This window comes from Elephas maximus, chromosome 13 (assembly GCF_024166365.1).
Source record: "Elephas maximus indicus isolate mEleMax1 chromosome 13, mEleMax1 primary haplotype, whole genome shotgun sequence".
Lineage (NCBI taxonomy): Eukaryota > Metazoa > Chordata > Mammalia > Proboscidea > Elephantidae > Elephas > Elephas maximus.
Window position 1 is genome coordinate 64867517 of NC_064831.1, and position 137127 is coordinate 65004643.

General features: G+C 50.9%; 8 protein-coding genes across 13 annotated transcripts; 4 read left to right on the forward strand and 4 right to left on the reverse strand.

Moving 5' to 3' along the window:
* Positions 1-3209: 3209 nt before the first annotated feature.
* Positions 3210-24058, forward strand: CSK (C-terminal Src kinase). 2 transcript variants are annotated; one of them, XM_049905933.1, is made up of 13 exons: positions 3210-3386; positions 18774-18853; positions 19199-19312; positions 19422-19534; positions 20089-20308; positions 21229-21322; positions 21518-21583; positions 21669-21768; positions 21858-21948; positions 22425-22498; positions 22592-22787; positions 22899-22985; positions 23197-24058. In XM_049905933.1, exons 2-13 carry the CDS (start codon positions 18839-18841, stop codon positions 23377-23379), a joined length of 1353 nt encoding a protein of 450 aa, XP_049761890.1. In that variant the 5' UTR covers positions 3210-3386; positions 18774-18838; the 3' UTR covers positions 23380-24058. The 2 variants fall into 2 exon arrangements, with proteins under 2 accessions (XP_049761890.1, XP_049761891.1); XM_049905934.1 differs by lacking the exon at positions 3210-3386 and adding an exon at positions 5638-8198.
* Positions 24059-29956: 5898 nt separating this feature from the next.
* On the forward strand, positions 29957-42101 carry LMAN1L (lectin, mannose binding 1 like). The gene is made up of 14 exons (XM_049905691.1): positions 29957-30131; positions 32695-32849; positions 32977-33084; positions 33171-33229; positions 34740-34839; positions 35232-35352; positions 36185-36240; positions 36889-37021; positions 37305-37456; positions 38378-38436; positions 38811-38894; positions 39729-39852; positions 40691-40818; positions 41828-42101. The coding sequence occupies exons 1-14, from the start codon at positions 29957-29959 to the stop codon at positions 41955-41957; spliced, it is 1584 nt and encodes a 527-aa protein (XP_049761648.1). The 3' UTR covers positions 41958-42101.
* A 963-nt stretch (positions 42102-43064) lies between these two features.
* CPLX3 (complexin 3) lies at positions 43065-47188 on the forward strand. Its single transcript, XM_049852620.1, has 3 exons — positions 43065-43228; positions 44690-44777; positions 46970-47188. The coding sequence occupies exons 1-3, from the start codon at positions 43065-43067 to the stop codon at positions 47186-47188; spliced, it is 471 nt and encodes a 156-aa protein (XP_049708577.1).
* Positions 47189-52790: 5602 nt separating this feature from the next.
* ULK3 (unc-51 like kinase 3) lies at positions 52791-59896 on the reverse strand. Of its 2 annotated transcripts, XM_049852579.1 has the most exons (16): positions 59692-59895; positions 58871-59011; positions 58667-58787; positions 58015-58119; positions 57168-57311; positions 56868-56950; positions 56214-56369; positions 56006-56111; positions 55774-55814; positions 55383-55485; positions 55169-55233; positions 55005-55083; positions 54891-54931; positions 54461-54508; positions 54168-54234; positions 52791-54044 (listed from the first exon to the last, which is right to left on the reverse strand). In XM_049852579.1, the coding sequence occupies exons 1-16, from the start codon at positions 59791-59793 to the stop codon at positions 54028-54030; spliced, it is 1419 nt and encodes a 472-aa protein (XP_049708536.1). In that variant the 5' UTR covers positions 59794-59895; the 3' UTR covers positions 52791-54027. The 2 variants fall into 2 exon arrangements, with proteins under 2 accessions (XP_049708536.1, XP_049708537.1); XM_049852580.1 differs by lacking the exons at positions 52791-54044; positions 54891-54931 and having other exon boundaries at positions 59692-59896.
* A 1071-nt stretch (positions 59897-60967) lies between these two features.
* Positions 60968-83595, reverse strand: SCAMP2 (secretory carrier membrane protein 2). Of its 2 annotated transcripts, XM_049905995.1 has the most exons (10): positions 83428-83595; positions 71025-71093; positions 70498-70596; positions 69845-69973; positions 68457-68574; positions 67722-67850; positions 66918-67077; positions 65801-65902; positions 62692-62812; positions 60968-62499 (listed from the first exon to the last, which is right to left on the reverse strand). In XM_049905995.1, the coding sequence occupies exons 1-10, from the start codon at positions 83482-83484 to the stop codon at positions 62365-62367; spliced, it is 1119 nt and encodes a 372-aa protein (XP_049761952.1). In that variant the 5' UTR covers positions 83485-83595; the 3' UTR covers positions 60968-62364. The 2 variants fall into 2 exon arrangements, with proteins under 2 accessions (XP_049761952.1, XP_049761951.1); XM_049905994.1 differs by lacking the exon at positions 69845-69973.
* A 6807-nt stretch (positions 83596-90402) lies between these two features.
* On the forward strand, positions 90403-97756 carry MPI (mannose phosphate isomerase). 2 transcript variants are annotated; one of them, XM_049905996.1, is made up of 8 exons: positions 90403-90490; positions 91145-91272; positions 92049-92249; positions 93008-93149; positions 93467-93649; positions 95481-95654; positions 96568-96776; positions 97097-97756. In XM_049905996.1, exons 1-8 carry the CDS (start codon positions 90475-90477, stop codon positions 97313-97315), a joined length of 1272 nt encoding a protein of 423 aa, XP_049761953.1. In that variant the 5' UTR covers positions 90403-90474; the 3' UTR covers positions 97316-97756. The 2 variants fall into 2 exon arrangements, with proteins under 2 accessions (XP_049761953.1, XP_049761954.1); XM_049905997.1 differs by lacking the exon at positions 96568-96776 and having other exon boundaries at positions 97097-97212.
* Positions 97757-98809: 1053 nt separating this feature from the next.
* FAM219B (family with sequence similarity 219 member B) lies at positions 98810-105317 on the reverse strand. Of its 2 annotated transcripts, none has more exons than XM_049905999.1 (5): positions 104382-105317; positions 104086-104173; positions 103274-103351; positions 102787-102835; positions 98810-101303 (listed from the first exon to the last, which is right to left on the reverse strand). In XM_049905999.1, the coding sequence occupies exons 1-5, from the start codon at positions 104593-104595 to the stop codon at positions 101139-101141; spliced, it is 594 nt and encodes a 197-aa protein (XP_049761956.1). In that variant the 5' UTR covers positions 104596-105317; the 3' UTR covers positions 98810-101138. The 2 variants fall into 2 exon arrangements, with proteins under 2 accessions (XP_049761956.1, XP_049761955.1); XM_049905998.1 differs by having other exon boundaries at positions 98811-101306; positions 104382-105315.
* A 7888-nt stretch (positions 105318-113205) lies between these two features.
* LOC126088042 (cytochrome c oxidase subunit 5A, mitochondrial) lies at positions 113206-126733 on the reverse strand. Its single transcript, XM_049906089.1, has 5 exons — positions 126536-126733; positions 119392-119508; positions 117889-118010; positions 116245-116368; positions 113206-114145 (listed from the first exon to the last, which is right to left on the reverse strand). The coding sequence occupies exons 1-4, from the start codon at positions 126633-126635 to the stop codon at positions 116255-116257; spliced, it is 453 nt and encodes a 150-aa protein (XP_049762046.1). The 5' UTR covers positions 126636-126733; the 3' UTR covers positions 113206-114145; positions 116245-116254.
* Between the last annotated feature and the right edge of the window lie 10394 nt (positions 126734-137127).

The following is a 137127-nucleotide window of genomic DNA, read 5'->3' on the forward strand; positions in this document are numbered from 1 at the left end:
TAAGGATCACAGCCTAGGAAACCTTATGGGACAGTTCTACTCTACCCCATAGGGTCACTATGAGTTGGAATCAACTCGATGACAATGGGTTTGGGTTGCCTATGCCTGAAGCGCCCTCCTTCACTCACCCCCAAAAAAAAAGGCTGGCTCAATCCTTTCCTGGTCTGAAAGCAGAGCTCAAAGCCTCACCTCTCCATAGTCCCTCACATGCTCACTTCCTTCATACTACAGGGCCAAATGACCCTGTTTATTTATTTATTCCCTAGGGTAGGAACCATGGAAGTCTTGTTCACTCCATCTCCAGCATCTGGGACAGTGCCTAGCACTTGGTAAACCTGTTGCTCCAGAGTTGAATCTGACTCAGAGTGACCCTATAGGACACAGGAGAACTGCCCAATACGGTTTCTAAGGAGCAGTTGGTGGATTCGAACTGCCGACCTTTTGGTTAGCAGCTGAGCTCTTAACCACTGTACCACCAGGGTTCCAGCACTTAGTAGGTGCTCAGTAAATTTTTGTTGAATGAATAAATGATGAGAAACGAGGTTGGAGGCTAATTGTCTGACTCTCCCACTAAAAGAAAGGGAGCTCTGCGGGACGAGGCCATGACTGATTTGCTCCTGGTTTTATCCCCATGCCTGGAGTTCAGAGAGGTTAAAATTTTTAGTTCACACTGCTGTGGAGAGTTGGAGCCAGGATTCAAATGCAGGTCTATTTGACTCCAAAGTCCACACTCTTGGCCACAGCACATGCAAGGAAAAGAGTCAAGTGTGTTTGGGGCCAGGGGATGGAGATGGGTGAGTGACAAAGCCCGTGTGGAACAGGGCATTTTCCACAAATCCCAACAGTCCTTTCTTTCCCATCCTGGTAGCTAAACCAGAGGAGGGGAAGGAGATCTCAATTCTCCCTTCTAGAAACTTTTGCAGAGCTGCGGAAGAGCTTTCCTGTCCATGGCTGAGAGAAACTCCACCCACCCCAACCAGCCCCCCATTGTCATTCCGTCTAGACCTCAACCTCAAAGGAAAGAAAGGGAAACCAACCTGCTAAGCTCTCTCCCCACCCTCCCATCCCCAGGCCTTTATCTTGCTGAATCTGCACCATCTCTCCAAAGAGAGGTATGTGAGAGAGGTACACTTTAAGCCTGGTCTGACAGAAGAGGAAACTGAGCTCAGAGACCTTAGGTAACTAGTCCAAGGTCACACGGCTAGTAGGTGGCTGAGCCAAGATTTAATCCTGAGATTTGAACCCAAAACTCATACTTTTTTCCATTATACCACAACTATGCCAGACTAACTGGATGTCTCCTCAAAGCACAAAGGTGTTTCTACTGCTTTCCTCCCCATAGAGGCGGCCCCTTGCTGAGATGCTGGCCCCAGGATGCAGTGGGTCAGAGGGACAACCCGTAGTGTATCTGAGGGGCACACACCGTTCCTACTCCAGGCATTCAAGACTCTTTGCAATCTGCAGATACTGTTCTCCCCATTTCTCTGTCCCAAAGGACCTTTTACTGTCCCTCACACTCTTTCTGCCCCTTCATACTTATTTCAGATTCCAAGAATTTGCCAGCAAGCTTCACCGCTTCCCCCTACTCCCAGGAATGCCCCCTCTTCTCTGCCAACCCAAGCCTGACCCTTTCTTTATGGCCCAGTCCCTAGGGGTGCCCTGACTCCTCCTACCTACACTAGCATCTCTGGTGTCCCCATCGCTGCGCTCCCCCCACCACCTCTCACCCCAGCACAAGCTGTCTGGTCTGTGGCTCTGAGCAGATCACCTGCCTGCTTCTCATTAACAGTGATATATAATAACAGCCAACACTTAACTGAAGGCTCACCATGTTCCAGCAACTGCACACTAAGCACTTGAAACGCATTAACTCATTTCCTCCCCCAGAAAGCCCTAAGAAGTTGCTGCTATTATTTTCCCCATTTGATGAAACGGGGAAACTGAAATCACAGAGACTTTAAGCAGCTTGCCTAAGGTCACACAGCTACTAACAACTTCCTCATTGCTCCAGGCTGAAAATAAAGTCTCAGAAAGTCCCACAAGACTCTCTGTAATCTCTCTTGCCCCTGCTGCCCCAAGACCTAGTCTCCCACTACCGCCTTTAACCCACACTGCAAGCTGCAGCCATACGGAGCTATTTATATTTCCCAGAAGCCACCACTCTCCCACCTCTCCCTGCCTTTGTCCACACCGTTCTCTCTGCCTGGCGTCCTAGGCTCAGTGAAGTCCCCCATTAGCCCTCCCTTCTTGTCTGCTTCCTGTGGACCTTGTACATCACCTCCCCACTTTTATCAATTAGTTCTTTGCTATTGTCTTTTGGCCTGTCAGTCTCTCCATCCTTGACAGCAGTGAAGGGGTCTTACTAGACCCCTGAAAATGGCCTGGCAGGTTGTTGGCGCCAGGAAGCGTTCGTGAACGTGTGAACGAATGCTTGCTGCTGCGAATGAGGCCCACTCTGCGCGGGCTGACTCCAGAAGGATCCAGGCCCAGCCTCCACCGCTTCTACGCTGGTGGAGCTAGGCCCGGAGAAGGTTCAGAACTTGTTCCAAGGCCGGGTGGTCGGCCCTCTGGGAGGGGCCTTTAGGCGCCTCCAACGCAGACAGGCAGGTGGGGGCAGGGCGTGGGCGCAGACACACCCCCCGCAGTGCCCCCGGCGCCCGATAGGGGGCGCCGCCTCGCCAGCCCACGCCCCGCCGCGCACCGGGCAGGCCCCCTCGCGCAGGCGCGCTGCCGCGGGCGGAGGATCCGGGCCGCGCTTCCTCTCGCCAGGCCTGCGAGCTTCCTCCCAGCGGAGCCCTGGGCGAGCCGAGCTTGGGCGCCGCCACCGAGACCGTCGCCGCCCTCCCGCTCCCGCCCCACCCCGCGCCCTGCCCTGGGGTCCTGCTGGGGTGGAGCCCGAGCGGGCCGATCTCCCGGCCGCGCCACCGTCGGGGCCGTCCCCTGGTCAGCCGTCCCTCCCGCCTAGCCAGCCTGTGGCCGCCTGAGGCTCCGGGGCGTGGAGCGCGCGCGGGCAGCCCCCGCGGCCCCCGATCGAGTGTCCGGGACGGCCCCCGGCAGCGGGCGCGACGTTCCAAAACCGAGCCGTGGCGGCGGCGTTCGGAAGCGGAACTCTGCTGGGGCCGCGCCGGCTACATTGTTTCCTCCCCCCGACTCCCTCCCGCCCCCCTTCCCCCGCCTTTCTTCCCTCTCCGCCCCGGGCCGCGCGGCCATCCCCCTGCCTCGGTGTGGCCGTCCCTCCTCCCCCTCTTTCCGCACCTATACTTCTTTGCATCGCACCCCCCGGGGGTCCCTGCGCCCCTTCCCTCCCCTCTGGCCGCATGGACCGTCCCGCAGGCCGCTGATGCCGCCCGCGGCGAGGTGGCTCGGACTTCAGTGCCCCGAGAGAGGTGAGTGCCCTGCAGCCCAGGAGAAGGCCAGCGTCTGTGTCCCCCAGAGGAAGGAGGAGGAGGGAGGTCGCACGTCCTGCTTCTCTTTACACCGCCGTCGTGACCACTCCCATCCCCCACTGCCTTACTCCCTCCTTCCCGAGTTCGAACTCTCCCGGGAGTCACTGTCAGAACCGGATTAGGAGGGGAATACTCGAAGGAGGCACTGCTCAGCAAGCCCCGCAGACTTGCCCCAGGGCACCCTGAGGTCCCCTTGTGTGAAGCTCAAGAGTGAGGGGTGGCTGGAGCCTGGAGGGAGAGGGCCGACGTGGTCCAGGGCCTGGAGAATGGGCTGCATTTCTGGAAGTGCCCCTTCCCTGCCCAGACCTCCCTGCAAGTGTCTTGGCCTGTCTGGGTCTGACCTTTCCCTCACTGAGGCCCTGCTAGCTCCCCTGAGCCCTGCCAGAGGCCCAGGTCCTGGGACTGAACCTGTTTCTCTCAGCCTCCCAGATGACTGTGTCTAAGCCAAGGGACCTCTGACCCTTGGGTGGGGAAACTGGGCAGGCCTCACTCCTGGATGAAGGTGACACCATGCCCCTACCTCCTGACAGCCTGGTCAGCCCATTCTCTGCAGGGCCCAGGCCAGGTGTCAGGAAGGGGCGTGTCCAGCCACCAGATCTTTGGAGCTTAACTGGGGGTTCAGTTCCCCGCCCATTTTGTAGACCAGGGAACTGAGGCTCAAAGGGGGAGGTTGCTCCCCCAGGACTCTTGAAGAGTTAGGCCAGCTGTCGTCTCATCCACTGTTCTGTGGAGCTGGGCTGCTGGGGTTGGAGGGGAGTCAGGCAGATGCCTTCATGCATCAGGGATGCAGGTCCCCACCCTGGCCCAGGAGGGACCATGTGGGGTGAGCATGTGCTCCCTGGCAGAGGCCCAAGAGAAGGGAGAGGGCTTCCGGCCCCAGTTCTGCCTGGGTCTGGGCTCAGGCACCATCAGCACTGCCCATGGGATTTCCCCTTGGTGTCTGAGGCTGGGTCCCACTGGTGGGATGCAGGGGATGCAGGTGGGCACCTGTGTGGCAAGGCGAGAATGCCTGGATTCTAGCCCCTAGCCCTGAACTGCAGCAGCCTAGTGGTTAGTCCAGACCCAGCTCTCCCTCTCCCCCTTCCTCCTCAGCCCAGCTGGCACAGGAGCTTGTTCAAGTTCAGAATATGAATGGGACCAGGATGGAGAATGTGGGAGCCCTGTGACCACTGGCAGTGCCCTACACCCTTGGCATGGGAGCATTGTCAGGGTAGGGACACCTGCAGGGTCTGTTCCAAGCTCCCCCCACACCCTGGGGGTTCCAGTGTCTGCCGTGGTGTATCTGCAGCAGGCACAAGGCAGAGGCAACGAGAGTGAGGTTAGGAGTGTGGACTGATCCTCTTGCTCCGAGAGGGAGGTGGGTTGTCCCCTGGAAGATGCTGAGCTGTGTCTGGGCCTCCTTAGGACTGCTGACAGTTTTGTCCTGCTCAAGACCCCTGCCCTTGGTTTAGAGTTTTTTCCTGTTGCCCTGATGTGCTCAGTAGAGAGGCCCCAGCTGTCCTGGGCCTGTGAGGCTCCGCTTACCCGACTTCCTTTTCCAGCCTGAGGGGCTGGGGCTGGGGCTGGATGTGGTTGGGCGCTTTTTTACCTACTCTGGGCTGTGAGGATGAGGCCCAGGGACCCAAGGCCTTTGTGGAAAGGAATCTAGCTTTAGGCTAGCATGTGTGCAGGGAAGTGTTTTTTCTAGGTGAACTTGGTGCCTTCTGCCCGCTCTGAAGTGGCTGCTGTTGTCTCTGCATTGGGTTGAGGACAAGAAAGATGTCCTCCAGCACCACTGCAAAGGGCACTGGGCCCAGAGAGGCTGAGCCACCACAGTGTCCCACAGCAAGTGTTGGGGAAGGGGCAGAGTTCTAGCTTTCTCCAAACTAGCTCCGGCAGGGGCTGAGGCCTGAGATCCCACAGTGACGTGGTTGCCCCAAAAGTCGCCAGGTGGCCTGACCTGTCAGCGTGTCCTGATTGGAAGGACGGCCTGGATCCAGTTCTGGGTTCCATCTTTTGAGGGATTTTGAAGGCTTGACACCCAGTTCCCGAAGAACAGAGTATTTGGCCTGGGAAAGAGGAGGTAGGGAGCGAGCACTGGTCATCTCCTTTCTTGTCTGGGGGCTGTTCTGCGTCCCAGAGGCTGTCCCACTGCAGAAGAGGCAGGCGTCATTTGTCGAGGTCCAAAACACCAAGGCCAGAGCGGGAGGGCAGGCAGGTCCCAGGGAAGCAGGTTCACTACAAGAAAACTACTCATGGACTAATATCCTGAAGTGAGAAAGTGACAAAATAGCACTACAGAAAGTTTAGAAAACAAAAATCATTCCCTCTTTCTTCACCTGACGGGGTGACTGCTAGCATTTTGAAGTTTCCTGCCAGTCTCTTCCTGACTCTATTCCTTCCTCTGGTGTGTGCCCTAACACCAGTTTTCATTTAATGCTGTGCCCATAGACACATTCTCATGTTGTTCCCCCGTCTGACTTTCCCTCTAAAAACCTACAGAATATTCCAGATAGTTCTGCCTCAGCAACTTCAGCCAAACCCTGTTGCTGAGCTTGTGTGTTGTTTCCATCTGTCGCTGTTGAGGTAGTTGTTACTGCAGGTCCCAAAAGCAGCCAGGGGTATTGGAGAGAGTGGGCAAGTAGACATGGTGTCCAGGCCCAGCATTCCATTTAGTCCAGGGAGGAGAGACCTTGGGCAAGTCACTGGCCTCTGAGCTGGAATTCTTTTATATGTATGAGGGATGGTGATATTTGCTTCAGAGGGAGAGTGAGCTAATTAACCAGGTACTAGAAAGTACCTGGCACAGCCCCTGGCCTCTAGTATCCCTTTGTAAGAATAAGCCCCAGGTGGCATCATTGAAGGAATGACCACCACAAACTATACATGCCACACAGGGTGGAGGTTGGCTGACCGCTCACACAGCAGGGCAGAGCTGTGGGCCTCTGAAACCGTCTGGCTCTGAGGTTCTAGGCTACTGTGGCCAGTGCCCTGCCGGGCCACCCTGCCTCTCCCTCCCCATCACAGTGTGATTGGCCGGCCCAGGACATGGGGCTGGTTAGTTTCTGGGGCTGACCCCACCCTTCCCCCATCCGGTCTCACAGCTGAGTGGGCTAGGCCTCTTTTCCAAGAGCCCGCTGCCTCCTGCCTCCCAGCTTGGCTACTTCCTAGGCAACCCCAGTATTTCCCCCAGTGGACGTAGAACCCTACTTAACCCCCTGGTAAAACTGAAACCTAGGCTAGGAACCCAGGCATCCTGAGCTCCAATCCCAGGGCAGCCACGCCAGCTCTTACCTCCCTTTCCCAGTGGCCAGAGGAGGGAAGAAAGCTGGCGGATTCTAGAGCCTTCCAGTGGGGAGTTAGAAGGGAACATAGAGGGTCTGCAGAGTCTGTGGGGACCTTTTGTTTGTTAGTATCCTCTTCAGCAAGTGTCCCCTAGGTCTAACCTGAGGCTGTACTGCTGTGACTCACCTTGCTTCTTCTTGCTCTGCCTTCTGTGGTGACCAGAGTAACTGGAAGGGGCCTCCTGGAGTTGCCCCATAGGCAGTGGGAGAAAATCATTTCTCAGCTTGGCACCCTCCTAGTGACCCAGGACTAACCTAGGCAGAGGGTCCTCCTCCCCGAGGGGCCCATTCACTGCAGAAGCCCCTCAGGCCAGTGACTGCAGACTTTTGGCTGTGGGGTGCTCCCTCCCTTCTGCTCTTGGGGCAGGGGAAGTGGGCATTACAGCTGCCCTCCTCTCTCACAGCTTGGGCTGGGATGAGGTCACAGGGTGGAGTCCTCCCTAAGATACTGGTCTGGCTGGGGTGAGCCCTTTGGGTGTTTCTCAGCCTCCCCCTCTTGGCTGGGGGACAGGATGGGTGGAGGAGCAGGCTGCCCCCATGCCAGGCAGGGAGCACTACCTCCCTTCTTCCTCTCCTCTGGGTCCCTTCATCTGAGAGCTGGAAATAGAATCCGCTAAGTAATGATTAAAGTCAAATTCAAACCTAAAAATAAAGAGCTGGTGAAGAAAGAGCTAGTATGCTCCCTGCATGGCTGAGGGGAGAAGCGAGCAGGGAGAGGTTGGCCTTAGGCTGAGTCTCTGCTCCCTGGTAGGGGCTGAAGCCCACCAGGGGATCAGAAGAGCACCACCCATTGAATACTTGGTTATCAGGTACTGTGTAGCACCATTGGTTGGAGACTGCACCAATTGGAGGTAGACTGGCAGGACCAATAGAGAGTCCCATTTCTCCCATGGGGAAACTGAGGCCCAGAGGGAGAAGTGGTTTGTCCAGGACTGTCTACACCATACCTGAGGAGCACCCCTTGGCAGGTCCCCAGGGGCTGGAGTACCCCAGGCAGCCCAGCCCACCTTTTCCGCCTACTGGGTTTCTCTTCCTGGTTTTGAGGTGTTGTGAGGGGGACAGCTTCTCATCACACATGAGCTATGTACTCCTTGGCAGGGGCTAGGCCTCTGACCGCAGCTTCCCTCTGCTTCTCCCCTCCCCTTCCCTGGTCTGGGCCCGGAGGAGGAGTCAAGGAAAGAGCAGGAAAGGCTGTGGTGCCCCCCTGCCTGTGCTTCCAGCACGGTTGGAACCCTGTGGGCCAGGGAAAGCCTGGGTGTCACCTGACCCCTGGCCAGCTGAGCACCTGGTCCTCACCCAGCCCCATGCATCTGTGTCCTGTGCTGTCCACACTGCAGGGAGATCATAGGGGAGAATGAAGAACCAGTAGAGACCAGACTCAGAGGAGTCAATTAGGGAAGACCTGTGGCTCCGACTTCCGGCAGGGCTGGTAAGAGTTCAAAGCTGGTGATCTGCGTGGGCTGGAGCAACCAGGAGGGCTTCCTGGAGGGGGAGGGCCCATGAAAATCAAGAAGCATTTGAGGAAGCGAGGTCCTTACTTGGAGCTTCTGCCCTCTCCAGGGCTGCTGGCCTCTCTATTCTCTAGTTGCTGTGTGGCCTTGGACAAGCTCTTGGTCTGTCTGTGTTACGCAGGGTATAGCAGACCAGCAAGGAGTGGGCACAGATTTAATCCATGCTTCCTAGAGCTGGGGCCAAGTTCCAGGCGGACCTCACCTCAGGTGCCTACCCAGCACCCTTGCCTCTAGCACCCCCGTCCATCTCTGTCCACTTTCAGGCTGGGCCCAGGGAAAGGTTGGAGGGTTTTCTCCTGACCAAAGTTCAGACAGCTCTGAGCTCAAGTCCCCGCTTTACCCCTTGGAAGTTGAGTGACCCTGTCCTTGTCCTCGATCACACAAGGATGTCTGTACTTGCCTCACAGCGGGGCTGGGGCTGGCTCCGTGGGCGCTTACTCCCATACTTTCATTTTCACAGCTCCGCCTACTGAGGGAGCTTGCTGATAAGCCCCTCCCTCTTTGTCCCTCCAGTGGGGAGCAAGTGTGTATGTCCATTTTGATGAGTCCGTAGCTTTTACTTTCTGAACTGAGTGTTCTGCCCATCCCAGCCCGGAGATGGGGAGCAGGAGTCTGGGGCCCAAGTTCTAGACCACTCATGGGCCTCTGGGGCTCAGTCTCCTCATCCATAAAGTGATTAGGGGATGTTAGGGTGAGGGACAAGGACACCACTTGATTTTTAAGGGTTTGTTGGAGCTCAGGTGCAGTGAGGCTACACGTAAATGTATGCAAATGAATATGCAAAGGCGATAGCCTGCGCCTGGGGATGCTGAGGGAGCAGAGGCCTGGGTGAGGGCCCTGGGGAGGCCTGGAGTCCCCGCTGCCCAGCGCGTGGCAGTAATTAGGTTCCTGAGCGGTAATTAGAAACCTTTCTGGGCCAGGAGTAGCAGCCTCTAGCTGCAGCGTTCATGGGGGAGGAGGCTCCCCCATTAACCTCCTCTAACCCCAGCCCCCACCTCTCCCAAACCGCTTGACGGGATTTCCGGTCCCACTGAGCCATTGGGGCCAGGAGAAAAGCCAGTGAGTTGCCGTAATTTGGTTTTTAATATTTTTCAGCCAATGAATTTGCCTCTCCCCTTAGGTCGGGAGTGCTGGAGACTCAGGGAGCCCGGGGTGGGGTAGGTGGGTAGCGGCCGGGGGAGCACATAGGAGCCAAAGTAGGGTCTCCTTCCAGCCCTCCCCTGGCCCCTAGGGGTGTTTTGGCATCTCCGAGGGTCTCACAAATAATTCGGCTGCTCCCGGGCCCTGAGACATCTGGGCGGTGGAGGTGCTGGGGGTGCTGGGGTCAGTGGGAGCCCTCTAAGGGTGCTGCCTGCTGTGTGGCTGGGGATGTCCCAGTGCCAGCAGCCTGAGTGCCCTCTGCCAGGGAAGGTGCTGCAGAACCAGGGGTGGGGCTGAGTCTGTTGCTGCCAAACCAGCCCAACTGCTCTTGGGCACCCCGCCCTCAGGAACACTGCCCTTTCACGGGGGTGTTCCCAAACCTGAAATCTAATCCTGTGGGTAGCTATCCTGTGACCTGTAGGAAACTTCAGGGCCTGCGTTCAAAGCCTCCTGTGACTCCCACCCTGAGCCCTGTTCAGCTGTAGCAACCTCTGTACCACCCTCTGTTGTTGTGTGTCCTTAAGTTGATTCCAACTCGTAGCAACCCCACAGGACAGAGTAAAACTACCCCATAGGGTTTCCTAGGCTGTATCTTTATGGGAGCAGATCACCAGGTCTTTTCTCCCTCGGAGCGGCTTGTGGCTTAGAACCCCTGACCTTTCAGTTAGCAGCCAAGCACTTAACCATTGCACCTCCCACCCTCTGTGAACCTCCCCCCCGGCAAAAAAAACCAAACCCATTGCCCTCTAGTCGATTCTGACTCATAGCAACCCTATAGGACAGAGTACAAACTGCCCCATTGGATTTCTTAGGCTATAATCTCTACAGAAGCGGACTGCTACATCTTTCCCCCGCAGAGCAGCAGCTGGAAGACTCGAACCGCTGACCTCTTGATTAGCGGCCAGGCACTTAACCACTGTGCCACAGGGTCCTTCTACCCTCTGTAGCACCATTTAATTTAATCCTGGTGCCCCACCCCTGTGCTTCCACCTGAAATCCTTCCAGGGCCAGCTCCACCTCTGCTCCCCCTTCTTCCTGGGAGCCTCCCCCCGTAGCCCCTTCTCTCCTCTGTCTATTGAGGCATTGAGCGCACCAGGCAATGGTGGACTGTCCAGTAGCCAGGATGGAGAACAGGAACCAGCTCGGCTTTTTGTTGGGGTCCTCAATACCCAGCCTGGGCTGGGCACAGGAGAGCACGATGGGTGAAGTTCTTGGAACCCCAGAGGCAGTCTGCCCGGGCCCTTTCCTCCATCTCCTGCCCATTCCAAGCCGACCAAGCCTGAGGCTGGGCATGTAGAAAGGTTCAAAAAACAATGGATCCAAGAATGAGATGGAAAAGTGGACCTTTCTAGTGCCTGTTGCCTCCAGTGACTGCCCCACCCCCAGAGGGTCCAGCTGGGGCTTGTGGCAAGACTAGTGTCTCTGGGGGCCAAGGCCCCGAGTTCCCCCAGGTCTCTTGTGCACTTCCCTTTTCAGTGAGTATTTTTAGCTGGGTGTAAACAGTTACTGAAGGCTCCCACGCCCCATTGGACACTGGAGGCTTGGTGAGGGGGCAGGGCCGGAGCCCCTTGACCTACTCGGGCCCTCAGCACGTGCCTGGCTTTGGGGTCTGCAGCTGCCGCCGGGGTAGGAAGAGGGCAGCCTGGGAGTGTCGAGGCTCCCAATTCTCCCTCCCTTCCCCCACCCCCCATGCCATTCTGGGCTCCCAAGAAAGGCTTGCCTGAGGCTGTGGCCACTGACCTCAGTGCTTGGGCACAATGCCCAGCCTGTTCCCGGGACCCCAGCACAAGGGCTGCTGGGAGCAGAGTTGGGAGCAGGAAGTCAGCGCTGCCACATCCGAAGCCCCTTGTCCCTAGCCATGTGGGGGTGAGGTGACAGCTGCTGTCCCTTTGGGGGTTAAGTATAGTTCCATTGGTTATGAGACCATGGGGCTGGTACCTCAGTGTGCTACAGCCAGCCCCGCTTCTCCCATTCATTCATTCAGCCGGCCAGCCAGCCAGCCAGCACTCATTCACTGAGCAGCCACTCTGGGCCCAGCTTTCCCCTTGCAGAGCTCCCGGTCTGCCTAAACCACAGGCCAGGACCAATGAGGTTCTTATTGGCACACGGGGCGGGGGAGCGGGCTGTGAGAGACTGCAGAGGCCTATGGCAGCCAGCCCAGCTGGGGAACCAAGGAAGGCCCCTGACAGAACTAATTTTTTTTTTTTTTTTTTAAAGTTACTTATTTTTATTTGCTGGAGAAGGTAATAGAGGCACATAGTTAAAAGTCAAACAGGTCCAAAAAAGCAAATAGACAGTGAAAAGTAAACTTCACTCGTACTTCTGGTTCCTAGTGTCTTCTTAGGTCCCTGAGGCAACCGCTTCAGTTTCCTCTTCTCTTTCCACAGATAACCTGTGTATATCTGAGATTATGTGTGTATTGTACATACTCTTTTAAAAACACAACTGACAGTATAACATAAAGTTCTGCACCTTGCTTTTTTCCCATCCTTTTATTTTGAATATTTCAGACCTCTAGAAGAGTTGAAATAATAGTATGATACCCACACATCCTTCACCCAGATTCCCCAGTTCTTTACATTTTGCGACATTTGTACATATGCACGTGTAGATGTATTTTTTTGCTGTTTATTTGCGCGTCAGTTCAGTACTTTAGCATGTATCGCTTACAGGAGCACAATGCTCACACTTAAGAAAAGTAATGTTGTTTGTTGTTGTTAGGTGCCATCAAGTTGGTTCCGACTCACAGCAACCCTGTGTACAACAGAATGAAACTGCCCGGTCCTGTGCCTTCCTCACAATCATTGCTGTGTTTGAGCCCATTGTTGCAGCCACTGTGTCAGTCCATCTTGTTCAGGGCCTTTTTTTTTTGCTGACCCTCTACTTTACCAAGTATGATGTTCTTCTCCATTCTCACTTCGAAGGAGCATTCAGGCAGTACTTCTTCCAAGATAGATTTGTTTGTTCTTCTGGCAGTCCATGGTATATTCGTTATTCTTCACCAATACCGTAGTTCAAATGTGTCAATTCTTCTTTGGTCTTACTTATTAATTATTATATATCATATTATCTATTATTTACATTTCCCCAATTATCCCCAAATGATTTTTTTCTTTTTAATATGTTGTTGTGGTTTGAGTGACAGTTTACAGAACAAATTAGTTTCCCATTCAACAAGTTATATTCATTTTGTTTCATGACATTAGTTGCCATACTCTGAATGTGACAGCACTCTACCCACTTCCTCCCTGAGTTCCCGGTTTCCATTCGCCTGCCTTTCCTGCCCCCTTCCTGCCTTCTGAACTTTGTTTTTGGGCAAATAGTTCCCTTTTGGTCTTGTAGGGTTGAGTGTTCTGAGCAGCACATCCCTCATGGGTGTTAGTGTTCTCTTCATAGGCCTGTCTATTATTTGGCTGAAAGGTGATCCTCAGACGTGGGTTCAGTTCCAGGTTCGAAGGTTGTCTAAGGGCCATAGCCTTGAGGGTTCCATCATTCTCTGTCAGATCAGTGAGTCTGGTCTTTTTTGTTCATTGGAATTTTGTTCTACATTTTTCTCCCACTCTGTCCAGGACCGTCTACTGTGATCCTGATGAGAGCTGTCAGTATTGGTAGCTGGGCACCATCTAGTTCTTCTGGTCTCAGGCTAGTGGAGGCTGTGGTTGGACTGATTGCTTCCTTGAGACTTTGATTTTCTTCACTCTTCTTTGCTCTAGATGGCGGGAAAAAAAAGGGACCAATAATTTTCCAAATGATTTTTTTTTTTTTTAATTTTTATTCTGCTTTAATGAAAATTTACAAACCAAGTCAGTCTCTCATACAAAAACTTTTATACACCTTGGTATATACTCCTAGTTGCTCTCCTTCTAATGAGATAGCACACTCCTTCCCTCCAGTCTCTCTTTTCGTGTCCATTCCGCCAGCTTCTGCCCCCCTCTGCCTTCTCATCTCTTCTCCAGACAGGAGCTGCCCATATAGTCTCATGTGTCAACTTGATCCAAGAAGCTCACTCCTCACCAGCATCCCTCTCCAACCCCTTGTCCATGTCTGAGAGCTGGCTTCAGGAATGGCTCCTGTCCTGGGCCAACAGAAAGTCTGGGGACCATGACCCCCGGGGTCCTTCTAGTCTCAGTCAGACCATTAAGTCTGGTCTGTTTACGAGAATTTGGGGTCTGCATCCCACTGCTCTCCTGGTCCCTCAGGGGTTCTCTGTTGTGTTCCCTGTCAGGGCAGTCATCCGTTGTAGGCAGGCACCATCTCGCTCTTCTGGTCTCAGGCTGATGTAGTTGCTGGTTTATGTGGCCCTTTGTCTCTTGGGGATAAATTACTTTCTTAAGTGAAGCGTCTTTATGTCCTATTGAATCTAGTGCATTTTTGCTTTCTCCCAGCCTTTTTTGTCTTTTATTGGAGTGGGGAAAGAGAGTCTTTTATTTTGAGAGTCCAGGCTAACTCTTCTGGGTTTGTCTGATTGCTTCCTCCTGACTGGGTTCAGGCTGAACAGCTCAGCAGGAACACCACACAGGTGATGTGTGTCCTCCTCGGTGCACCCTATCCGGAGGCACATAGCATCTGCATGTCTCATTCTTTGCAATGCTTAATTTGATTACTTGGTTAAGGAGACGTCTGTCTGAGATCCTTATTGTGAAGGTGGCGTTTCCTCTTTATGATTAACTGGTGGGGGGGTATTTAGAAGCTGTATTACTGTCCTATTCCCCCAACAACTTTTCCCTCAACGACTTGAGCTGTTTTCTTTTGCTCGTTTTACTTAACATGTGATTGAGAATGTTCTGTATCGGCACCTACAGATCTCTGCTGTCCCCAGCACTGCTGGAGGATGCTGTGGCCTCTTAGGGATGGTTGGCAGTTTATTTACTTGGTGCCCTATTAATAGACAGAAAGCTTGTCCCCCATTCTCTTGCTACCACACAGAGTACTGCAGGACGGCCCTGCTGCATTTTCCTTAGGCAGGTGTGCAACAGAAGAGATTGGTCCGCTGCTCCTGGAAGGCTATGGGGAAGTTCCATGGGAAGGAAAAGGGATGGGTAGGACATGCCAAGGCAGAGAGGTGGGCAGGGCACAGGTGTCCTGGGAACCGCAGGTGGGAAATGAGGACTGGATGAGGTGCTGGGTGAGCCAGCAAGTCCCAGAGAGGTCAAGCAACTTTACCAAGGTCACACAGCAAGTTGGTGGCAGAGTTAGGTGCATGACCCAGAGCCTCTGACTCCCAGGACAGTGTTCCTGTACTGCCTCCTTAAAGTGGCCTGGCCCCAGGTTCACATAAGCCCAGGAAACCCTCCTCCCGCATGCCTGACCCAGGCAGGATTATGGAGGCCCTAAGTTTATAGTATGGAGTCCCAGAGTAGCACACGAGGTTAGGTGCTCAGCTGCTAACAAAAACATTGGTGGTTTGAAGCCATTCCGAGGTGCCTCAGAAGAAAGGCCTGGCAGCTACTCCTGAAAGGATCACAGCCATTGAAAACCCTATGAGGCAGAGTTCTACTCTGACACACCTGGGTTCGCCACGAGTCAGAATGGACTCCGTGGCAACTGGTTTAAGTTTGTAGTTTTCCTTCCGGTGACTCTGGCTTTTGCTCGGCCTCTGACCTGTTGGGAGAGGGGGTCACCCCCTCGGCATGGCTCAGAGGGACTCTCAAGGCCTTAGGGAGGGGGCCCTGCAAAGACACAGGCTGGAAGGCTCATGACCTCACCAGGGAGGAGCCATCAGAGGGTCAATGTATGCTGTTTCCAGGGTGTCTGCATCCAGGCAGCTTTACTCCCGGTGCTGAGAGACAACAGCTCCAGCTCTCAGAACAGCCCTGGGAGCTGCCGGTTGTCACCAACCCATTGTTCAGATGCGGAAATTGGGTCCCAGAGTCACAGCAAAGGGGGTGGATTTAATGCTTCCCTCTCCTCTCCAACTCATAGCGACCCTATAGGACAAAGAAGAACTGCCCCATAGAGTTTCCAAGGAGCACCTAGAAGATTCAAACTGCCAACCCTTTGGTTAGTAGCCATAGCACTTAACCCTAGGGTCGCTATGAGTCGGAATCAGCTCGACGGTTTGGTTGTTTTGTTTTTCTCTCCTTTCCAGATCCTCCATGTTCTTCAAAGGCCAGCTTCTCAGTGAAGCCCACCCTGACCACCCCTAGGCCTGTCCATCCCTCTGAGCACCCCACCTCTGCCGTCTGTGCCCTTCATGGGTACTTCTCTCTCCTCTCTCCTCCCATGCTAGGCCAGTGTCCCAACCTGACAGCAGCTCCTTGGGGACACCTTGTGGGGCACTCCTGCAGAGAGGCCCTGAGGGTAGGGTGGCTCAGGAGTCTGACACCCTGAGTGTGAAAAGGTGCTCACTCACAGTGTGACCTTGCATCTCTGGCCCTCGACCCGGGTCCTTGTCTGTGAAATGGGGATGATGATAGTCTCTCTCTGAGTTGTTGTGGGGCATTTGATGAGCCATATGTGCCAAGGACAGGGCCTGGCGCAGAATAAGTGTTCAGAAAACAGGGGCTGTGATTATTTTTATTATTATCATCAAGTCAGTAGGGAGGTGGCTGCAGCAGCTGCAGGCCGGGAAGGGAGTGTTTGCAAACTGACAGCTGGGAGGGTGACTAACGGTGCCACAGCCTCCACGCCCTCCTGCGGTGGCAGCAAGTTTTCGGAGCAGGGGGAGGCACAGAGACGTGGAGAGCAGGCAGGGTCCTACTCAAAAGGGCCTGAAGGTTGGGGGCCGAGCCAACCCCAGCAGGACCCCAAATCAATCAAACTCTGGGCTGTCTCTCCTGACTAGCTGTGTGACTTCAGACAAGTTGTTCAACCTCTCTGAGCCTCAGTTTCTGCATATAGAGGGGTTGGAAGAACTCACAGCTTCCCCACAGCGTGGAGTCCATGGTTCCTATACCCTTGTGACTCAGTAGTGTGCACATGTGTGTGTTGGTGTATGGGGGAGGTCCAGTTCATCCTCTTTGGCCCTCAGTTTCCCTGTCTGTAAACAGCAGGGGCTGTTGGGCTGGCCTCTGGGGACCAGAAGGCCATGGGTTCTGAGAGGAAAGGAAGCCCTTCTGTCTGGAGGCGGGGAGGGGGCTCATGCCAGGCCTTGCACCAACCACTTCCAAGTCCAGGGTCTCATCACACTGCCTCCACAGCCAGCTTGTAGATCACGTCCTCACCTTCCGGGGTGAGAGGTGTGCGGCGGGGAGGGGTACAGTCATTTGCCTGAGCTGTGCACTCACACTCGGCAGGGCCAGGTTTTGAGCCCAGATCAGCCTGGCTCTATAACCAGGTGTGAGGGCTGGAAGTGGGGGTGGTCTCCCAGGCTTGGGCAGTGGCCAGGCCTCCCCAGCTCCTGCTCTTCTGGGTCATATGCCCCCCTCTATAACACCCCAGATTTCAGGCCCCTCAAAATCAGCCCGGCTCCTCACATTGGCATCTGAAGCCCCCTGCCGCCCAGCAAGGCTTATGCAGGCCTACTGGAAACCATCCCCTACAGGGGGGCTGGCAAGGGGTGCTCAGGGCCCTGGAGCTCCCACCCTTCCTCACCATCAGTATCCAGCCAGGCCAGTTTCTCCCAGCTGTGCCTGTCTCCTACCCCTACACCTTCACGCAGGCTATGTGCCAACCTGGGGGCCTTCCAGCCCACCGTCCACCTGTCTAAGCCCCCCGGTCTTCAGTGCCCAGCTCCAGTGCACCCTCCTGCGGGAAACCCACCTTATTCCACAGGCCTCTCTCACTCCCCCAGGCACTCTCTTCTCCCACTGCCTGGCCTGGGACAGGGGCTAATGTTTATGGCCATCAGGCAGCCCCAGACCTTCTCCATCCTATAAAACGAGTCTGGGAACAAGGTGCCTGGAAGAATTTCTCTTCCAACATGCTGTGACCATAGACAAGTCCCTGACCCTGTCCATGCCTCAGTGTGCTCATCTGTAAAAAGGGAACAGTAGCCCCAGTCCCCCTTGTTTCCTGAGGTGGTGGTGGTAGGAGCCCCGGGCTGGCCCACAATGTGTGTGTGTGCACGTCCTTGCGTGCGTGCATGCGTGCGTGCATGCGTGTGTGTGTGTTGTGCAGGGAGGGGGCTGTGTGCTGCTTTGGGAACTGGGGTTGTCTGGGGTAGCTTTTTTGGGAGGTAAATTTTGCTTCAGTAAACATGGCTGTTGTGTACCCTCAAGTAGATTCCAACTTATAGTGTCCCTCCCTGACAGAGAGAACTGCCTGGTAGGGTTTTCTAGGCTGTCATCTTTATGGGAGCAGATCAGCAGGTCTTTCTCCCAGGGAACCGCTGGATGGGTTCAAACCACCAGTCTCTGAGCTAGTTGCCGAGTGCTTAACTGTCGCGCCACCAGGGCTCTTGAAGTAAACGTGTGCACTTAAATGAGCACAATTGTAAGGGCACAAACTCAGTGAGTCACCCCGAAGTGAGCCGCCCAGTCATCTGGTTTGGACAGTCCGAGTGATCTGCACCCAGACACCCCTCACACTCCCTCCAGCCATCACCCCCTTCCAAGAGTCATCACTGTCCTGACAGCACTTGTCCATTTGGCCAGATTTGGCACTTTAGGAGATAAAATCACACAGCCTGTGTGTCTGTCTGGCTGCTTGTTTTCCATTATGTTTAGTGTGTATCAGTGTTATTTCCTCACTGACTTCTTCACATTTGCTGCTGGTAGTAACCCACTGGTTGTGAATATACCACAGCGTGTCCATTTTTCTCCTGGTGGGTGTCTGGGTAGTTTCCAGTGTGAGGTTTATGGTGCGTCGTGCCGCGGCGGGTGTTCTCGTGCCTGTCTTGAGTGTGGGCCTAGCAGTGGGATGGCTGGTCCAGGGGTCGGCGTACACTAGGCTTTCGGGATAACTGCCTGGGCAAGCGTTCAGAGGGTAAGGCAGTGGGAGGCCCAGAGAGGCTCCGTGACTTGCCCAAGTCACACAGTAGAGCTGCTCTGGGCCTTCCCCACAGACCATTTGCCAGCCTCCAGAGCTGGGGCCGATGGGTCAGGTGGGACAGGGGCTGCTAACCGCCCTCCCCCAAGCCTCATTTGTCCCTGTCCGCCATTCTTTCACGTCTCTGAGGTTCCCTAAGGACTTGGGCCTGGTGGCTTCCTGTGTTCCTGGGTCCCTCAGTCGGCATGCTCCTCTTCCTCCTCTATGCAGTGCACTTGGGAGAGACCCTGAGCCTGGCCTGGAGGCTCAGGGTTGGGAGGGCCCTCAGGCTGCTGAGGCTGGAGAGGGAGGCCCTACCCCAAGTCCCAGCTCCAGGAAGCCCTTGGCGCCTGTCCATACTCCTCTGAGGAAGGAGTGGGATCTCAGTGACTGGGTGGGAGCTGTCTCCTCACACCCCTTCTTGGTCTCCCCCTACCCCCTTGCAGCTCTAATGGTACCAAAGTGACAGGTTAGCCACCCTGTGACACAGGCACGCAGATTTCCTGAGAAGATGTCGGCAATACAGGTACCTCAGGGCTGGGGGCCCGGAGCAGTCAAGCACCCCCACACCGTCAGGTGCTGAGCAGAGGAGGGAGAGTCAGGGCTTAGATTGGTCCGCTCCCACTCTTCCTAGCCCTCTGTCCCAGCCCTGGCTTTTAACAAAGTAGAATTGTGGGAGCACTATCAGACACAAGCCCCTAGAGGTGGACACAGGAGTGGGGCTGTGGGGGTCTCAGCTGGGAGGAACCCCAAGTCCTCTGGGGGAGGGGTGTCACCCAGGCTCACAGGGAGGCTGTGACCTCAAAGGTGTGGGCAGGCGAGTGGAAAGGGGCCCCTGGCTGCACCCACCCACCTGTCACCTGGCCTGCAGGCCGCTTGGCCATCCGGTACAGAATGTATTGCCAAGTACAACTTCCACGGCACTGCCGAGCAAGACCTTCCCTTCTGCAAAGGAGACGTGCTCACCATTGTGGCTGTCACCAAGGTAATCAGAGACCTTACGTGCCTAACTCCCCACCCTCCCACCTCTGGGGCTTGGTTTTGTGCAGGGGAGGGTAGGGGCTAAGAACATGTATGGGCTGCCCTGTCCCCAGGACCCCAACTGGTACAAAGCCAAGAACAAGGTGGGCCGTGAGGGCATCATCCCAGCCAACTATGTCCAGAAGCGGGAGGGCGTGAAAGCCGGCACCAAACTCAGTCTCATGCCGTGAGTACTTCTGAGACAGGGTCAAATCTCCCAGTCTGGGGTGAAAGGAGGAAGAGGAGTCCCTGGTTCTTTAGAAGAGAATCAGAGGAAGACAGGCAGGCTAGAGTAAGGGGCTGAAATGTACATGTCACCTGTGAGGGCTTCCGGAAACGAAGGAAAGGACATGGATGTTGGGCCTCAAATAGGAGGAGGATAGGAGTAGGAGGACCGAAGAAAGAAAGAGCATTCTGGGAGGAAGGCACAGCACATGCAGAGGCTGGGGGGCGTGTGTGTGTGTGTGTGTGTGTGTGTGTGTGTGTGTGTGTGTGTGTGTGTGTGTGTGTGTGTGTGTGTGTGTGTGTGTGTGTGTGTGTGTGTGTGTGTCCCCATGTGTGGCCTCCAGGGACAGGGAAGCAGAAGATGAGGGGAGGGCCTTGAATGCCTCACTGAGCAAGTGAAAACCATGGGGATCCTGAACAGAGGGAGGACCTTCCGAAAGTGGAGGCTGTGATGGGAGGCACCAGGGTCAATACCCTTGGGCCACCATGACCTGGCCTGGCCGCCTGCCCCACCAGCTGGTTCCATGGCAAGATCACACGGGAGCAGGCCGAGCGGCTTCTGTACCCGCCAGAGACAGGCCTATTCCTGGTGCGGGAGAGCACCAACTATCCCGGGGACTACACGCTGTGTGTGAGCTGTGACGGCAAGGTGGAGCACTACCGCATCATGTACCATGCCAGCAAGCTCAGCATCGACGAGGAGGTCTACTTCGAGAACCTCATGCAGCTGGTGGAGGTGAGCAGGGCCTCCCTGCCGTGCTGGCCTTGCCCACACATCTGAACCCCCTGGCAGGATTTGGCACATAGACCTGGGTTCTAGTTCCAGTCCACACTCTGGCTGGGTGACCTTGAGCACGCGCAACCTCTGTGAGCCCTGCCTTCCTCATATGTCGACGGAGCATCTGCTGTGTGCCAGGATTGATCTCTGACTCCACAGTACTGCCACCCACAAAGAGAGTGACCTTAGCCCTATTTTGCAGACAAGGCTCAGAGCAGTTAGGGACTTGCCTGAGGTCACACAGCTACAAAGTGGGTGCCAGGACTAGACTCCAAGTCTGTCTGATCCCGGAACTAGCTCCCCCCAGCTGCACACAGAACCACATGTCCACAGAAGTGTGTATATAAGCATGTCCTTGGGAGCTGTGCACCTGGATGCCCAGGGCCCCCTGTACTCCTGCCCCGCTGTGGATGTGCCCACAGGTGAGCACACCCCACCCAGCTTCTAAGGCCGGTTCTACTGGCCCAGGCCATGCTTGGCATCTAGCCGCTGCAGCAGGCAGGCCTCCAGTTGCCTCCCTTACTGTCCAGTCCTGCTGGCCTGACTTGGTCTGGGAGGGCCCTGGACGTGACTGGGTACAGGGCTACCTCAGGACACTGGTGAGGCCCAGAGTAGTAAGGACAACCGAGTGTCTGTCTAGCACCTGCGTGTGGGGTACCATGGGAAGTGGACTACGTGTCAGAGTCTTGGGCCTCCCTAACCCTTGCGCTGCCAGAAGTGGGCAGTCCTGTCCTCCCTCCCCTTCCCAGCAACTCCAGACTGGGCAGGACCAGCCTCTGCTGCCCTCTGGTGGTCAGACATGGGTGGTGCATGTGAGCCAACTGTGTGGTAGAAGCAGAGTGGGGGCTGCTTCTGAGTGCCTTCCCTCGCCTCGGCAGCACTACACCTCAGATGCAGATGGGCTCTGCACTCGACTCATCAAACCAAAGGTCATGGAGGGCACGGTGGCAGCCCAGGACGAGTTCTTCCGAAGTGAGTGCCACCCCCGCCCCAGCTCCCAATTGCCACTCACCTCCTCCCACCGAGGCTGCCTAATACTATACCCCAGCCTGCAGCTCTGGCGACCTCCAAGGAGCTCACATACATTATGAGGTTCAGTCTGCCCCTGTCACGCCAGCTGTGATCCCCACCCCAGCCTCATCACCCCTCCCTGATTCCTCCGTGTAGGTGGCTGGGCACTGAGCATGAAGGACCTGAAGCTGCTGCAGACCATTGGGAAAGGGGAGTTTGGAGGTGAGTAGGGAGGGTGTGGGAACCCAGGAGGGGCCGAGGTGCTGTAGGGAGTCCAGGGAACAGCCCCAGCCTTCTCTCCCCGCAGATGTGATGCTGGGCGATTACCGAGGGAACAAAGTAGCCGTCAAGTGCATCAAGAACGATGCCACTGCCCAGGCCTTCTTGGCTGAAGCCTCGGTCATGACGTGAGTTGGGGCAAGAGGTGGGTGGGATGTCACCCAAGCAGGGGATGATGGGAAGGCTAACAGGCTTTTCCCACCACCATCTACCCCAGGCAACTTCGGCATAGCAACTTGGTACAGCTTCTGGGTGTGATCGTGGAGGAGAAGGGCGGACTCTACATCGTCACTGAGTACATGGCCAAGGTGGGTGCCTGCCCCGCCATCCAGCCCCATCCTGGAGTTAAACCGTGAGGCACGGTCTTTCCAACTGCCCTGAGACTCCCCACTGTGCCCCGGGCCCCTGTCCCTCAGTCCCCTCCCTCTAACTAAGCTTTGAAGTCACCCAGGGCTGGGCTTTTGTGTTAAGTCATCATTTTTTGACTATGGCCCTGGGCAAATCACTTCACCTCTCCAAGCCTCAGTTTCTCATCAGTGAAATGGAGATGATAACAGTGACTACCTCCAAGATTTGTGAGAATTAAATGAGATAATACCTGAAGAATACTGAGCATAGTGTCCAGCATGTACAATTTAATACACATTTAGTGATGTCCTGACACACCTGGCTCCTTCCCTTTTCTCCTACCTCCCATGGGTGTCACCACATACCCAGCCCCACCATTCCTGAGGGCTGGAGGGCAAGTCTGACCTGTGGGGCTGTCGATCTGTCTGTCCTGCAGGGGAGCCTGGTGGACTACCTACGGTCGCGCGGACGGTCGGTGCTGGGCGGAGACTGTCTCCTCAAGTTCTCACTGTGAGTGAAGCAGCCCCTGGGGGAGGGATAGGGGAGCTCTCCGGGCTGCAGGAGCCCCAGTCTGAGGGAACATGTGACTGGCCTGCCCCACAGAGACGTCTGTGGGGCCATGGAATACCTAGAGGGCAACAACTTTGTGCACCGGGATTTGGCTGCCCGCAACGTGCTAGTATCCGAGGACAATGTGGCCAAGGTCAGCGACTTCGGCCTCACCAAGGAGGCCTCTAGCACCCAGGATACGGGCAAGCTACCAGTCAAGTGGACAGCCCCTGAGGCCCTGAGAGAGAAGGTGGGCAGGTCTCTCCCCAGAGCCTGAGCGGGGAGGGGGGGGGGGGGTCCTGGGTCACCCTGGCCCCAGAGTCCCAGCATTTAACACTGCTTCTCCCACTGCACATGGCAGAAATTCTCCACTAAGTCTGACGTGTGGAGCTTTGGAATCCTTCTCTGGGAAATCTACTCCTTTGGGCGAGTGCCTTATCCAAGAATTGTGAGTGTGGGCACTAGGGCCAGGGGCAGGGCTGGGACTGAGGCCTGGGAGCAGGTGCGGGTTTGGTCAGGTTGTGCCTTCAGGAGCTTCCAGGCCATTTCTTCGACCTGGGTCTGAGGCAGCAGAGAGGGGATCCCCAAAGAAGGGATGGTGGGCCGAGGTCTCCTCTAGGTTCAGGCCCTGCATAGGCTCACACCACCCCTGCTCACAGCCCCTGAAGGATGTCGTCCCTCGGGTGGAGAAGGGCTACAAGATGGATGCCCCCGACGGCTGTCCGCCGGCCGTCTACGAGGTCATGAAGAACTGCTGGCACCTGGATGCTGCCATGCGGCCCTCCTTCCTGCAGCTCCGTGAGCAGCTCGAGCACATCAAAACCCACGAGCTGCACCTGTGACCGTCTGCCTCTGCCCAGGCCATGGGCCTGTGGGGACTGGACCTGGAGAGACTGTGGGCCTGGTGCCCCTGCTCACTGGGCCCAAACCTGAACTGAGCCCCAGCGGGCCGGGGGCCTCTTTCCTCTGCTCCAGCCTGTGCCCCCTCTGGCCCCCCAGGGACCCCACCTAGGCCTGGCACCTTCTCATGGACCCACCTGTGGGTCATGGACTCACTCTAAAGAGGTCAAGAAGGAAGGAGGCTGAGGAGCGGGAGGCAGATGCCCCCACCACGGCCAGGTCTCCCCTGGCCTCCCATCTCTCGCCTTCTCAGAGTTTTATTCATTTCCTTTTTTGAGATTTTTTTCTGTGTGTTTATTTTTTATTATTTTTCAAGATAAGAAGAAAGAAAGTACCCAGCAAATGGGCATTTTACAAGAAGTACGAATCTTATTTTTCCTGTCCTGCCCGTGAGGGTGGGGGTCGCCAGGCCCCTCTCTAGGGACCCACGCCCCACCCTTGTTCCCCATCCCGTGTTGCGTGTCCCATGTCGCCTCGGTCGCCCGTGTTTGCGCTTGACCATGTTGCACTGTTTGCATGCGCCCGAGGCAGACGTCTGTCAGGGGCTTGGATTTCGTGTACCGCTGCCGCCGCCCACCTGCCTTGTGAGATGGAATCGTAATAAACCACTCCATGAGGACACCGCTGCCCAGCCTTGGCGCTTCCTCCGCCGAGCCTCTGTCCTGCCCGGTCCCTTCCCTGCCCGCCCCACTGTGCCATCTTGTTCATCCCCCTGTCTCTGTGAGTGGGGCTGTGCTTGCCCTGTTTGTGGGGCGGGTGGGGAGCACGGCCGGGAGATGTAGCCGCCGCTTTGTGTCAGCTGCACGAGCGAGTGTCCTGTGTCTGCCCGTGGGTAAACCTGCCCCCCCTCATCGTTCTCCTGCCGTCCAGGCCTGGCCCTTGGGTCAGCTCAGGCTCCAGGGCCCAGTCCACAGGATGCTGGCTGGGGGTTCTAGCTGCCTCTCTTGCTGTGCTGTTCAAGCCTTCAGTTCAAGGAGGGCTGGAACCAGGGTGCGGGGCGGAGGCCTAGGCCTGGCCGGGTGAGGATGGGCCCTAAGCAAGCCCCCGTTCAAGAGTGAGAAAGAATAGTGAGAGGCCTGGGGGCTGAGTGGGGCCTCATAGGAGACAAACACCTCATGTCCCAGAGGAGTTGCTAATTCTGGAGGGTGATGGGTAAGGGGAGACTGAGTTTCTGGTGGATCTTACGTGCCACCTAAGATGTAACAGCTTGCTGCCATCCGCACACCTATTCCTTACTGGACTTGCCAGGGTCTGAGGATACAAAAGGGTGGGGCAGGGGAGGTTGAGGCCCTACACCCAGGCACCTTCCCCCACCCCACCTTGGGGGACACAGATGGGGAATGAGGACTAGCCGTGGGATTTTTCCCCCATCCTGAGGCTCTCTCAGCACATTCTCAGAACCTCTGGCGGGGTAACTTGCGTATTAGACAGGCAGGTAGGGGTCCATGTCCAGCCAGGGCACTGCCCTTCCACTCCCAGCCAGTTGGGCCTGAACTCCAGAGTCCAGACTTGGAAGGGTGCCTGTGTCTGCTCTTCCTCACCCCAGTGCCCATCCAGCTGCCATTCTATCCCTCCCAGCCCCGTGCAGGCACTCCCTGAACTCCTCCAGTCCACCCTCTGCACACGGCAGGCTAATTCTAAAACCAGACCGTTCCGTCCCTATGTGAATACTGACTATATAAGCTAACACTGGGGTTTAGCAGTGAGCAAGACAGACCCTTGTGGCGTTCCCAGTTGAGAAGACAGACATTAATCGAATAACCACACAATTATAAACTGATAAGTGCTATGAAAGAAACAACATGGGAATCTGATCTCTACTGTAGATGAGGGAGGGCTTCCTGGAAGAAGCAGCATTTAACCTGACATCAGAAGGATGAATAAGAGGTAATGCAGTAACAGCATTCTTGAAAGAAGTAATGAGACTAGAGGGAGGGCAGCTTGCTCCAAGGTCTCAGAGGAGACCCGTGAGGATGTTCACAAAGCGTGGGCTAAGAGGCAAGGCTAGGGCAAGGATATGGCTTTTATGAAACCAGAACCATGGGGAGCCAGTGACAAGTTTTAAGCAGAAGGGTGATGGGGTTAGGTGTGTATTTTTAAAAATGATCTCCCTGTACTGGTGGAGACAGTTTGAAGGGAGCACAGTGGATGTGGAATGGCCAGAAAGGACTTGTCCAGGTGGGAGACAATGGTGGGAAGTAGATGGAATCCAGAGAGATTTAGAGGTAAAATTGACTGAACTTGGTAATGGATTTGGTACGAAGAAGAGAGAGGAACCATAGTGATATTCTGACTTAGCAGGAAGGATGGGGAGGCTGGTGGCAGGGGTTGCCTGCTGAGCAAGGGGACATCATGAGAGCTGTTCAGGACATGTCAGGTTTTAAGTCTGCCTTTGAAACTGCTAAGAGATGTTAAGTTGCCGGGACCCAGGGGCTAGAGAGCAATTTGAGAGCTATCCATGTCTGGATTGAACTGAAGCCATGGGCCAGGACAAGTCATGTTGGGAGGACATGGAGGAGAGAAAAGGACCCAGGACCAAGCATGGAGGAACTCTCGGCATTCAAAGGTCAAGAAGAGGAGGTCGGTCAGGCAAGGTTGACAGGGAGCAGCCGAGAATAGGAGGAAACCAAGAGTGGGTGTCACAGAGGCCAAGGAAAGAGTTTCTCGAGGGAGGACTCACCATCATCCAGTGCTTCAAGGCATGGGAGGTGGAGACAGAGTCTCCTGCTGCGTTTAGCAACAGGAGGTCAGGAGGATTTCAGTGAGACCTGAGTTGTTGGGGAAGAATTCAGAATACCATGGTGAGAGGGCGATGTGAGCAATGTGGGAGGGTCGACAATCTTTTAAGAAATTTAGCTATAAAGCCCAGGAGACAGGGTGTAAGTTAGAGGAGGGTGTGGAGAGCTTTCATAAGAAGGCAGACGCTTCAGCCAACGTGACTGCCGAGGGGAAGAAGGTATGCCTTCAGGTCCTGAGTACTGAGGTGGGGGTAGGAGGGGCAGAGGGGAGGGGTGAGAGCAGTAGATGGTGGAGCCCTCCTGAAGAGCTTTCTGGAATCCTGGCCCAACTGCAGAGAAGGAGAGGGTCCTGCAGTAGTGCGCTCTGACTTATATCATGCCTGGGGAGTCAGGGCACTTGCTGCTAAGTTTAGTGCTGTAAATACTCTCCTCTTGGCTGATTTCCAGCTACCAACCTGGCTTCACTGAATGCAGAGGCGGACAGGGGTTTTATCCAAGCTGGCCCACAGCACTTTGGAACCTTGTTACCCCTGGCTCAGAAACCTGCAATAGTGCCCATGGCCAATGGGCTCACAAAAGGGGCCAGACAGGTAACAACAAAGAATTGGACCAGGTATAAGACAAAGGGGAGTGAAGGGGCAGGGTCTAGCTGACAGGGCCCCGCGGGAGTGCAGGGCCAGGGAGCTGTTCCAATTCCTTCCACCTGGTGGCGCAAGAGCTCCCACTACTGCTCCCATCCCTTTCTCCCTCTCCCATCTCGTCTCTCCCTTTTCTCTCCTGTTGTGTGCTGGCCGATGGCACTGGCCACACACAGAAGAGCAAGACAGCTCTCACCCTCAAGGAGTTCACAGACTGATGGGGGAACCCACTCAAGACTCAACTTTGTGCTCAGAAATCTGGTGGGGTGTTACCTGCTGGCTGGCGCCGAGCCACTGAATCTGAGGCACAGGAGGGCCAGAGCGGCTTCTTAGGCACCAGGCGGAGGGTAGGGACAGTGCGAGGGCGTTCTTGGCAAAGGGAGGCCATGGCCTGGGCAAAGGCTGTGAGGCATGACAGCCACAGCCTGCTAGGGCAGGGAACTGTGGAGGCTTACTTGTGGCTGGGACTAAGGTGCCAAGGGGTGTGGTTTGGGAATAAGTAAAGCTGTAGAGGAAGCCAGGCCCAGACCCCACCTGGCTTTGTAAGCCCAGCTGACATTATGCAAGGTGTTAACTTTCTGGGAAGATGACCAGAAGCAATTGAAGGTAGGACAGGGGAGTGACATAGTCAGACCTGTGTTTTAGAAAGATGTTAGCTCCCTCTGGCCTGGACAGGGTTCAAGAGTGGAGGCAGGGAGGCAGGGAGACAGGGAGGAGGCTGTAGGCAAGAGGTGTTTGATGGTGGCCTGGACTGGGGAAGCAGCCGGGGTGGAGAGGAAGATGAGCAAGGCTGAAGTTTTACTGAGCACTCAGTGTCTGCCCAGCCCTGTTCTAAGCGTTTTACACATATTATCTCATGGAATCTTCAAACCACTGTTATCATCCCCATTTTACAGACAAGGAAACAGGTTAGGAGAGAATAAGGAACCAGATAACGGTAGGAGAGCATGAGAACCATCAAGAGCAAATTTGAGAGCTTGCTGGTGGTTGGATGTGGGGGATGAGGCCCAGGAAGGGGCCTGGGGAGAATTCCAACCTTTGGAATCATAAGGTAGGTGGCGCCATCCATGAGACCAGAGCCCTGAAGGAGAATGGATGAGGGCTGGAGAAGAAGAGATTGGTTTCATGTGTTGATTCTGGGGGCCTTTGTGACGGCCAAGCCGAGATGGCCCCTGGAGAGTTAGATGGGAATTACGGGCACATCAGTGGTGCCTGAAACCATGGGCATGGGCGAGCTTGGCCAGGGAACATGGGGAGAGTGAGGGGAGAAGCAGTAGAGGGAGAACAACTGGCAAAGGAGCAGCCAGAGGAGCAGCTGGGGTTGGAAGAGAAGCAGATGAGTGTTGGGGGATGGATCTCAGAGCCTAGAGAACAGGAGGTTTCAAGGACACAGCTGGGAGAGGGTGAGGGGGATGTGGAGAGCAGTTTACATTGCAGAAACTGGGTTGAGAAGTGTCCACTGGGTCCAGAGAACAGGGACCACCAATGGCCCTGTTAGAGCAGTTTTCGCTGGGGGCGGAGAGAGACAGGAGTGGGAGGTGAGGAAGCCAGTAGAGAGGGAGACCCGCTTTCCACAAGTTCAGCTGTGAAGGTGAGAGGGAGAGCAGGCGCAGGTTGTTGAGGGCTTACTGTTGAGACATGAATTTTTTCTTTGGCTATTTTTTGAAATTTTCACTTACAACTTCATTTTAACCCTGAATTCTGAGAATTTACGAAGTAAACTTCAGTTATCCAAAATTCTTGAATGGGTCACTCTGGAAAACCAACCTTCATTTGGATGAAAATATTTGAAATATAAGATGTCTTATGGTAAGTGCTACAGCTGCTGAGCAAAAGGTCGGCTGTTCTAATCCACCAGGCGCCTCTTGGAAACTCTACGGGGCAGTTCTACTCTGTCCTATAGGGTCGCTATGAGTCGGAATCGACTCGACGGCAACAGGTTTGGTTTTTATCTCTGAAAAACTTTTTATTATAAAAATTATCAAACATCTAAAAGTAGGTAGGACAGTACAATAAATGCCCACATACCCACCATCCAACTTCAAGAGCTGTCAACTCCAGGCCAGTACCCCACCCACTCCGCCAACCCCTGGAATATTCTGAGGCAAACTGCAGATAGTGTATCAGTTCACCCATAAACCCTTAGTATATTTCTCCAAAAGACTTTTAAAATACATCCATAGTAACGTCATCACTCTAAAAATCTCTAACCAAAACTATTGCTGTCAGGTCAACTTCAACTCAGGGTGACCCCACATGCATCAGAGTAGAACTGTGCTCCACGGGGTTTTCAGTAGCTGGTCTTCCAGAAGCAGATCACTAGGTCTTCCTTCCGAGGCATCTCTGGGTGGACTCAGAGAATCTCTAACCTTTCAGCTAAGCTTTTTAACAGTTTGTACTAGCAGGGACTACAAGTTTTTAACAATATTTTCTTAACATCAACTGCTCTAATTTCCTCTATTGTCTCCCAATTTTTTTTTGGGGGGGGGGACCAGTTGTTGGTTAAAATTAGACTCCAAACAAGGTCCATTTATTTGTTCCATGTTTTAAGACTCCTTTTCTTATTTCTTTCTTTTTTTTAATGTAATTTATTGTTAACGAAACCAGGTTACTTGGAGGGATGAATTGGAATATGGGAGAGAGGTGAGCACCAGAGCTGGAGAGAAGCGCCAGGGAGGACAGGCTGAGAGGAGAGGGAGGGCTGGGGGGTAAATGATGGCCACACAGTTGGAACATCCATCTTTGGAGAAGGAGGGAGGATGAGAGGCCGGTCCCCCAGCAGGGAAGTGAGGCCAGGTTTCTGAAGGATAGGGTCTGTCCCTGTGCATGCCAGGGACCCCCACAGCTGCTGGAGACAAAGTAGAAAAATGGCCTGAGCCCAGGAGCAGGGACCGCGCTCAGGTTGGCACAGGGAGGGCTAAGGCACAGCCTAAACCAGGCTGGAGGTGTGGGGGGCGGGGCCTGAGGTCAGGTCTGGAAGGAACTATAGGATATTGTGCTGGCCGGAGGTGAAGAGAGGGGACAGACAGTGCCAAAACGCTGCTCCTGGCCCAGCCCCTGCTCCTCCCACCCTGGTTAGGTCCCAGGAGTCCCTCCCTGGCCTCCCAGCTTCAGATCCACCCTGGAGATCAGATCCTTTCACGATGACGGGATCCGGGCGTCCAGATCGTTTGCTCTGCCTTCTCCTTCTGCTTCTGGTCCCCGACAGCTCTGAGGAAGGCAACACTCCTCAGCGTAGGTTTGAGTACAAGTTCAGCTTCAAAGGACCAAAGCTGGCTTTGCCTGGGGCTGGAATACCCTTCTGGAGCCATCACGGAGGTGAGGGGCAGGGGCGGGCATGGCCATGCCCAGGGTTGCTCAGAGTGCTGGAGGGGCTGACCAGCTCTGGATGGCTGTGACTTAGTGGGGAGTGGGCCTGCCAGTGCTGGCCTGTGCCCAGGGTGGGGCCTGGCCCTGGGACACGCAGTGCTGGGGCCCCAGCACCCAGATGGACCAGGACCCCTCCTAGGCTTGTCTCTTGCTCTACCACCATGTGTCCACCCTCACCTGCCAGCCTCAGTTTCTCCTCTCTGCCTCTCTCCTTCTCTATCCTGGGATTTCTGTCTCCTTTTGTTTTGCATTGGGCCCCCACCCCTTCCTCTGCCTCTTGGACCTGTGAACACACATGTGCGTGCACATACACACTCACGCTCACGCTCAGGCCCAAACACACAAAACAAGCCAATTTGGATCAGCACATACTCCCACTCTCCTGGCTGCAGCCTGTTAGGCCTGTGGCTGTACAAGAGAACTGGGGACCACCAAGAGGGGGGCATCCTCATATCCAGCCATTTAGCCAGAGAGGGCACCAGACCTTCCCTGTATGTGTGCAGGGCGTGGAAACAGGCACGAGAGCATCTTAGCCCACATGTCTGTGTTCCAGACCTTACAAACCCAGACCCACAAAGAGTCTGTCTTCTACCTGATTTTGTGACTTATCAAAAAAAAAAAAAAAAACCACTGCCATTGAGTTGATTCCAGCTCATAGCGACCCCATAGGGTTTCCAAAAACTGTAACGCTCTACAGAAGCAGGCTGCCACATCTTTCTCCCATGGAGCCACTGGTAGTTTTAAATCACTGACCTTTTGGTTAGCAGTTGAGTGCTTTAACCACTGCCCCACCAAGTCTCCTTTGTGACTCATGAGACCTAGAAAATAGAGAGGAGTGTAACATAGAAGTGAGAAGAATGAGGCTTAGGGTGCATGAAATGAGTCCAGGAATGTGGCTCATTGCCAAAACATATGCTGTGAGGTCTGCCTACCTGCCAGAGTTGGGCCATAAATTTGGGTTAGAGCCTCCAAGCAGGCAAAGCAAAGAGAGAAAGCAGATGAGTTATGCATTTCTGTGTCTACAAGACACGGAGGAATGGCATGATTCCTGACTGAAACCAGAATAAAATACCACGAGAGTCCCCTTGAAGATAATAGGCCCTTTCAGCAGGGTCTTTCTCCCAGTCTTCCTTCACAAGAGGCACAAGAGGTAAACAAACGACCAGACTGTTTCTCACAGCACCAAGCCAGGCCTTGCCACTTGTTGCTCTGGGCCTTGCCAAGTCCGGGTCATCATAGACCACATGCAGGAGCAGAGGCACGTTCTCCAAAACCACCCAGTGATATGCTCACTGTGTATTCATTCTTTCTTTTATCCAACTCCCACTGCCTGCTGCTGCTCTGTGCTCAGCCCTGTCTGGGCCCCAGGGACACAGGGCTGAGTTAGATTCCAGGAGCCCACAGTCTGAGGAGAATCCCACAAAAAATCTGCATCTAGGCTGAATCCAGAAGTGTGGTAGGCGTCAGGCACCCCCTGCCTCCTGCAAGTCACTTTAGAGTCAATGGTGGCTTCCAGAGGTCCCAGGACTTCTTTCTTACAGCCTCAACATAGCTGCCCCTACACTGGTCTTTGCAGAGCAAACAGGCTGGATTAGCAGCCTCCGGAAAGTCCTGGCAGAGCCCTGGGCCCTGGGCCCTGGGCCAAGTTCCAAGCTGGCAGGTTGGAGGGGTGGGGAACGAGTTGGGGTGGGGCCTCTGATTTCCCTTGCCCCATCCCTGGCAAGCCTGCCTCAGTTTATCTCTCTTTTGCTCTCTTCTACCACACAGAGCTCCTTCCTTCCTATCCCCACCCTATCAGTGATAGTTCTTACACAGTGTGCCCCATTCTTCTCCCCTCCCTCCCAGGCCTGGGGCCTGATCCCCCCCCTGCACCTTTGCTTTCATGTTTTCCTTGCCTTGGAATGTCCCCTAGGTCCCTTCCCCCAGGCAGCCCCCAGCCTCATCTGGCCACACTGAAGGATCTCTTTAAGCATCCACAGCCTGGAGTCCTGAGCTACCACCTGGCTATTCTCTGATCAAGTGTTCCCTTGTGTTCTGTGGTCTCAGGCAGGTCCTGCTCACTCAGAGGGCCTCCGTTTTCTCATCTGAGAAATGGAGAGAGTTAGACATAAATCTCTCATGTGGAAAAAGCTGGCCCTTTGGAGTCAGATGGAGCTGAGTGCCAATCCACTTTGTTCCTTAACTTTTCTGAACTCAGTTTCCTCATCTCTAAAATAGGGTCTCACAAAAGCGGACCTCACAGACATGTGGTGAGGATTAAGTGAGCACCCAAGTCAAGTGCTCAGCGTGGGGCTGGCAACTCCTTGCCCTCCCCTGGCAAAGGCCCCTCAGCTATGCTGGGCTCCCATTCCCATTTCTCCAATGGATCCCTGCGTCTGACCAGCCAGCCTGTGATTTAATGGCCGGCCTTGGTGTTACCTGCTTCTCCTACTGCAGCCCAGCCCAGGCCACTGAGAGCTAATGATGGGGGCCCGGGGTGGGGGGCCGGGCCCTGAGCTGCCACGGTCCACAGATGCCATCCCAGGCCTGGAGGAAGTGCGACTGGCCCCGTCCATGCGGAACAGGAGTGGTGCCGTGTGGAGCAGGGCCTCTGTCCCCTTCTCCGCCTGGGAAGTGGAGATGCAGATGAGGGTGTCTGGGCTCGGGCGCCGGGGAGCCCAGGGCATGGTGAGTGGCCCCCATCAAGGCCCAGCAGAGGGGCAAGTCAGGGGGGTGGATGATGACTCCCACTCAGGCAGGCCCTGGGGTCCAGGGTTCTGCAGGGACCCTGAGCTGCTGGGCTGGATACCCGCAGGCCATGTGGTACACCCAGGGCAGGGGCCAAGGAGGCTCTGTGCTGGAGGGGCTGGCCTCGTGGGATGGCATCGGGGTCTTATTCGACTCCTCGGCTGAGGGTACCCAGGTGAGTAGTGGTCTCCTACCCACCCACCCATGCCCTCTCCCCTCCTCCTGTGCCCATGGCTCAGGGTGCTGTCACCTCCCACACAGAACAGCCCTGCCATCCATGTGCTGGCCAGTGACGGGCACACCACCTATGAGCCGCTTGGGTAAGACCTGTCTGGACTGACCCCCACCCCTGCACCTGGGCTGGGAGGGGTTCAGCAATTACCTGACCACCCCACCTGTGCCCCTGCCCTAGAACCAGACAGGGAGCTGAGTCCTCTGGAGGCCGAGGTCCTTGCCACCTCACCTGCTCTGAGCTAATGCTCCTCCTCCCTCCAGGGCCCCCCCAGTTTGGTCTTAGCTGAGCTTCTGGGGCCCCAGGACCTGAGTTTACTTGCTTTTCTCTGGAATTGCCCCACTGAGTCCTCAATTCATTCAGGCCCAGAAGCCCCAGGTCAGAAAAAAAAAAAAAAAAAAAGAGGGAGTGAAATGACCGAGGCTGTCATTTCACTCCCACTAGCTCATCTCATCCCCAACACCCTTGATAAATGGGGATTATTAGTGCCTATTTGCAGATGAGGACATCGAGGCCCAGAGAGGTCAAGTGGCTTGCCCGAGGTCACACAGCTGTGTGCAGAGCTGAGACGGGCCCAGGCTTGCCTGTGGAGGGGCGGTGCCCTTGCCCTGCAGACTGCCTGCTGCTTCTTCCCTTTCTCTCGGATGACGTGGCTTCCCATCCTCAGTAGCTGGGCCAGTTTGTCAGTGTCTCTCAGCAAACATCCCTCAGCTCGTAACAATCAGAATAATTGCTAACATTTATGGAGCCGAGCTGAAGTGTGCCAGGCAGAGCGAGCACTTCACGCCCATTGTCTTAGTTAATTTAACCCTCAGAACAACATGATGAGGTAGCTGTGATTATTATTCTCATTTTAAAGATGGGGAAGCTGGGGTTTGGGCAGCTGAGGTATCCTGCCCAAGGTCACACAGCTAGGAGTGCAAACCCAGGTGGCTGCTCTGGAGCTGGCTTTTCCGCCAGCTCTGCGTGGCCTCCCTCTTGGCTGAGGGTGGCAGTGACAGGTGCTTTGGTGTGTCTTGTGGGCCCCGAAAACCTCAGGACCTCTCAGCCCAACACTCTTCTCCCAAATACCCAGAGCCTACTGCACTGGCGCCATGGTGAGGTGGACTGGCTGTGTTATCCTTGGCCATGCCTCACATTGTTTGGCCTTCGTGTGTCCTGCTGCAGTCTGAGCCCTTGGCAGAAGGGAGAGGGAAGAAAAGGCCCACCCCAGAGGCACAGGGGGACTTAGAGTTGGAGGGAAGAGTAAGACAGTGGGATGAGGTGGTAGGCCTGGGGGAATTGAGGGGGAAGCTGCCACTACCATTGATCCAGGCTTCTGTCCCCTGGGGAAGGGCCACAAGGAGGCCCTTGCGCCCTTCTTCATCTTTAAACTCCAAGTCCCCTGACTCTAACAGCCAGGGCTTGCTTTCCTGTTCTTTCTTCTGCTAAGGGAACACACTACAGCAGGGGAGACTCAAGCTAGATAACAGGAGGTATGTTCTGTACCAGGTCACCCAGTGGGGAAAAGAGTGGCATTGCAGGTCTGAGCCAAGTGGCCTCTGAGCCCACCCCTGCTGGCCAGGCCTTGGGCCCAATTGGATTCTGAGTGTCCACAGGGATGGAGCCAGCCGGGTGCTGGGCTCCTGCCACCGGGACTTCCGGAACCGGCCATACCCCTTCAGAGCACGGATCACCTACTGGGGGCAGAGGCTGCGTGTGAGTCACGGGGAGGGCAGATTACAGGGCCTCCAAGGGACAGAATTACGGTGTGTGTGTGCCTATGACCTTGGTAGACATGTGCCTGTGACGCCACACGGGGCCCCTGGCACACATGTGAGTCTCCACACCACATAGGGTCAATGCCCTCATGGGATCCTCTACCTGTACACGGAATCCTCACACTCACGCACAGCACATACCTGAGACGGCTGACATGGGGCCCTGTGTGCAGGCCCCTCCATGCCATTCTGATACCAGGTTCTGTGGTGCCTGCTCTCCTTTAGGGCTAGGGGAGCAGGCAGTCAGAAGTGGGGACCATCCCTCATGCTGGGGTCAGGGGAGAGGAGGGCACTCTGTCTCCGAGGGGCTCACTCTCTCTACACCCTCAGGTATCCTTGAACAGTGGTCTCACTCCCAGTGATCCAGATGTGGTCTGTGTCGATGTGGGGCCCTTGCTTTTGGCCCCTGGAGGTTTCTTTGGCATCTCAGCAGCCACCAGCACCCTGGCAGGTGAGGGCCCTGCAGGGCAGGTAAGAGCAGAGGGGTGGTGCCTCATGAATCACCCTAAGCACACCTTCTAAGGAGCACTGGGTGTGGACCTAGCCACTCCTCACTGTGACCAGGGCAAACCACAAACCCTCTCTGGGACTCTGTTACCATTGCTGGAGAGGTCACGTCTTCCTTGCAGGATTGTTGAAAGTATGAAATGAGATAAAATGCTAGAAGCTTTTACGCCAGTGTTGGCCCCATAAGTGCCCCTAGCTGGGAGCTGGGAGGGACAGAAGGGCAGATGGAAAAGAGATATTTGGGGAAAGGGATCTGAGGAATGTGATCCAATGGAGAGCCCATGGAGGCCCACTGTCCGAAAGCAGGCTGCAGCCAGAGGTGGTAGTCCTGGAATGTCAGGACTTCGGTCTTTCGATTTGGGCAATGGGGAGGCATGGAAGGCTTCTGCAGAAAAGAGTTACATGGTCAGAGTCATGCTGGGAAGGTGGCTGTTGTGTGGTTGCTTCTGCCAGGAGTAGCCATGCTCTGGGGGTGAGGGTGTCGCTGGGTCTGCTGCCACGGCTCTAGCCCAGGATGTTAAGTGATTGTCCAGTTTTCCCACTCACTAGGGGCCCACCTCTGGCTGTGTGTGGGGGTCAGCCCTCACAGCCCACCCATCTGCTTGTCTGGCTCCTTGCAACTTCCCTGAGAAATGAGCAAGACAAGGCTTACGAAGCTGCCTGAGGTTACCCTGATCTCTCATCTCCCTGAGATATGAAGGGGCCTGGGGTGAAGGCTGCGTGAGTGGGCTGCGGGAGGAGGAGTCTTATGTCCCCTTCTCTGCCCCCCACTCCAGATGACCATGATGTCCTGTCCTTCCTGACCTTCAGTCTGAGGCAGCCAGGACCAGAGGTGATGTCAGCCCCAGGCCCGCTCCTGAGGGAGGCCTGGGGGAGAGCCAGCCCCAGGACCCTTCCGTCCCTCTCAGCCCTGCCTGCTCAGGCCAGGGTGCTCTCAGACCTGCCGGTGCATCTATTATCCCCACCCATATTCTGAGTTCTGCTCAGGTCCAGCCTTGTGCTGGGCAGTGCTGCGGGACAGAGGTACCAGAGCCAGGCTCTGTCCACAAGGACCTCTCTGGCTGGCTGGGTACAGACTGTCACGTTACAGCCCACAGTGATCAGGGCTGGATGTGGAAAGGTGCAGGAGGCTGAGGGGCCACAGAAGAGGGTCCTAATCCAGCCAGGGGAGCAGGGAAGGCTGCTTGGAGTCGAGTTGGAGGTGCTGCAGGAGCTAGCTGAGCAAAGGAACAGCAGGGACAAAGCCTGAAGCCTGAGCGAGTGTATTGGGGTCTGGACTGCAGTGGGCAGGGAAGGGTGTGGGGATCAGAGAGCTGGAATCTGCAGGGCCTGTGGCTGGGCTGTGGGTGAAAATCAGGTGTTTTCCCTGGCTGGGGTCAATGTGTGGTCAGAGAAAAGGACTGGGCTTGTGGGGAGACCTGTGAGAAGGCTCCTCTTGCTCCCATAAGTTTTGGCCTGAGTTTTTGTCTTCATCCTCCAGGCTCCCCCCCGGCCCTTCCTAGAAATGGAGCAGCTCCGCCTGGCAAGGCAGCTGGAACGGCTGCAGGAAAGGCTGGCCCTGGGCACCAGGGAAGACATAATTTTGAAGCCAGACTCTGAAGCCCAGGAATGGGGTAGGGATCCAGGATGCCCATTTCAGCGTCCCAGGATCCTCCTCCCTTAAAATAGTATCCGTTAACCAGTGCAGGGCTGGAGGCCTGAGAGGGCCATATCTGAGCAGGACCTGGGGCCCAGGTGTCCATCCTATTCCCATCCCACCACCCAGACACATCTGTCCAGGTGAGGGGCTTGGTGGCAGGAGCCATGGCTCTCCGGTCCCCATCTCCAAGAAGCCCCCAAATATACACCCATTGCCCACCCCGAAGACTGCCTGTCCCAGCTCTGCCACACCCACAGGGGAAAAGCACTTTGACCTGGAGGAGACTCTGGGTAGACACATTCAGACCCTACGGGCTCTCCAGGACCTCTCTGAGCAGCTGGACCAGGCTGAGAGGCAATGGAAGAAGCAGGCGGAGTCCTTAGGTGGGACCAGACCTGGGGGAGGCTGGGTGAGTGACCCCTTGGTCATCGAAAGCCCCCACCATAGGCCTAGGGAGGCAGCACTGGATTTGAGGGCACCAGCAGTCTCCTTCCTTCCAGAAAGAGGAGCAAGCATGACACTCAGGAGCTAGTCTCCCCAAGGTGTGGAAGAACAGGAAGACTAGACAGAAAAGCTGCCGGTCGCAGGATGTGGTGGACCTGACAAGCAAGGGGGTGGGCAGGAGGCATCTCTGCACAGCAAATCCCTACAAAGCACTGCAGCTGGGGTAGAGAAAGGAGACCCTGGGTATCTGGACTCATCTATGGATTCTAACTTTTGGTTAGCAGCTGAGCTCTTAACCACTGCACCACCAGGGCTCCAAAGGACAAATATAGTCAAAACTCACTGCCATTGAGTTGATGCCAACTCATAGCAACCCCACAGGATAGAGTAGAACTGCCCCATAGGGTTATCCAAGTCTGTAATCTTTACAGAAGCAGACTGCCACATATTTCTCCCAAGAAGCAGCTGGTGGGCTCAAACCACCGACCTTTTGGTTAACAGCCGAGAGCTTTAACCACTGCGCCATCAGGGCTCCTGACAGAAATAGGCTGGGTGCTACTTTGCATGGAGCTTCACATGTGATTTGCATATGGCTCGTTTAATGCTCCGATGCACCAGAATCCTCATTTCATCTCCGCTGCCATCTCCAGTCCTCTTCCAGGGAGTCATGCTCCATGACACACGCAGCCTGGAGGCCTGAGCATGACCTCAGCCAAGGTGTTAGATGCCGGACACCAGTAGCTCTCCTGGGCTTTGCTGGGCTCTGACAGCTCGAGGTTTTAATCTTGTGTGCTCGGGCCAAAGCAGCTTAGGCTGGGCTGCTGGAGTGGGGAAGGGAGGAGGGGGCCGTACTCCAAGGCCAGGTCTCTCTGATTCTGTCTCCAAGCCCTGGGTGCCCTCCTGCCAGATTCCATCCTCCCCAGAAAGAGGCAGCTACCCCTCTGGGTCACCCAGCAGGACAGAGGCCCAAGCACTGGGAGTTGAGAAGCACTGACTCCCGGTATGGGCCACACTCTGGGGCTTCTGCCTCCTTCAGGGGGCAAAGCCACTTCTGGAAAGGGGAGGAGTTTTGAGAAAGCGCAGGAGTGGACATTGTGTGTGTGTGCGTGGGTCAAGGGGGAAGCGGGCAATGGCCATCCTCAGGGAGGGGGTTTGCAAGGAGGAGAAATCCAGAAGGCCAGGTGGATGTGGGTCAGATAAACTCAATAAGCCCAAGGTGGGCAGGGCCCAGGTATTCTGGTAAGGCTCCCTATTAGGAAGAGGGCTGTAATGTCGCTGGGGAAGGAAAGAGGGGCTGGGCCCTGGGCCCTAGAGAAGAGGCTGGCTCTCCTGCAGGACTCTGCCAAGGTCAGCACCCTGCTCTGTGGGCAGCAGACTCTGCTCCAGGACCTGCAAGAGATGAGGTAAGGGCACAGGGCGAAGAAGGGGTTCTGGAGGAGAGGAAACTTGTCTCCCCATTGGCCCTTTATCCCTTCATGATTTCCTGAGTACCAAGGGAGGGGCTGAGGGTACAGTTAGGTTTGTTGAGTCAACCTGAGTTTAACTCAATCAAGTTAAAGGTTTTGAAAGTCTTCGTTCAAAAGCAAGTCTCTTTGGGAGGAGCCCCTTATGAAGGCCCCCATCAGACATTCCCACCCTTAGGGTGGAAAATCTGAGCCTTTCTTTAGTGACAGTTCCTGGGAGGAGGGGACATTTTGATGGGGGTTCTTGGAGGGAAGAAAACCAAGATCATGTCTAGTAGACGGAGGCAGCCCTGGACTTTCTTTTGCTCCCTTCCAGCCTCCCAGCATCCCACTCTAGCCCAGGCTTCTGGAACTACCCACAGAGCACTAGGGACAGGGGGTCCCTTTGTGAGGGGGGGAAGGAGGCTTTAGGCTAGATGCTGTGGCTGGAGCCCACCCTGTCCCCACCCAACCACCACACACACATCTAGGTGCCTGGGGGTGGTGTAAGGGTTGAGGGAGTAGAGCTAAGTCTCTTAGGGTCTGGGGATGGAAGCAGAACCCAGGGAAGCTTGGGGTTGAGACAGGCAACTTTAAGGAAAACTTTCTCTGAGCTGAAGGTGTCCCAGGATTCAATGAGAAGGTTTAGGGTGAAAAGACTAGTCCCTGAGAAGGGGCCCTATGGATGGAGCCTGTTCCCACACATGTGCTTCCCTTGCAGACTGTGGGCAATGTTTAGGTGATTGGAGTGCAGCCAGAGGACTAATGAATCATCTTCCTTGCCCCCGCCCCCAGGGCTGCAGCTGCCCAAATGGCCTCAAAAGCTCAGGTCTTCTACCTGCCTGTGGGCACCGAGCATCACTTCTCGGAGCTGGACCAGATCCTAAGCCTCCTACAGAAGGACCTTCGGGGCCCAGCGGTGAGAGGGAAGTAGGGGGTAGCATAGGGACCCCATTCTTGAGGCCTGGGCTCAGCCACTCTTCTTCTAGCACTTTTCAGCCCCAAGCACCTCCTGCCCTTTGCCCTCCCCTTCCAGGGACCCCTGGCAAGGCATGCCTGTGTCTGGGTCTGTGTGTGCATATGTACGTACACACAGGGATACAGATTCCATTATCTCTCTGTTCTCTGTAGAGTCCCAGGTTCAGACTCTCAGTGTCAGCAGGACCCTGGGAGATTACTTGGTCCAATGACTTCAATGACCAGAAGGGAAATAGGGTGGGCTGTGCCCAGATTGGAGCCCTGGTAGCAGAGTGATTAAAAACGGCTGCTAACCAAAAGGTTGGCAGTTTGAATCCACCAGCCACTCCTTCAAAACCCTATGAGGCAGTTCTACTGTGTCCTATAGGGTCGCTATGGGTTGGAATCAACTCAACAGCAACGAGTTTGGTTTTTTTTCTTTTTTTGAGCTCAGTGGTGATGCCAGCTCTTCCCTCTGCCCCTACCCCATCTTGCTCTTTCCCTTGCCCTCACCCTCATCCTGCCTTTTGTTCGCTACCCCTTTCTCTCATCTCTGGAGCCTTAGACCCCCAGATGATCCCAGGCCCCAGGCCTTCCCAGCTGTCCCCACAGATGGAGCCATGGGAGCCAGGCAGGAGGAAGCAGCTTTTTACTCTGCCCTCTTCAAGTTCCCTGGATGAGAGCCAGCAGCCTCAAGCCTGGGGGAGGGAGACACAGCCCACACATGGCCCGGATTCCAGGTCCTCTCCCCACTGCTGGCTAAGAAGTTGAGCTTGGAATCTTAGACTCTTCCCTTTCAGAAAGCGTCATCCAAGGGCCCTCGTCCATCAGGCCAGCCCCCAGGGGCTTCCTCATGCCTTCGGTCAGGCATCTTTCTGCTCTTCCTCATCATCCAGACAGTAGGCTTCTTCAGCTACGTGCACTTCAGGTGGGCGTTCCCACGGTCAGTACTTTCTACACCTTCTCTGCATCTCTGGTTCTGGGCAGGGCTGTAGCCATTCCCATTTGAGAGAGAGGGCACTGAGGCCCAGGGAGGACCTGCCCTGTCCACCAGCTGGCAAGGAGCAGAGCCCAGGCTAGACCAATTTTTTCAATAGGCATGACTGGCCACCTGCACAGCCCTGACCCCATCCGGGCCCTGCTCTCACAGAGTTCACTCTCTAGTTGGAGAAACTGACAAGTAACCAGCAGTCACACCCTATGTGATCAGTGCCACGATGGCAGGAAGCTCAAGGGCTGTAGGAGTGCAGGAAAAAGCAGTTGGCCCAGCTTGGGGAGATCAGGGAATCGACCTGGAAGAGAGATTTGATACGGGTCATTAGGGTAGCTAGGAGTTCTCCAGCCTGACAAGGCAGATAAAGGCACCCATGCAGAGGCAAGGGCATGAAAAAAGGCATGGAAGCATGAAAAAAGCATAACGTTTTGGAGAAAAAGTGGCAAGTTCAGTATTCTTGGAGCAAATGTAGGACCAGTTTGTGAAATTGGGCAAAGAGAATTAAAAAGGTGGGGGAGATAACCATTTTAGCTTGGTGAATGTTTGTTGAATGAATGGAACATATAGAGGTGTGGGATGTGCTATAGGCATCAGAAATGAGACTGGCAGTCCTTGTTGACGGAATTTCAAAACCAGAAGAAGCAGTGTGGGCTGGGATGGTCCTGGAGGAGCGGTGAAGTGTGCTGAGCATTGAAGGCAGAGAAGGAGAGGGAATGGCCTTCCAAGTGAGGCAGACAATAAAGCTAGAGCAGCAACCTGAATGTGGGGGGGGGGGGGCGGGGGTCGTATGGGTGTGATGTGGCAGGCCAATGGAACCACAGAAAATCCCACCGCAGGGGAGGCTGTTGTGCAGTGAGTATGTGGAGACAAGTGTGGGAGGCTTATCCTCAAATGCTAGAAGGGAGAGGCCCAAGTAACCTTCATCTCCTTTCCCTGACAGCAGGCAAGAGCTGGACAAGAGCTTTCAGGACTGTTTGTCCATCAACAGCCTTCCTCTGCACCGTGCACCATGCATCCCCAGGGCTCTGGGAGTCCAGCGGAGGCAGCCCCTCTCCCCCAGCATGCATGCATGACCAACTGCAGAGCCCAGGAGAGATGCCCACTTCTCACTGGGGAGCAGACGGTGTCTGGGGGGTGGAGGACTTAGCCAGTTGTGCCTTCGAAGTGCCCTCTACTCCTCTCCCTCTGGGTACCTAGCTCCTACCTGCACCTTAGCTTTTGGCGCACTCCCACCTTATTAAAGGTAGATTTCCCTCTCCCTGTGCTTTGATATGTTCATTTACCTTTTGGCTTCACCTTAATCTCTCTGAAGGCTTCTGCTTCCTTTGGGCAGGTAGCTGGAAAGGAGGCCAAGGGCTCATCTGACTTCCAGGAGACCAGACATTCTACAGTCCTTTAACCCTGGAGTATGGAGGGACTGGGCAGTGGAGGGAGGAGGGGTCACAGTTGTACAAAATTGTCCCTAAATTCACCCAGAAATGAGGGTGGTGTATCTTCCAGTGCCTTTCCTGGCACAGCCAGGAACACCATGAGCAGCCCTCTCCCTCCCCACTCCCCCTGCAGCTCCAGGGGTCAGCAGGGCGGGCATATGGGGGGCGGGGGGAAGCCTGAAGGTGCAACTCATGGAACCATAATTGGGATTATCGTTCTCAGGTCTCCCCCCTTTCCCAGAGCCAAGCTCCTTAGACAGCTGTGGGGGCAGCAGATTGGGGGAAAGAGTGGGGAAGTGTCCAGGGCTGGGTCCTTCTCCCCTTGCTGCTATTGGGATCTCCCAGGTAATATCCTGGCTATCTTGGACCTGAGAGAGGAGGAAGAGGGAGGAGGATAGGAAGCAGGGTTTTAGGCGCGTATTAGCGCAGCCCCTTTCCCTGGGGAGCGACCCCACCTCCACAGGCCCTAATCCGCTGTCATCAGTGCCCAGCGGAGCTTGGCGTTAAAGGAGGCATGTGGCGAAGGCGGGAGTAGGGAGCCGGCACGTGGTCCAGCCTTCTCAGCCCCGTGCATGCCCCCCGCCCCCATAAGGAGGGGTTTGTGGAGGTGGGGGCGGGTCCGGGAGGGGAGGGGGCGGGGTGGGCAGAGGGCGGAGCAGAGCAAGGGCGCTGGCCGGCGGCGGGAGCTGTCCGAGAGACCTAGTGCTGAAGTAGGTGCGGACGTGCTCGGTGCCCGGCGCGGCGACGACCATGGCGTTCATGGTGAAGACCATGGTGGGCGGCCAGCTGAAGAACCTCACCGGGAGTCTGGGGGGCGGCGAGGACAAGGGGGACGGGGAAAAGTCGGCGGCCGAAGCGCAGGGCATGAGCAAAGAGGAGTACGAGGAGTATCAGAAGCAACTGGTAGAAGAGAAGTAAGTGAGGCTCCTTCCCGGCTCCAACAACACTCCTCCACAGCCTCCTGGCCCGCCCCCAGGCCAGCCTCAGGCCCCGAGCCCCTCTCCCCTCTTTTCCTAGACTCAATAAGAGGATGAGAGACTGGGACGTACCCTCTAGGTTGCCCCCAGCGCCAATTCCATCTCAAACCAAAGACCCTGCCCCAGTTTCACAATGGGTCCCTGAGGGAGTAGGGGCAGGGGCAGAGGCGACAGGGGCCGGGGTAAGGAGCGGGGGGGGGGGGACACGTGCATTTCTGATGAAACAAGTAATCCTTTAATCCCCTCTGGTTCTAGCCGCCTGGGTCTTCCAACTGGGGCTCCTCTGAGCCTGGAGTTCTGAGAAAAAAGGTTCTGCTGAGAGGCACTTAGAGTAACCAAGGCAGATCCTGAGATGGGGATACTCATAGACATTAAGCCTACTTGGGTGCTGGCTGTGCTGGGACAGAGAAGCAGTCAGAGTGAGTTAGGGGCTGGACACTGGAGCTAGGCTGCTTGGGTTCAAATCCTGGCTTTGCTTCTTATTAGCTGGATGACTTTAGGCAAGTTACTTAATTTTTCTGTGCCTCAGTTTCCTCTTCTGTAAGATGAGGATGGTAGTCATATTTTTTTAAATTTAATCATAAATTTAAATTAAAAAGAAAAAACAGTTGCCATCGAGTGACTCTGACTCATGAAAACCCCCTGTGCTTCAGAGTAGAAGAGTGCTCCACAGAGTTTTCGATAGCTGATTTTTCTTGAGTAAATCACCAAGCCTTTCTTCCGAGGTGCCTCTGGGTGGATTTGAACTCCAAACTTTCGGTTAGCAGACAAACTTGTTAACCATTTGTACCATGAAGGAAGTCCATATTACATATTTTATATATTTGTTATGAGGATTAAATGACTTAAGGAACGTAAAGCACTTAGCACAATGTCTGGCACGTGGCAAATCCTCAGTAATTGTAAGCCATTATTATTTCACTTAATCATAACAGTCTTGTGAGTTGTGAAATCTTATTCTCATTTTACAGAAGAGAAAAGTGACTTACCCAAGAACATACTGAAAGTGGTAGTGGAGCCAGACGTCAAACCAAGTCTGTCCCAATTACTTTCCCCTCCACAGCTTGTCAGGGATGAGAAAAAACAGACCAAGTCGGAGGGCAGGAGGGACACATATTAGGGTCTGCAGAGAGCTACATAAACAGACATCCCCCACCCAGCCAGCTCCATCCAGCAGCAGGTGTGAGGCCCACAAAGGGCGCTGGGATAGGGGTAGAGGCAGCACAGACTGATCACAGTAGGCCAGGGAGGAGCCCCCTCCTGACCCGCTGGCCCACCGGATGGAGGGATTCTGCCCACGGTCAGGACACGAAGACCTCCTCCCCCACTTCCTTGCAGACCCTGCCCCTTCTCGCTGCCCTGGCGATGACTTCACACCCCCTCCCCGTGCCCCCGCAGGATGGAGCGGGATGCTCAGTTCGCTCACAGGAAAGCAGAGCGTGCCACGCTGAGGAGCCACTTCCGAGACAAATACCGACTGCCCAAGGTAAGCAGGCCCAGGGCTGCAGGGCCTGAGGTCCTGAGCCCCGGGGTGGGGACTTTGCCCCACTCTGGGGGCTGCATTTTTCAGCCTGTAAGTCTCCTGGGGTATTGGGTTCAACCCTTCCTTCTCTCACTCATTCTTTTGTTTTCCCTCATTCACTCACCCAAGGTTAACCAGGGCCTGCCAGGTGCCAGACCATAGCTTGATGCCAGGGGAAGCCTCCACAGCCCAATGGGTTTGTGTGTCTGGAGGCAGGCCAGGCCCCTCTCTCCTCCACCCTCCCGGGCCAGGCCTGGGCAGATGAAGGCCAGGGGGCCAGGGTCTGTGGGGGAGGCAGAAGGCAATAGATTTTACCCCAGGAGTGAGTGCAGTGGAGGTTTCTGAACACACAAGGAGAGCAGGGCGGGGGAGAGAAGGCAGCACCTTCTGAATGCCAGGCATTTGGCCTTCGCACCCTCACCTAACCCCTCCCCCCATAACATGGCCAGGTAGATATCACCCACAGCAACAAGTGAGGAAAGTGAGGCTCAGTGAGATTAAGGGACTTGACTAAATTCATTCAGCCAGGGAATGGTGAAGCTGGAATAGGAGCTGACCCCTCTGCATACTGAACCTGCGTTTGCTCCAGGTCCACAAGCTGCTTCTCAGGGTATGGGGTCTGCCTGCAGAGAGCAAAGTACCTCCTTGGTTCGCCAAGCAGCCAGGGAGGATGTGTCAGGAGACTCTGGCCTCTATGCTTCCTAGGCACTGTGGCATCAGACAGGCTTGTAAGTGTTCCTCTCCCATTGTCTCAGGAGGGAAACTGAGGCACAGCAACTTCCAGAGCATTACCTGTGTGCCCAGAACTGTGCTAGACTCTGAGGGGAAACAGAAGTTTCTACTTGAATTGGAAGATCAGATATGTGAACATCACATTCATTCATTCAACAAATGTTTACTGAGCCCCTGGCTGCCTCTGTCTCCCCCCAGGGCATCAGTCTTTTTGGAAGTCTCTCAAAGGGAAACTGGTCCAGAAAGCCTTCCTTTCTGGAACGTTACCGAGTTATACCCAGCTAGGAACGGAGTCACTCCTCAAATGCCTGCACTAAGCATGTAAGTGACACAACTCCTGCCATCGGGGCACCCTAAGTCCAGTAGAAAAGAGAAGACTTGGATCCAACTGAGTAGGGCATAGAGTGGAAAGCCCCATTACACCCCACCCTCCAGGGACAAGAAAACAGAACAACCATCAGTAGGTGCCCTGCCATGAAAAGAGAGCATAGATGTTGAAATCAATGATATGAGTTTAAAGCTAGCTCCCCTAATTCCTAGTTGTGAAACCTTGGACAAATTATTTACTTAAATTATCTGAGCCTCTATTTCCTATATATAAATAGAGATAATACCTACCTCACAGGATTACTATGTGAATTAAAAATACCCAGCTCAATATCAGACATATAATAATAGGTGTTCAATAAATGGTACCCATCACTATTATTGCTTACTTCCTGCAGAATGCTGTTGTTGTTAGGTGCTGTCAAGTCAATTTTTGATTCATAGTGATCCCACGTGACAGAGTAGAACTGCCCCATAGGGTTCCCTGGTGGTGCAGTGGTTACTAACCAAAAGGTCTGCTAACCAGAAGGTCTGCAGTTCGAATCCACAAGCAGCTCCTTGGAAACCATATGGGGCAGTTCTACTCTGTCCTATAGGGTTGCTATGAGTCAGAATTGACTCTATGGCAATGGGTTTTTGGTTTAATCCTTACAGGAGCAGATCACCAGGTCTTTCTCCCATGGAGCCACTGGGTGGGTTCAAATTACCAACCTTTTTCAGTTAGCAGCAAGCTTTTAATAACTGTGCCACCAGGACCCCTGCAGTATAGTTAAGGGTGAATAGTCAGCATGTGGCACAGATGACTGTGACAGTGACTTACAGGTATTTTCATTTTGTCTTTACTCACTATGCTAGTCCTTCAGCATCTCAGAGTGAAGGAAGGCGGTATAAAAGTGCAAGGTATAAAAGTACAAGGTTTCCATGTTTAAGTATCAAATGCTGGATCCTGGAATGTGGAGGTGGGAGGTGAGCTCACTGGAACATGCAGATCAAGAATCCAGGGCCCTGGGACGCGGTCCAGGCCTCCTCCCTACCCCCCAACACTCGGTGCTCACAAACTTCCACCCCACCTCATGCCCCTCCCGTCTTCCCTTCAGAACGAGACAGATGAGAGCCAGATCCAGATGGCAGGTGGAGATGTGGAGCTGCCCCGGGAGCTGGCCAAGATGATTGAGGAGGACACAGAGGAGGAGAAGGCCTCAGTCCTCGGGCAGCTGGGCAGCCTCCCTGGCTTGGACCTTGGCTCACTCAAGGACAAGGCCCAGACCACATTGGGAGACCTTAAGCAGTCAGCAGAGAAGTGCCACATCATGTGACCACTTCCCCAGGGTTATCCACTGGGTGACTGAAGGGGTGGGCCTACATGAGGGATAAGAGCATGTCTCAAATCCCAGGGACCCAAACCCCATTGGGCTTTGTTTCCCCAGCCCCACATTAGCCCCAGGACCCTTCTCATCCATGCCCCAGGCTTGCCTTCTGGTCTCTCCCTCTCCACTGGGACCAGAGTCCCCATTCCTCACTGTACCCCCCAGGACCCCACTCACTCAACCTGGGGAGGCCTCCCAAGGTTGTAGGAATAGGCCCATTCCTCTCTGACTGTGGCCTCAAATTCCTGCACATACAACCACCCAGAGAAAGACACACAGAGAGAAAAAAAACCCTGGCATAAGCAGAGGCCTAAGCTATAGACGCATCCTTGCACACACAGACATAGACACACACATGGGGCAGTACCCCTGGATGCCCAGCCCCTCTAGACATGACACTCAGATACACTCAGAGGTGGCTTTGGGTAGACACAGACCTCAACAGACGGGAGTTCTGAGTTCCAAACTTCACCTTTCCTGACCTTGAAAGCCACTGCTCTTTCTGGGCCTCATTTCATCATCTGTAAATTGGGGATGGACTAGGTGATTTCTAAGACTCCTTCTAGCTTGGCCTTCTGAGCCCGTGGAGCCAACTCCACACCCCTCCTTTCTCCGGCAGGGTAGCAGCTGCATCCACAGCTCAGGCATCGCTGGGCTGCCAGTGCCTCCACTGTGGGCTCTGGCTCTTGGGAGTTGAGCGATGCTGTGTGAGGGGCAGAGTGCCAGGGATGAAACTGGCACTGAACAGCAGCCCCGGTTGCTCCAGGCCTTCTTTGGGCCTAGGGCCCAGCCAGTTCTATTCTGTTCCTGTAGCTCTCTCTTGGATTCCATAGCTGGAGTCTCCTCTCCCAGCTCAATGAAAAATAAAAACTTCAAACGATGTGCTTATCTTCCCACTTCTTACTGACCTCCGGGAGTTTTGGGGTTCACAGCCCCCCAACCCTATGCTTGGAGGGGTGTCCTCTGCCTCCTCACCCACAGCTTCATAGGAGAGAGGAGAAACCTGAAGCTAGGTATGGAGTGTTTCCTGTGGGACCCCCTTCTGGTGCCAGCCCCTATAAGATGTTCAAACTCTACCTTCTCAGCGACCTGGGGGAGGGTGGGGTCTCTGCCCTGACTGAGCACATGAGGCCCAGCCTGAAGCTCATGAAATGGGTCTGGGCCTTGAGGAGGATGTGGCAGTCAGCTAGCTGGCTAGGGATGCACCTGGGGGAGGTGGGGCCTCTGGGGCATTACCTGAACCCACAGGAGGATTCATGCAACCGTAGCTGTGTCCAGAACCTTCCCACCTTGAGGTAAAAAAAGAAGGCAGAGCAACTGTGTTCCAGCCTTGGCACTGTTATTTGACTTTGAACAGGTCCCTTTCCCTCTCTGGGCCTCTGCTTTCCCTCTGTAAAATCAAGGAAGAAATCTCATCCTGCTCACCTGTTGGAGAATCCAGGCCATCCCAGGGCCCGCAGGAAGAAGGCTGACTACAGGTGCACCCACTTAGGGTCTGGGCCCCTAGCCTGCTACTGAGGCCTAGGCCTGTGGGGAAGGCAGCCAAAATTTAAAGGCAGGAACAGCCATCTGAAGGTTTGGTTTCAAGGGCAAACTTTCCACTCGGCCTGCTTTGTAAACTAAGAATGAGGAACAGAAAACCTATCTAGTAGGTAATGTGGAGAGGGGTGGGGAGAGGGAGAGAGGGGATGAGGAGGGGAAGGCAGGGAGAGACACAGGCCCAGGGTTGGGGCAGTGCTGCTCGGCTGTCAGCTGGGCTGTCAGCTGGGCCTCGCTCTCCTGAGCAGCCTGGGGAAAGGCCTGGCCTCTGAGCTGCTCCTAGGCTGCCTGGGAAGGGCCTGGTGGCCACCAACAAAAAAAGGCCTCCTGACTTTCCTGGAGCTGGAGGAGACCCGAGTCAGGGCCTCAGGCTGGTAAGAGGGTGGGGGAGCTGTAGACCCCCTCAGTAGCATCAGCAGCGAGGCCCACGTCAGCAATCCACCCTCCAGGGGCCTTCTGCCTAATCGGAGCAGACAGACTCCTTCCCTCTCAGTGGTTTGCAGGGCAGGGGAGAGGGGCAGTGAGGAGACTGGGGGAGCTTGTACTCACTGAACACTCACAAAATCTGGCCGGCTAGTGCCTGCGGTCAGGGAGCAGGAGGAGAACCCCAAGAAGCCCCTGACCTATGTGCACCATCCCTGGAATGGAGTGGAGGAGGCTTTGTGGAAGAAGGAGGCAGCCCTGGGGCCTGGCAGAGATGGGCAAGAGAGGGCAGGGGCAGGTTCCTGGGCTTGCTGGCCTCGCCCTGCCTCCCTCCAGCGATACCCCCTCTTTCTTCTACTCAGTGTGTTTCTGTCCATCTGTGTCCCTCTCTTCTGAGTCCCCACATTCTCTGCCTCATTCCTGGCTTAGGACTGCACCCTTGCTCCCACTGGGGGCTGACCTGGCCAAAGGAGAGCCCTCTCTGCACCTGCTCACATTCCTAAGCCTTCTATGTCCACTGCTACTCTCTTCCCTCCTGCTTCTACTCATGGTTTATCTAGCCACTTACACTCCCCTGGTGTGATGCAAGGACCTTGTAGAAAGCCACTAGCCACCAAAACTTCCCTTTCCACAGTGCCTAAAACCCTACCATTAGGGCACAGAAGTAGTTTGGAACAAGGCATTTACCTCCCTAGACCCTCTCCTTTCTTGCTCCCTCCGGTTCTTCCTTCCACGTTCCTTCTTCCTTCTCTCCCTTGCAGGCAGTCTGAAGATGCAGTAAATGTTGACTAAAGGTGAGAGACGCCCTAGGATCCCACCCCACACACACTCTTTTCGGGGGCAAGGATGGCCTGGCCTGTTTCCCCGTCCCTACCCTCAGGGCCTCTGGCTCCCTTACAGGGGATTTCTGGAGGACTGTTGTCCAGCCCAGCCCCATCCAAGGAACCTCCAGCCCCCTTCTCCTGTCCTCACCCACCCAAGGCCAGCTCAGGCCTGGTTCCCAGAGGGAGGGGGTGCTGCAGAGAAAGCAAGTGACTTTCCTGAGGCCAGCTGCCCCACAAGGAGGAGGTGGGAGGGTGACCAGGGAGCTGGCTGGGTCTCCCTTCCCCCCAACAGCCAGATGGTCTCCTCTTCAGACACTGAAGGCCCCAGGCAGGTGCTGGGGACATGTGGGTGACGTTCATTTGCTGAGCCCGAGCTCTGGCAATGCCTACTGACCCAGCTGATGCTCAGCCCTGGTGAGGCAGAGAGTTTCTGCCCTCTGTCCTTACAGACCTGACTGCCCTGTCTCAAACCCAGTGCCTGGCAGGCAAAGCCGTTCCCAGAGTCAGAGGCTTGGGAGAGCATGGGCTGGGTCCAGGGCAGCAGCAGCATTGGCGCTGCCTCGGCCTTATTCAGCGAGAGCTGTGCCTGTGTGCCTGTGTGTATGAGAGAGAGAGGTCATTTGAGTGTCTTAACAGATCTGTAAGCTCATACCCAAACAAAAAAAATCAACCTCGTTGCCGCTGAGTCGATTCTGACTCATAGCGAACCTACAAGACAGAGTGAAACTGCTTCATAGGGTTTCCAAAGCCATACGTCTTTAAGGAAGCAGACTGGTGGGTTCGCACTGCCAACCTTTTGGTTAGCAGCATACATGGCTTTAAATGTTTTTGTATGTGTGTCTGTGGCCTGTTGCTGTCTGTATCTGAGTGTCTGTGGGTTTTCGAGTGTATATGTGTGGCTGTGAGTTACCCTGAAGGAGGGTGGTCATTGATGTGTCCCCAGCCTCAGCACTGGGCCATCTCCCTCTGAGGAAGGACTGGGACAGCAGACTGGCCTCTGGGGACAGGAGCCCTTCTCCATGGCCTCCTGGAGGAACCAAGGCTCTGTGTCCTTCTCCATGCCCTATTAGCAAGAGACAGGCTGAGCGCAGGGTCACCTGGGTCCCTCAGCTGGCTCCAGAGACCCCCTGCCTCTCCCAAGCTGCAGAGGCAGCTCTAGAACCCAGGGCTGCCCCCTTGGACACAGAGAAGGCCCAGGCTCAGGCACTCCCAGCTTGACCCAGTGCTGGTTCTGGGCTTGGGAAACTTGAGTAGAGGTGGGAGAACAGGGCAGGGTGGGGCACCCAAAACATTACTGGTGGATGTCTGCCCTGCTTTGGTCACTTTCAGAGTGTTGAGGATGAGAGGTGGAAACAACCCCCACAGACTAGCAAGTGTCCCAGAGGCCTCTGCCATTAGGGGAGGAGAACTCTATTGAGAGTGAGCCCCCACCCCACCCCCAGCCTTGATCCTTGGCAGGTGACCTGGACTCAACCGGCCTGGAGGCCACTCAAACTCTACCCAGGGAAGGCCCCTCCCTAGCAGTCCCAGCTTCCCAGGCCTTCCTTGCACCCAATCCCTCCATTCAGGCCCCTTGTCTCAGCCAGCCAATGTGGGTATCACAAATAAAAAATTGGGGTCTGTGGGCCAGCCTCCAACCTACCATCTTACTGTTCAATTAGTCTTCTACCCTGTCCTTCCTTGTTCCCACTCCCCCTCCCTCCAGTCCTCTCCATCACCCCACAGCCAGCTCCATTCATCCCCCTCCTTCCTTTCCCTCACTTTACTTATCGAGGCTTTTGTGTCCAGCCTATTTCCAGAGATAATCTGAAGTACGTTCCTCTCCCCAGATCTGAAAATAACACTTTATTGAATTCTTATTATGTATCAGGCTCATGTACAGTATCTCATTCAATCCTTACAGATTCCCACAAGGTACTTATTATCCTCATCCTCATTTTACAGAGGAAGAAGTTGGGGTTATTCACTGGGCCCCAAGCCTCAAGGCCAAATGTGGTCTAGCCAGGGTCTTCGTCCTGGCAGCCAGCTCCTCCAGTCCTCTGGACCACTACTTCACACTGCCTCCCAATGGCCAGCCCAAGATCTTCAGGGAGATTAGCTCCCTTCTAGAAGCCCTTTCCTGTCTGTTAGACTGAGCATCTTGGTGGCATCTGAGAAGTCTAAGGAACTGCTCCCTTGGGCAAAGGGTGGCTGCCCAGAAATGTGGGCACCCCTCCCTTAAGTTCCCAGGGATGCTCCCAACAAGTGCTGTTCAGATCAAGACCTGAGGTGTGTGAGGGCCTGCTGGAAACCACCCCAGTTTGGGGGTCCTAGGGGCTGGTTATAACCACGAGACCCCAAAGGATGCCCTTTCTCCCTACTCCAGCTCACTGCTCACCACCAGCTCAGGATAAGAGAGGTGGGAGCCTAGGCAAGCCTTGTCCAGGGTGAGGGAACATGCAGTCTGAGCACACAGCATCCTGTAACTAAGCCTGTCCTTCTCAAGGTGCAGACGGAGCTCTGGGGTGCAGAGGGGAAGGGCCTTGCCAAGGCTTCTAATCCCATGCTTTCCCTCTGCCCCTTGTCCCTTAGATGGTGGGCAGGGATGGCGGCTGGTCAGCCTGAGTCTCCCTATCCCCCAGGGCCTGTGGCTACCACCTCACCACCCCGTGACCCTCCCCCAGCCCTCCTTCAGGTTACCCAGCTTTTTCTGTGACCCCTCTGGCCCCCACCTATGAACAGGGGCTACCTGTGGTGCTTTCCCAGCTCAAGAAAAGAAGCACAAGTACAGAAAATAATTTAATAGACAATGAATTACATTCTTTATACCCAGCCTCCTGCAAGGAGAACAACAGAAGACTTGCCCCAAGGAGCATTTAAGGACAGAAGGGTTAGAGCCACCAGCCCCTTCTCTGATTTTTTGAAAGTGGCCCCAGCTAACCCCAGGTGTGTACATTTTGCTCCAGATTATACTCACTCTGCCCTCTGAAAGCCCATGCTGTGGGCTGGGGGATTTGCAGCCCCACTAGAGAGCTGGGGTAATCAAGGCCCAGAAAGGGGAAGGGGCTTGCCCAAGTCCCCCACGAGGGTAGCAGCAGTGTCAGGCCTAGAACCAGGTCTCCTGGACTGAACTGATTCCCCTGCAGGCGCATGGGTCAGGCAGCCCCCATGCTTCTCCCTCCCAGGCCCCTGAATCCAGCCCAGGGCCAGCTCTGCACCAGCGGGGGCATTCCCAGTGATGAAGGAGGTGGGAGGGATGAGGACTGAGGGCCCTTCCTCAGGAACAAAGCATGGGTTTCTCAGATCTGCCCCACCCCTACACAAAGTACATTCTTTTCATGCTTGAAGGTTTTTTTTTTTTAATTCTGAGGTGGTGGGCAGGGTTCAGCTCCCAGGAAGACTGGTGAGTTCTGTGAGGCTCAGGAGACACCATGGGGGTGGGTGGTCCCTGAGGGGTCTGAGTGCCCCATTCCAGGACAAGAAAGGAGGTGAGTTGGAATAAGGGCCCTCCAGGAAGGACAGAGGTGGGCAGAGGGGGTGCTGGCTGCTGTTCAGGAGGGGGCCAGCACAGAAGTATCCTGCAGAGGGCCCCTGCCCTCTTCTCACAGCAGAAATGCTAGAAGGCTTGATCTCCCCTCCCCCCAGGGTAGGGGGCCAGACACAGAAATAGACAGGCTCAGAACCCAGCAACTACCCTATAACAACTTTTTAAACTTCCAAGGTAGATATCACATGAAAGCAATACTCTTCTCCCAGGAGTCCTGGCCCCTCACCCCCAGGGTGAAGGCCTAGTGCTCACAGGATGGGCCACTGGACCCTCCAGGGGATAAAAGGCATCCCCAGGGAGGCCGGAGGCCCTGGGGTGTGGGGGTGTCAGAGCTGCCCACCCAGGAAGCCCCTCTCTAGGGTGCTCCCCAGGGCTGTAGAGGGCCACGGAACTCAGGGCATTGATCCACAGGCCCTGGAGGTGGTATGCCCCTCAATTCCAGGTGGCCCATGGTCTGTCCAGTCATCCTCCTGAGGTCACTGCAGGGTGCAAGCTATACATACAGGGGCAAGGGGGTGGGTTGGTATCAGGTCTCTGGCAAGAGGCAGAACCTAAGGCCACCCCCAAGCCTTCGCCCCTTCCTGGGAGAAGTATCAGACCCCAGAGAATGACTCACAGCTACGAACCGACTCCAACAGCCCCTCTTTGTCCAGGGTCTCTGCTTCCCAGTGAGACTCCCTCATCTGTGGGACATAAGGCAGCACAAGTGGTGAGAGGCAGCCAGAGACAGTGACAGGAGGCCACAACAAAGAGCCATTGAGCAACCAAGAATGTGAAGAAGAGACAGGGATGGAGAGCCCTTTGGATGGAGACTGGAGAGGGAAACACACTGAGGGGTGGGCACAGACAGCCACAGGCAGAAGCAGAGCCCATAAACCCTTGCCCCGTGCAGCCCCCCCATGCCCCCACCTTGACCTGCTCCTTCAGGTATTCAGCTCGAGCCATGAGATTCTGAACCTGCCAAGGGAAGACATGCCCAAAGGTGTTGGACAATAGGCCTCCTCCTCAGCCCTGGAGCTCTCCAGAACCCTCTACCGCATTAGAATGGCTTCCCCTCTGAGATCGCTACCTGTTCTCTCCTCCAGGAAGCCTTCCTGACAGCACCAGCCCAGCAGACTTTTGGCACCAGTTCCCAGAATGTGACAGTCCTATTGCCCTGATCTGAGCACCCCAGCCCCAATGGCGCAGGTGGGGCTACCCACTTACCGAGTCTGGGAGGTTTGACTCCCAGTCTTGGAACACCCTGAGGAGGTCCCCACAGACCAAGGTGGTCCCCAGAGAGAAGCAGAGTGAAAGGGGAAGAGGAAGCCCCCCTAACCCTCCCAACCCCAGCGGGCACCTCAGCATGAAGCAGCTCCCGCCTCCGGCCTGGGGGCTCCGCTGCAAAGAGATAGATGCAGTGAGGGCAGGGTTGTCAGGGGCTGGGCAGGGTGTGGTGCTGGAGGGGCCTCACCTGCCAGCAGCAGCAGCAGCTCCCCCAGGCTATCCTGGTACATGTCCAGGGCATCCTGCTCCCTGCCAGCTTCCTCCTCCTGCAGCCGCACAGACGTGGGTGGGTCACAGACATGACCTGGATTCCCCCCTGCCCCACCTGGGCCCCTCCCACTGGGTACCCACCTTGGCCAGGGCAGCTGAAGCCACTTCCAGGGCAGCTAGGAGGCGTGGCTTGTCCCGGGCCATCTCTGGGAGAAGGGTTCAAAGCCTCAGGGTGAGCAGGGTGAGAGGGGCAGCCTGACTTCTTGTCTCCTGAGCCTCCCCAAGACTGCCTCCCCTGCAGGCTGGAAGAAGGTTTGCTGGGAGCCTGGTGGGTCAGCCAAGGACCAGGGCCTACCTCTGAGCAGGTCCCGAGTGGAGGTTCCCTGCCTTAGCAGGGCCTGATTGGAGGAGGAGACAATGGCCTTGAGCTCCTCAGCCCGGGACACGTACTGCCCCACCTGTAGGAGGGCAAGGGGCTGAGGAGGGCTGCCCCACCCCTGCCTCCCTCCATGGGCCCCACTCGCCAGCACCCACCTCCAAGCCGTCCCTCTGGGTCCTCAGCCACTGCCCCAAGCTGTAACCACACGTAAGGGGTCAACTGAGGCTGGCCTGACTCCCTCCCAGCTCTACGTTGCAGGACAGAAAGTGTAAGTTCTGAGACAGCCATTCCTCCAGGGCCCTGGCGATGCCTGGACTTTCCCCCCACACTCACCCCACTTCCTTGTGGGGACTCCCTACTCACCCACCTTTGCCTTAATTGCCTCCTTCCGTTGAGCATCCATTTCATCTGCAGAAGGTGGGGTTTATATGAGAAGTCTGGGGGGTGACCCCTGCCCCACTCCAAACCCTCCAGGACCCCTAAAGCCTCCAAATTCCAGGTTTACCCCCTGGATGGAAAGTGCTGGAATCAATCCCTGGCCACAATGGCTGACCCCACCCCTGCTGCACCCAGGGCTCCAGGCCTGGCCTGGGACTCACAGTGCAGGGCAGGCACGAAGAAGTCCAGGGCCTTGCAGTAGAGAGATAAGGCGGCCGCCGCATCCCCCTCCTGGTCCTTCTTCACGGCCTGTACCACCAGGGCAGTCTGGGGGGCAGGTGGATTAGGAGGGATGCCCACCTCCCACCCTCCTATGCTCCACAAGAAGAGAAAGATCAGTTCTCCTGAGTCCACCCTTGGGCAGCTTACCGCTTGCGCCAGGCTCTCCCCGCTGGGCATGTGCTCCAGGTCTACCCAGGGATGAGCAAAGAAGTCCTGGAAGGAGATGCGGCGGCCGGGGTCCCGCTCCAGGAGGCGCTGCAGTAGGTCCCGGCAGTCACGGGAGAGCAGGGGTCGCAGGGGAAGCTGCAAGGCCAGGGCACAGATCATATTGGGCTCCAGCATGTCAGCCCCCAGACCAGGGGCCTACAGGATGCCCCAGAGGTACACGCTTGAAAGGTGGAGGATCTGAGACCCGGGACGAACAGTCACGGGGCAAAGTGGTGGCGCCAGCAGAGAGCCAGGCCTCCTTCCTTGGGCTCCTCCAAGCCCCTCACTGCCTTTAAAAAAAAAAAAAAAAATTTTTTTTTTTTAACTGCCTTTAGCTGTTATATAATCTGGGGGCTCCTGGGACTACTGGCCCCTTGGGAAGGCTGGCCCGGGTCTACTTTGTTTTCTCCGCACAGAGGCCTGCACAGTTCTCTGTGGGGCAGGACCTGTGCTGCCCATTGTGGGTTGATCTGGGACCCTGGGCGCCTCGACTTCCAGTGGCTTGGAGCCCACACTCCTGTCTGTGGCAGGTGGGACTGAGGTCTCCACCCTCAGGGCCCTGACTCCCTCTATCCCCCCAGTTGCCAGACCCACCTCAATAACCCGGTTGCTACGGATCTTCTCTTCCAGCTCTGAGAATGACCTGGAGGCAAAGGGGGGCTGCCCGAAAAGGGCTTCTGTGGAAGGAGGCAGAGGGGAGGCCAGGAGGAGGTGAGGTCAAGCCTAGCCTGGCCCACTCCTGGGGAGGGGGCCAGACACCCCTCAGAGCTGGGGGCCCAGGGAGGTGGAGTGAGAGTTCTTACTAGAGCCCTTTAGGAGTGGGCCAGAGAGAGGCCCTGACTGAGGACACACAGCGCAGACCCTGGGGAGGGGAGCAGGGGACAAAGCTCTTACCATACAGGATGACCCCCACAGACCAAAGGTCCACACGGGCATCATACTGCCGCTGACACACCATCTCCGGGGCCATATAAAGGGGGGAACCTCGGAGCACATGCTTCTCATCCCACGGGGACATGTGTTGTGCGAAGCCAAAGTCTGCAGGCAAGAGATCGGGCATCAGGGCTCAATTCCCAGCCACTTCCACTCCCAGCCTTTGAAGCCTCTGCCCCGGGCTCCAGCTGCAGGGCCCCACCTCCAGACTCACCAGGATTGATCCTACTTCCCAGCCTTTGCTCATGCCCATTCTCTGCTTAACCTGGAATGCCCTGCTACATCTTCCTCCTGGGTTGTAAATCCTGGCCCCTGCACAGCCCCTCAGGCACCTTTTTCCCAGGAAGCTCACCTGATCACACTAGCTACATGGACAAGCCCCTGCTGGGGGTTAGAACTCTCCCTCACTGCCCCACCAAGCTTAGATGATGCAAGACCACATTCTCTGGCTTCTAGCCTCGAGTCAAATATTGTCCAATCTTGTTAGTCCCCTCAACCACTGCCCTCCCTATCCCCAACCTCACACCCTCCTACCCCTTCTATAGACTGAATCACAGTCTGAGCTCCAATCCTGGTGACAGGCTGAGCCCTGATCCTGACCCCACACTGAGCCTTAACCCCACTCATTACACTACAGGAGTATGGATGACCAATGAAAAGTTCTACCTTTTGACGATGGGGCCCAGCCCTGGCTGGCCAAGCCTGCTACTATCTGATGACTCAATAGAGGTGCTGAGTGAGCCCAGGCAGAGGGAGGTCTCTGCACAGCCCCCCTCCAAGCCACAACTCTGCTGTTCCAGACACAGACCTGCCAGTTTGAGGTGGGGCTTCTCCAAGGAGCTCAGCAGAATGTTCTGTGGCTTCAGGTCCAGGTGAGAGATGTTCCGTTCATAAAGGAACTGCAGGGCACTGGCTGGAGGGCGGGACCCATGCAGGGCGAGAGGTTAGAGAAGCCCATCCCCACCTGCCTCTGCAGCTCACACAACCCTCTTCTGGCCTGGCTGGTCCACTGAATACTTCACGTATATGCTCCAAGCTCCTGTCACTTCTAAGAGTTTGCCCCCTTCCCAGAGTGTCCTCCCTCTTCTCTTCTACCCCTTCACAACCCCCACCCCCACCCCAAGAAGCCTCCCAGGATGCTTCAGCACTTTAGGATCTCGTTCTTTTCCTTGACAAAACAGTTGGGTCCTTCCCACTGGGCCTTGGACTATTCTACGAGGTCCTTATATTATGCTCTACACGTGGAAGCCTGGACCCCCACTGATGGGGCCTCCTCTCCCCCTGTTTCTCTCACAACATCCTTAAGCCAGAGCTGGGCACATGGGAAAGCTGAGGCCATGAAAATCCAAGCTGGAGCAGGAGACAATGCAAAGTGTGCCAGGGCTCCAAGCCTGGGGCAGATGGGCTGGGAAAGCAGAGAACATAGGAAGGGGTGTCAGGCTGGGCTCAGAGGCTTTTACCTAACTGCTGCATGAAGACACGAGCCACCTTCTCGGGCAGAATCCTGCGGGTATGGATGAAGCGAGACAGGTCACCACCTGCACAGAACTCCATGATGAGGTAGATGTTGTCGCTGTCCCACTGTGGTTAGAGGTAGAGAGGTAGCCTAAAGAGGGTGTCCCTTCTCCAGGCCCTTTGGGGATGGCTCCACCCCAGGCCTGTACCTGGAAGTCTTTCAGCTGTACGATGTGCGGGTGTCGAATGCCCTTGAGGATCTCAATCTCTGTCAGGAGGTTTTCCACGGACGCCTTGTTCAGACTTTTCTTGGCCACACACTTTATGGCTACAACCTCACGGGTGTCCTTCTGAAAGAAGATTTGGGGGCTCTGCCTTGAGGGGGCCAGAGCACATGCCTGGCTGGAAGGGCCCTGCTTCCCTCTGCCCCCGCCCTCTCACTGGGCCCATCCACTCACTCCAGGCCAACAATAGAGTTTTCCCTTTTCAGCCTAGTGAGGCATCTGGATTCTGGGTTCCCAGTCTGCCAACCCAGACTGGTGTTGTCGAACTCTCTGCTCCATAACTCTTTTCACTATACTCTAGAGGGTCCCGGCGAAGGGATGTGACTGGGTGCTCTAGAACTGCCCGCTCTCTCTCCTAACTGGGACCAGCCTTTTAGAACCTGTCCCAGCCTCCTCCCAGCCCAGGTGGAATCTTTTGAGCCTGTTCTTCGGCCACAGACACCGAGGCTCCATCGAGGTCTCCAACCCCGGAGGATGTCCACCTGCCTCCCCAGACAACACAGGGGTGTGTAGGTGTGCTTGTTTTTAAGGCCTGGGGGTGGTGGTCAGCTCCAACCTTCATAGACGGTCAGCAGGAGGCAGGACAGGCCGCCTGCCCCTAACTGCTCTCATGCCGTCTCTAACCTCTCCCCGTTTCCCACCCGGCGGGGCTTATTCAGGGTTTGGAGGGCTAGGTGCCAGGCCCTCCAGTTCTCCTCATGCTCCCCAATTCGGTCTCACACAGGGAGCCAGCCCCCGGCCCTCACCTTGGAGTAGGCCTTGTACACCGTGGCGTACGTGCCACTGCCCAGCCGCTCGGTGAGAATGAAGCCGTCCAGCCTCGGGGGGCCCCAGCCGGGCCCCGCCATCCCGGCCGCCCCGCGCCCGCACACGGCTGCTTCCTGGTTCCCGGCGCGGGGTTCCGGCCGGGAGCGGAGCGGCGGAGCGCGGCGGCCCGGCTGGACTCTATGCTGCCCCCAGCGCCGCCCGCCGGGAGTGCAGCGCGGCGGGCGGGAGGCGGGGCTGCGGGCAGGGCGCCGGCTCCCCACCGCCCCCGCGGCCCCGCCCCGCGCCCCAGCCTGCACCCTACAGGGCGCCTCTCCGGACTCTGTCGCTGGAAATCAGCCACCAGCCAGCCCCCTCAATGTCCATTTGGGGATACGGAGGACCTGCGGAGGAAAGCCGGGGATAGCAGAAGATGTCACCCGGGGAATCGAGGGGCGGTTCATCCAATAGGCAAGGTAAGTATTGTTTTCCTTGCCTACCAGATCATCTGTAGTGTTAAATTTCACATTTTTCCACATCAGAAAGATTCTGCTTCTAGGTATGGCGGGTGTCTGTCTTTCCCAACCCCGCAGCACCTTCCCACAGAATCAAAGCGTCTTTTCAAATTTACAACCCCTGACAGGGATGGATGAACCCAGTAAGCAAGGTAAATACGGGCTCACTTGTATTTACTAATCTGTAGAGAACAGTTTCACGTGGGTTTGAGAACGGCACCCAAGTGAAACAGTAAGAACATACAAGTAAGCGCAATGGTTAAGATCTCCACTGCTAACCAGAAGGTCCGGAGTTCAAATCCACCAGCCACTCCTTGGAAACCTTATGGGGCAGTTCTACTCTGTCCTATAGGGTTGCTTAACTCCACAGCAAAAGCTTTGGTTTTACCTTCTTACTGGGTCATCCGCCCCTGGGGGAATCCCACCCAGGCACAGATGGCATCCCGTGGGGTGGAGGTGTAAGATTCAAGGGGGCCTGCCCCCTTCTCCACCCTCACTGGGCAAGACCCGCAGCTCTGAACTTAGTACTGGGGCAAGAAAAGGCATTTCAAAGAGGTCAATTTGCTTTTTCCAGGGATCCCATCTGCCATTTACTCTTCTGGGTTTGACCTCCTGTTGCAGACCAGCCAGGGAACCAGGGGGCTAGATGCTGCAGCAGCATCTTAACTTCCCTCTCTGGCCTGTTGCTGGAAGTGCCTCAAACCCTACCCAACCCTTAAGACCACTTCCATCCTCCCAAGTCCACCAGACATTAAGACCAGTCTTGTCTGAAAATGTTTTTATTTAAGCACAAAAAATTGAGATAAAACATATACATTTTTATGTACATGGAGAAAAAAATACCAGAAAGGAGTTTACAAAACCTTGGTCACTGTCATCATCATTCAATGGCTCTGCAGCTGGGTGGGCTAGGAGCCTTAGGGCTGCCTCGGGGTGGGTGGGCCCCGGGCCCCAGAAGCAGGGGCTGGCTAACTTTTTGGGAAGCCCCTCAGTCCACACACCATGCAGCTTCTAACCGTGGGCTCCTAGGCTCGCATCACAGTGACACACCTCTTGGGGAGTCCCCAGAATGAGTAAAAGATGACCTAGCCTCTACTGGAGGTGTGGGGGGACCTCGGAGGATTCGTCTGCAGCATTCAGAAAGGTGGCTTGTCAGTCCAGCCTAAAGGGTGCAGTTATGGGCTGATTCACCCGCCCTCCCCAAGGGTCACACAAGCTGGATACTGCTGATGGTGGTGGGTGAGGGGGAAGAATCTGACGCTAAGGCAAATGGCAGCTGTCCCTCAGAGGAGAGGCAGTCGAAGCAAACGAGGCCAAAGAAACCACACCAAGACAGTAAGACCCCACCCTCCTGGGCAGAACATCATGGGGTCAGTGTCCTCTATCCCTCCCGTTCCCACTCCCTAAATCTCAACTCCATTGCATATTCAGTAAGTCTGAAGCAGGAAGGGCTCAGAGAGGGCTCCAGAGGACTCTAGGGCACAAAGTGTTGCCCACACCAGGTGGGTGCCAGGGGCCTAAAGGACTATGAATCTGTGAGAAAAATGGGGCAGAGGTGAGGCTGGACAGCCAGGCTAGAGGCTCTGGAAGCCCAGAGACCACCCTAGAGCAATCCAGGGAACAGAGCTGACCACCTATCCAGCCTGCAGCTCTTCTATAATGGCACCCTTCAGAGGCTACCCAGCCTGGGCAGTAAAGAAGAGCAGGACTGTGAACGCCACAGGGTGGGTCTGTGGAGCCAGGTTCAGGCTAGGCCTGTAGAGGGAAAAGTGGAGAGGCAGGACTCTGGAAGAAATAAGACTCCGGGGCTGAGGTCGGCCAGGGCAGCCAGTTATCCCACATGGTGGTTGGGGGGGGGGGCTTTAGTCCCACTGCTTCCAAAGAGATAACAGAGCCCTACCAAACCACCTGTAGAGAAAGCAAGCCAGTTTTGTTTTTTTTTCTTTTCTTTTCTCTTGTGTAAAAAATAAGTCCCTTCCTCCCTCACTTCCCCTCAGGTGTAAGGGAGAGCTGGCTGCTGAGGAAGGAAGAAGAGCCATGGCAAGACCCTCTTCAGGTCTGTGCTGGGCATAACCATCATATAAGGCACCCACGGAAAGTGCAGCTCAGAAGGCAGGTGAGAGAAAAAGCTGGGGCAGAAGGAGGACAGAGCCGAGAGGGCTAATTCTCCTGGAAGGCTCCTTGGGCAGCAGAAGAGGCAGCGCTGCGGAAAGTCCTGCTGCTGAAGATGCCCTGGGAAAACTCCGCTTGGGCCTGCTGAAAGCTGGCCCCTGTTCGGCGGTACAGGGAGTGCACCTGGGGAAAGAGGCGGGCGTGAGAAGCACTGCCAGGTACCCAGTTATCCAGGTGATACTCCCAAAGGTGCTACCAGGAAGCCAAGCTTACTGGCCTCCACCCAGAGCCTTGGGGGCCACTGGACATTTGGGGACCCAGGAGGCCCAACTGCAGTGCTAAAGAACATCCCATGATGCAGGCACCCCCACTCACCCGCTTCAGGAGGACGAGTGCAAGCACAGCACAGAGGGTGAAGAAGCCAGCCACCACTAACATGATGATCGACACGGGTAAGTTGTCTTTCTCCGTTGTGGACAGGGCTGCGATCCAACCGCTACAAAGGGAGGAAGTGGCCAGAGGGGGCGTAAGTGGGCTCCTCTCGAAGTGGCTGCTGTGTCCACCCACCACCTGGACATTTCCTGGCAGCACTGAGCCCTGTGGGCCAGAAGCCCTTGGCCTGTGAGAAGCCAGGCGTCTTTGAGCATATGGGGCCTCAGAGATGGATTCACATGGGAATCCCATGCAGGTGGGAAGATGTGGCTGCTGCCCTCACAGAGTCAGGTGGAACACTGGACTGGGCCTTTTCCTGCTGCTTGGGAGTGGAGAGAGGCCTGGCTACCCACTCCTGAGGACCTGCCCTCTGGGAAGGAGGACCATTAGCCAATCTGCTGCACTCCCCCTGCCACCTCACTCCTCCCAACAGAGCCCAGAGACAGCCCCTCTCCTCCCCAGCTCTGCCTTTAGTCAGTCATGTCACTCCCTAAGCCCCAGTGTCCTCATCTGTAAGACAGAATAATATCATCACACTTCCCAATTTCCAAACTTACCACAAAGGTACAGTAATCAAAACAGCGTGGTACTTGGCATAAGGACAGGCATATAGATCAACAGAATTGAGAGTCTAAAAATAAACCACACATCTATGGACAACTGATTTTTGACAAGGGTGCTGAGTTCATTCAGTGGAGGAAGAGTACTCTAACAAATGATGTTGGGACAACTGCATAACCACATGCAAAAGAATTAAGTTGGACCCTTACCTCACACCACATACAAAAAATAAGTCAAATTAGACCAAAGACCTAAAAGTAAGAACTAAAACTATGAACACTTAGAAGAGAATATAAGGATAAACCCTCATGACCCTAGATTTGACAACGGTTTCTTAGCTATGACACTAAAAGCACAAGTAACAAAAGAAAAAATTGGACTTCATCAAAATTTAAAACTTATGTATCAAAGGATACTATCAGGACAGTGAAAAGATAACCCACAGAGGAGGAGAAAGTATTTGCAAATCACACATCTGATAAGGGGTTAGTATCCTGAATATATAAAAAATCCTCACAACTCAACAACAAAAAGACAAAAACCCAATTTAAAAATGAGCAAAGAACTTGAATATACATTTCTCCAAAGAAGATATACAAATGGCCAATAAGTATATGAAGATGTTCCACATTATTAGATATTCAGGAAATGCAAATCAAAACCACATGGAAATACCACCTGCCATGATGACTATGGAAACCCTGGTGATGGCAGTGGTTAAGAGCTACAGCTGCTAACCAAAAGGCTGACAGAATCCATCAGGCACTCCCTGGAAACCCTGTGGGGCAGTTCTACTCTGTCCAATAGGGTTGCTATGAGTTAGAATTGACTCAACAGCAGTGGGTTCGGTTTTGGTGAGTTTTAGGATGGCTTTTTTTTTTTTTATAGTAAAAGAAAATGGAAAATAAGTGTTGGTGAGGATGCAGAGAAACTGGAACCCTTGCGCATTGCTGGTGGGAACGTAAAATGGCACAGCCACTGTGGGAAACTGTTTATCGGGCTCCTCAAAAAGTTAAACACAATTGTATGATCCAGCAATTCCATTTCTAGATATATGCCCCAAAGAATTGAAATAGGTATTCAAACAAAAACGTGTACATGAAAATTCACATCAGCACTATTCACAGTAGCCAAAAGGCAGAAACAACCCAAATGTCCAACAACTGATGAATGGATAAAAAATGCTGTGTATTCATACAACGGAATATGATTTGGTTATAAACAGGAATGAAGTATTTACACATGCTACAACATGGAGGAACCCTGAAAACATTATACTACGTGAAAAAAGTCAGACACAGAAAACCATATATGTATATGAGATATACAAAGTAAGCAAATCCATAGGAAAAAAAAGCCGAGTATCAGGCTGAGAAGGAGTGAACAGGAAATGAGTGCTTAATAAGAGCAGTTTCTGTTGAGAGCTAGAGAGAGGTGGTGGTTGTACAACATTGTGAATGTACAAAGTGCCACCAAACTGTACACTTTAGCATGGTTAAAACGGTCAATTCTGTTATATGTATTTTACCACAATCAAATAAATAAAAAATAGAATTAATAACAAAAAAAAGGGGGAATAGTATCACCTATCCATTTCCTAGTATCATGAGGGGAGATAAGAAAATGGTCATGGAAGGCTCCAGGGAAGCATTAGGAGACCAGTCTGCAGAGCTCACCTAGTCTAGCAGGGAGGGGCAGAACCAGGAACAGAACCCAAGTCTCCGATTCCCAGCTGAGGGTGAATCAATCAGCAGTTTTTAATCACAGCCTGTCTACCAGGATCTTGTGAGTAATGAAATTAGGTCACTGTCAGAGAGAAGAGGCCGAGCGAGAAAGAGCAAGGTGAGAAGACGACGTTGGTGGGAGGGCAGTGTTCATGTGCTTGGAGCGCAAGACAGTCCTCTCCCCACCACTTTGGACTTGGCGGCTCTGGTGGAGGAAGGGGACCAAAAATAGTGCAGCCCTTCCAGGCTCAAGCTTTCAGCCAAGTGCTGACCTGACCCTTCTGCAATGCTCCCTGTGCACTGGAGCAGAAAGGAAAACATCAGCCCTCAGCTCTTCTTTTTGAGACTAATTTTGAGCTAAGAACTGCAGTGCTCGAGAAACTCGAGCCAGCCTTATGCTCAAAGAGGGTGGCAGGAAGTGCCTCTCTGGGGAAGGCTCAGGCCCCATCTACTGAGTCACAGGACTGCTGAAAAAAGTCACAGTGGGGCCTGTGGAAGTAGCACCAGCCTCGAAGGGGGTGTGGTAGGAGAAATCCAGTACCAGACACAACATTAGTAGCCTAAGGAGTTAGGCCACGTTCACCCACATTTCAGAAAACGTGGAGAGCAAGGCATACAGTGTATAGTCTGGATCACAACCAAGCTGGTCCACCTGCCTCTCTCCCTGCCGTGGTGAGAGGAGGCTCATCTGGGAGCTGGGAAACAGGGTGAGAGAGGCTGAGCCCACGTCCAAAGCATAATTCCCTCTGTGCTGCCCCAGGCCTCACCTATTCCCCAGATTGGGAAGGCCGATCATCTGGATGATGTAGACCCCTATTTGACAAAAAAATACAAAGAAGAACACGAAGAAGCTGAAAGAGTTGTCCGACCTGTGGAGAGAGCAGGAAATGAGAAGTCACCCAAGGGCCTGGGCCACGTACCTCTCATTCCTCACTTAGTATGACAGCTGCAGAACCTAGGTGCCAGGAGGCAGGATGGGGGAGTGGGCAGAGCTCAGGGGACCAGCCGCACTGTCCAGGAGGACATACACAGACACCCACTGCCATAGTCAAGAAAGGCTTGCCTTTCACTGCCTTCCAATTTAAAGCTCTTCCAATCAAAGAGCTGATAAAGTCCACTCCTCAGGCAGAGGACAATATAAAGAGCTTAACCTCCATCTCCCAGACCATTTACTTGTGTTTCATAGCAGGCTAAAAAAAAAAAAAAAAACACCAAGCCAAAGGCATAAATCTCTAATAATAAAACTGTAGGCCTGGGTGGAGGAAAAAGGTATTTGGGGACGTAGGGAACACCAGATAGAATTCCTAAAAGGTTGTGCACCTCCATCTGTGTGTCCTTGAGGCGTAGAACACAGTGAGGGCTCAGGTTCCCTGCTGAATACATGGGATGATGGAATAGGTCAGCCGTTGTCCCCCACCCCTTTCTGACAAGCATCAGCTCTGACGTACAGTTCCAGAGCCCCTAGGGGTCTGTAAGGATTCATTAGTGTGGGGAGGCAGAGAGAGGGGAGAGGAGGGAAAAAGGCGCACAATAAGAGTGGACAGATAAGCCACTGAGAGCACCTATCCAGCTCTATCAGTGAAGCACACCTTAGTCCTCAGAAGGGCCCCCACCCTCTCTGTGACTGGAATCTCACCCACCAGACAGACCGGGAGCAGCAGGAAAGCAGGTAAGGCTCCTGATCGCTCTCTCTGGGTCTCCCGTGCCTAGGCCCAGGACAGGCTTCTGATCCCTATCTGCTCTGGCTATTGGTGGCAATGGGAAAGTGAATTTCCCCACCGTTCTGTTCTGCTCCCAGACTGGGATGGGGTGCCAGGGACTATGGCCCTAGGCTTGTTACCTGCAATGTCAGCTGTACACTTACCCTTGCTTCAGCCCACTCACCTAAAGGCCTTATAGATGGGTCGGTACCAACAAAGGAAGGCACAGGGGGTGAAGATCAGAAACCACAAGATCGAGAGGCCAAACTCCACTCCCTTCGAAGTGTTGGCTGTGAACCAGGCCAAGCAGGCAAGCAGGTTCAGAAACAGAGTCAGTGAATGCACTGTGGAGGGAGGAGGGAAGAGAGAGATGAGCTTGCATCAGCATGGCTGGCAGAAGGGCTTCCAACATGTCAAACCCCCAGGAGAGGAAATGAGGTCCCTGCTGCAAGGTCAGCTATAAAAATAGTAGATGGCCCTAGGCAGGGTCACCTCCCAAATTCTGGTTTTCTGGGATCTCAAAATTGGGGACCAAACTAAGTTCCTAAGAAGGGCTGGGAAAGCCCAGGTATTGGCAGGGAGGGAAGGGTGCGGACCCAGCTCTGATCCTTGGGGAACAAAATCTTTCAGCAACTCTTTTCCCCTGGCTCCGGATGGCTCACAACAGAACTACAGGAAGAGCCTTTTTTGCTCACCCTTAGGAGCCCAGGGGCTTGTGGAGAAGAGACGGCCTTCTCCTAAGGAGGGCACTTCAGTATAATGAGCTCCCTGGGAAGTTCATCTGGCTAATTCCACCCTACCTGATCTATGGTGTGGACTGCCCCTTGGGAGAAGGTTCCCAGGACAGGGAGCAGACTGGGAGGGCCAACTCTCTGCAGAAAGCTGAGAGGAAGTTTCCCACACCAGGGAGGAGCAGGCAGAAGACTGAGGGCTCTCGAGTCCCACCCCATTTCACCCTTGGGCTCTGAGAGGCAGCAGCCAGACTCACACATCCAGAGATAGTAGAGCATCTTGCATATCCGCTGGTAGTCAGCAGGGATCTCTGTGGAGAAATCCTGGTAGAAGCAGGGCTTGACAGGGCACCAGGAGGGTAGCGGCGGCCAGTTGTTTTCTCGCACTGCATGGAGAGAGGAGAGTGGAGACGAGGTGAGGGCCCGGCCTCAGAAGCAGCATTGAGGCATGCACGCACTCACCCAGTTTATGAGCCAGACCAGGGCTGTGAGAGGGGCTCCTGTAACTATGGCTCGGGGTTCTTCACAGAGCATGGAGTGGGACAGGAAAAGGGTGATGGGACACAAGGAGACAGAGACGCTCACTCCAAGACAATGGTCCCAAAAGTACTGTGAGATACAAAGGGCAAAACAGCATATGGGATTACCTTTATTAACAACCAGCCCGTGAACATGACAACGGGGGTCATTATCACGAGCAAGGAGCTGTGGGATCAGTGCCCCCAGTACATCAAAGAATTTTAGAGCTAGGAAGAAGCTCAGAAATAATCTACATCCTTCAAGACTACATTATAGGCCTTCTGACTTCCAGCTGGCTGCTCTTCCCTAGGACCAGCACATTCTAAGGTGGTCAAGAGCTCAGCTAAACCTGTGAGGCTGCCCCAGGAACAAGCAGGTTCAGGGTTGAGTGCTGGGAGGGCCCTCCCTGCAGGGCTCAAGAAGCTCTCCTGCCCCAGGACACAGGCCCCAGGGGCCCCAGCAGCCTCCCTTACCACGTAAGTTGGCCACAGTGTTCTGCAGCTCCCGCTCCTTGCGGTCAAGCTCAGCAGCTTTCCTGTCCAGCTCTTCCTGCTGCCGAAGCAGGCCTGCCTGGGCTGCAGAGGCTACGGCCTGGAGGGAACGAGGGCAGATGGCACAGCCGGGCACAAAAGAGACGGACAGTGTCAGCCTGGGCAGGAAGAGGGGCCTTGACCCGTGCAGGAGAGCCACAGGGAGTCCCAGAGGCAGTCCAGGCCATACAAGAGTGTCTTGGGCACCAGAGTCACCCACGGGGAGGCCAAGGTGACCTGTCTCCCACTGCCCCCACACCACCTTTGGCCCCTGAGAATCACCAGAGCTCTCCTCTCCCCTTCATCCCTGAGCTTGAGATAAGAGAACTATCCTGAGTGGCTTTCCCTCTCCTCCCCCACACTGGAGTCCAGGCAACATCCAGTTATAGTGACCTTTGGGGGTAATGCAAATGGAAAGGGACCTCTCAAGAGGCTAGCCTATGGCCAGAAAGCAAGACCCAAGCCTCCTTTGAAGAACTTGGAGGGGCACAAATGTGAAGGGGTGCAGTGCAAGCTGGCTAACAATGAGTGGGGAGGGAAGAAGACACCTGAAGATGGACGTGTGTACCTGAACCTTGATGATTTACACCCCCGCCACCCCCAGGAGCACCTCCTGAGGGCTACCTGAACTGAGGAGATCACCTGCGCTGTGACTGGCTACTGCCCAGGACAGCCCCTTAGGCTTGGCCCTGCTCTGCGCCTTGCTTTCATCACTTGCAGAGTCCAAACTTTATCCGTTCTCCAGGCTGTGCAAGGCCTCTGGGTGAAGTCACTAGGGAACTGTAAGTGAGGCTGAGCAGAACTGGTCCCAGGGCCCGAGTGTTCCAGCCCAGGGCCCTGCTCCTGTGGAGTATGGCACCTATTAGGACTGGGTTCATCCTGAAGAATGATCTAGTTATTTTTACGGAACATATATCAAACCGGTCATCTTGTAGAGTAACAGGCCAGGCATATGCATATACACACACATACAACCTCTTCAAAAGCAGGTCTCCAAAAGGCTAAGCTTGCCTTTGGGAGGTAAGTTTCAGGCATGAGGGGCAGGAGCAGAGCGGGAACTGACTGCACTGAACCATACTGAGGGTCTTAGCCCCCTCTCCCCAGGTCTATGACTTCAGTTGAGTTGAACCCAGGTCCCTGCAGCCCATCACCCAACTAAACAAGAAAGGCTTGCCTCACCTCCACAGGTTCTAGGGCCACTGGAGGGGCAGCACCTTCACCACAAGCCCGGCCAGACCCTGGGAGCAGCCTGGGGCCCGCTAGGGTCCGAGCCCCGTTTGGAAGGCTCCAGGTGCCTTGCCCTCCCTTGTGCTCATCTACACTTTGCCTACCTTCGAAAGCTTTCGCATGTAGCTGTTTCTGAGAATACTATCTCCTCCTAGCAGCATCTGCCTCTCTGAGCGCTCACTCACTGCCAGGAACCTGGTAGGCAGGAACTTGCTGGCCTGTCTAAGCAGGAGCTGCAACACACAACTCCACTTTGGGTCTCGCTCGCAGGACAGCGATGAACATGGGGTGGGCAGTGAGGCGGTGGATGGAATGTGGCCATACGGGAGACAAGATCCACAGTATTTGGTGAAGGGACAAAGGAAAAGAGGAAGGCAGGCAGGAATATATCAGGGAAGGAAGGAAGAGATGCTGCATCCTGAGCGAGAGAGAAGAAGCCAAAGGCTCAGGGCGGTTCTGGAGCAGCATGGCAGAGGCAGATGCTCCTCCTTAAGATACCAAGGACCACGGCCTGGTGTGGAGCTTTTTTTTTTTATTGTGGTGGTACATGATTTGGGGTGAGGGGGTATCAGGTGGCCAGGCAGTTCCTCCACTTGAAAGATTAAAGTGACCAGCTCCAAAGAAATCAGCCAGAGGACCCTTGAAGGGGAGCCAGAGACTAAGGTCCACTGCCCACCCCCAACCTCAGGGCCCAGTTGCTGGTCTGGTGCTTCCCGCACAGGAGAGGAAGGGCCAAAGGACTCTCTGTCCACAGTACCTGCGGGGTTGGCTGGGCTGGTTCCACGGAGGGCTGGAGAACTGCTGGCCCTGAGGACCCAGGGAGCTGTGTGACTGGAACTGTTGTTGCTGCATTTGTCTGCAAGAGACAGACAGGGGGGATGAGTGGGGCAAACATGCAGCAGGCTGAGCAAAGTTCCAGATCTGACGACCAGGAGCACACAGGTTGCTGGGCCTTGGCCCCTGCCTGTGTGTGGCACTCCCTCTGGGCCTTCCTGTGCCACTTCTCGCCCCATCTGATGCCTCGCTGAACCCAGAGCACTCTCCTCTCCCGTCCTCAGGGCAGGCTGCTCTGCTCAGGGAGGAAGCCACATCATGGCTCCCAGGGCAAGAATTTCAGAGAGCCCTTAGTGATTTCCCCCCCTTTACCCCCACCCGAGTTCACTTTAGGACTCTGATGGCTGCTGCTCCTCAAAGCTGCTCCTTCTCTGCCAAGATTCCTTGCCTCAGACACCCCAGCACCACCCAGAGGATCAGGGAACTCAGAAAGATAGCATGCTCACTAACCTCTGAAAAGGGGTTGAATTCAGCCAGGCTACCCTGCGGGGCATTCGTCAGCTGCGTCACAGAGGGATCCTGACCAAAAAACAAAACAAAACAAAAGCCATTTAGACACTGAGGACAGATGAGAGCCTTGAGGGGGTGGGATTACCATCTCTTGGCCCCTCCTGAGGAGAGGGCTTCTGAAACCTGGGTTCTGGATCTAGGCCCTATTGAGAATTTGCATTTCTAACAAGTTTCCTGCTGAGAACTTGCATTTCCACCCCAGATATACTGAATCAGAATCTACATTTTAACAAGATCCCCAGGTGATTCTTATGTATAACAACCGGGGAACTTGTTAGAAATGCAAATTATCAGCCAGGAACATGTCAGAAATGCAGCAGGGGTTTGAACTGGATCAGACAGGTTCAAAGGTCTGGAGCCCTGCCAGGGCCAGCATGCAGTCCCAATGACACCTGGCTGCAGTGAGGCTGTTGACTGTCCTTTCCAGTGTCTTGACAAGCCTCTCCTGACAGCACCTCTGCCCACCCCTAGCCATACCACAACCGCAGTCTCTTCACCCTTTCTGGAACACAAGAGGGTTCCGCCCAGGTGACTTCCCAGGAGCGACCCAGAGCCAGCTTTGTATTTGGAGGGAGGCTGGGGAACAGACACTAGTGAGTTCTTGTCAGTGCCCTTTATAGAGTTCAAACTGTTAACAGTATTTACCTCCAGGGAGTGGAGCTTTCTTTTTGGGGGGAGGGTGAATAGGGTGGTGAGGGTGGAGACTTTTCACTTTATAACCTTTCTGTCTGGTTTTATTTCTTATCTGACAGAAAGCATTTACTCCTCTTATTTTTTAAAGGCGCCTGCTTCGGCTGTCCATGCTTTCCTCCTAAAAGCAGGCAGTGCTTGCCATGAGGAGAAATGTGAAGGGCTCAGATGGAAATCCAGGAAAACGTGTGCCTTTTTTTTTTTTCCTGTATTCTTTTCAAAGAAACTGCAAAACTGTCCTCAGAACACAGTCTTTTCCTAAGTTTTCAATCCTCCCTTCTCCCCCTCTGATCTCCACTTGAGGCCAGGCCTTCCAGCCCAGGGCCTGCACGGGGCTCCCTGCTACCCTCTTTACCCAAGTGGCCTTCCTGTTGGCCTGGGGCTGGCTTCAACCTTTCCTGTAACAGGCATGGGGCTCAGGTCCAGCTTGACAGGGACACCTAGCTTGGGAACAACAGCCACGAAGGACAGGCAAACTGCACTGGACTGCCAACCCTTATTACAAGGCCTCAGTTAGCCCTGGGGAAGAGTATGCTTCCCTGGTCTTATCACCCTGCCCCTCTCACCACTCATCCAGTCACTCAGGACCATCCTCACTTCTACCAGGAAGCCTTCCCAGTCTGAACTCTTAGGCACAACATTCAAATTAGATAGACCCTTGGAGATCAACCCTTTCAATTTACAGATGGGGAAACCAGCACTTGCCATGGTGAAAAAATAACTTGTCCTAGGTCACAAAATGGGAGCTCCCTCCTATTATGAACATCTACAGAGCTGAGGGTCAGCACTAAATGTGTTCTGACTTCTTTACACACACTATCTTCCCATCCGGGCCACCAGTACTCCCAGAGCCTAGCCCAGAGCTGGGCACACAGCCTGACCTCACTACCTGTCTCTGGAAGGGAGCAGGGTCTTATCCTCTGCACCCTACTCCCCACCAACCTCCTCTGCCAGACACTGCGGTCATATCATTCCTGTTGGACAACACTCCCTGCTCTGGTAGCTCCTGCAACTTGGACAGAGTGACAAGGTGAGGTTGGGGAGGCCAGCTGGAGCTGGAGGGACTGGGCCTAGGGTTATTTGTTGGCTCAAAAACTGACAGTCTTCTCCCAGATTTACGGGGCTGGCCTCCTACAAGGAAGATTTGGGGCTCAGTATCTGTTCCCCTTCAGACTCCAAAGACACCAAGCCACAGGTGGGTGAGTGAGCTGAAGGCACTGCAATTACATCTGCCATCCCAGGAACTGGTTACTCAAGTCTGAGTCACACAGGAAGGGGGGCAGAGGGATGGCTCTGGTAGCAGTTTCAGGTGCTGCCATAAAACACACCTGGCCAAGGTGCACACGTTTAATAAGCAACCCCCAGGCCCATAAAGAGATGTCATTTCCTTTACCAACATTGGTCAGAAGGGAATTCTGGGGGTGGGGTGAGGAGACGGAGGGCTGACTACCCTGTCCACACTGATCCCTCCTCCTTTCTCTAAAATCTTAAAGACTCGGCCCTGGACCCCTCACCAGGCTCAGGAAGGACAAATCCCATCTCCACTGGAAAGCTGTGAACAGTTTGCAGCCAGATGCACTGGTGCCTCACTCATACTTGTAGCTCTCTGGTGCTCAGTGAAGGGCCTGATGCAGAGCACAGCTCAGTAAATGCTTGAGAATAAACGCCTGCCTGCTGCAGGCCCTCCTCTATTTTTTCTAGGTGGCACAGAGAAATTGCAGCAGCAGCCCCAAGGCCCAGAAGCACCTTGCTTGGGAAGAGAAGCCTCGAGTACTCCAAGGGACATGGGTATTTCCCTTCTGAAGCAATTTGGACATTTCCTAAAAGATGTGGGTGGCTTCAAGAGAAGCTGAGGCCTGGTGAGAGAGTGGGGGAGAAAAAGGGGGCGGAGAAGAGAGCTTACATTTACTGAGTGTCTACTATGTGCAAGGAAACCCTGGTGGCATAGTGGTTAAAAGCTATGGCTGCTAACCAAAAGATCGGCAGTTCAAAACCCCCAGGCGCTCCTTGGAAACCCTACGGGGTGGTTCTATTCTGTCCTTTAGAGTCGCTATGAGTCGAAATCGATTCGAAGGCAGTGGGTTTGGTTTTTTGGTTTACTATGTGCGAGGCATACCACACACTGACACTACAGTAAAAACCTAGTCGCCCCAGAAATGGAAGCTATGTCAAGCTGCCAGAAAAGACAGTTCTACCAACCTCTGTCAACCTGGTTCCTCAAGAGAATTAATCCTTGCTGCCCTAAACCATTCGTTGTCTGTAATGAATTACCACCTCCTTTGTGCATCTAAAATGGTGCTGGTTCCAGTCTATCCTTGAGTGAGCTGAGAAAGCCATCACTCCAGTTTCTGTGTTCTGTGGCTCAGGTGAAGAATTTGGCTGAGAAGGCAGTCTCCTTATTTAACCCTCACAACCACCCTGTGAGGGAGGAGTATTTATACTTTGCGGCTGGAAAAAGCCCAAGCTCAGAGAAGGCAATTAGTTTACCCAAGATCTCAGGCATACTGGTTGAGCCAGATTCTGAATCCAGGTTTGTCTGTCTCCAAAGACAGGCAATTGCAAATCTGAGAGGGTAAGGCCCAGGTCTCTCTTGGTCACCAGAGCGTCCCCAAAGCCTACGCCAGTGCCTGACCAACAGAAGGCGCTCCATAAATATGTGGCTGAATGAATGCACCTGCTCCAGGGGGACCCTGACCAGGGCAGTGGGAGTGACCAGGATGATGGCTGCTGCCCAGTTCCTGGCTTTCAAAGAGCTAGTTCTTGGGAACATCCTTGGGAAGACACATGCAGAGAGAGTCTTGCAAATAAGGACCACAGTGACGTGTCAGGCTGAGGACCATCAGCTTTTACTCCAAGTCACAAACAGGAAGTCAACAGCATCAACCTTCCTTCTCACTCACCGAGCATCAACTGGCTCTCAAGTGGGTCAGGTAGTTGTTTAAAAGGATGGTGAGGGCTAAGTTTCACCTATGAAGAAGGAACTTAAAACACCCTCAGTGCATTAAGGATGCAGACAGGCTAATGCCCTTTACTGGATTTATAACAAATAAAAAGCTCCTAAACTCAGTTCTTCTCGTTCAGCGACAGTTACAAGCAGTTGCGAGGGATGCACCGAGGTAAACAGGGCACAGCTCTTGCCCTCTGAAGTCACAATCTGGTAGGTGAGATGAGTGTTGTGCTGGGGACCACAGGTGCAGCGTGCTGCCACGGGGCCCAGAGGCGGGTGATGGCAGGAGGGCAAAGGAAGACACTGAGGAGGACCAGGAGGAAGGCAGGAAGAGGTAAGCAAAGCCCACCACAGCTCTAGGCCAGGGCACACTTCCATCTAGCTGGGTGTGAGGTAAGAGAAGAGGCTGGCAGAGTTAGGCTGAAGCTCTGCCCTGAAGGGCCTTGTTTTTAAGTGGTTTGAGAATCTCTTCCCATGTGTCTCACAGGCTCTGGCTGTGCTTGAGCTCTTTGTGACTTCCCCTTGCTTAACCCATCTTATACTGCACCCAAACTCCTAGTGTGGGATTTACTTCAGGCCCCAAACAATACCTCATGGACTAAGAAAAACTCAAGGTCATTCTCTGTGGGAGGCAGAGAGCCAGCAATATTTTGGAACTTTTGGAGATGAGGCTGTATATCATAGAATGAGAAAGGACAATCGTCCCCAGCATGGCTGGCTGGGTCCCAAGCGCACAAAGAGCCATGATTAACCCTGGTACACCCAGAACCTGAGAGTACATCCCAAGGAAATATGATAAAAACACGTAAAAACCAGCATCTGCAAAGGTATTCACTGCAACAGAGCTTATAATGGGGGAAGCAGGAGACAAATATGCAGCAACAGAGAGCACGAGTATGCTTCAGTGCACATCCCCTCAATGGCTTATATGGCCATTAAAAAGATCACAGTTCTGAAGACAGTGCAGCAATAGCCAAAAGGTTCTGCTACAGAAACACCAAACGATGCCTATGTAAAAAGCACACACATGAAAGAAACACAGGCAGGAAAACACATCAAAATAACGGTTACAGAAGACTAGTAGAGACATACGTATGACTTTTTGTTTTCCAAATTTTCCATGTGATTATGGTACGTGTATTTAGATTTTAAACACAAACACATTTTTGAAAAGAGCACAGAGAGCCGGGGCTTCAAACTGCTTGTGGTTCGAACCCCTGCTGAGAATTTGTTTTTCTACCCCCAGGTATACTGAATCGGAATCTACAGTTTAACAACATCCCCAGGTGACTGAGATGTACTGAATCAGAACCTACATTTTAACAAGACCCCCAGGTGACTCTGGCCCTTAAGAATCACCTGGGGATCTTGTTAAACTGCAGATTCTGATTCAGTATAGCTAGGGTGGAAATGCAAATTTTCAGCAGGGGGTTAAACCAGAAAGAACCGGTTTAAAGTGCTGGCGAGAACCCACCAAAGGAACAAGGGGTACTCTCAGCTCTCCCTGCCACAGGCAGTGACGTACAGAATTGTCTAGAAAATTAATGCCAAACTACCTGGCCTGGCACTGGAGGTCTTTCGTGGGCTGGCCCCTGTACTCTTCTAAGCATGCTCTACCCTCAGACGAACTGAGCCCCTTGCCACCTCCTCTCATTTTTGTCTGTTTGCTCCCCAAACCACCATTCCACACCAGACACTGGGCCAGGGGCAAGACAGGACAGTACATGATCAATGCTGTGACAACAGCATGAGGGCAAATGCAACAGGATCCCTGAGGAGAGACTGACTAAAGCTGTCTGGCGAGTCAGGGACAGCTTTACTGAGGTGGTATCTGAGCTGGAGCTTGAGAGATGAAGGAAATTTAGCAAGCAGTAAAGAGGGAGATGGGAAATCCTGGTGGCGTAATGGTTAAGAGCTACGACTGCTAACCAAAAGATCAGCAGTTTGAATGCAATCCACCAGGCACTCCTTGGAAACCCTATGGGGCAGTTCTACTCTGTCCTATAGGGTAGCTATGAGTCAGAATCAACGCTACAAGTTTGGTTTGGTTTTGGTTTAAAAAGACAAGAACGGCACTTGCAAAGAAAAACAGAGGGTGTGCACCTTTAAAAAGGACTTATACGTGTTCAGGAAATGGGAGAAGGTCATGGAGGCGGGGGAGCTGAGGGTGTGTAGAGAGAGAGGAGCCTGAAGAAGGGGTTGGGGCCGGACTGTGGGGGTTTGGACTTTGCCCTGTGAACAATGGGAAACAACCAGAGAACTGTAAGCAGGAAGTGCTGCGATCACCACTGCCAGCAGTGAGCAAGGTGCAATGAGCAAATGAAAGATGATGGCAGGAAGACAGGCTGAGGACAACAGACAGTCCATGGGGGTAACAGTGAGGAGCAAGGCATGGCAGCTGGGGATGGAGAAGGAGGGATGGACTCCCGAGACCCTTCTCAGGTAGATGCCACAGGCACAGCAACTCTTTAAGTTGTTAAAATGGAGGGACCGCACTAATTAGATAGTAAACAAGAACTAATTTAGGCGAAGGAAAAGACAACGTACAATACAGGAGAGGTCAGCACGACTGGACTAAACCAAAAGCAGTTTCCTGAATAAACCAAACGCTTTGAAAACCAGTGTAGCAGAGGTAGGGCCTGGGGACCATGGTTTCAGGGGACATCTAGGTCAACTGGCATAATAAAACCTATTAAGAATACATTCTGCATCCCATTTTGGAGAGTGGCGTCTGGGGCCTTAAACGCTAGCAAACAGCCATCTAAGAGGCACCAATGGGTCTCAACCCACCTGGAGCAAAGGAGAATGAAGAACGCCAAGGACGCAACGTTAATTATGAGCACAAGAGACAGAAAGGGCCACATAAACCAGAGACTACATCAGCCTAAGACCAGAATAACTAGAAGGTGCCTGGCTACAACTGATGACTGCCATGACAGGGAACACAACAGAGAATCCCTGAAGAAGCAGAATAGTGGGATGCAGACCTCAAATTCTCATAAAAAGACCAGACTTAATAGTCTGAGACTAGAAGGACCCTGGAGATTATGGTCCCCAGACATCCTGTTAGCCCAAGACAGGAACCATTCCCAAAGCTAACTCTTCAAGCAGAGATTGGACTGGACTATAACAGAAAATGCTACTGGTGAAGAGTGAGCCTCTCGGATCAAGTAGACACATGAGACTATGTGGGCACTTCCTGTCTGGAGGGGAGATGTCAAGGCTGAGGGGGACAGAAGCTGGCTGAATGGACACGGAAATACAACGTGGAGAGGAGTGTGCTGTCTCATTGGGGGAGAGCAACTAGGAGTATTCAGCAAGGTGTATGTAAGTTTTTGTATGAGAGACTGACTCGATTTGTAAACTTTCACTTAAAGTACAATAAAAATAAAAAAAAAAAATGGAGGGACTGCAGGACAAGAGGAGGGAAAGAAATAAGTTGAATGACAGGGGTTGCTAGCTTGGGTAATGGGTGAATAATGCCACCATTAACCAAGGTAAGTGATCATGGGAAGAACAGGTTTTTTCAGGCTCTCTATGTACATGAAAGTAGGGAGAGAGTCTGAAGAGATACTGAGTCAGACTGGAGGTGCCTGTGGAATATATCCGGTTGGATACGTCTAGTTGAGGGTTGGAAATACTGGTTTGAAGCTCAGTAGAAAGGTGAGGGCTAGAGATCTAAATCTTGGGATCACTGGTATATGCAGATGATATTCTGAAGGTATAGGAGTGGAAGAGAAGTAGAGAGGTAGAAAGTGAGTAAAGTGCAGGGGACAGAACTCAGGGACACCCTTAAATATATGACAGGAAGTGAAAACAGGCTGGAGTCCTTGATGTTAAAACAGCCAAGGATGGAGAGCATTTCAAACAAGCGTGTGTGTTGCAAGCAGCAGACGTACCCCAGGCCCACGGCTCCCAAAGGGACCGCTGGATCTGAGAGCGACGAGCAGCAGCAAAGGCTGTAGAGGCAACAGGTGGAACACGGGCACGCAGGGCTGACAACATGCAGAAGCGACTTTTGGTTCTTGATGCTCCTTCACCTGAAACAGCCTCTACTCCCACCTGCCAGGCCTTCTTCTCTCAGCCCCAGCCCTTCCTACCACGGGGCTCTGCCCTTCCTCCTCATATTCCTCAGTTCTTTCTGGCAACTTTTTTGATTCCCCCTATCTTACCCACAACATAGTGCGCATTCCTTAGCTCTCCAGCCAGATTAGAAGCTCTGACAGGCCACTGACCACATACTGTGCCCATTCGCCTTTTGCCCCCTAACAGCCCCTGCGGCAGAGGTGCTCAGTGATGTGCACTAAATGTGTGAGCATCTCAAAAGGGCACTTGCTGAAAGGGTCACACCTTGCTAACGCACGTGGCACCCTTCTCTGGGTGGGTGGCAGTGCCCCTTGTTTGTCTAGTTAAATATTACTATTTCTCTGAATACTGGACTATCTACATCAAGTGGCTCCAGAGGAAACTTAACGGAAGTGTACAGTCATAGGTCTGTTTCTGGCCAAGTGCTTCCTAACACTCAGCCTGGCTCCAGGTGCTAACCCTAATGTCTAGCCAAAGAGGGTAAAAGGCAGGAACACCCCATTAGGGCAGCTGTCTGTAGTCAGAGTTAAACTATAAGAACCTTCCATTTTCAAATTTCTTGAGACAACGTTCTGCTCATGGGCAAAGTTCTATGCCAGATCCATCTGGTGATTTTGAGAATTCTCAAAGCTGTAATCAGGCCGAGCCAACCTTCTCTGGGAAATGGTGAGGCTGGAATGTCTGTGCAGAAGTCCCTGGGCAAAGCAAATGGTTAAGGGCTTGACTGCTAACTGCTTCTGAAAAATAGGCCATTGAAAACCCTATGGAGACAGTTCTACTCTGACACACATGGCATCGCCATGCATCTGAGTCAACTTGATGTAACTTTGTCACACTCAAATCATGTTTCTGCCACCACTTTCTCCTCCCACTGGAGAAAAATGCTTTAAATCCTTGGGAAGCAGCCACACCATTGAGGTTATCTTTTAACTGCAAGGAGGCAATGTGTGAAAGTGACATCATGTGATTTGGCAACTCAAGAACACTGAAAGGCTTTCTCTGTTCAGCACCATCACCTATTCCACTCCCTCCTTAAGATCAATGCTGTCTGCCTGGGATAACTGGGCAGAAACACTGAGTAAGAAGGCAGTCCTGGCATTTCCCTAGGTGTTCTGATTTTTAGTGGCCTGCTGAAAAACGAAATGAACAGTGCAACCCTTAGCCTCTTGACCACCTGACAAGACTTAATGAAAACCGTTTGGAGAGAGGAGCCCTTGAATCAGACAAAAGCAGGGGCCCACATATCCACACGGTACAAAGCAGATGTGCTGTAGTTAACACAGGGATCAGGGTGTGCTAGGGGAGGTTGTGAAATTCCAACACTTGGCTTGCAGTTTCCTGCTTCCTCCTAGGAGTCTGGTAAACCTCTGCTGTACTCTCATGACTTAACTCTCCATTCACAGTTCCGTTGCTTTGCAGAAAGTTTTAGAATAGTCACAGTTATACCCATTCCTAAGGAAGAGATCATCAAAGCACACACCTACACCATGGGGCAGGAGGCTGGTAAAGAATCAAACCAAGCCTACTGATGTCCAGTTGATTCTGACTCATAGCGACCCTACAGGACAGAGCAGAACTGCCCCAATAGGACTTCCAAGGCTGAAATCTTTACGGAAGCAGACTGCCATATCTTTCTCCTGCGGAGCAGCTGGTGGGTTTGAACTCCAAGGATGCCTTTAAGTTGATTTCCTTATCCTGGTAAACAGTTTTACAGGATATTACAAGAGTCAGCAGAAAAAGGGTTCCATGGTTGAGTAGTTTTGAGAAATGCTGGGTCAAATAAAGTTGAACAAATGTCTTCATTGTAGGGTTTCTCAGAACCTTTAGCAAACTAGCGGGCCTTGTCAATCTTTAAGAAAAATGGAATAGGCAGCAATTCCCAAACTTCTCTGACCATAGGCCCTTGAGCACATTTCCGGACAGGTGTTACTCAGAACATAATGTGGCACATGCTGCTTTGAAGTGCTGTCCTAAAAAGCACAATAAAACCTCTATTGCTGCATCCCCACACACTGGGGGAAAAATAGCTTGGCGAATACTAATGTGTTACTCTCACCACTACCACTGCTCTCATTTCAGGACTGGTGAGGACAGTGACGTCGCATTCTTTCCTCGGCTGGCCTAAAATAACCCCACGGCATTTAATATCAATGTACGTGCTTCTAAAACAGGTCTGTCCTGAGAATGAGACCCAAGTCTGGGCCCCTTCCTGCTGCTAATTAACTAGTGACTTTGGCAGGTGCCAGCCTCCCTGGGGTCTTGGTTTCCTCATCTCTAAACAGTACGGGTTAGACTAGATTTCTAGGGCCCTTTCTAGCGTTAACAGTCAACCATGGATTCTAGAATGCTAAGTTTATTTCTGTAACCCACCTTCATGGTGTGAAGGAAAAAATGACTTTGCTCTGAAAGCTGACTCAGTGTGACACTTTCTAAGCCTATTGGCTAATTGCTGTCTCCTCAGCTCTGTGCCAACATCTTGGGTAAATGAAGCTGGGCTCACGCCCTGCCACCCAGAGCTGCACCCTCCCAAAGACCCAGGGAAGCAGTCAGGGAAGCAGACAGACACTACCATCTCAAGGAGAGGGAGAGCAGCTCTGACCAGGAGAAGGAACTCAGGGGCTTCACGTCCAAAGTTGCTTCTCCCCATACAACCATGTGTCAAGAGGAAAAACTCAGCCCAGGATGAGGAGGGACAGAATGGCAGCCAGCCAGCTCTCCTCTTCCCACACAGGATTCCCCACCGGCTGCTGCTGTTTATAGGACCACAGCTGCTTCCTGTCCTGCCATATCCTGGGGCTGCCTGACAGACAGGCTGTCTAGCTTGAATGCAGAAGTTACTTCTACTATAGTCTGCGCAATCATTCCTGGGGCTGGAGATGTGGTCTGAGACTTTCAAGTAGCTACTAATATAGGGCAGGACTCAGCCCAGTTATCTTGCCCACTGCCAGCATCGGGGACAGGCTCTCTGCATCTCTGGACAGCTGGCTGCCTGCCTATCAGATAGCAGACATTTTATTTCTGATTCTGACAGGACTGGGGAAAAAAAAAAAAGTAAATCATCATGTATCACATGCACCAAAAGGCTACCTAGATCCTTACTGAAACCCAAATTCCAATATTATGTACCAATTTTGTAATCAAAGCAAAAACGGTTACCAGAAGACACTGCAGGATAAAATGCAAATGTTCTTTCTTTACAGCTACTAGAGGTGACTGTCTTACATAAGAGACAAGGTCCTTCCAAAGGTTCTGTCAAGAAGTATTAAGCTGCAAGAGAAGCGCTCAGAATTCCCGGATGTTACAAGGAACAAGCTACCAAAAATTGCCTTGAGGGCTCCCATTGGATAAGTCACCCTGAGTCGAGTAAGAAGCAAAATGCTTTCACTCTCCTGACAGCATGTAATTATTTAAAGTCTCTTTGTCTTTGATTGGGAAGGTTATGCTCTGACCCTTTGAGGGATTCAAGGTGGAAAAGCTCACGCTGTTTTGAGTCTCAGGAAGGGACCCACCAAACACTTCCCCAAACCTGCAGGAAACTTTGAAGCTGCCAATGACCAAAACAAAGTAACAAAGAACAAAATAAAGTACAAAATAATGTGCCTGGTGACACCCTGACAGAGCAGAAACATCAGGGCTCATAAAGCATTGGTCAGCACAAGTAAGCTTCCCTAGAACTGTTCTGAGCAGCCATGAAACAAAAGGCACAAGGAGCTCTGGGGCTAACAGGAGTCCCAGCTTTTCATCATGGAAAGAGAACATCCCTGTGCTCTCAGTTCAAAGGCAGAAAGGTTTTGGCTTTAAGTAGGAAGACTATCTCTTCCTTGACCGTTTACCCAAAAGGTCAGGCCAACTCATAGGTCAGTGTGTCTCAACTACCCTGTCACCACCCACCCACACACACTTCAGGCCAACATTCCTTTGTGCTTAAAGACCCTCAGAGCCCTCACACTTTTCTTCCCTCCCTAAACTGATCTCTTCCTATCTGGTCAAAACCGACTCCAAACTAGACCCATGACCAAGGTGTGGAATTTTTATTAAGGCCATTTTTCAGCTTGGGCTACCTTCCCAACTTCTCCCAGCCTTCCTTTCCTGACAATTCTCCGGGGCTCTCCTATATGCTATTACGCTAGTTTGGCTGTTGGGGTGAGGGGCTTGGGCTTTTCCCAGGTTTCTCCATTCCATCAGAGGCTTCCATCTCCTCATTGAGTTGCTGTCGCCCCCTCTCCTAAGGTGACTCAAGACAGGTGACTCCCCTGGACGGCAAGATGTGGTAGCAACATTTCCCCCTCAGGTGGGGTGGCTTCTCTCCCTGACGCTGGGGGAATCTCGAGGGTCCAACCGTGCCTGTTCCCGTCTCCCTCCCCAATAGTGCCCACTGAGGGGTGCTACGTCTTGGTGGCTAAAAGATCCCACCTCCTCCTAAGCTACCGCGCCCCGCCCCCTCCACAGTGCCACCTGCTGCTAGTCCCGCCCCCCAAACTCTACCATAGGCCAGCCCTCAGAGCCCGCTTTCCCATTGGGCAGATGGCCCGTGCCTCCTACGCCACGTCTCCGGACTCTGGCGAAGGAGGCCCGGGCGGCGGCCCTTGGCCCCAGAAAGGTGTCAGCTGGGGGCTCTACCTGGAAGGGGTTTACGTCCACTGGGTCCGCGAAGGGGTTGGTATCGAAGGCCGACATGGTGGTCGGGGCCGGACGGACAAGCTCCGCGAGCGCTGCAGCCTCCCGGCACCCAGACCCAGCGGCGCTCCGTGTAGACCCTTCACTTCCGGGAGCGAGGGAGCGGTTCTGGCGCAGGCGCAGTGTCCTCCCGAGAGGGGCGTTCCTGTGACGTCACAGAGGTCCGCCCCTCCCATCCCACCGCAGGGCCCAGCCCTGGGATACAGGGTGTTCTGCTTGTAATCCCAGTGCTTGGGGGTTGGGGCCTTGCTGAGCGACAAGGAAGCCAGAAGCGGGGCTGGAGCCATTCCAACTGTCTCTGTCTTATAGCTTCAAATTTTGTGTTTCTTAAGTATACTTAGCCTGTTCACTTCCTTGGAGGCCAAGTTCGGAAGTCGGCCCTGGTCCCATTAGAATTACGGACCCTAAAGGATAATTAAGATTTAGACAGAGGAAAAGACCGTAGAGCAAGAGCATAGACCTCTACTCTGCTAAACCTCCTCCCTTGTTGAATGAGTGAATAAACAAATGGCATCTCTCTCACTGGGAAGTGGACAAACCTTAGGAAGTCATGGGGAACAGGAGCCTGAGCCTACCTCCCCGGGATTGGTGGATGGAGTTCCCGACCTGAGAGGCCTTCGCAGGGCTAGGAAAGGGATCTAGTGGAGGGGGCTGAGCAGAAGGGTCCTGAGGAGCTGTGCTCTGAGAGAAAAAACACAGGACCGTGCAGCTGCCTCCTACTGAGCTGAAACCCCTGATGTCAGCAAGTTTCCCTATTTAGGGATGAGGATCCCTGGGCCCAGATGAGTTTAAGGCCTGAGCTGGGATTTGAACCTGGCCATCAAACATTTATTAAACGAATGAGGGAGTGAAGTAAAAGAGCTGTCAGCCTTGGGGGAGATGGCTGATTGACTCCCCACATCACATCTGTTGCTGTAGAGTTGATTTCAATTCTAGTGACCCCATGTGAGAGTAGAACTACTCCATTGCCGTTTTCTTGGCAGTAATCTTTTTTTTATATAACTTTTATTGTGCTTTCCATAAAGGCCCAAATTCTTAATATGGCCTCAAGGTCCTACAGGATCAGCCACCACCTATCTCTCCTTCTCACCTCTCCTCCTACTCACTCCATTGCATTCCAGCCTTCCTGGTGGCTTTTCAGTTCCTCAAACTTCCCAAGTTCCCTACTGTCTCAGGGCCTTCCCCAGCATTGCTGTTCTTTTTTGTGATTTTAGCCCATGTCCCCTGTCTTCCTCCAGTTAACAATCCAAACTCAGATGCTCCTCCCCAGAGGCAGACTCCCCTCACTCCCTAGGTTACATCAGGCTCCCCCATTGTAGGCTCTCATATTACCCTGTACTTTTCCTTCATATGCCTATTTTTGCAGATTGTAATTACACACTTGTATAGGTGGTTATTTTTGTCTGACTTCCCCCCTCAATTGTAAGTTTCATGAGGGCAGGGACAAAGTCTATTTCACTCACCATTGTATTTCTGGCACTCACATAGTGCCAAGCACATAATAGGCCATTAGTAAATAATTGCTTTTTCCCCCATCCAATTCTCTTACCTTCCTCAACTCTGTCTAAATGTCAACTATCCTTTAGGATCTGGCTTAACTCTTCTCTAAGAAACATACCCAAGTGGGAGGATAGGAAGGCAGGCGTGTTTGTGTCTGTCATGGATTGGATTGTGTCCCCCCAAAATTTGTGTATCAATTTGGCTAGGCCATGATTCCCAGTATTGTGTGATTGTCACCATTTTGTCATTGATGTGATTTTCCTATGTGTTGTAAATCTTTTCTTTATGATGTTGATGAGATAGGATTAGCGGCAGTTATATTAATGAGGCAGGACTCATTCTACAAGATTGGATTGTGTTTTGAGGCAAACTCTTTTTTTTTTAAATAATTTTTATTGTGCTTTAAGTGAAAGTTTACAAATCAAGTCAGTCTCTCACTCAAAAACCCATATACACCTTGCTACACACTCCCAATTATTCTTCCCCCAATGAGACAGCCTGCTCTCTCCCTCCACTCTCTCTTTTCTGTTGTGTCCTTTTCACCAGCTTCTAACCCCCTCCACCCTCTCATCTCCCCTCCAGGCAGGAGATGCCAACATAGTCTCAAGTGTCCACCTGATCCAAGAAGCTCACTCCTCACCAGCATCCCTCTCTAACCCATTGTCCAGTCCAATCCATGTCTGAAGAGTTGGCTTCAGGAATGGTTCCTTGTCCTGGGGCAACAGAAGGTCTGGGGTCCATGACCACCGGGGTCCTTCCAGTCTCATTCAGACCATTAAGTCTGGCCTTATGAGAATTTGGGGTCTGCATCCCACTGCTCTTCTGCTCCCTCAGGGGTTCTCTGTTGTGTTCCCTGTCAGGGCTGTCAGGGTTGTAGCCAGGCACCATCTAGTTCTTCTGGTCTCAGGATGATGTAGTTTCTGGTTCATGTGGCCCTTTCTGTCTCTTGCGCTCGTAATCACCTTGTGCCCTTGGTGTTCTTCATTGACCTTTGCTCCAGGTGGATTGAGACCAATTGATGCATCTTAGATGGAGGCTTGCTAGCGTTTAAGACCCCAGACGCCACTCTTCAAAGTGGGATGCAGAATGTTTTGTTAATAGATTTTATTATGCCAATTGACTTAGATGTCCCCTGAAACCATGGTCCCCAGACCCCTGCCCCTGCTACACTGGCCTTCGAAGCATTCAGTTTATTCAGGAAACTTCTTTGTTTTTGGTTTAGTCCAATTGTGCTGACCTCCCCTGTACTCTGTGCTGTCTTTCCCTTCACCTAAAGTAGTTCTTATCTACTATCTAATTAATGAATACCCTTCTCCCACCCTTCCTCCCTCTCCCCTCTCCTAACCACAAAAGAATGTTTTCTTCTCAGTTGAAGCTATTTCTCAAGTTCTTATAATAGTGGTCTTATACAATATTTGTCCTTTTGCAACTGACTAATTTCACTCAGCATAATGCCTTCCAGGTTCCTCCATGTTATGAAATGTTTCACAGATTCCTCACTGTTCTTTATCGATGCGTAGTATTCCATTGTGTGAATATACCATAATTTATTTATCCATTCATCTGTCGATGGGCACCTTGGTTGCTTCCATGTTTTTGCTATTGTAAACAGTGCTGCAGTAAACATGGATGTGCATATATCTGTTCGTGTAAAGGCTCTTATTTCTCTAGAATATATTCCAAGGAGTGGGATTGCTGGATCATATGGTAGTTCTATTTCTAGCTTTTTAAGGAAGTGCCAAATCGATTTCCAAAGTGGTTGTACCATTTGACATTCCCACCAGCAGTGTAGAAGTGTTCCAATCTCTCCACAGCCTCTCCAACATTTATTATTTCGTGTTCTTTGCATTAATGCCAGCCTTGTTGGAGTGAGATGAAATCTCATTGTAGTTTTGATCTGCATTTCTCTAATGGCTAATGATCGTGAACATTTCCTCATATATCTGTTAGCTACGTGAATGTCTTCTTTAGTGGAGTATCTATTCATATCTTTTGCCCATTTTTTAATTGGGTCATTTGTCTTTTTGCAGTTGAGTTTTTGAAGTATTACGTAGATTTTAGAGATCAGGCGCTGATCAGAAAGGTCATAGCTAAAAACTTTTTCTCAGTCTGTGGGTAGTCTTTTTTACTCTTTTGGTGAAGTCTTTGGATGAGCATAAGTGTTTGATTTTTAGGAGCTCCAGTTATCTAGTTTTTCTTCTACGTTCTTCATAATATTTTCTATAATGTTTATGCCATGTATTAGGGCTTCTAACGTTGTCACCATTTTTTCTTCCATGATTTTTATCATTTTAGATTTTATATTTAGGTCTTTGATCCATTTTGAGTTAGTTTTTGTGCATGGAGTGAGGTATGGGTCTTGTTTCATTTTTTTGCAGATGGATATCCAGTTATGCCAGCACCATTTGTTAAAAAGACTGTCTTTTCCCCATTTAACTGTTTTGGGGCCTTTGTCAAATATCAGCTGCTCATATGTGGATGGATTTATGCCTGGGTTCTCAATTCTGTCCATTGGTCCATGTATCTGTTGTTGTACCAGTACCAGGCTGTTTTGACTACTATGAGCCAATCTCTTTTGAGATATAAGAAAGAAGCAAGCAGAGAGACAAGGGGACCACATAACACCAAGAAAGCAGCACTGGGAGCAGAGTATGTCCTTTGGACCCAGGGTTCCTGCTTAGAGAAGCTCCTAGACAAAGGGGAGATTGATGACAAGGACCGTCCCCCAGAGCAGACAGAGAGAGAAAGCCTTCCCCTGGAGCTGGCACACTGGATTTGAACTTCTAGCCAACTAGATTGTGAGAGAATAAACTTCTCTTTGTTAAAGCTATCCACTTGGTATTTCTGTTATAGCAGCACCAGATAACTAATACAATGTCTCTTTAGAAACAACCTACCCCTAAGTCCCTACAGCCGCTCCTCCCAGGGCAGCATACAGAAATCTTTTCTGTCTGCAGCCTGAGAGAACAGACTTAGGTACCCACAACTGAGGCTGTCCTGCCTCCTTGTCTGCTCCATCCTAGTCCAGTGCTGGACTGGTGAATAAATAATAAGATTTACTATTGCCAGTGTAGAGTCCACCCACCCATCTATCTCTGAAGATCTCCTAGGATCTGTCCACTTCCCTATGAGAGAGACACCATTTATTCACTCATTCTCTCATTCGTCACGGGAGGAGGTAGAGCAGAATAGAGCCCAATACTCTTGGCTTAGTTACTTCGCCTCTTCAAGACTCATCTTTTTCATCTCTAAAATGGGGCTAATGACAGTACCTATCTGATAGAGAGCTCTGGTGGCTGCAGTGGTTAAAAGCTATGGCTGCTAACCAAAAGTTTGACAGTTCAAATCCACTGCTTCGAAACCCTATCGGGCAGTTTTACTCTGTCCTATAGGGTCACTATGAGTTGGAATCAACTCAATGGCAATGAGAAAAAAAAAAAAAATCTCATAGGGTTGCCTTAAGAATGTGATAAAATTCTTGAAAAGGTTTAGTAGCACAATATCCAGTGTGTAACAAATGTTAGCTGCTGTTATAGCTTGACCTACAGCCTAGGCACTGGCAGAAATGTGAAGCTGAATTAGACATTACAATGTAGTAGGAAAAAGAGAGATGAAAGTGTATCTTTACCAGATAATAAAATGGAATTAGTTCTACTAGAGGAGCAAGAGGTGAAGGTGGAAGGATCTAGGTTCTCAAACACCCTGGTTTCCCTTACGGTTGTATTTTTTTGTGTGTATATAGGGGTAGGGTTTCTAGTCCCCTGTCAATCTGAATTCCTTCTTCTGTGTGAAGAGACTATAAGGAAATGATCCTAGTTCTGACTTCGGTGGTGGTGGTGGTAGTGGTGGGTGTTCTGAGAACCCCTTGTGCCTTAGCTAATCCCTCCTTCTTCTCACAGAAGGTTCATATGGTGAGGAGATGGGGAATGAGGAGGAGGGATATTCCAAAATAAGAGATAGGTGAGCTGCACAGTTTCCATGATTCTTGTATTTTCCATTTTCTTATCCCTTTATATCTGGTAAAGCTGCTTTTGAAATGCGGACTGATTTAGTAAGCCAAGGACCCCAAGGGAGATTGCTGTCCACATCTGGACAGAACATAACAGAGAAAACAGCACCCCTTCTTTTCCTGAGACAAGTGTGCTAGAGGCTGTGGGAATCAGTGTTGGGGGGGGCGGCTGCGGGTGGAGGGCAGAGTTAGGACTGCAGTCCCTCACTCCAGGTTTCCTGGGGCTTTGGCTGCTGTGCACCTGGGCCCCTCCAGCTGGCTGCCCTCTTCCTAGGCTGTTGCCTGAGGAGTTCTGGATGTTAGAGCCTTTCTCCACAGGATGTAACAAGATTACTCCACAGCCAAGTCCCAATCCCAGCTGTTCTTCCCCTTGAAGAGCTCCTGGTGACTCTCCTGACTTCTGTGTGTGCTACTGTGAGGAGTTCAGCCTGGAGGAGGGGCCAGAGTGCTGAGCTCTTGCAGCACTTAGGGCAGGCAAGGTCAGAGGAGCATGGAGCAGACTGCTTTACACCCCACATCATCCCACCTGACCCCCAAACAAGTCTGCAAGGCAGGCATTATGGTCCCCATTTTACAGAGGAAGAAAGACAAACTCAGAGAGGTTAAGGGCCTTGCGTATGACATTTGCAACCAGCCATGAAGCATCAGTGAGTTCCCACTTGGATCATAAGCAGTTCTTTGCTGAAACCCTCTACTGACTGAGATAGGGTGAAACCCGAAGTCCTCTCTGACCACCTCGCTACTCCACGCCCCTCTACGTCCTGCTCACTCTGCTCCAGCCACACCAGCCTTTTGCTATTTACTCCTTGAACATGACAGATGACAGGTATGTTCCCGTGTTCCCACCTTACAGCCATTGTTCTAGCTGTTTTCTTTGCCTGAAACTGAAACGCTCTTCCCTCATTCCTCACCTCCAAGTCTTTTCTCAAATCTTATTACCTCATTGAGGCTTACACAGACAGCCTTTAAATTCGGCAAACTGTTTCCCACTCTGCCTTACTTTTTTACCTTTCAATACTTATTACTTTTCAACATACTCTATGATTTAGTTATTTATTATGCTTGTTTGTCTCTCTTCCAGCCGTAGAATGGAATCTCTAAAAAGGCAGAGCTTCTTGCTTTCAGGTCATTATCTTGTTCTCTGACCTGACGTGTCTGCAGTCTTTAGAACAGTGCCTGGTGCTTAGTAGGTGCTCACGAAGTTTGTGTTGGATGAAGGGATGAATGAATGAATACTGAGATTTAAGACGGTGTACTGGAAAACCCTGGGCTGATGTGGGCTCTTCCTGATAGGTAGAGGGTGAGAGAAGGAATCCATTCACAGAGTGTCTAGTCATGTGTCCCGGATGGCTGCAGGGAGTTCAAGGACTTCCGAGGCGGCGTACAAGAACTACATTTCCCGTGAAGCTCTGGGCGCAGAAGGGCCGCGGGTGCTGCCGGGAGGAGCGTACGTGTGGGAAACCAGGTCCGGTGCTGCGAGGATGGCGGTTCAACGAGGTGAGCTGTTGGCCGAGGTGCCGGCTAGTGTGGGGGTGTCCTGTGGAACCTTCCCGGCTTCATCTGCCAGGTCGAACCCACCCCATGGGGCTCTGCTGAAAGATAAATGGGTGCCAGACAGGGGTGGGAGCACCTGCTACGGGGATGGAGCAGTTAGTGCAGCCCCAAGGGAGGATCTCGGGGGAGGGGGCTCTGCTGTCTGCACGTCTGCGCGTGGGTCACTTCGAGACGGGGTGCCGTGGGATGGGTACCTCACGTTTTCTCCCCGTCACCTCAAGGTAGTTGGCAGCTTCAAGTCTGCAGAAGGTTCTTACTGCCCGTTTTACAGAGGGGAATATTGAGGCCTGCAGAGCAGGCCTTAACCTACCAACTTACGACTCCGTCCCCAGTCAGAGGAGCCCTGGTGGCTCAGTGGTTAACCGAAAGATCGGTGGTTCGCCGGAGCAAGATGTGGCAGTCTGCTTCCTGAAGATTTACAGCCTTGGAAACGCTATGGGACAGTTCGCCTCTGTCCTACGGGGTTGCTATGAGTCGAAATAGACTCAGTGGCAGTGGTTTTGGTTTGGTCTCCAACCAGAACTCTCAGCTCATTGCCAGTACTCTAGGGTTAGACCTGACAAGTGAAGTTGAAACTGACCCTCTGTCTGTCCCCAGTGTTTGCACTCTCCTGTGTGGTGCAGCAGTATGCCTGGGGGAAGTTGGGGTCCAACAGCGAAGTGGCCCTACTGCTGGCCAGCAGTGATCCACTGGCCCAGATCTCAGAGGACAAGCCATATGCAGAGGTGAGACTTGGACTGTATTTCAACCCACCACACCCTCAGAAGAGACTCTTCTGCTCAAAGAGCCTGAGGCAGGCCATATGGATCAGCTGCGAGGGCAGCAAGGTGGAGGGGCCCCTCTTAGCTCTTCAAATCAGTGCATGTTGATGGACCCAGATGGTGGGACCAAAAAAAGAGAGATTTTGATATAATGGGTTGGGATTTCCAGTACCCTTCTTCCCCCAAGAACTCTCAGTACTTACTGAATTGTAATTCAGCCTGGGGGCACACTCTTTGCCAATTAAAAGTTTTCTTTGACTAAGTTTTGCAGTTTTATTAATCTGAAATATGTATTTCTCCTGCCCATTTAGTAGGAAAACAGCCAAGGCATGGGAAAGAAAGCTTTAGCCTCTGCTTCTGAGACTGGAATAAATGAATGTTAACCTCTCTCAGAGCTATGTGAGAGTCACAGCTCTTCAGTGACCTTGACAGTACAGGTGTCATTCTCCTCATGGGACAGAGGAGGAAACTGAAGCCCAGAGAAGGGCAATAACTAGCCCAAGGGTCCACAGCTGGTTAGAGGCAGAGCCTGGACTAGAGCCTGGCTTTCCTGACTCCTCGTGTTTGCGGGTCTACTGCCTTCTGTAAGTTGATGATGGCGTGAGCATAAACACCCAGTCCTGGGGGTCTGTCCTAGGACTTGAATGCCCTGTGGAGAGCATGGGGGTAACTGGGATTAGGCAGGCAGCCTGGTGGCGCCAGGTTCTTCTGCATTCCTCCCAAGTTTTCTGTCTTTCCAGCTGTGGATGGGAACCCACCCCCGGGGGGATGCCAAGATCCTTGACAACCACATCTCACAGAAGACCCTAGGCCAGTGGATTGCTGAGAACCAGGACTCGTTGGGGTCAAAAGTCAAGGACACTTTTAATGGCCAGCTGCCCTTCCTCTTCAAAGTGCTTTCCGTTAAAACGGCCCTGTCCATTCAGGCACATCCTAATAAGGTACAGGATTGGGGCAGGGTAGAGAGGTGAGGGTAGAGAAACGCTTGTCAAGGACCTCCCATGGCTTTCACTGATGTTTTTATACCACCCATGCCAGGCTCTAGCCCAAAGCTAAATCCAAACCTGACAACTCCCAGTTTAGCTCTACAAGGCCAGTTGCTAGGTGACATATGCTGGGCAGCTGGGTCTAAGTTGACAGCTGACCAGCCTGTACGTGGGAAGCTTCTCTAAGCCCTTTCCTAGGCAGCTCGTTCTGAGCTCTCCTCACTCAACCCAGGTTTGTTAATACATACCTGCCATCTTCCCATCTGGCTATTGGTGAGAGTTACCTTCTAGGGCAGTGCCGGTACCCTAGCTGTTGCCTCAGCCCTATCCCTGTGGAGCCTTCTGCACAAACACTGAGTCACCACCTAAGCAATTATGTGTCCAAACCCCTCATTTCTAGATGGGAAAAGACCTGGAAAGGAGAGATTTGTTCAAAGTCACACAGTTTATGTCAGAGCTTGGCCTGGTGTCTGGGTTTCCTGATTCGCAGGCCAGGCCTCTTAAAGTCAGCCCCAGCTCTCCCTGTCCTGGGTTGGCTGAACCCCAAATTTCCCCATCATGCCTTGACCAAGCCTGGGTTCATTGCCAGGGCCAGGAAGCCACTGCCATCTGGCGAGTGGGGAGAGTGGTGAGCAGGGGCTGGGTAGGACTCGTGTTCCTGCTAGGTGATGCTTCACCCCAGCCATCCTCCTCTTCCCCTGGTCACCCCACAGGAGCTGGCAGAGAATCTGCACCTCCAGGCTCCAGAGCACTACCCCGATGCCAACCACAAGCCGGAGATGGCCATTGCCCTCACCTCCTTCCAGGGCTTGTGTGGCTTCCGGCCAGTTGAGGAGATTGTGACCTTTCTGAAGAGTAAGGTTGGGCAAAATGCTGAGGATGTGCTTATTGGGTCTCTTATATGTGGGGAGTGGGAATGATAGCAGAGAACAGGCTGCATGTCACAGGAACTGAGCGGCAGGTTGGCCTCAGAGCAATTCTCAGAGCCAGTGGGACAGGCTTGGATGTTGTCACCTAGGGCTAGTGGTGAGCCGTCAGTTTCATTAGCAGTGCCTGGCTCCTTGGGCTTGTGATGGGCTAGGGTTGAGGTGGAGAGGCCTCCTCCAACTCCCCACTTCTGCCAATTCCATCTTGCCATTCCTGATATGAGCCTGGGCCTGGCCTTCCTGCAGAGGTGCCTGAGTTCCAGTTTCTGGTTGGAGATAATGCAGTGACAGAGCTGAAGCAGAGTATGAGCCATGACTCCCGGGCTGTGGCCTCCGCTCTGCAGAACTGTTTCTCCCACTTGATGAAGAGCGAGAAGAAGGTGGTAGCAGAGCAGCTCAACCTGTTGGTGAAGCGGATCTCCCAGCAAGGTAGGCATGGTTGTAGGCCTGGGGAAGAGGGGTGCAAAGCCCCATCCTGGGCACCCTGGTATAGACAGACATTAAGCTATGGAGACAGTGTTCTCAACCCTGTTGTCCAAGTGGGACACTAAATTGGGCCTGATGTAGATGGCCTGTGGCGACTTAGCATTTCTTTCCTAGTCTTTGTGGAGCAGGGCACTAAGTTGAGTGCTGTCTCCTAACTGGTCATTTTCTCTAGATGGTTGGAGGTAGCCTGGCCTAGAAGACTGTTAAGATGCTTCCACCTAGGGATTCTGAAATCTTCCTCAGCCCTGTGGCTGCACCCAGTAGATGGACTTGTGTTTTGGGGCTAGAAAGCATGAAGAGAACAAGGGAGGTCCTTCCTCCTCCAAAGGCCTGATGCCCAGAGTTCTCAATTATTAGATCTTTCCTTGAATACCTACTATTTGTCCAGCCTTGTGCTAAGGAGAATTTAGCTAAGGACCATGGTGGGTGTGGTCCTGGCATCTTTGGGTTGGGGGCTCAACATAGGCAGTGAGAAACATAAGGCAGAACCAACTCTCAGCTTTGAGATGATGTGGTCCAGATGATGGGTCTCAGCTCTTTAGCCTGGCAGCCCAAGCCCCTTCTCCAGATGGCCCCACAGGTCTTTTCTGGTTCTATCTTGAGATTTCCCTACCACCTCTGAGCCACAAGGAACTGTTTATTTTACCCAAATTTGCCCTGTATGTTTATTTTGGAGATTTCTCTGCTTGCATGCCTTTCCCATAGGGCTTATTGTACTCACGGCAGAACTGATACTCCTGCCCTAAGCTCCCATAACACCCTGTTCATAGGTCAGGTATAGCCCTTGGCACCTATGAGTCTGTGTCACGATGTCTACACTTGTTAAACTGGGGTTTTCTCCAGGCCAGTGACCTGTGTCCGCAGTCTTTATGTGTGTCTCCAATGCTTGGCAGAGTAGGCATTCAGCAAGTCTGTGTATGAAGACTCAGACCAGCCCTCCAGCCCATCAGCTGGTTTCTTCATTGCACCCCTCATACACTGCTTTTACTTACAAATACCCTTCCTGCTTCTCTGCACATTCCAGAAGACCCAGCTCACTCCTACCTCCTCCAAGAAGTCTTCCCTCCCAACTCTAGTCCAGGCAGAGCCCATCTGTCCATGGGCAGTCTCCAGGACACATTTTGGCCCTTTGCATGCTCCGCTTCGTGGTATCTAGGGTGGCCAAACATCCCAGTTTGCCTGGGACTGAGGAACTTCCTGAGACATGGGACTTTCATGGTAAAACCAGTAAAGTCCTGGGCTAACCAGGACAGTTGGCTATATGTATCTCTTTTGGGTTATCTCTCTAACTAGATTTTAAGCTCCTATGACAGTGGTTCTCAACCAGAGGTGAGTTTGGCCCCAGGGAACATTTGGCAATTATCTGGAGACATTTTTGGTTGTTACAGCTGCTACTGGTATCTTACGGATAGAGGCCAGGGATGCTGCTAGACATCCTTCAATGCCCAGAACAGCCCCCAGCAATAATTATCCAGACCAAAATGTCATTAGTGCCAAGGTTGAGAAACCCTCAAAGGCCATACTCTGGCCCTCTTGGTACTCAGTATAGTCCTGGGCACATAACAGTCAAGATGTGGTAGGGAGAATGGCATTTTTGTGGCCTGAAATATCAAGGAAAGCTGGACCTCATGGGGCTGGGGATGTGCCTAGGACAGGCCCACCATGCTCCTGGATCTGTGCAGGCAGGAACTCTTCCCTAGGGCTCCTGGTCAAGGCAGGACTATGAACACAACTGACTGTTCCTGAGTGGCCTGTGGGTGCTTTGTGACCTTAGTGGCTGCTGGAAACAACATGGAAGACATCTATGGAGAGCTCTTGCTGGAGCTGCACCAGCAGTACCCAGGGGATATCGGTTGCTTTGCCATCTACTTCCTGAACCTGCTTACCTTGAAGCCGGGGGAGGCCATGTTTCTGGAGGCCAATGTGCCCCATGCCTACCTGAAAGGAGGTGAGCCACATTTCAGCGGTGAGCCCCACTACATCCCCTTCAGGCCTTGTTTCCCCATATGGACAAAAGAGTGGTTGAAGAGACGTTTTCTAAGGGTCCGGCCAGCTCTGACCCCCTAGGGTTCCTGGGGTCAGCATGGGAATGGCCAGCAGGATGCTGCTGAATGCTAGGTTGGTGTTGGACACTGCTTGAATCCTCACGCCAACCTAGTGAGGTCACGATACTCGATGTTAAGGCTAATAAGTGTACATACCCATTGCTGTTGAGTCAATTCCCATTAATAGGGACTCTATAGGACAGAGTTAGAACCGCCCCGTAGGGTTTCCAAGGCTATAATCTTTACAGAAGCAGACTGCCACATCTTCCTCCTGCAGAGTGGCTCTTGGGTTCAAACCACTGACCTTTTGTTTAGCAACTGAGTGCTTTAACCACTGTGCCACCAGGGCTCCTTCTAATAAGTGTAGGAATCACAATTTGAATCCAGGCTATGCTGGGTTCAAGGCTGGAGATCATTCCCTGCATTACACTGCCTTTGCATGTCTCTCATTTACCTAGAGATTTTTAATATTAAACTGAGCATGTTGCCATAGAAGGGTGTCCCATTTTGACACTTGGCTACTTATGTACTCACGCACAGTATTTCATGGTAGAAGTGGGAGAAGAAAGAGCTGGGAAGGTACAGGGCCGTTCCAAGGGCTAACGTGACTTCCCTTGACTATAGCGGGTAACCTGTTACCTATTTTTGTATGATATCTTTCTTGGCCTCTTTTCCCAGAAAGAATGCAAATTAACACAGCATTTTTACCTAACTCTTCGGGGCTTCATGGAGCTCACGTTAAAAGGCCCAGCCCCTGAGGGCCAAGCTCTAAGGCATACTTTATCAGCTTAGCCCATATCAGCTGCTTGTCCCCAGACTGCGTGGAGTGCATGGCGTGTTCAGACAACACAGTGCGTGCCGGCCTGACACCCAAGTTCATTGATGTGCCAACTCTGTGTGAAATGCTCAACTACACCCCCAGTCCCAGCACGGACAGGCTCTTTCCCCCAACACGGAGTCAGGAAGACCCTTACCTCTCCATCTATGACCCCCCTGTGCCAGACTTCACTGTTATGAAGATCGAGGTGAGTGCGTGGCCATGGTAGGTGGCCTTTGTGTGGCACGAGGAACCCTGGCAAAGGTCACAATGTGGAGTATACCTGGGCTGGCAGCACCTGGGGCTAGGTTTCCCTTTTGTCAAGTTCAAGTGCTAGCTGGTGGCCCTGGGGGTCTGCCCACTCCTTTGTATCAGGAAACTGGCCTGGCCTCCTTGCTGCCAAGGCCCTGAGCAGTGGGGGAGAGAGTGGCAGAGCTGTCCCGCTCAATGCCCTGGGGTTGGCCTGGGCCTCTATGAGCTGAAGGGAGCAGTCTGTGTTGCACCATTCTATTCTTTCTTCCTGCCCAGGTCCCTGGCTCTGTCACTGAATACAAGGTCTTGTCATTGGACTCTGCCAGCATCCTCCTGATGGTGCAGGGGACAGTCACAGCCAGCACGCCCACAGGCCAGGCACCCATCCCCCTGCAGCGTGGCGGGGTGCTCTTCATTGGGGCCAACGAGAGTGTCTCACTGAAGCTTACTGTGCCTAAGGACCTGCTGATATTCCGAGCCTGCTGTTTGCTATAGAGGCTATAGCCTCTGCAGTTGCCCTAGATGTAGGCCAGCCTCACCTCCTCAGGCCCAGCCTAAACCCCTTCCTTGCTCTGGACTCTTCAGGTACACCCTGGAAGGTCTGGGGAAGAAAACAATCACACAGAGGAATGAGCTAGAAGGTAATGACTCTGAGCAACCCCAGGTTGAACCATCCTCTTTGGAAGACTAAGGACCAACGCTCCTCACACCTGAGCCAGGCTCGCCTATGACCGACATTAGCATCACCCAGAGCAAGAGGCTAGGTAATTACTATCTGCGAGCAGGGCTCTGGCTGTGGGACTGCCTGCTTCCTCAGCGGAAGAGAAGGCAGGCAGGAAGGCCTGTGGACAGACGTTGCTCATCCTCATCCTCTTACTGTGTCAAAGCAATTAAAGATCCCGTGTTGTGGCTGCGGGGTGACGAGCTGTCGGCCTCTGATATTCCAGTCCCTGAAGTGAGCTGAAAGCCCTCCCTGCATGTTTCATTTCCGCTTTCTTCCTACTTCAAAAAGGTCCCTGAGAGCAGGCAAGCTAGACTCCAGAATCCTTTTATTAGGAAGGAGTGGGAGGGGAGGAGGCCAGCTTCAGCCTCAGGTGGAGAGCTTGCAGGCAGGCCTTGGGTCCTCCAGGTCTGCAGGCAATACAGTAGTCATCAGTGGATGGTTCTCCTGTGTTTCATTTGGTTCAACAGCAGGGTCTGCACACTGAAGCCAGCAGACGGAGGCTGGCCCCACCCACTCATTTACTTACGTACTGCCTGGCTTTCAGGCTACAATGGCAAAGTTGAATAGTTGTGCCAGAGACCGAATGGCCTGCAAACCTGAAACTTGACTATTTGACCCTTTCCCCTAGAGCACATTCAGTCATTGTAGATTATAAGGATTTGGGGACAGGATGATCAGTTTGTGTCACGAGGACAACCCAATCTTTTCTGAGCTGGCAGGAGGTGCCTAGAAAGGGGTCTACTCTTTCTGTGCCTACTTTTTAGGAATTGGACACACCTCAGCAAGATGCTGTACAGCTGTGTTGCTGCTGAGGTTTCTGACCTGTAATCTTCTCTCCAGACCAGAAAGAGACCGCGGCCATTGGCTCCTTCCTGTGGAGTGGGGTTTTGACTTGCACAAAAGAATCTTTCTGGGCACCCCTTACAATGAAGTTCTACGGAATCTCCTTCAAAAAGTTCTGGTCAATCTTCTGGATTGTTTGGCCTTCAAAATTTCTTCAGCTAAAACAAAAGGTGACCTGGCAAGAAAGGGTCTGCTAGAAGGAATGTATCCTAAAGAGAAAAGTGATCTGCAAGGGCCCATTCTGCTCATGGTCTCCCATGAAGCAGGCCTAAACAGATGTCCGTGGAGAAGAGCTGCAGAAAGTGTGAGTGTGGCGGTCTCCAGGAGGAACGACCACAGCAGGGGCTATATTCACCACAGGTCAGGAGCAATGACTGGAGTGCAGGCCTTTCTCAAAAAGTATATTGCAACACAGGTACACACGGCTCAATTAGCATGATGGCATTTATTCTTACAAACTTACAGAGCTGTAGAAGGGCAAGCCATAGAGTTCTGTGTAAACACTGAATAGTGCCACCCCATCTGTGACGTAAGCCTGGATACACCCCTCCCTCCCCAGGGGACTGTCACCTGCAGAACACCCAGCACCCTGAATTAAGGCCTTTGGCTCTGGCTACCTTGGTGCCTTTGTTGATACTTTGACCTGTGGCAGCTGGGCCCCAAAAAGCTAACCACTTCACCCTGCCTTACTGCACACTGTCTTCTGCTTCAGGACCTAAAGTTTTTCCACACAGGAAATGCCTCCTACATGGGGTCAACCAGCTCTGGGACATCATCTCCAGGGACAGCTGCAGCCAAACATCAGTGTTGATCATAGCAACGGCGCCCGGAGGGCCTTGGTGTTGGGGGCCTGTTGTTACCCTCACTCCCTGCAGATGCCAAATGCCCAGGCAACTGAGTCCTAGCCAGCTACGCCACAGAAATGTGGCTCCACACTTGGCTTCCGCAGCCACCTTCTGGCCCCCACTGAGCTCTCCCCACCCCCAGCACACACTCCTATACCTGAGCCCTATCCTTGTGCACACTTCTCCACCTCTGCAGAAGCCAGAAGGGCCTGGACAGTCTGTGGATGGGCAAAGGGGTCAGAATGGAATGTTTTCCCTCCCTGCCAGCATTTGCACAAAGTGCTTAGAAGGTTGGGCACCTGGGCAGAGCTTGCAGAGTCCCGTTTCAGAATAACCATCTAGCTGCCTTCCCTATTCCCAGACCCCAGCCTGATCTGTCTCTGGGCACTGTTCCACCTCCCTACTGCTGTGGAGCTGCTAGCTAGTAGCATAAAAGTCAGCTATAGCCCCTTAGATACTGTGTATCCCCCTTGACCTTCCACAGTTTGAGAAAAATACGAAGACAGGTGCCAATCAAGCACTGATGGGATTGCTCTCATGGGGATGGTGGTCCAGCAATGACAAGGCCTCATCTGTTTATCTTTCTCAGTCTTCTGCTCACCTCATGGTAGCATAAGAAAAGTCAGTGCCATCCCTCATGCCTCTAAGCAGTCACAGGACATATATGAAGCCACACATTCGCAGGTGGGGTCTAATCCTGACTGTCATGCCCCTTGGGCTGGGAACCCTGTCCATTCCCGTTCAGACCAGCCCTGGGTGAGGCAAAAAGAACCACTGAAAAGCAAATTCTAGAGGCCCAGTACAGCAAAGGATGCTGCCTAGTGGGGACCGCTGGGAAACTGCTGTCTCTGCTGTGTTCAGGCTGGGGGCTGAGAGGCTCTGCTGCACCTGAGCTGGACCCACACTGTAGGAATGGGCCATGCTGGGGTGAGGGGAGGTCTCTTGCATTGGCAGATTGGTCTCAGGCCTTGTGAACTGGCTTAGTTCCCTCCTCCTCGTCCTGTCTGTGAGCCTCAGTCTAGGCCAGAGCACACACAGCTGCACCAGCTATACCTCTTAAGTTTAAAAAGCTGTATAGATAAGGGACCAGACTGCTCCCTGCGGCTCCCTCTGCTGGTAACTACAAAAACTTCAGGCTTCTGGGGCCCGCCCATTTCCTCACCCAACCCTTAGTTCAAAGACTGGGTGGAGAAACTAGCCAAGACGGAGGTGGAGAATAGCAATCAAGGAGTATAGTTAAATACGTATGTGGTAGAGCGGTTTTTCTCTTAAGCAAGGACTGACCACTAACTAAACCTACCCAGAGAGACCACTTGGGGGAGGCACCAAGTCCAGGGATTCTAGAAGCCATGATCCTGCTGTGTCAAGTAACCTGCTGTACTCCCTGCAGGAGCTCTGGTGGCACAGTGGCTAAAGTGCTCGGCTGCGAACCGAAAGGTCCGCAGTTCCAACCCACCAGCCGCTCCTTGGAAACTATGGGCCAGTTCTACTTGCTATAAGTCAGAATCGACTCGACCGCAACAGGTTTGGTTTTTTTGGTTTAGAGCATGATGACAAATACCAGTCAAGATGTCTCTAGTGCTTTTCTTAGCCACTTTGTCATCCACCATAAGAACCAAAATTCCTGTATTTTCTGCTCTTATTAAAGTGGTTTCTCCAAACTGCTCCAACAGCAGAGTGAAAACTGCAGAATTCCACCTATGACCCCATGGCCCAGATAGGGGCTTCTGGCCCAAGAAGCAGAAGGTAAGGTCCAACTGTTGGTTACTGACCTTCCCAGGGGCTCTCAGTGCCCCCAATGAGTCAGGGGCTAACAGCAGTTTCCACTGCACTCTTTGAGCTATGAAGGGCCACCAGGGCCCTGCAGGCCTTGTGGCCCAACTCTGGTGTCTGCCTGAGGTTATGCCTACTGGAGGGTGCAGGAGGAAGAGTCCCCAAGGCAGCACCAGCAGCAGGAGCAAGTTGAGGAGGTCATAGGCTTGGGGGGAATAAGGTCCAAGTCCTCATCATCTGGAATCTCATCCAGGTGATACCCATCCTGGAGCAGCTGCCGGCTCACCTCCTGGTTCACCTGCTAAAAGCAGAAGGGGAGGACGGAACTGTAAGCCAGGCTGCAAAGCAGAAATAACTGCTGCCCAAAAGGCAGGCTTACATTCCCTTACCAGGGCTTCCTGTCGGTGGTGCCCCCCACCTCCCCATGGGCCAACCCCAACATCCTTGGACTACAGGCGGAAGTGCCACCTTTTCCTAGCTGTGTCTCACCCAGCAGTGAGGGGTACCTAGGAGCTACAGCCAGTACTGCCCGGCCTGCATTATCACTGACCCCCAGGGGAAGTGTTCTCACTAAAGAACCCTGAAGCATCTGACATAAAGATCAGATTCCAGATTATGTTTGAAACTCAGTGCCCACTGGGAACCCGGACTGGTCTGAAGACTATGGGCACAATGACACCAGAATAGGACAGACCAGTAGGGAATAGGGATTATAGTGGAGCAGGGTGGGGAGCAGCTTTGCACTGCTGGTGAGACATGTTAACCTCTGATGTCAGCAGGGCTGGATCCCTGCAAAGTGGAACCTATCAGCAGCCTGGCTTTACCAGTTCTGCTGAGCTGAAAGAAAATGAGGCTGGAAACAGGGTAGGACTTCCTCTGGTTCTTGGCTAATTTTTCTTAGTTTTAACAATCTTAGACACCCATACATTCAAGGAGGACACAATTTACAAACTGCCCCTATTCTCTTTGGCAGAAACTCAGAAGGTAGCCAAGGGTTTCCAGGAGAATAAGAAATACCAGTGGTGTACACTTATGTCCCCGCACTTTACCTCTGTCAAAGGCAATAAGCTGCACATGGCAGAACTTTATGTCCCTGTGTTCCTGTCTAGGACAATCAGAATATTCACTCTGGACACATGTCCACAAGGCCAGCTCAGGAGTATCTCAGTCTGTGTCCCATAGATGGAACAACTGAAGAACAAGTTGTCTGGCCTGGAAGAAAGCAAGCTTGGTGGAAGGTAGGTGGGGGAGGGACAGGAATGCTGACCTTAGAAAAAAGACAATCAAAAGAAGGGAGACTAGAATTATTGTGTTATACACTGGAGAACAGGCATAGGACCAATGGGACCAGACCAAGGAGACATTTCAAAGCATTAAAGTCTTTTCTAAGAGCTCTCCAAGGGAATTGTGTGTGTGTGTTGGGAGTGGGCAGGAGGCTGCTTTGAGGTAGTGAGTACCCAATTATAAGAAACATCCAAGCAAGCAGAATAGTAAACACCTAGCTGGGATTTATCAAGAGGATTCCTTTTCTAAGTGGTGGCCTGGACTAGAAAACTTTGGAGGTCATTTCCAGCTCTGGGGTCTGTGGTCTCCTGGACTTTCAACAGTCCTTCTCAGACACCTACACCTCTGTTGGGGGAAGAGGGCAGAATGGAAGATGGGAGAACAGACTGGAAGTCTAGCATAGTGCTGTGCATATGGCAGGCACCAGACAAGCATTTGGGAGTAGCGGTGATGCTGCCTGCAGCCTGGCCCCACACAGAAAGGTGCTCTGGACTTGCCTCTGCAGAGGAATACCCGGAGGAGTATCTGGATTCCAGCTCCCCATCACTAGGAGAAGAGGAAGACAGTCAGTTCAGGGGGATGCCTGTGGAGAACAGCTGCAAAAGGCAAGGTGGAAAGCATGCAAACGGGTCTGGAAGATTTGTGGAGCAAAGATCACACACCATAAAACTCAAGCCCAGAATCCATGAGTACAAACAGCTCCCTCATTTGGCTCTGGCAGGGCAGGTCATTCTCAGTAACGGTACATACGTAACAGGGCACGATGAGTCCCCCAGACAACGCTGGCGCTCCAAATCCAAGAGCAGCAGCATCACCCGTGAGTTCTCTAACCAAGCCACCCTAGGAAGGGCTAGTGGTCAGAAGAGGACAGGCCTGGGACATGCATAAAGGGCCGTGGTAGAGACAGGGAACAAGCACAGGCACCACGCATCTGCAGCTGTATCCAAGTCACTTTTCAAGGGGCATTTCCAAGGAAGCACTCACCTGTCAGAGTCAAGGGACACCAGGTTTTCATCTGGACTCTGGCTAAGAGAGGTATAGCCCTTGTTAAACTTCACTGACCTGTGGGGAGGTAGAGGAGGAGAGACCATGCACAGAAGAGAAATCACCAGCATTTCACAGGGACAGCCGTATAGACACTCCTTATGGGAACAGAACTGACTGCACTACTCCTGACTTGCCTTCTGCCCATCACACAGCCACCACTGCCTGCAGCTCCTCATATCTGGCTACTGCTCCTCTGAATAGGCACTCAGGCCACTGCCCCCACCTTCTCCTCAGGAAAAGCACACCTCCCTTTTCCTGACTCAGGATAAGTCCCCCATAGGGACCTTAAGCCCTTTATTTAACTAGAAGACAGAAAAACAGCAAGTCCTTAGGCAAATCCCTTCACCTCTCTGAGTTTCAGCTCTTATCTGTTTAAAAGCAGGCACTGGATAAGATCCTATACAGCTCTGAGAGTTTACTATTCTGTTAAAAAAACAGCACTGGCTGTTCCCACGCTGCTTTCTAACCTCACTCTTGGCGTCTCCGGCCGCAATCCTCCTCCCTAATTCAGACACATGAATGATCCTATATGCACTAAACAGAACCCCCTTATTCCAAAGCCCTTTCCTAATATCACATCCTTAAAGGAAGAGATGCTTGTTCCTCTCCCCGTTTTAAAGGCAGTGATCTGACAGGCCGCCGTCTAGGGACACCAGCTCGGCCTTAAACATGAGCACTGTCTCCCACCCTGAGGACTAAGGCCTTCTCTGAGAACTGCCCGGCTTAAAGGAGGTGGTGCCTGCTGAGACCTTTTCCCTGAAGAGTCGGGGGGGTTCGGTGAGGCCCCCAGCATGCCTTTTCTCCGCAGAACGGCCTTGGCCAGGTCCCGGTGCTTCTCTGGAAGTCAAAGGGCCCGGGTCAGAGGGGTCTTCCCACTCCGCCGTGTCTCCCGAGCGCCGGGAGGCTGCTCTCTCCGGGCAGATTTCGGGGGCGGGGGTGGGCTGCACCTAACCCCTTCCCTCCGGGGCCGAGAGCCAGCGGGGCTCCCGGAGCCCGCCCCAGGGACGCGGCAGCCCGCCCGGGCTCCCCATCGAGCCACACTCACGCAGCTTGGCCTGAATGGAGGGCGCGCGCGTCACCACGTACGGCCCGCGCTTCTCTACGGCCGCAGAGGTCCGTTCCCCCTGCTGGGGGACGCCGCCGCCGCTTCTCCCGGAGCGCGGCCCCGCAGCCCCTGCTGTGCGGCCCGGAGCCCCGGTGGGCCGGGGTCTCTGGGCAGACGCCCGCGCCGCGCGCGCCGTGGGCTCCGCGGCGGCCATGGCCCGGCCCCGCCCCGCCGGATCGCGCAGCCCCGCCTCATAGCTAAGGAGCGGTCGCCCGGGAGGGAAGCCGAGTCTGCCTTAGCAAGATGGCGGCGCGCAGGCGCGGGTTGTCCTCGCCGGGTCCTTTCCGGCCTGTCCTGCCCTGGGCTTGTCCCAAGTGTTCCGCGGGATCGCGTAGTGTCCGTTCCTCCTTTCGGGGACACTACGGTCTGAGTCTTCGTTGGTCCGAGCCTGGGGCTGTCGAGGTTTAGTTCTGTCTACGGTCGAAGTTAGGTATTGATATTGATGCCGGGCTGGGGCTGTGCGCCGAGTGTTCGCGAACTTAACGCCTTGGCGCACACCCGCCCTCCGCGCCTCTTGCAGTGTCCCGCGGACGACCTCTCGCCGCAGCTGGCGCTACCCCAGGCCCGACCCGGCAGAACCTGAGTTGAACTGAAAGCCGCCGTACAAAGAAGGGAGGTATTAGCGCCCTTCTCCGCAAAAGGAAACAGGCCCGAGAGGTTCAGGGACCTGTAGGCAGTGCCTAGGTCGACAGTCTAACGGCAGAGCCCGCGCGGTGCCGGAGACCTTGTACGAGGCATGCCGCTCCCTAAGCGTGACCAATGGCACTGCACTACAGCGACAAACAAGGACAAAGTAGGCCGTGGGCGAAAGGACGCTGTCTGTGTGGCCGGCCGTGGAGCCTGTGTCAAGGCTCTTGGCTTCTTCGGTCCCCAAGGGATGTGCTTGTGGCTGGCTGCCAAACTTTTTTGTAGGATTCTTCTAGGAACTGCGAAATCCCAGGAGGCTGTCCCGTGGCTAATTTATTGGACTCCACAGGGTAGGTCAACAGTGTGCAGCCTCTCAGCCCTCAGGGCCACACAAAGCGTTGGGCAGAAATATGCCTTAGGCAGGAGAATTTAGGGCTGGAGATTTTGGACCTCTGGGCCCCAAGGGCCACCCAAACCCTTGGGTGGAACAATGTCTTAGGCAAGATAAAGAATTTAGGGTTGGGATTTTTGAAAAATCAGGAGCGCAAAGGAAAGGATCGTTACCGTTTTGATAGATTTCACCAGCGCATAACGTTAGACCGTTTCTGACCTCCAGAAACAGCAATTTCAAGCAGCTCAATTTAATACTTAATCCTCATAATCTCCCAGTAAAGAAGATGGTTATTCCTGTACACAAATGAGGTTCAGGCTTGGTTATGTTCACCAGTCAAGTGGTGTATCTAGAATTTGAACTCAGGTCCTGGTGGACTCTAAAAAAGCCCCACCCCCCATGCGACCTGTTAAACTGATGGAAACCTCACGAAAGTCCAAGGAAAATGTGATCAAAACCTACTTGATGTCACAAAATCGCCAGGAACTTGCAGCAATAAAGAATCTGAGCACTTTCATACATGTCCCTCCCAGGTGTCTCATTAGTAATGAAGACTGTTAATTCTGTGATAGAACATGGCCACTAAAGCCAGATTGTCTAGGTTTGAATCTTTGCCACTTACTGGCAAGTTTGTTAAGCTCTTTATGTCTCAGTTTCTTTAGCTAAGAAATGGGGAGTCCTCAGGTGGTACAACGGGTTAACAGGCTCTGCTGCTAAATGAACGTGCGGAGGTTTGAGTCCACTCGGGAGTGCATCAGAAGAAAGGCCTGGCCATCTACTTAGGAATAATCAGCTATTTGTATTCTGAAGGCTGATAATCAGCACAGCCCTAACACACATGGGGTCGCCATGAGTCAGAGTCTACTCGATAGCATCTGGTTTTTAATTTAGTGGAACTATCGTGAGGTTAAATAAATTGTAAAGTGCTTAGAATGGTGCCTGGCATACAATATGTGTTGAAGAAATGAACCCTACTACAAACCTTACACAGTGTTCTAAGTATTTAGTGGCACTAAATTCTCACTTGACTTTGCACCACCCAAGGGTAGACTAACCTATTCATTTTGTATCCCTTGTTTCTAGCACAAGGTCACAGTAATATTTATTGAATGAATGCCCTCTCCCCCTTAAAACTTTTAAACTAAAATCACAAAGCTTTGGGGCTGAGAGGGATCTCAGAAATTACCTATATAGTCTAAATTTTCTATTAATGAAGAAACTGTGATCACCCAACTATCCTATAGGATAGTTTTTTTTTCCACTTACTATGTTCACCAGGAATCTATGAAAAACAAATTACACCTGGGGCCCCAAACAACAAAACAGGTTGTAAGAGAATGAAGCTCTAGGGCAAGAATTGACACAGCACACAGGGCACAAACTCCTCTTTCTCACTCCTGCTACTCAGACCTTAACCGAGTGACTGTGCTGGCTCCTTTGCTGGGTCTGGGGAGCCTCAGCGCTGCCACTTTATAAAAGTTTTACTCATCTCAAATTGTGTGGCAGGTCCTGTACTAAGTCCCGGGGACCTAATGATGAACAGGACAATTACAGGGGCAGACTAATCAGTAAGCAAGGTACACACGACTTATTTATGTCCTACTCTTTGATGTGTTGAAAAACAGGTGAAATTGTGCACTACAGATTAGTAAGCAACACAAGTAAGCCCATGCATACCTTGCTTATTAGGTAATTTGTCCCCAGCAAAGTACCTCCCAGGCCACGGTTCTCAGTCTTGTTTCTTATTTTTTAGTAGGGATGGTAGGTTCTTGGTGGTTGTCATGGCTTTAAGTATCTCCCCCAAAAAATATATCAATTTGGCTGGGCCATGGTTCCCAATATTGCATGGTTGTCCTCCATTTTGTGATTGCAACTTTACGTTAAAGAGGATTAAGGTGGGATCGTAACACCCTTGCTCAGGTCACATCCCTGATCCAACGTAAAGGGAGTTTCCCTTGGTTGTGGCCTGCACCACCTTTTATCTTAGATGAAAGGGAAACAAGCAGAGTTGGGGACCTCATACCACCAAGAAAGCAGTGCTGGGAGCAAAGCGTGTCCTTTGGATGCCGGGTCCCCGAGCGGAGAAGCTCCTAGTTCAGGGGAAGATTGATGAGAAGGCCAACAGAGAGAGCGAGCCCTCCCCTGGAGCTGATGCCCTAAATTTGGACTTTTAGCCTACTTTACTGTGAAGAAAATAAATTTCTCTTTGTTAAAGCCATTCACTTGTGGTATTTCTATTATAGCAGCATGAGATGACTGCGACAGTGATGGTGGGGACTATTGGCTGTTAGTAGTAAAGACTCCCACCCTAGCTTTTGGGCCCTCCTGTCCCATTGGGTAGTCACATCCTTTACCTTCCTGGGCTCCGGCTCTTGGGAATCCCAATTCCCTAACTGTTCTCTGTCCATCATCAGTTGAGAATTCTCGTTTTTCCATCCACTGGAGCCAAATTCTTTCATCAGGAAGTATCTGGGGTTAGACATGGAAAGGGATGGAGAGGGACGGTGGTGATTTTGTTACCTTGCCACTTCCCTGAGGCTTTCTTCCCATCTCAGAAGTCCTTGTTTCACCAGGTTTCAGATTACTGCCCAAAGAACCTTCAACTTTTCCCATTACATTCCACAGATAATAGACCAATGGAGCCCATGAACCAGCAGGACCTCCTGGGCTCCCAGGTCACCAGCTAGCCCCCCCCCTTTGTCCCCACAGTAATTCATGTCACCTCTCTCTTTGGGAAGAGATTACTTCCCAATCATCACATCCTTATCTGGTACTGTCATACTCACTTCACAGATGAGGAAACTGAGGCTCACGGGTTAACTAATGTGCCTAAGGTCACAAAGTTGCACTGTTGAGTCCACATCTGCCTCAAAAGCCTGTCCTCGTTTATACCAGGCAAGTGTGTATCTTAAATGACATTCTCCATGTTTTCAGAGAAATGTGCAGAATCTAATCTTAGAGCATAGACTTGCTCAAACAAGGTAATTCTAAAATCAAAATACTGGGGAGTAATCGTCAGATACAAAGGGATGGCTACAGCTGTGAAGAGCCAGGAGCTGCACAGAAGCATCTCACTTGTGTCTTTGTGTTCAACTGAACTTCCCAATGTCGGTAAATGAAATGAAACTGGGCAACCTGAACAATGCCTCTGCAAACTTGTGCTGGTAAGGACAAGCTTCCCAGGTAAACAGTGAAGAAAACCTGCAGGGCTTAGGAGGATGGCTAGGCCTATACCATTTTCCCAAGCACAATCATAAACATAAGACACAATCTCACCAATTTTTCACTCTCATAGCCCTGTAAAGTAGCTCCCGTTTTCAGATAAGAAAACTGCAGCATAGGAAGGATGGGTAACTTATCCACAATCACAGCTACAACATATAAGTCAGATTTGAATGAAGGTCTGAACACAAACCCCATTTTTCCCACCTTATTGCTACTTTACGCTGTGTTTCATCAGCTGGTGGGTAGATGTAATAAAAAGCTAGAACTGACATTTATGTGCCTCTTGAGGGCATATGGAAATCCTGGTGGCGTAGTGGTTAAAAGCTACAGCTGCTAACCAAAAGGCTGGCAGTTTGAATCCACCTGGTGCTCCTTGGAAACCCTATGGGGCAGTCCTACTCTGTTCTATAGGGTTGCTATGAGTTGGAATCGACTCAACAATGGGTTTGGTTTGGATTTTGAGGGGATATAATTGGAAGCTCACATCATCTGTGCAGTATCCTTGCCAAAACGTTTAACCAGGTTCTAAAGAGAGGACACTGGTGGTTCTGTGGTAGATTTCACCCTGCATGCAGGAGAACAGGGTTCATTTCCCAGCCAACGCACCTCATGTTCAGCCACCACCTGTCCGACAGTGGAGTTTCCAGACTAAGATGGACTAGGAAGAAAGGCCTGGTGACCTACTTCCTAAAATCAACCAATAGAAGCCCCGTGGATCACAATGGAACAATCCCCAACTGACCAGGCGAATGGCGCTGGACTAGGCAGTTTTGTTCCGTTGTACATGTGGTAGATGCGAGGCAGGCTTGATGGCAGCTGGAAGTAACAACAGTGAGGAAACAATCAAGATTTAGGGCATCGTGCAACACAACCAGAAACCCGGGTGGCGTAGTGGTTAAGAGCTATGGCTGCTAACCAAAAGGCCAGCAGTTTGAATCCACCAGGCACTCCTTGGAAACTCTATGAGGCAGTTCTACCCTGTCCTATAGGGTCCCATGAGTCGGAATAGACTTGACGGCAATGGGTTCTTTTTTTTTTTTTTTTTTTGGTTTACAACTGTTATGGACTCTTCAAAAACGTCAGTAGCATGAGATTGAAGTTGGGGAGGAGGGGCCTATTCTGGACTGGAGTATTTAATCCTTGATAGCACGCTGGATAAAAAGTTTAAAGGCCATCATTGTTTAATTGGGGGAAATATGAATACATACTATATATTTTATGCCAAACTTCTTATGGTTATGTAAGGAGAAAGTCCTTTTCCTTAGGTGATGTATGCTAAAATATTTAAGGGTGAAACATCATGCCTGTAACTTATTTTCAAAGGGTTGAGCCAAAAAAAGTATATATATATACTATGCATAAAGCAAAAGCGGCAAACCACTAATTGGTTTGAAATTTTGCACAATAAAGTAGAGAAAGAAAAAGCTAGAGACCCTATGCTGTTAGAGTAGAAGCCCCACCCACCCCTAGTTAAGCTGTGAAAAGATCCTCTTCTTTAAGCTATGAATAACATTTGCCATCTACTTCCTTTAGGATACTTTGATTGGATATTAAGATCCACCAAGCTAAAGATGTACCTGCTTTAGCACAGGAAAGGAGTCTATCCAATTTGACTAGTTGGTATATGTATGGGGGACACAGACATTTAATGGAGACAAGAAATTTATCAGTAGATTTATTTACCTACCATCTTTGCCTCTTGTTAACAAGCCTTATGATTTAGAGGTCTGCTTGTTTTGAAAATGATTCCTATTATTTTAGAGTAGGGGTTGGCAAACCTTTTCTGTAAAGAGTCAGTTTTCTTTTTACTTTGTGGACCGTGCAGCCTTTGTCTCAACTACTCAACTGTCAGTGTAGTGCAAAAGCAGCCATAGACAATACATAAATGAGTAAGTGTGGCTGAGTTCCACTAAAATCTTATTTATGGACAATGACATTTTAATTTATTTTCATGTGTCACAAGAAGTTATTCTTTTATTAATTTTTTAACCCGTTACAAACACAAAAACAATTCTTAACTAGTGGGATGTACAAAAAGAGGGGGTGGGGTGAATTTGGCCCACAGACCAGTTTGCTGACGAGTCTTAGAGAAAAAGGAGATTAAAAAGCATAATCACAATACTCACTTGTTTCTAATAGCTCGATGACTGAGGCAAAAAATAAAATTTAGAAATCTCAACAGAATTTAAGATGCCAAGGAAACAGTAACAACCATTTTCCAGCTACCAGTTCTATCTAGTTATGTTCTAAATTTCCAGCATGTCAGAGCAATGCCAATGCCCTCTTCAGCCATCACCACCCTTCAAGTCACCCTCATGGGACTTCATCATTCCTCAGGACTCCTCCCTCATTATGTCCACTCACTCCTTAACCCCCTCCATTTGGCCTTGACTTTCCTTAATTCCACTGCTAACCACTTCATGTAATCTCATTTAATCCTCACAACAATGGCTGTACATTTTAAGATTTGCACACTTAACTGTATATAAGATATGCCTTAATAACAAAATTTTAACAGCTATCACCCAAGCTGAAGCACCCACACAATGGAATATCATGCCCCATTAAAAAGCAGGAGACAGGTGAACATTTACCTATATAAAAAGTTATCTAATGATCTTGACCTAGCAAATGGGGGAAAGTACACATGCATGTACACGTGTATATTTATATTAACAGAGAAAAGTTTGCAAGGATGGTCACCAAAACACTAGTCATGGATTTAACTGGGTGGTGGAATTTTGAGTATTTTTTAATCTTTGGTGGTGCAGTGCTTTAGTGCTCAGCTGCTAACCGAAAGGTTGGTGGTTGAAATTCACCAGCCGCTCTGTGGGAAAATGATTTGGCAGTCTGCTTCTGTAAAAATTACAGCCTTGGAAACCCTATGGGGCAGTTCTACTGTCCTACAGAGTTGCTGTAAGCGAAATCAACTTGACACCAATGGGTTTATACTTCTCTGTATTGTTTCATGGGCATGTATTAGCTTTATAATCAGGAAAACCAGTAGAGGATTTTTATTTGAGGAAAAAAGGCCACCACCAAAACTTTCTTTAAAAACATAAACCAAAAAAAAAAACACGAACAGTCCTTCCTTATTATGATTGTGCCTAAAAACAACAAAGAAAGATAAACTTTGAGATATACTAATATATTTACTTACAGATGAAATGACAGGATACCTAAGATTTGATTCAAAATATCTGGTGAGTGGGACTACAGGTGAAAAATGATTGGCCATGAATCACTGAGTATGAAAGTAAAGTGATGCTACATAGGGATTTATAGATGCTATTGTCTCTGCTTTGGTAAATGCTCGGTATTTTCTATAGTAAGAAGTTAAAAAACAATAAATTGAATGAACAAAAATGAAAGCCTTTCCTCAGTTGTCATCAACTTAATGTTCTCCTAGAGCTTTCCTCTTTGCCTCTAAATGTACCTGCTCCCACCATTTCGGCCTTCAGCCTACTTCTGCCTTCAAATGTCATTTCTTGGAAATCTCAGCTTTTGCTGTCTCAAACCTTAATTCTTCTCTCTAGTCTCAATCTCTTTTCAGAGCTCTAGGCCTACCCTCCCCACTGATGCCTGAAATTTAACAGGTGCAGAATCAAATGCAGACCTTTTCCACCCAGCATCAAGCTCCTGTTCTTGCTGGCTCCTATTTGCCTATGAATGGCACCATCACTAAAATATGTAAGGTGAGTCTTTCCAGAGTTTGCATTCCCACACACCTAATAAGCTACCGTATACCTCATACTGTGATTCTCAAAATTCATCTCCTCTTTCCATTTCTACTGCTACCACTTTCATTCAAAATCCTCACTCAGTCCCTGGGCAGTGCAAATGGTTAATGCTTTCCGCTGCTGAGGCAGGTTAGAGGCTTGAGTCCACCCAGAGGCACCTCGACAAAAAGACGTGATGATCTACTTCCAAAAAATCAGTCCCTGAAAATGCTATGGAGCACAGTTCTACTCTAACAACACACATGGGATCACCATGACTCCAAATCGACTTGATGGCAACTGGTTTACACTCTACAACTGCCTAACTTGGATCCTTACCTTTAGCTTCTCCTGGCTCCAGCTGTATGTCCATTGTTCACTGCTTTAACTTCAGTGACTGGTACAATGCTTGGTATATAGTAGGTGCTGAATAAACGTTTATGACACGAGGACCATCACAGCACTTATTCTGCCGTTTTAGACAACTGTGAGCCTGTGTACCCTCTTTACCCTCTATGACCTTGAGAACAGAGAACATTTTATTCATGTTGCCTTCCTCCTTTATGTTAAGAGCCCGTGACACCAACATGGTCTTCTTTCAGCTAGTTTTAGGAATTTTTTAAGATCTTGGTAAGTAAGATTTAAATGCGATTATGTACGTATGTAATATAAGAGCTGTAAATAAAATCCCTCCTCCACACCCCACTGGTGCAAAGGCCAGATATGTCATACAATAAATCAGCTTTTTGATAAGTCCCATGGTAGCACCCCACTCCCAACCCTCTAAGCTTCACCTTCAGTGTCATTTCCTCAGAAGCCTTCTGTTCTCACCATACCTACGTCTGTTCAGTGAACTTTAAAAATCTACCATAACATATTTATATATAATACATACTAACATCTGTTTAACATCTCCCTCTCCAGCCTCTAGGATCTGTGAGGGCAAGATGACGTTGGTGTTCATCCTGGGACGGGGGGGCAAGGGGAGACAGGGGACAACATGAAACGGCTCTGGAGGAAAAAAAGGAAGAGCAGTGGTGGCTGGGGAGCTGTAACACACGGGATAAAGGAGAAAGCGCTGGCTCACAGAGGGATGAATCGAAGAACTATGGCCTACCGACTATACATTAAATACGCATGCGTGGCTGTTTAACACTCCCACTTCTTAAAAAAGGAACAGATGCAAGGAGCTTTTTGGGTAGCGGATCAGTGTTTTATAAAAAGTCATGAGCAGTAAAACCTTACTGAGATTGTTTTTACTAACAATTTGTGACATGATTTTAGGAAAGGGGACATCTAAAGGTACACAATTTGATCTGTCCCCAGACAACTAGTCCTCTAAGTCTAGGGTGCATGCTGGCACTGGCAATAACGAAATACTATATAAATCACTTTTACTCTTCAGCTAACCAGAGCACCCAAAGATGTTTTTGTACCTGACTTTCATGTCAGATGATTTCCAGAGAATTAAAGCAGCAGTTCTCTCAGTACACAAGGCAACAAAACCATGAAACTGATGGGCCCTATGGCATTTCATTTTCTGCTTCTCAATTCAAACACATGGAACAATACCTATTTTCAGTTCAAACTCGTTTCCCTTTTATTAACATCCAAGTTACCATTACATGGTTTGGTATTCAATAAAGGAAAACTTGTTCAAATAAGGTAATATGTTATCATCAGTATTTCCAGGTGACTTTTACAATCAAGTAGCAACACCAATACATCCTTAGGAAGCCCATCTGTAAGAAAAAACACGAAGCATTGGTCAGGAAAGAATAAAGAAAAGGCAGAAGTGCTGCTAACAATAACCTTCTTTGGAGCTTACAGTCTGGGCGGGGCGGGAGGCCCCTTGCCTGTTCACAGCCTTTTTTGCTCGTACTCATTCTTGGCTATAGCCAATGCACAGGGCATTGGCTTTGTGACCTTTTAATTTATACCACTGGTACTTACTGGGGTATTCTTTTCCAATCTGAGAAATATTAGGCAGTTGCTTTTCTGTTTTGTTTTAAAGAAAATTAATTGCAGGTATAACAAAGACCTTCTGAACCCCCGGCGTACTTGATAAAATGAAAATTAAGTCCAAGAGTTTAGACAACCCGTTAAGAGTTCATTTTGGAATATGAACCACAGACATGAGCTTAAATAATATAACTAGAGAAATCATTAATAATACACACACATACAAAGACCTTTCCATTTATTACAAAGATGAGCTACCTGACTGTGGGGAGGTGGTAGTGGCGTGGTGGTGTATAAAGATAAAAATGGAAAGACTCCTAACTCCAGGCAAACTTTAAAAAATGCATTCCAAAAGTCGATTACAAAAACTCGCGTATTTTCTGCTTAGTCTAACACAAGTAGGAAGACTGAGGATAGAGATTCTTTGAATTTTAGGTTTTTTAAGTGTTTCAACACGTATACACTAACTAACCTAACAAGGCTCACTGCTTCATCTTGTGAGGGACCTGATATTAGCAACTTAAAATAATTCTGGACTCACTTTTATTGAAACTTTTATAAGTTAGTTTAAAAATAAACTTCCTCTTAGCCCAGAGAGCAAATCCTCTATTCAAGCCTCATCAACTAATGCCCGCACAGGACGCACAGCACATTAACAGCAGCTGACTCTGGAGCCAGACTGCCCAGGTTCAAATGCAGATTTCACCACTAGCTACATGGCAGCCTGCTTCCGTAAAGACGTACCGCCTTGGAAACCCTATGGGGCAGTTCTCCTCTGTCCTGTAGGGTCACTTTGAGTTGGACTTGACAGCAGTGGGTTTTTTTGGTATGTGACACTGGACAAGGTGCTTTAGTTTCCTCATCAGTAAAACGGGACCAATCACAATCATAATAGCCACCTCACATGACTGTTGTAAGGGTTAAATGAGGTAATACGTACAAAGCACTTAGAACAGTGTCTGACACCTAGTAAGGGTTAGATAAACTGTGTGTTTGTTAAATAAAATCTATGAGCTATTGCTTACATATTTTCTTAGAGGATTTTCTGCATCCTACTCACTGCCTGCCCTAGGCAATCCTGTGACTGTTTTCATTACCTAATTTGTCTTTCCATAGAGAACAAGGTTATCAAGTAAGTTTTTATTATAGAATAAACCAAACCAAACCCACTGTGGTTGACTAGATTCCCACTCATAGCGACCCTGCAGGACACAGCAGAACTGCTCCATAGAGTCTCTGAGGCTGCAAACTTTATGGAAGCAGGCTGCCATATCTTTCTCCCGCAGAGCGTCTGACACAGCACCTGCTGACACAGCACCACCAAGCCTCCTTTTATTGTAGAACAGTGACTGTTAAAATCTAACACGGGTATACAAAAACAACAGCATTGCATTAATGTACACTTGCTGTTAAAAATAAACAAAAAACATTCACGATGAACCCTTCATATACCTTTGGTTTGTGGGAGGTTAAGGAACTGGAATTAGAGAAGGGTATGCAGAGGGCTTCAATTCTGTATGAAATGAGTCATTTCTTGGAGAGAAAAAAAGAAAAAGAAACTAAAGCAATTATGGCAAAATATCATCTCAAAATCTGAGTGTGGGTATATAGGTTCACTATACCACTCTCTATGCGATTCTTTGTTTTTGTTTTTAATTAAGGAGGCTCTTATTTGCCTTCATACAACAACCACAACTAAACAAAACAACTCTAGCTCCTTAAATTTATCACTGCTGGTACTACACTCATGGCCACTACTCTAACAAAGACATTAAAAAGGTCCTAGACTCTGGGTCTGAGAGCACTGGAACCCCCCCCACCCCTCAGCCATTCTTCTCCTGCCTTGTTTAGTGGTGTGTCAGTGGTATTGCTTCCTTACCCACAGGAGGTTACACTTTGTCAAGGCCCAGTTCTTCTGGAGTGGAGATTCCCAATTCATTTAAAGTTGGTCTAAGTTCCTGGATGACATAGGGGTATATTTCCTTATGAGGTCCTGCTTTGTCCTGATGGAAAAGAGAAAAATCACATTTAGCTCTCCATTAACAAAATGAACTTGAAAATGTTTTTAATCACATATACAGAAATTTGTAGCGTAGAATTAATATAGGTCACCTACTTGTAAGTTAAACATTTGTTCAATAAAGACAGCACCTTATTTAGGTACTATTCAAGGTAGGTTTTCAATACACTTTGAGAATAAGTCATTGTAAGATAATTAGATTAAATCTAGAAAACCATTTTAAAGCTTTGAGCTACTGGAAAAGAAGGTGGTGATGACAGAATTTTGTGAAGGTAATTAAATGTGCCCAGCACGCTACAGGAATAATTCAGTTAACACAGGAAAAGTTTTTTAATTTGTCTCCAATTTGAGACCCTAACTGAATTAACTTCCAGTGTTGAATGGATTGATAGCCTCCAGAGCCCTTAGCTGTCTTACCCTTTGTAGATAAAGTAATGTCACACTTGCCCCCTTACAGACCTTGAGCTTCTCTCACTATGCTGTATCTTTCCATGGAGAGCTGCACCTGGAGACTACTTATTTTCAGGGCAGGAGGGTTTTGAAGAAAACTCACCAGAACATGTAGTTATATATGTAGTGTCACAAGGTTTCTCAGCCGTAACTGTTAAAAAGGCAAATGGACTAAGAAAGTGCCAAGCTGTTATACTGCCTTTAGCAAACTCTAGGTTTCCTTTAATTGAATTTTTTTTTTTTATTTAAAATGCAATCTCTTTATTCATTACAGAAAAGTCAGAAATTACAATCAAGCAAGGAGACAGGGAATTGGTATATATCTTCCTACGTTTTCATATATGTTATCTTTTTAAATAAAATGAGGTCATACCACAAATAAATGTTTCGAAACTTCACCAATTATATTATACCATGAACATTCTCAATGCCAAACACATTTCTACAAAATTAATAGTTGTGTAATAATAAACTGTTCTGGGAAGTTCCATCTTAAGAAACCACTCCATTTAATTTCTTCATATCTAATATAGCAGAAAGATGAATACCCTTTTAAACCACTGTACATCCTTAATTATTTCCTTAAGATAAATTCTCAAATAGAACTGCTGAGCAAAATGGTATCATGCACAATTTTTAAGGCCTTTGATAAATGCTGCCAAACTGCCCTCCAGAAAGACTACAACTGCAATGTACATTCCCTCTGGCTATGTTATTGCTGTTGGGTGTTGCGAAGTAGATCCAGACTCATAGGGACGCCATGTGAAAGAGTGCAACTGCCCCAGAGGGTTTTCCTAACTGTAATTTTTACAGAAGCAGATCACCAGGGCCTTCTCTCAAGGAGCCACTGGGTAGGTTCAAACCACCAACCTTTCTGTTAGCAGCTGATCACTTAACCAGGTCACTGAACCATCATACCACCAGGGCTCCTTCCTCTAGCTATATGACAACTAATTTTAGGAATTTTAACATATGCAAAACCACAGAATATGCTGATACCTATCGACAACCCACCCACTTCCAGAACAACTTTAACATAGTTATTTCACTGACCTTAACAACCTCTAGGATGCGAACAGCACTAGCAAAATCATTTAACCGTCTGCATGCCCGTAAAGCAGCATCGATGATTTTGGGTTCCGGAACCAGATCATAACCAACAAGTGTGTTCATCCCTATCAAATTAAAAGAGGGCCATGTCAACCTGGAACATCACACCTGGAAAACCACAATTTAGTAATCTTTTCCCTGAACCATGCCCATGTTATCTGTTAGGGCTTCCATTCTCTTATCTATAAGGACCTTTAGGAAAGTCTAGATGATAAGATCACAGTGACTTAATAGAAAGAATTATGCAACAGCATGGAAATGGAAGAACACATGTGCAAACACCATTTCCACAATAATTAGCTGGTATCTATTCAAGCAAGAGGGCCATTTTCAACTCACATCTTTAACTCTTAGTGCAATGTATATACTTCAATTGCTTTAAAACAGATCTGACAGGAAAAGAATCTAAAGCCACAAAAAAAATGCTTAAGGAGAGTTAATGAAGCCCAAATGAGGACATTAAGGATGTATTATAGAGAAACATTAGTGCAGACGCAGAAACATTCAACCAGAAAATGTCTGGGTGTGATTACTTTCAGCTCTGCACAAAATGACACATCATAACATTTAAGATTCTCTTAATGGGAATGCAGAATTGCCGTTCTTTTCATTACTTCTACTCGAGATTGTGCAATACGAATTTCCCTGGCTGCAGCAAAATGGAGTCATCACATTTCCTGCAGGGAAGCTTGAAGCACTTAGGTTTCTTGCTTTTATTTATTTAAAAATATTTAAACAAAGGACGCCAGTGAACAAAATGCTAGAGTACAGTCACGAAGACTGAATTACTCTCCACTTAAAATTAGTGACTAGTTATCATTCATACTATTTACCCATTTTAAGAGGGCATTTACAATTTAGGAAAAATAAGTTCCTAGCTTACTTAGACTGGACATTTATTCAGGGCAAGACAAACCTTACCTGAGAATAGAAATAACAAACAACTCAAACCATTACCCAGAGGGGTAGAGAACCAAGTGACCACTATGTAAGTCATTTGCAAGGTATAAAAATGTTAACTCTTGCTCACTTTGATGTATCATTACAGCAATGGTTCTTGGCCAGAGGTGATTCTGTCCCCCAGGGGACATTTGGCAATGTCTGGAGACATTTTTGGTTGTCCCAAGTGGGGCAGGGGATGCTACCGGCATCTAGTGGGTAGAGGTCAGATGCTGCTAAACATCCGACAACGCACAGGACAGTCCTCCCTCTCACAAAGAATTATCTGGCCCAAAACATCAATAATACCTGCTTCAAAACCCTGCTGTATAGGAAATATACTCACTGGAGAAGCCACAAACTTTCCTAACTGTAAGGTGCATGATGATAACCAGTTTACATGATGTAATGCTTTTAAAATAGTTGCTTTTGACAAAGTAGTGGAATATTACACAGCAGTTCATATTTCCATGCCCAAATACACAAATATGCCCATGTTCCAATTACCTTTACGCAATTCCCAGGCATCGATATTTGGCTTGTTGAAGTATGTCACCCAGCGAGCATCAAACTCCTCATCTGTCTCATGAGACCCATGGGAGTAGCAGCGAAATGACTGAATAGCTACAACGGAGAAAAACCAATAACTTCAATGTACAAAATAGTACTTATTTTATTTAATGCATTAAATATGTACATTCTGGCAGGGAAAGTATTCAGCAGGTTAAATGAGATAAATCTTCTGTATTGATACGGAAATATATCTTAAAAAATTAAGCAAAAATCAAGTAGAACAAAGTAATATATATGCATATTTATGTTTTTTTTCCCCTAGAGTCTAATGCTAGCTTAAAATTGTTAACAATGGTTCCACATGGGAGGAGTTTTTGTTTCAATTATTAACAGTGGTCAACTTTGAGAGAGAAGAACCTCCATACTGTTCGAATTTTTACAAGCAGAGTATTAATTACTAATTAAAAATAATGTCCAATTCAGCTTTTAAACAAATTTATAATACTTTCTTGATAATTTTTAAAAACCTTATACTCTCCATTAAATTATATTCAAAATAAATTATATATCACAACAAAGCAATGATAATTTTAGATACTGCTTTATCAAACTACAGATTCTGATAAACCCTCTAAAGGGAAACGTGCCCTCTGACCTACTCCCACTGAAAAAAGATTGTTTTATAGGATTTCTAAGAAGTGAGATATTTGAGTATCACACGATGAGGAAAACAGGCTTTTTCTTGCCTTTAGCATTCTGCTGTCAATCAGCATACCCTTTGTGGTACCTTAAGAAAAGCTTTTCCATTTTTCTTTTTGCCTGTCAAACTGACATTGAATTGGGAGCTGGATTCCTTCTCGACAGTCACTAATGGTATAGGGGAAAAGGAAATTTTACCTTTGGGTCTTAGGAGGAGGCTCTGGCTTTACTCTCCCACTGTTTAATCTTGGGAAAATTAGCTTAAGTTTGTCTCCTATGTGAAAAATGGGAATACCAATACCTTAGCAGATTATGAGGATTAAATATAAAAGCAGGTAAAACATTACAAAGGGCTTGTCACCTGGTAGGTATTCAATAAATGGTAGCTATAAATTAATCTGTATCTAAAAATATCTTAACTGATCTTCTATTTATAGCAATAATTATTTGTAGAAATAAAAATTCCCCAATTGTATTTCCTGTTATACTTAAATTACCACGAGGCTATAGGGAAAAAAAAAAAAAGTTTTTTTTTTTTTTTTTTTAATAGGAAATTAGTCCTGCAGGATCACGGCATAAGCCCCAATCTTTCCAAAGACCTACATTATCTCCACAACCCAAGGCCAGAATGAAGTAGGACATGTATATAAATCGACTGGTATCAGACATGTTTTAATTTCCACAAGAAAAAAGAATGGATCTCTAGACCTAAATGTGTTTGATAAGTGAAAATATTTAATCAAAACTACATGAATATTTAATAAATCCCACAAAATAGTTAAAATATCAGGAAGCAAAGATTACGACAGCTCTCTAAACCACTGTTTTCAAGACTTTAAAACCTGCTTTTTCAAAAACTAGAGCTGTCTTTAATGTAATACTTAAAGTGCAAGGGTAAAATGCTGTATCCACTTTGGAAAATGCAGTTTTTCATCAAGTTGACACTTACCATATAGCTCAGTAAGTCCATTCCTACGTACTTACCCAAGAAAATGAAAACATATGTCCACACAAAAATGTGCATATACCAGCTTTATTTATAATAGCAAAAAAAAAAAAAAAAAACAAACAAACCCAGAAACAACCCAATGCCCATCAACAGATGAATGGATAAACAAATTAAACACTACTCAGCAACTGAAAAACAACCTAGATACAAGCCAATAACATGGATAAATCTCAAAACCATTAGCTGAAAGAAGCCAGACACAAAAGAGTCCATAACGTAGAATTCCATTTACATGAAATTCTAGAAAACACCAACTATAGTGCCAAAAAGTAGATCGGTGGTTGCTTGGGATGGAGGGTAGAAGGCAGGTGTACTGAGAGACACAAGGGACGGTTTTGAGGGGATGGAACTATTTTGTATCTTTTTTTGTGATAGTGGTCACAGAGGTGTCCTGGTGGAGCAGTGGTTAAGTGCCTGGCTACTAACAGAGAGGTCTGTGGTTTGAACCCACCAGACGTTCCATAGGAGAAAGATGCAGCAGTCTGCTTCCACAAAGACTACATCCTCGGAAACCCTATGGGGCCATTCTACTCTGTCCCCTACGGTGGCTACGAGTCGAAATCGACTTGACGGCAATACGTTATGGTGGTCATACAACAAGTTTTTGTCAAAACTCAAACTATACACTTAAAAATAGTAGTTTATTTTATGTACATCATACTTCCAGTGAAGCTGATTAAGAACACATTGAGAAAAAGTGAAGAAACAACTGCCCTTTGTGTGGCAGATTTGAACAGAAATACTTTCCTTAGAAGAGACTCCTAGAACATGATTTCTCGAGTGAAATCACTTCAGATCAATTTTGCTTTACGATAAACAGATGCATCTGGGAAAATATGAAAATACGTTTTATGGTCACTGGCTACAGTTTTCCCTAACTGTTCTACTGAGAAGTCAAGTCATAGCTATATAACCTTTCTTTCATAAAACATTACTGTATAACTTAAGAGGTTTAATTTATCCACATGAGATCTCCCTAATTAGCACCCCAGACCTTGGGTATAACTTTGATAAAAGCTGCTAGAGCCTTGAAGAATAGGCCACTGAAACATTTAATATATTCACTGGGACACTTGCCTGGAATTCAGGAGGGGGCCCCATTCGGTGTTTATAAACTGAGTTGCCTATAGAAACGTCAGCCCCAAAGACTGAAATGCTGCTGGTCTGGCACCTGGATCTGCCATGTTCGGGACACAGGGCTTCACGCAGACCCAATGGCTATCTTCACGATGGTTTTCTCCCAATGACTAACAGCTAATAACCTAATTTGCTTCTGTATGAAAAATGGTTTGAGAACCTGAGACCTGAACAATGGTTTTCATCAGAACAGGGTTTCCCTTCTTTACAAAGTCATAGGAGGCACTGACATGAAGAATAGGTTTAACCCCTGGTGGTTCCTTCTCCTCATACTGAACCTCTCATGCTCCCTAACTTAACCGATTCTCTCATCCTTAGCCTTTTAAAATGAAATACTGGTCCACCAAATAAAGCACCAAACCAGTTTGAATATTAAACAGATTTTTGTCTATTTCCAACCAATTCACTAGCACCTGGTTTTAAGGAAAAAATTCTTGCCATATCATACCAGTTGACATTTGAGGCCATTATAATTATGGCAACCGTGCTCCACAGGGTTTTCAATGGCTGATTTTTCACTAAGCCTTTCTTCCAAGGTGCTTCTGGGGGGATCTGAACCTCCAACCTTTCAGTTAGTAGCTGAGCACGTTAACTGTTTGCATTCTCAGGGACTCCATCCTTAGTATATAGTTGTTTAGCATTAAAAAAAAAAAATACTGTACTTACATGGTTTGGTCAGGCTGGTGTGGTTCATTCTGATTTAGGATCAACTGAGTCACATAGCATAGCTCTTCTTTGTCACCTCTTTTGTTGATATTCTTCAAATTAGGTTACCAAAGCATAGCCACTTAAAACTTTCTCATATTATAAATCATCTATACACTGTACTTTATCAACTGCAGTATACTAGGTATACTAAGGAAAAAAGGCCCCTAATACTCTCACCTTTGAAGAATGTAGTTTTGAGTCATCAGTATAATTAAAGTCCCTCATTATAAAGGTTAAAAAAAAAAAAAAGCCCTCTGTGGGTGATATTTTCATGATATTTAAATACATTAGATAATTAAATACTTCCAACTTGGTCACTCTCAGTAAATTACTGTTGAGCTGATGTGCAATACATGAACATTCTTTAAGATTTGAGCTTCCTCCCTGGGAGGGAGAAGGGGTAGGGTGGAAAGTGCTCATGCTTTAGGGGAAGACTAACAGGGGTGTTAATCCTGGCTCCATAATTTACTGGCTGTGTGACTCGGCTGCTAACCAAAAAGTCAGCAGTTCAAATCCACCAGCTGCTCCTTGGAAACCCTATGGGGCAGCTCTACTCTGTCCGATAGAGTCGCTATGAGTTGGAACTGACTTCAATGACACTTAACAACAACTCCTCTGTCACGTGGGGTTGCTATGAGTCAAAAGACCTGACGGCACCTAACAACAACTTATAGGCATTAGGACCCTGGGTGGTGCAAGCAGTTTGTGCTCAACTACTAGCCTAAAGGTTGGCAGTTGAAACCCACCCAGCAGCACCGTTAAGAAAGGCCTGGGGATCTGCTTCTGTAAAAACTACAGCCAAGAAAACCCTATGAAGGAGTTCTATTCTAGGACACATGAAGTTGCCATGACTCGGAAATGACTCAATGACAACGGGTTATACAGGCATTTAAACACAAACACACCAGCCCCACTTCCGTACAGCATTTCCACTTAGTTTTGAGGCTTCTAAGGTAAGCTATTTTGGACAATAGTCAGTGCTTTTGTACAACCTAACGGTTCCAGAGTAGGAAAAGGGAAGCAGCTGTGAAACATGAGGACAATTTAAAGTAACTGACCAGTGCTAGGGCCTCAATTTAAAAAAGTATTTCTAGTACTGCTTTTTGGCATTCAGTCAAGCACTCATTTAAAAAAAAAAAAAAGCTAATTAATAGATTTAGAAAAACTAAGGGACTCATTAATTCCTTGGTTTTAAATATAGTTAAATCAGATAGCTTTCCATTTAGTAACTAATCAGCTTGGAAAAGCCTTGAAGAATGCATATTTTGGAGGTGGTAATTCTAGGAGTGAGAGAAGGAAGCAAACAGTGGGAAGGGCACATTAACAGGTTCCAAGGCAAGGTTACTAAGGCGCTTGGCTTAAAAACTCCTCCCACTCTTTCAGGTGTTCCTGGCACTCAGGGTAGGGCTGTAGGAGCCAGATGCATAGGTTTTAATGATTGACTAAAGAACCTGTTATTTAAAATGGAATCTTCTTGTTGAGCAGTTATTGGAAAACAATTCAATTTCAACTTGGGGCTTCTTCACGGACCAGAGGGGAATTTGGGTTGCGACTTAATTAGAGCGAACTTGACCCCTCAGGTCAATTCCTCTAGAGCTCTCTTTCAAGCACACTACTATTTGAGCTAGGATCTATAGGGTCGCTATGAGTCGGAATCAACTCGACGGCACTGGGGTTTGTTACTGGGTTACCTTCATCCAAGAACCTTAATTCTTTAGACTTTTCAATTGCATAAAATCTCTTCACTCCTATACTGATAACTAATCCCAATCTGTAATATGCGAAAAAATGCAACGAACTCTAATAAAGCAAATATGTACTGTCTTTAGGCATTTTCTATGTGCCAAGGGTTACATTATCTTATTTAAATCTCACAGCTACCAAGTATTATAGGAAGTTTAAAGATTAGGCAGCTGAGGCTTACGAAGGCTAAATAATATGCCCAAGGTCACACAAGTAGTGCCTGAAAGTAGCTGATACTACTTGTAACCAATACTGCCTCCTTGTAGTAAATACTAAGGTGTATGGGAGAAACAAGGAGCCTTGGGACAGAAACACAAAGATTTTGTTAGGGATTACACTTAGGTTGGGGAATATAACACCTACAAGATAAATCTGTGTTAACACTAAGAAAAGCGGAATTCAGTGAAACTATAATTTGCCAAAAACTTCTGATATTTTCCCGACCCACCACAACAATGTAAGAAATCTTCCCCAAAACCCATCTACACGAAAAACTTGAATAGTATGCGATACTTTACCCGTTAGAGAAGAAACAAAAAACAAAATCTGACAAATAGCAGGATGGGCTAAACCTAACTAGGGCTAAGAACAGAAAATAGTCGCATCACCAGTAAAGCAGTCAATTTTCCAAGGCAGGCCTCAGTTTCCTCTTCTGTAAAACTAGATGGCCTCCATGGTCTCTTAAAGTGCACTCTAGCCTTAACGTTCTATAATAAATTAGAGAACACAAAGTCTAAATTTAATGAAGCAAGATGTATTCTATGGGTTCTGAAATGTCTAGCTAAAACACCCAAAATAGTCAAGAGAAGGACGTTACTAGCTTTGAGTTTCTGAAATGTTTGCTTAGGGGCTGAATTTCACAACGTAACATATACTACCCTCATGGACCAAAATAAAGTGCAGTGACTGTAACTATATGTGGACAGAACATCGCTCAGAACACATATAAGGTAAAAACAGAAGACAAGAATTAGCAGCACGTGCCATATTCCAGCAACCAGACTTCTCATTCGAAGACAAAAACGAAGCTTCCCCATGTTTGTAGAACCCAGTATCCCTAAACCTGTGGTACTCAATTTTCCAAACAATAATACATTCTTACCATGAGACCTACCAGCATTCAGGCTCTCTCGACCTCAGGAAACATGTAAATCCATTTTAAACGTGGAAGAATAAGAACGTGGCATAAACACCAAACAACCAAACCCACTGCCGTGGAGCCGATTCCGAGAGCCCCAAAAGAGCAGTCCCTAAAATTGACAGAACGGGCTGTGGACACACAAAACGCTAACCGAAAGAAACGCCGGATTAAAATATACGCATATACTGTGTTCACACGGAAGCATACTGTGTCCTCGGAAAACGCTGGGGACGACGGTGCCCGGGTCTTGGAGGGGCCACCCCGCCCCCACCCGGAACGAGGCGCCCAGGGGCTCAATGTCACCTTCGCCGAGGCGCTGCAGGCCGGCGGCGGCCGCTCCCGGCCAGGTGACGGCGGGGCCAGCGCCAGGACACTGTCACGGCCCGAAACCGAAAGGGCCCGGTGGGAGCGGAAGAAGCCGCGGTGCCCGGAAGCGCTGCACCCGCTGCTCTGTCCGCCCGAACCTGCTCCGTCCGTGGTGCCCGCGCCATAAAGTCGCGCTGAGGGAGACCACGCGGGTACGTCCCTGAGTCCTCCACAAGTCAAAACGGCTGCCAGAGCGGCCCTACAGTTACCGGGTACGGCCGCCGGCCCGCAGGGCAGAGGCTAGGCCGCGGGGGGAGCCTGCCCTCGAGTGGCGGCGGGGACCCAGGTCACCGCAAGGACACGCGGGAGCGGGCAGTGGCAGGCGGGTGCCTTACCGGCGGCGGGGCTGGGGGCTGGGCCGGAGTGCCTAAGACCTCGAGGGCCGGCCCGGGAGGCTGCAGCTGCGGCGCAGCGGCGGAGAGCGGCGCCCAGCATGACGGCGATGGCGGCTCGCAGGCTAAGGCTGAAGCGAAGCCGGGTGTGAGCGCGCGGGCACCTCCGGAGCTCGCGGGGGCCGGACTCACGCACCGACGCACGGTAGGCGGAGCGTGTGGACCCGCCCACTGCGGCGCTCCCGCTGCGGGCTGGCTACGGCGGCGCGCTGGGGACAAACCAGGGTGCCGCCGTGCACCAACGCTACTGGTCGCGTGACCTGTAGCCGCCATCATCGAGCGAGGATGGAAGGAAAGGGAGGGAAAAGAGGGCAGTGTCTGTGGTCCTAGTGCGGCTCAGGAGGCGAGTCCATCTCTTCAAAATGGGAACGATAACAGTAATAATAAGCATAAATTATAATAAGAATTCTTTGCTTACCACGAAGGTTTGAGCCAACAATCAGAATGAATGGAAAAAGTCTGCTTAATATAAGGGAGTTTACAATGAACTATACTTTATCAGAGCACAGGCAGCGCAATGGTTAAGAGCTTTGTCAGCTAACCAAAAGGTTGGCAATTGGAATCCACCAGCCTCTCCTTGGAAACCCTATGGGGCAGTTCTGTTCTCTCCCGAAGGGCCAGTGTGAGTCGAAATCGACTGGATGGCACTGGGTTTTGGAGTTTATTCTTATATCACAAACCGGCAAGCATTAAAAAATGAGTCCAACCATTTCACTTCACAGAGGAGATAGGCTCAGAAGTTAGCTCGTAATCAAGGCTCTTTAAACCACATCCCCAGTTCCAAGGATTTTCACCTGGATGTTTATGGTCAAACACCAGCCCCCACTCCCTGCAGAAGGGTGCTGGATCTACGGCAAACCACTCTGAAATGGGGTTGTTCAAGTGCCAACCTTCTTATATCTAATCTGAGCTCATTAACTGGATCCTGATTTTGAGCCCCAGGGCAGGCAGTACGGCACCTTTCCGAGGCCTGAATTATCTCGGCACCACTCAGAGTTGAAGAGATGGTCTCATTTGCCTTGGTATCGCTCATTCTCTAATCCTGGGACCATTGAAGAAAAAAGAGATGGACATTCAGGCCCCTCTTCCTCACTCCAGAGCCCTGGTAGTGCAGTGGTTAAGAGCTCCGTTGCTAACCAAAAGTTTGGCAGTTTGAAACCAGCCACTCCTTGGAAACCCTATGGGGGCAGTTCTGCTCTGTCCTATAGGGTCACTATGAGTCCGAATTGACTGGATGCAACAGGTTTTTTTTTTTTTTTTTTTCTGGGGTTCCTCACTCCTTGCCCACTCCATAGGGCATCAGCAGCTGCCCACTTTTTCATCCCTAGCAGTGTGGCTTTAGGAGATAGGAACCTGGCTGGGAAAAGGATAAAAAAGCTTTTCAAAGTACCTGCCCTCACCCCCTCCCACCAACCTAACCAAAGGACATCTGCAGAAGCTTTGACCTCTTTGCAGTTCAATTGATATTCCTCAAATCTCCCAACACTGGAAGCTCAGGATGAGGTCCAAAACCCAGACCCACTGCCATCAAGTCGATTCCGACCCATAGTGACCTTATAGGACAGTGAACTGCCCCATAGGATTTTCAAGGCTGTAAATTTTATGAAAGAGCCCTGGTAGTGTAGTGGTTAAGAGCTTGTGTGCTAACCAAAAGGTGGGCAGTTTGAATCCACCAGCTTCTCCTTGGAAAACCTGTGGACAGTTCTAGTCTGTCCTGTAGGGTTGCTATGAGCCAAAATCAACTCAATGGCAGTGGGTAGTCTTTATGAAAGCAGATTGCCACACCTTTCTCCCATGGAGCAGCTGTTAGGTTCAAACTGCCATCCTTTTGGTTAGCAGCTGAGCACTTAACCACTGCACCAAAAGAGCACCTTAGGATAAGGTCAGGGCTCCCATAATCGAGAAATCACCAGGCTCAATTGCAACTGAGTTCCAGCTGGTCTCCCTGCTGTCAGAGTCTCTCCATTTCGCCAGTAGTCCTTTAGATTGGCTACCAGAGTGTTTTTGTTTAAATGTACAATTATGACTATAATTTTTATGTGGCCACTGTATTTCATCAACTATTTATTATCCCATCTAAGCCTCTTAACAGCCCTGAGATAAGTATTCCTATTTTATGGGTGAAGGAATATACTCAAAGGATACTTGCCCAAGAATCAAAAACCCATTGCCATTGAGTCAATTCCAACTCCTAGCAACCCTGTAGAATCATACAGCTAATAAACAGTGGTCCTTAGAGTTGAACCCAAACTTGTCTGACTCCAGAACTGTTTTCTTTCTCCACCACCACTGAAAGTAGCTTTTGCTAACCTCTCAGTGAATGCGAACCCCGTTACCTTCAGGGAAGTTCTCGGTCTTCATCACCTGTATTTGCTATTGCTGTATAACAATTCACCACAAACTTCTTGTTAGGTGCTGTCAAGTGGGTTCCAGCTCATAGAAACCCCATGAACAACAGAACAAAACACTGCCTGGTCTTGTGCCATCCTCACAACACCTGCCACACTTGAGCCCACTGTTGCAGCCACTGTGTCAGTCCATCGTTGAGGGTCTTCCTCTTTTTTGCTGACCCTCTACCAAGCATGATGCCCTTCTCCAGGGACTGGTCCCTCCTGATAACATGTTCAAAGTATGTGAGACGAAGTCTCGCCATCGTTGTTTCTGAAGAGCATCCTGGCTGTACTTCTTCCAAGACAGATTTGTTCATCCTTCTGGCAGTCCACTGTATATTCAGCATTGTTCCCCAACACCATAATTCAAAGGCATCAATTCTTCGTTCTTCCTTATGCATTGTCCAGCTTTCATGTGCATATGAGGTGGTTGGAAACACCATACCACAAACTTAGCAGCTTAAAACAACACGCATATATTATCTCCCAATTTCTGCAGGTCAGAAGTCTAGGCATAAGTGGGTTCTCTGCTCGGGATCTCACAAGGCTGAAATCGAGATATCAGCCAGGTCTGGAGGCTGAGGTTCTCTTCCAAGCTCATTCAAGTTTTTGGCAGAAACCAATTCCTTGTAGTTGAGGACCGAGTCCCCATTTTTTCTTACTAGTGGTCAGCTGAGAACCACTCACAGCTCTTAAAGGCCGTCTTAAGATCCTTGACACATGTCCTCCTCCATAGGCCCTCTCACAACACTGCAGCTTCTTTCTTCAAGTCAGCAGAAGAGTATTTCTCTGACACTTCACCTGCTATGAAAGACTTCACAAGATTAGATCAGGTCTACCAAGGATAATCTCCCTTTTGATTAACTCAAAGTCAACTGATGAGTACCCTAATCTCAGGAATGATATCCCATCAAATTCATAGGTTCTGCCTCCCACTCAAGAGGAGGGAATTATTCAAGGTATGTATACCAGGGTAAGTAAATCTTAGGGGTCACCTTAGACTTAAACCTAGTACACTTAAGTAGGGCAGCCCCTGCCAGTTGCCAAGTCTGCCCTCAGTTGTGTTCCCAGGTCCCAGCAATTCTGCTGCTTCTGGGGGGGTTCCTTCCCTGATGGTTTTAGAGCCACCTCCTGGCCCTTGCCCAAGGCCATCAGGGTCTTTTGTCTCTTCTTGCCACCTCCTACCCTGAAATTCTTTCCTGTTCCTCTGGAGAAGCAGTAGCTGGACTCCTAATACCTCGGGGATGTCATCCTAACCAGTTGAGCAGCCTGTCAGCTTCCTGCTGCAGCCCAGAGCCTTCATCCTGGAAGACTTGTGATGAGGCATTTCTCTTGATGTGTGCAGGAGGGAGGGATGACATTATTGAGGAGCTTGTGAGGACAAAGACACTGCTCCACCACCTGAATTTCTAATAAAGGGAAGTTCACATGCAAGAAAAGCTGTCTTCTCTGGTAGAAATTAAGCATACATGAGGTCAGGACGGGGGGTGGGGAGAAGAATCCTGCCATTTCAAGGCTGGAAATGGCCCCTGAGACCATTAGTCTGACTGATCTTACATTGCTTTTATCTCCTCAGGCCTTTACTTGAGCACTTCCAGTGATGGGATCTCACTACTAGACTGCTCTGAAAATGGAGATGAACAAGAGAAGGCACCCGAGAGAATGACAGTCTTACTGCTGTTGAACTATAGCACTGCTTCCATTAGTCATATGCCTTTGGAAAGTTACTCCAATTCCTTGAACCTCGATTTTCTCGTCTATAAAATGAGAATAATAATGGAACCTAGCTAATAGGTTGCTGGGAAGGTTACATGAAATAATGTACATAAAACACTATGTCCTGGACGGCACCCAGTAAGGGCTCAAAAACAGTAACTGTTGTTCTCTAGATAGTGTTTTCCTGTTGAAAATTGTAGGAAGTTCTTTTCCCAGGGCAGGGCAGGTTGTGAGATGGAGGACAAAGCATGGAGGTGGGCAAACACAGTATGGATCACCTGGGAGTCTGGGAAGAGGGGTGGGAGGAGGAAACAGCCCTTGAAGGCAGTCCTGTGGGGAGGCCATCAAATAGGGGTATGAGGGCTCTAACGGCACTTTTTCCTCCCCCTTCCCACACCCACTATATCAATGTGTAAGGATGTTGATTGTAACATTGTTCAAAATAATGAGCTTAACCTGAACAACGGAACACTTCTTGTTGTATGCCCTCAAGTCAGTTCCAACTCATAGTGACCCTATAGAACAGAGTAGAACTGCTACATAAAGTTTCCTAGGCTGAAAGCTTTAAAAAAAAAAATTTATTGTGCTTTAAGTGAAAGTTTACAAATCAAGTCAGTCTCTCATACAAAAACGTATATACACCTTGCCATATACTCCTAATTGCTCTCCCTCTAATGAGACGGTACACTCCTTCCTTCCACTATCTGTTTTCGTGTCCATTCACCCAGCTTCTGACCCCTCTGCCCTCTCATCTCCCCTCCAAACAGGAGATGCCAACATAGTCTCCTGTCTACTTGATCCAAGAAGCTCACTCTTCACCAGTATCATTTTCTATCCCACAGTCCAATCCCTGTCTGAAGAGTTGGCTTTGGGAATGGTTCCTGTCTTGGGCTAACATAAGGTCTGGGGACCATAACCTCTGGGGTCCTTCTAGTCTCAGTCAGACCATTGAGTCTGGTCTTTTTATGAGAATTTGGAGTCTGCATCCCACTGCTGTCCTGCCCCCTCAGGGGTTCTCTGTTGTGTTGTAGGCACGCACCTTCTAGTTTTTCTGGTCTCAGGCTGATATAGTCTCTGGTTTATGTGGTCTTTTTTGTCTCTTGGGCTCATCATTACCTTGTGTCTTTGGTGTTCTTCATTCTCCTTTGCTCCAGGTGGGTTGAGACCCATTGATGCATCTTAGATGGCCACTTGCTAGCGTTTAAGACCCCAGATGCCACTCTCCAAAGTGGGATGCAGAATGTTTTCTTAATAGATTTTATTATGCCAGTTGACTTAGATGTCCCCTGAAACCATGGTCCCCAAACCCCTGCCCCTGCTATGCTGGCCTTCGAAGCGTTCAGTTTATTCAGGAAACTTCTTTACTTTTGGTTTAGTCCAGTTGTGCTGACCTCACCTGTATTGTATTGTCTTTTCCTTCACCTAAAATAATTCCTGTGTGAAAACCCTTCTCCCTCCCTTCCTCCATCCCACCTCTCGTAACCATCAAAGAATATTTTCTTCTCTTTTTAAACTATTTCTCCAGTTCTTATAATAGTGGTCTTAAATAATATTTGTCCTTTTGCAACTAATTTCACTCAGCATAATGCCTTCCAGATTCCTCCACGTTATGAAATGTTTCACAGATTCCTCACTGTTCTTTATCAATGCGTAGTATTCCATTTTGTGAATATACCATAATTTATCCATTCATCTGTTGATGGGCACCATGGTTGCTTCCATCTTTTTGCTATTGTAAACAGTGCTGCAATGTGTAAAGGCTCTTAATTCTCTAGGATATATTCCAAGGAGTGGGATTGCTGGATTGTATGGTAATTCTATTTCTAGTTTTTCAAGGAAGCGCCAAATCAATTTCCAAAGTCGTCATACCATTTTACATTCCCACCAGCAGTGTGTAAGTGTTCCAGTCTCTCTACAATCTCTGCAACATTTATTATTTTGTGTTTTTTGGATTAATGCCAGCCTTGTTGGAAACCCTGGTGGCATAGTGGTTGAGTGCTACAGCTGCTAACCAAACGGTCGGCAGTTCGAATCCGCCAGGCCCTCCTTGGGAACTCCATGGGGCAGTTCTACTCTGTCCTATAGGGTTGCTATGAGTTGGAATCGACTCGACGGCACTGGGTTTGGCTTTTTTTGGTTGTTGGAGTGAGATGGAATCTCATAGTAGTTTTGATTTGCATTTCTCTAATGGCTAATGATCGTGAGCATTCCTTCATGTTTCTGTTACCTACCTGAATGTCTTCTTTAGTGAAGTGCCTGTTCATACCCTTTTAGGCTAGAATCTTTACAGGAGCAGATCCCCAGGTCTTTTCTTCCACAGAGCCGCTGGTGGGTTCAAACCGCTGACTTCTCGCTTAGCAGTGGTAAGCTTAACCATTGCGCCACCAGAGGGCAGCTGTCAAAAAAATGATGCAGAGCTGATGCACTGTTAGAAGATGCCCAGGATGTAGTATTAAGTGAAAAAGGCACTTTACAAAACAGTAAGAATCCATTTTATTTTTTAAATACACTTTATCCGTGCACAGAAAAAAAGTCTGGAGAGATACAAATCACATTAACAGTGTTTTTGTTTTTAGCAAGATTTAAGGTATTATAGCACGGATGACTCAGTTTTTTGTATTTTCTAAATTAATACTTTTATGATCAGAAAATCATTAAAGAATATAATTTTTTTATTGAGCTATAATTCATATACCGTAAAATTCAGTGTGCTTTTTAAAGTGTACGATGCAGTGGTTTTTAGTATATGTTGTGCAACCTTCACCATTATCTAATTCCAGACAATTTCATCGCCCCAAACAGAAACACCATACCCACTAGCAGCCACTCCCCATTCCCCCAATACCACCAGTCCTCGGCAATCACTCATCTACTTTCTGTCCTTATGGACATTTCATATAAGTGGAATGATACAATATTTAGCCCTTTGTGTCTGGATTCTTTCACTTAGCATAATGTTTTCAAGGTTCATTTATGTGGTTACATGCCTACTTATGGTAGAATACAATTTCATTGTATAGATATACCACATTTTGTTACTCATTCACCAGTTGATGGACATTTCGGTGGTTTCCACTTTTTGGCTGTCACGAATAGTGCTGCTATGAACATTCATGTCCAAGTTTTTACGTAGATAGATGTTTTAAATTCTTTTGACATATACGTAAGAATGTCATATGGTAACTGTGTTTAACTTTTGGAGGAACTGCCAAACAATTTTCCAAAGTGGCCACACTATTTTACATTCCCACCAGCAATGTATGAAGGCTCCAATTTTTTCACAACCTTATAATTTTTTCTTTTTTATACAAAGAAATCTGGGTCCTTGTAGCTGTCTGAGCTGCGTCCTATGCGCTCAGGTTTCCTGTCAGGAAATGACCCAGGGTAGGGGAATTCTGTGTTCGGAATTCATCAGCTGCTGTCCTGTGGGACCTCTCGCACTGCTTTCCCAGCACCACCTCTAGGGGGCAGCTCATAGCATTCTTTACTAGTGAGTTTCTCTCCAGAAATGTGTTCAAATAATTTCTGAACGTGAAGAGAAGGGGATTTAATTTTGTGTCTCTCGTACCAGTTGGAGTGTTGACTATATTATCGCAGAGAATAAAAACCTTCACTAGTTGTCAAAATCACCTGAAGATTATATTAAAAGGCATATTCCCAGGTCCCTGGTTGGATAGTCTGATCCTGTTGGTTTGTAGTTCACCCCAGGCAATCTGCGTGTTTAACAAGTGCCCTGGGTGATTCTGATGATGAGCTACGGTTGAGAAGCCTAGTATTATTTCCTTATCCCGACAGCAATCTTGCCCCATTTTGCAGATGAGAAAGCTGAGACTCAGAGAAGTAACTTGTCCAAAGTCACAGTCAGCATGACTCCCTCCCAAGCCTATGATCTTGTCAATACAAGAGCGGGCATTACATTTGCTAGCACAAACCTGCGGAGTAGAGACCTTCCATGGAGGACTGGAAATTCTGATAATAGGGGCCTTGGCAAATATCCCTCATTCATCTTCCCAATTTCCACCAAAGGTAGAGAGAATACCTATGATAGTTGGGAGGTGTCATAAACAACACCAGAATCCCCAAGCCAGGTATACAAACCCAACCCCCATGATGACTTTAGCTTCTCCAAAAGGTGGGAGTGTGGGGCAGGGGATCCAAGGGCTCAAATGGGGAGAGAAGCCATAGTGGGGATAGGGGCAACTTCGGCCACTGTCCACAGGGTTGGACAGCTAAGGACTTTGGTGTGGCATCAGAACAGTTCAGAAACCTGGCTCAGCAAATCATTCATTCAGTCTGAGGGCGTCCTATATGCCAGGAGCTGGGCAGGGAGCAAGGCAGACAGGACCTTTCCAATCATGGGCTTATGGTTTAATGGGATGACTGACAATCAAAGGACCACACTAATGAGGGCACAATTACAAAGTGAGATGGGTGCCCACAGAGGAATAAACCTGGTCTCACCAAGGAGACCTTCCTGTGGCTGAATTCATCTCAGTGAAACAGAGGGAACTAGAGTGTCCCTGGAGCCCTGGTGGCAAAGTGGTTAAGAGCTCAGGTTGCTAACTGAAAGGTTGACAGTTCAAATCCACCAGCCACTCCTTGGAAGCCCTATGGGGCAGCTCTACTCTGTCACTTAGGGTCACTATGAGTCGGAATCAAAGACACACAGAATGTCCCTAGTGGCCAGTGTGGGCATAGCGATGACCAAAATGGCTACGCTGAGGAAGGGGGCTGAGAGATGGAAGAGCCTGGTCTAGCTCAGGTCTTCTGGATGCTGTGCAGTGAACACAGCCCTGCAGATTCAGGGCCAGTGGATGACAGTTCCCAAAGTTTTAACCAATTTGAATCTGTGGAAACCAAGGCCACACAGTGGACCCCTGCAAACAGACCTCTAGGACAGCAGCCCCAGCTCGCACAACAAAAATCTCTATTGTTTGGCTCTTACACGGCAAGTCCCTTGGGATGCCAAGAAGGTAGGTCAAGTCCTGTCCAGACGAGGGTTAATGCCACAAGGAGAAGCCCTCCTCTTCCCTGGCTGTTTTTGTTAGGTGCTATTGAGTAGATTTTGACTCATAGTGAACCCATGTGACTGAGCAGAATTGCCCCATAGGGTTTCCTAGACTGTAATCTTTACAGGAGCAGATCACTAGCCAGGTCTTTCTCCCGCAGAGCTGCTGGGTGGGTTCAAACCGCCAACCTTTCCATTAGCAGCCAAGTGTTTAACTTTGCACTATCAGGGCTGTAATGGCAGTGAAATCTTAGTAAGATAGGGTAGCTCTCAAATCTGTCCCTATCTCCATCCCCACTGCCACTTCCTCATCTCTTAGCTCCCTGGAGCTTCCTGGACCCACTCAGGGCCCCTCCAGTCCACCTCCCACATACAGAGGTGTCAGAGAGAGAGTTCTCAAACACGAATTGGACCAGGGTATTCCCTGGCTTCCACTGACTGCCCACTTCCTTCAGGGAGGCTCCCTGTGACCTGGCTCCTACCTGCTACTCCAGTCCCACCTGCCTCTCACCATAGACACGCTATCCTTCAACCACATGCAGCTGCTTGAACACACCATCACATCCTTGTGCTCTGCCTGGAATTTCTTTCCCTGTCCTGTCCAGCTGGCTAACTCCTTCTGGTCCTTGGAGAACACGCTCCATCAGCACTTCTGGGTGAATTATGTAAGTGCCCCTTCTCAGAGCACCCATCTTCTCCTGTTATCATCACACTGTGCTGTCACTTCCTACTTTTCTTTGTCCCCACTAGGCTGGGACCTCCTCGAGGCAGGAGCCATGTCTGATTTTACCCCTACCCCCATGCCTAGACCTGGCGTAACAAAAAAATGCTTGTTGAGTGAAGTCCCTCAAGGCCCAGCTGGAGTTCTTCCACCCATCTGACCACAGGTTCTGGTCTTGGATTACATAGTTTACTTTCTCAAATAGAGAACACACCCAACAGTTATCTGGGTGAGAACCTTCACTGCCACCTCTACCCTGGAAGTGCTCCAAGGCAGGGTCCAGGCAAGCACCAGATTGGGCCCAGTAGGCAAAGATGGACAGCCTGGGCTCCAGGATAAAGGTCAGTATTGGGAAGATGGGGTCTTACAAGGGGGGCTTCCCACTCCTACTCATTAGTCAGTTCCTGAAGTGGGTCCTGTCTCTGAGGTGCTCCCCTAACCCCCGTTCCTCCCGCGTTCCAGATCTTCTCAGGCTTCACCCGCTTCCTGCCTCAGCCTTGAAAGGGTGGTATGGGAACATCTGTCACTTTCCTTTGGACCCTGCTCCTAGGTCAGCAGGGCCAGAGGATCAGTGAGGCAGGGTTGGGGAGCTCAAAGGTGCTGGGTCCCAGTGGGAAGTTAGCACGCCTATCAGAAGCCTGGGAACTGAACCTGCTGAGGGGTGCAGAAAAGAAAGCCAGTTTCATGACTCGCTTTCTGG

Excerpts from the sequence above, each read along its gene's own strand:
- CSK (XM_049905933.1), top strand. Across the intron at positions 20,309-21,228 it reads ACCTCATGCAGCTGGTGGAG|CACTACACCTCAGATGCAGA; the intron begins GTGAGCAGGGCC and ends TCGCCTCGGCAG. Across the intron at positions 21,949-22,424 it reads TCACTGAGTACATGGCCAAG|GGGAGCCTGGTGGACTACCT; the intron begins GTGGGTGCCTGC and ends TCTGTCCTGCAG.
- LMAN1L (XM_049905691.1), top strand. The coding sequence starts at position 29,957 with ATGACGGGATCCGGGCGTCCAGATCGTTTGCTCTGCCTTCTCCTTCTG. Across the intron at positions 38,437-38,810 it reads AGAGGCAGCTACCCCTCTGG|GCTGGCTCTCCTGCAGGACT; the intron begins GTCACCCAGCAG and ends CCTAGAGAAGAG. Across the intron at positions 40,819-41,827 it reads TTCAGCTACGTGCACTTCAG|GCAAGAGCTGGACAAGAGCT; the intron begins GTGGGCGTTCCC and ends CCCTGACAGCAG.
- CPLX3 (XM_049852620.1), top strand. The coding sequence starts at position 43,065 with ATGGCGTTCATGGTGAAGACCATGGTGGGCGGCCAGCTGAAGAACCTC. Across the intron at positions 43,229-44,689 it reads AAGCAACTGGTAGAAGAGAA|GATGGAGCGGGATGCTCAGT; the intron begins GTAAGTGAGGCT and ends GTGCCCCCGCAG. Across the intron at positions 44,778-46,969 it reads ACAAATACCGACTGCCCAAG|AACGAGACAGATGAGAGCCA; the intron begins GTAAGCAGGCCC and ends TCTTCCCTTCAG.
- ULK3 (XM_049852579.1), bottom strand. The coding sequence starts at position 59,793 with ATGGCGGGGCCCGGCTGGGGCCCCCCGAGGCTGGACGGCTTCATTCTC. Across the intron at positions 55,234-55,382 it reads CACTCGGGACCTGCTCAGAG|AGATGGCCCGGGACAAGCCA; the intron begins GTAGGCCCTGGT and ends CCCTTCTCCCAG. Across the intron at positions 55,084-55,168 it reads CTTCAGCTGCCCTGGCCAAG|GAGGAGGAAGCTGGCAGGGA; the intron begins GTGGGTACCCAG and ends GTGCGGCTGCAG.
- SCAMP2 (XM_049905995.1), bottom strand. The coding sequence starts at position 83,484 with ATGTCGGCCTTCGATACCAACCCCTTCGCGGACCCAGTGGACGTAAAC. Across the intron at positions 68,575-69,844 it reads ACATGCGAAAGCTTTCGAAG|GCCGTAGCCTCTGCAGCCCA; the intron begins GTAGGCAAAGTG and ends CGTTCCCTCCAG. Across the intron at positions 62,500-62,691 it reads CACTCGTCCTCCTGAAGCGG|GTGCACTCCCTGTACCGCCG; the intron begins GTGAGTGGGGGT and ends CTCTTTCCCCAG.
- MPI (XM_049905996.1), top strand. Across the intron at positions 93,650-95,480 it reads GAAGCGGATCTCCCAGCAAG|TGGCTGCTGGAAACAACATG; the intron begins GTAGGCATGGTT and ends TTGTGACCTTAG. Across the intron at positions 95,655-96,567 it reads CCATGCCTACCTGAAAGGAG|ACTGCGTGGAGTGCATGGCG; the intron begins GTGAGCCACATT and ends GCTTGTCCCCAG.
- FAM219B (XM_049905998.1), bottom strand. The coding sequence starts at position 104,595 with ATGGCCGCCGCGGAGCCCACGGCGCGCGCGGCGCGGGCGTCTGCCCAG. Across the intron at positions 103,352-104,085 it reads CCCGACTCTTCAGGGAAAAG|GTCAGTGAAGTTTAACAAGG; the intron begins GTCTCAGCAGGC and ends ACCTCCCCACAG. Across the intron at positions 102,836-103,273 it reads GTGTCCCTTGACTCTGACAG|TGATGGGGAGCTGGAATCCA; the intron begins GTGAGTGCTTCC and ends CTCTTCTCCTAG.
- LOC126088042 (XM_049906089.1), bottom strand. The coding sequence starts at position 126,635 with ATGCTGGGCGCCGCTCTCCGCCGCTGCGCCGCAGCTGCAGCCTCCCGG. Across the intron at positions 118,011-119,391 it reads TGCCTGGGAATTGCGTAAAG|GGATGAACACACTTGTTGGT; the intron begins GTAATTGGAACA and ends TTAATTTGATAG. Across the intron at positions 116,369-117,888 it reads GCATCCTAGAGGTTGTTAAG|GACAAAGCAGGACCTCATAA; the intron begins GTCAGTGAAATA and ends CTTTTCCATCAG.